This window comes from Neolamprologus multifasciatus, chromosome 9 (assembly GCF_963576455.1).
Source record: "Neolamprologus multifasciatus chromosome 9, fNeoMul1.2, whole genome shotgun sequence".
NCBI lineage: Eukaryota > Metazoa > Chordata > Actinopteri > Cichliformes > Cichlidae > Neolamprologus > Neolamprologus multifasciatus.
In genome coordinates, this window is record NC_140447.1 from 33551930 (window position 1) to 33674429 (window position 122500).

Below are 122500 nucleotides of genomic sequence, written 5' to 3' on the forward strand. Positions count from 1 at the left end.
TAATGTTCAAACTCAGAGAATAACGTAATCTGTATGACAACTCCGAGGCGATTTCTCCATAAGTATTGAAGCCACAACATGTTGTCAGAGTGAGTAAGTCCTCAGCGGACACACTCGAAAAAAAAGAAATAAGAAGGAAGGAAGAAAATGGAAGCCTACGGTGTACTCGTTGGGGCTCGTCCAACCTACCCAACGCCTGGTGTCACTTTAAACAGCAGGTGGAGCTAATGTTTTGGACCACTCAAAGACAAGTCAGAGGAGCAAAAGTGCAACTTCCTACTTTTGTGGATCGGAGACAAAGGACGAGATATAAGTAATACGTGGAACCTAACAGAAGACGAAGCTAAGATGCTACAAACGTATTACAACAGCTTTACAACGTACCTCATGCCAAAAGCTAACCCTATATTCGCCAGATACAAATTCCACGAGAAAACACAAGACAGCGGTGAGTCCTTTGAGCACTTTGTCACAGAGCTAAAACTCCTTGTTAAAGACTGTGATTATGATAAAAGTGAAGAAATGGTCAGAGACAGAATAGTTTTTGGAACTAACTCTTCTCACGTCAGAGAGGAGCTACTCAGCCAAGGGCGGACTCTTACGCTAGAGAAAGATATATGTAGACATAGCCCATTCCTATGAGCTAGCATAGTCACAGCTAAAAGCCATGACTAACGACAACCACGAAGTGCATGCCGTACGTCGCAAAGGCGCAAATCTACAAAATTTACCGCGAACCAGCAAAGCAAGTGAAAGTACCAGACACCAAAACAAAGTCTGCATGGCGTGTGGGAGGAATCACGACAAACGAACTGATTGCCCAGCCAAAGGAAAGCAGTGTCTGAAATGCAAGAAATTCAACCACTTTGCAAAAGAATGCAGATCTAAGGGCAATGTCGAAAGAAAAACAGGACACAGAGAGGTGCACACTGTACAAGAGGCTAATGATTCAGAGCCAGAGCGGTTCATAGACACCATAGCTGCAGAGGATAATGGAGACAGTGCATTTGCAGACATACTACTGGGACCAAATAAGATAAAACTTACATTCAAGTTGGACACCGGAGCACAAGCGAACATCATACCAGCCAACACTTTCCAAATGCTACAAATTCCACTCCACTATGGGGGCCACCCACTCAAAGTCAGCGGACACTGTGAGTTGATTTGCAGATACAAATAGCGAAAATCAGAACAGACATTTCATGTTGTTGACTGCAACGGCCCACCAATATTAGGCTTCAGAGCATGCAAAACCCTTGGACTCATTAACGTTGTGTACGCAGTAATGGAGAGCATGGAAGCAGGGCAGCCCACCAAAGCACCAGACATCATGAGCAAATATTCTGACGTTTTCAAAGGCATTGGGGAATTCCAAGGTGAGTGCAGCTTCACCGTGGACCCCACTGTCGCACCAGTCGTGTGCCCACCAAGAAGAGTGCCTTTTGCCCTCAGAGATCGGGTCAAATCAGAGCTGGGCAATATAGAAAGAGACAAGATTATCCAAAAAGTCACAGAGGCCACCAAATGGGTCAACGCTCTTGTAATCTGCGAGAACCTGAAAAGACCCAAACTCCGGCTGTGCCTGGACCCAAGACCTCTAAACAAATCCATAATGAGACCACACTATCCACTCCCCAATCTTGAGGATGTGACACACAAGCTTACAGGTGCAAAATGTTTCAGCATCCTCGACGCACGTTCCGGCTATTGGGCCATCAAGCTAAGTGAAGAGTCATCCTTTTTGACTACTTTCAATACAATCTTCGGCAGATACCGTTTCCTCAGACTCCCCTTTGGCATTGTGTCTGCTCAAGATGAGTTCCAGAGGAGGATTGACGAGACGTATGAAGGCCTGGAAGGAGTGGGAGGCATCATTGTGTTCGGAAAAACAAAAGAGGAACACGTCAAAAACCTCGAAGCCATGCTCAACCGCACCAGAGAGAGAGGTTTAAAACTCAATCCAGAAAAGTGCCGCATCTGTGTTACAGAGGTGAGCTTTTTCAGGCATAAGCTCACAACCAATGGTCTGAAACCAGACCCACTCAAGGTAAAAGCTATCAAAAATATGAAACCTCCAGAAAACGCTGCGGACCTGAAGACAATCCTCGGCATGGTGAATTATCTCCAGATTCGCCCCAAACCTGGCAGAAATGAGCGCACCACTCAGACTGCTGCTGCGTCAAGACACACCGTTCAAACACGTGCGTGCTTTCCAGCAAATCAAAGACACCCTCACTGCCGAACCAGGGCCAGTGCTTGCATATTTCAACCCTCAAAAGGAGGTAACACTACAAGTCATGCAAGAAGGAAGGCCGGTCACATACGCTTCAAAACTGCTTAACAAAACAGAGCAAAACTACACCCAAATAGAGAAAGAACTCTATGCCGTTCTCTATGGCTATAAAAGATTTCATGACTACATTTACAGACGTCATATTACAGTTGAGTCAGATCACAAGCCACTGGAAAGTATACTACACAAGCCGCTAGCCTTGACACCGCCTCGACTACAACGTATGCTGCTTGCTCTTCAGAAGTACAGCATAACACTTGTCCACAGGCCTGGAAAAGAGATCCCAGTAGCAGACACGTTATCAAGAAAGTCAATAGACGACAGTGACAGCTCACTAAGTGAGGAAATGGAAACACAAGTACACACAATCATCCAGACAGCACCAGTGAGCACAGAGAAACTGGAATGTATCAAAACTGCCACAGCCCAAGACTAACAACTCTTTACCCTCAAACGCATCATCCGATCAGGCTGGCCAGAGACACGCAAAAGGCCCCAGAACTTGTCAGTGAGTACTGGAACCATCGCGATGAAATCACTGAGGCCGATGGACTTCTCCTGAAAGGCGAAAGAATAATAATTCTGCACTCACTGAGAAAAGACATGCTGCAACGAATACACACGGGACATTTTGGAGTGGAAAAGAGCAAACACAGGGCACGAGACATAATGTTCTGGCCAGGCAAGAGCAAACAGATTGAACAGACAGTTATGAAATGTGACATTTGCCAAAGGCATCGCAGCTCGAACCAAAAAGAGCCCATGCTGCCTCAAGAAATCCCAGAGAACCCATGGCAAACTGTCGGCTCCGATTTGTTCTCATGGAACTCTGAAAACTACATTGACATTTGTGACTACTTAAGCAGATACTTTGAACTCGAGCGCTAGCCAAACATCACCACGGCAGCAGTGATTCACAAGATGAAAGCCACATTCTCCAGACATGGCATTCCGAAGAAAGTCATAAGCGACAACGGACCATGTTACAGCTCACAAGAGTTCAGACGTTTTGCAGAGCACTGGGGATTCCAGCATATTACATCAAGCCCACGTTACCCCAGAGCAACGGCTTAGCTGAAAAGACTGTCCAAACTGCACAACGTATTCTGACAAAAGCAAAACAGGACAAGATGGATCCCTACTTGAGCTTGCTGGAGTACAGGAACACGCCTGTTGATGGACTTAAATCCCCAGCCCAAATCCTCATGAGCCGTAGATTGCGCTCCATTTTGCCCATAACCACTACACAGCTGCGCCCTCAGGTCACCCCGCAAAGCCTAGTGCAATAAAGACGGGAGGAATATCAACTCCGTCAGAAAAGACATTATGACACATCTGCCCGACCCCTGCCGACACCGCAGACTGGAGCACCAATACGCTACCAGCAAGAAGATGGGACATGGCAGCCAGCTACTATTGTCAAACCGGCAGAGACCCACGCAGCTATCACATCAAAACAGGTGATGGTCAACTCCTGAGACGCAATCGCCGACACCTCATCAGCGCCCAGGACATCTCGCCACACACTCCCACACAAACTGACATTTGTGACGACACCCAAAACACCCAAGACATTGTCCCAGAGACCAGGTCTCCCCACCACACTCTAACTGCAATGACTGAACCCTGCCCTCACACCAAAAACACCTACGCCAGAAGTCTTTAGCTCAGCTTTTAACACAATCATTGGTGGAAAAGCTGATGCTATTAGGCATGGAACCGGCAACCTGCAACTGGGTTTTCAGCTTCTTGACAAAGCGGCAACAGACAGTCAAGGTGGGCAGCCAAACATTAAAGACTGTCTTAGAGAGCACAGGCTCTCCTCAGGGGTGTGTCCTGAGCCCGCTGCTGTTCAGCCTGCTTACACATGACTGTACGGCCACATTCAGCACTAACCACATTGTGAAGTTTGCAGACGACACAACTGTGATTGGTCTCATCACTGACAACGACGAGTCTGCCTATGGAATGGACGTGGAGCAGCTTGGAGTGTGGTGCAGATCCCACAATCTCACCATCAATGTGGACAAAATAAAAGAGATGGTGATCGATTTCAGGAAGGCTGGCAGAGATCACCACACAGACCTCACCATAGATGATGCTGCTGTGAAGAGGGTCAGCAGTGTTCCTGGGTGTTGTTATGAAATTTTAACAATAACCTGCAACACACCCAGTGAGCTTGATTTGAAGTGGGTTTAATTAACACATTGCAATGTGGAGAGAGCATCCCAGTGAAACACCAGGACCATCTCTGAATTGTGGCCACCGCCCTTACATCTTATATACAGACACACAGACAAAGAACATCCACAGACTCTTACAGGTTGGCCCCTCTCACGGGGGGGCTATACCTTCTCCCGCACAGAGAGAATCATGACCTTGTTCTCTGCTTAGCCATCACCTAAGGATTTACATCCCTGATAAGCAGAAGGAGCCTCACTATCTGTTTAACGTCTCCCATTACAACGGCCTCACTGTGTTAACTTTCCACATGCATGTAAAGTAGTGGCAGGAGTGCTCTTACTACAGTAAAGTGAGAAAGTAATATTACTATAACGAATGTGACATGATTAAATATGTGATTAATACATGAGAAAAGAAATCTGCCACCACAGTGTACACCTTGCTGATGACCTGTCCTTCTCCATTAACACCACAGCAGTTATCAAAAAAGCACAAAAGCGTCTCCACTCCCTCAGGAGACTCAGGAAAACAGGACTCTCCACACTTCACCTCACAAATTTCTACAGAGGCACCACTGAAAACATCCTGACACAAAGTTTTACAGCATGGTTTGGCAGCTGCAAGTCTTACAAGAAGTGTCAATTTAATAGGATTGTTAAGACTGCCAGGAGGATTGCTGGTGCCCCTCTCTCATCACTGGAGGAGATCTACAAACAGCGCTGCATACGCAGAGCTATCTCCATCATCAGAGACCCCCACCACCCCTCTCATGGCCTGTTCTCACTCCTGCCGTCTGACAGGAGGTACAGGAGCATCAGCTGCAGAACCACCACGATGCTGTTCTTTGCACAAGCTGTGAGACTGATAAATGGACTGTGGGGGCACAGTCCATCTCCACCTACACAGCCAATCACACAGCTACACTGTATAATCAACAAGCGGACTGTGTTGCCCCTATCTAGACACACACACACACACACACACACACACAATACACTCCACACTACCTAATTTAACCATCCCCTTCCGTGAAAGGACTGCTGCTATCTACCCGAATGAATGTGACTTGAGTTCGTTTTAGAACTTAAATTTTATGCTCTTTATTTATCCATAATTATTGTTGCAATTCATTACTGCTCTTTTTAAACCTTTTCTGTTTAAACTTATTCTTTTTAAACTGTATTGCTTTTTGCATTGTAGAGGCTGGTGAGAAACGGTATTTTGTTTCAGGTGGGGTAACACTATACGAAATGACAAGCCAAAGACTTCTTGAGTCTGAAGTGTGAGAGTAAAAGCACTGTGTCGCTGTGGTGGCAGCTGTAGCAACCTGTTTAAAATGGAAACTGCTGCACGCACAACGTCTGACCACAGACTGATAAGATGCTATGCTTCTTAGAATTCGAGCATCAGGGCTGTAAGAGATGCAGATGCTGATTATGGAAACCGCACAATAACCAACACATGTAAACATGTTTCCGCTTCACTGGCTCTGCAGCCTCAGCTCTGCTCCTCAGGCCTAAAACTTTCAGATTCTCTGCCCTCGATTTCTGTATTTATTTGCTCCTATTAGCGCTCCACAGTCTGGACTCTCTGCTCAGTTCAGCTTTTCTTTTTTTAGATTAGATGATGTAGGTTTAATTTAAGTTACATGTAGTAACTGTTAGTAACACATATGTGAGAATGCTGTTTGTGGACTTCAGCTCTGCCTTCAATACAGTCCAACCCCACAAAATGATTACAAAACTAAGCAGCATAGGACTCAGCAGCTCACTGTGCACCTGGATACCGGACTTCCTGAGAGACAAAACCTCAGGATGGGAGAGCACACCTCCTCCACCCTCTTTCTGAACATAGGCGTCCCACAGGGAACAAGGCGATCTGAGAGCTCCACCCTCTACATTGATGGAGAGGAGGTAGAAAGCTTTAAGTTTCTCAGAGTCCACACCTCGGCCGACCTTACCTGGTCCACAAACATTTCCCACCAGGTAGGAAAAGCATAAGAGAGGATGTACTTCCTCAGGAAGCTGCGTCAATTACTCCCAGAGACTGCTAATTAACTTCTACTGCTCCACCATCGAGAGCCTTCTGACCTACTGCTGCTACTCTGGTTCAACTGCTGCACTGTGGAGAAGAGGAAACTGCAGCAGGTGGTGAGGGCAGCAGAGCGGTTATTGGCACCTCACTAGCCCCCCTCAGAGACATTTATACTGGCAGACTTCTGCAGAAAGCCAGCATCATCATCAAGGACCCCTCCAACCTGGACACTCACTTTCCCCCCTCCCCTCTGGTAAACACTACAGGTCCATCAGGTCAAAGACAAACAGACTCAACATTAGCTTCTACCTACAGGCTGTCAAACACGCCCCACCTCCACCCTGACTAAAGGTTAACTATGCGGCTAACACTCATGGGCACTGTACTTATCTACAAACAGTTTTCATTACAGTATTTATTTCTAAACAGTACTCATTACAATATAATACAAGTAGCGTTCCTGCCTGTTACTCAGTGTGCAATACCACCAATCACATCACACCTTGAACTGCACTGATCCTACTCCTTACACTGTTCCTGTGGATATATTTATATATTTTCTTTCTGTATATAACGTGTGCATTACCTCTTAAACTTCTTTTTATCTTTATTGATCTCATTCTCCTTTCCAAAGAACGTTGAATGTAAAAATCTACAGCTGCTAACAGAGACATACCAAACTGTGTTTCATTGTTCTGGTAACAGTGACAATAAAGATCTATCTTATCTTATCTTATTTGATATGATTTTTAAGTGTTTTCTAGTGTTAAGGAGTGTGTCAGGGTGCTGGGTCTGAGTTTATAGTCTTTTTGCGATTTCTTTGTGTTTGGAATGTTTTAGTTTCCTATTAGTTTTAAGTTATTCTTTGCTTTGGCTGTATGTTTAGTTATATTTGCTCCCATGTTGTCTGGTCCAGGTGTCTCGTGTCCCCTTCCTGTTTACATGTCTCCCCTGTCTGTCACATGTGTCCATGTATGTTTCTTCAGTCCGTCACATCTCGTTCCCTCTCTTTCGTGACCCCTGTGATTAAGTTTCCCTCTCCCTCTCTCGCCCCCTCTCTCTGTCTCTTGTGTCAAGCTTGCACATCCCAGTTTACATCGCTCCATGTTTCCTGTTTTATTTTGAAGGTCTTGTGTTCCACGTTCAGTGTGTTTAGTTTTGCTTCCCCTGTGGTGTCATGTTCATCTGCATCAGCCCATGTGTTTCCACTTCCCCTGATCAGCTCCTGTCTGTCCATTAATTACAGATTAAATCAGACGGAGCGAGGGAAAATGAGTAATGGATGCTGGGAATCCAGAACAGGAAATAAACAGAAGCCAACAGAAAAACAGAAAAAAAGTGGTTAACTTTCCTTTCTTATTTCAACAAGCAGCTGGATGGCTGGTCAGAACAAATTATAGCATTTATAATAAATGCTATAAATGAATGAATTCATGTTATATGCCACTTTCACATTTTAGATAGCCAGGCTCATCTTGTAACAGTAATTCTGTATCAAAAACATTTTCAACTCCTGAAGTTAAACCCTGTCACAAACTGAGCAAAGGCTCATTCTGATTGTCCTAGTCAAAGGAGCTTGCAAAGAAAAGCGTCTGGACTTCTTTAAGTTGCTTGAAGACGTTTCACCTCTCATCCGAGAAGCTTCTTCAGTTCTAAGGTCAAATGGTGGAGAGTCCCAGATATAAACCTAGTGGGAGTATCCCCCCACAGAGGGACAAAAGGACCCCCTGATGATCCTCTAATCGCCTGAGTCAAGGTGTGAAACTGGGTGTGGGTCCCAATCAGCCAGGGTTTCGGGTGAGCTCATTGTGAAACCTGGCCCCACCTTATCATGCGAATTCCTGAGGTCAGATGGCCCAGGATGTGAGTGGGCGTTAAGGCGTCTGGGGAGGGATCTCAAAACTGGATTATAGATGGCAGAAAGTTGGTGTCGTAAACCACCGCCTCTGTTCAAAGATGGTCGCTCACAGTGGACATAGATGCTTCTTTCACTCCTCTTTCAAACCATCTGTCCTCTCTGTCCAAAATGTGAACATTGGCATCCTCAAAGAGTGACCTTTGACCTTTAGATGCAGATGGACAGCTGAGTCTTGTCCTGTGGAGGTGGCCCTTCTATGTTGTGCCATACGCTTGTGAAGTGGCTGTTTGGTCTCTCCGATGTAGAGGTCTGGGCATTCCTCGCTGCTCTGTACAGCATAAACCACAACCGCCTCCGTGGTGGGTATGCAAGTGAAGAGAGAGACTACATCAAAGGACACTATGGTTTCATCTGGATCCAGGGTAAGTTTCTGGACCTTGTCAGTGAAGTCGGTGGAGTTCTTGATGTGGTGTGGGGTGTTCCCCACGAGAGGAGCAAGGATGATAGCAAGGTGACAATCCACCCTTTCTAACTCTTTCCCATACAAGTATAACCGTTTATTTCCCCCAATTTTCTTATTTGTGAAAAACATTACTTTAGTTTTCTCAACAGAAAATTTAAAACCCCATTCTCCACCCCACTTTTCTACTTTACCTATCCCCTCTTGAAGATTCTTGACAAGATGGTCAACATTCTTCCCCCCACCCATAACGCTCCATCGTCAGCAAAAAGTGATTTACCACAACTATCAGACACACCTTTAAAAATATCATTGATCATAAGTGAGAAAACCGTTGGGCTAACCATACTTCCCTGAGGAGTTCCATTTTCATTTTCCATTTTCTGTTCCACATATTCAGAAACATGCGACCCTATTTTAACTTGAATTGTTCTGTCACATAAAAAGTCCAATACCCAATTAAACATACTTCCTCCTATCCCTGCTTCATGTAACTTAATCAGTAGACCCTCTCTCCAAAGCATATCATATGCCTTTTTTACATCAAAGAACAGCAACTACCACCTCTTTATTAACTTGCGCTTTCCTGATATCATCTTCCAAACATAAGACAGGATCCATCGTCCCTCTTCCTCTATGAAAACCACTCTGATAGAGTGCTAATATATTTCTTGACTCTAAAAATTGTACCAATCTCTCATTCACCATCCTTTCCATCAGTTTACACATATTGGTGGTCAGAGCAATGGGCCTATAATTTCCAGGATCACTGTGGTCTTTCCCTGGTTTCGTTATTGGTATAATTAGTGCTTCTTTCCATCGACGTGGGAGACGCCCCACTTTCCAGACCTTATTAAACAACATTAGCAATTTAGTCAATGCTTCATCACTTATATGTTTCAACATAACATATCTCATCCTTCCCTGGAGCACTATTCCTGGTCCTGCCCAGAGCTCTTTTCAGTTCCCCAATAGAAAAGGGACAACTCATTACATCTGCAGTACTGTCCTTCCTCCCTAAATCTTCAAGATTTCTTTCTTTAGTCCTCTCTCTTCCTCGTTTACTTTCATCTGACAAATTTCTCCCACTATGTATATCAACAAAAGTACTTGCCAATAAATCTGCTTTTTCCCAATCAGTTACAGCTGCTCGATTATTCTTATCAAGGATCGGATAACTCTCTAAGTCTCTTCTTTCTCCCTGATCATCCCCCACACTTCCCCTATTTGAGTATTACTACCAATTGTATTACAGAAATCTCTCCAGTATGTTCTCTTTGTTCTTCTTATTGTACTCCTGACTTTCGCATGTGCTTTTTTGTAGTCAATTAAGTGTTGAAAATTATGAGACCATTTAACCAACTTAAATGCTCTATTTATTTATTTATTTCTCTAACTACTAACTGACATTCGTCATTCCACCATGGAACTGCTCTCCTCCTACCTTTCCCTGTTGTCTTTGGAATAGCCTCATCAGCAGAGCTTAGAATACTTTGACTGATTTCTTGAGTCATACTTTCAACACTCACATTATTTTGAACTTGTAAAAGCCTACTAAACTTCCCCCATTCCGCCTTCCCAAACACCCACTTCCCTCCTAATGTTTCAGGTACCTGTATTTGACCAACCATTATTTCACTCACAACCAGATAATGATAATAATAATAATAATGGATTGCATTTATATAGCGCTTTTCAAGGCACCCAAAGCGCTGCACTATTCATTCACTCACTGGTGGAGGCAGCTACAGTTGTAGCCACAGCTGCCCTGGGGCAGACTGACAGAAGCGAGGCTGCCATATTGCGCTATCGGCCCCTCTGGCCAACACCAGTAGGCGGCAGGTGAAGTGTCTTGCCCAAGGACACAACGACCAGGACAGAGAGCCCGGGGATCGAACTGGCGACCTTCCGGTTACAGGACGAACTGCCAACTCTTGAGCCACGATCGCCGCTGATCACTACCAAATGACTTATTGTTTACTTGCCATTCACACAATGGTGCCAGAGAACTAGAAACAAAAGTTAAGTCTAATATGGATTCCTTACCAGAGCTAATATCAAACCGTGTTGTCTTCCCATTATTCAAACATACCATATTTTTATTGTCAAGAAATTCCTCTAACACTTCCCCATTGTAGTCTGTTTTCTCACTCCCCCATAACAAATGGTGTGCATTAAAATCCCCACACCAGATAATATTTCCTTTCATGTCCATTTCCCCCAGTTTATTCAACTCTAACTTTTTACAAGGATTATAAAAATTAACAACCATAATCACCTTCCCTCCTATCCAAACCTTAATCACTACATACTCCAAATCCCCTTCCCTGTCACCTATCTTGTATGGAATACCTTCCTTAATCAATGCAAGGCACCCACCACCATTTCCTTCTTCCCTATCATATCTAACAGCAATATACCCATACACTCTAAAATCCAAAAAAGCTTCAACCATGTTTCCTGAATACAAATTATGTCAGGTTTTTCTGGCTGCTCGTATATAAACTGTTTAAAATCTTGACCATTTGACAAGAGACTCCTGGCATTCCACTATAAGATTAATATGGTTATAAGCAGGCACGTGCAGAGGGGGGGGCGGAGGGTGCTTGAGCACCCGCCCCTTTCCTCCAGGATGCCTCAAGTGCCCCTTTCTTGGGTTTTTTTTTTTATTTTTATTTTTTTATTTTTTATTTTTTTATGTGTATGTGTGTATGGAGTTCTGTCTTTGCCCCTCAACAATAAAATGTAACTATTAATCTAAATTTTGCTAAATAAAAGGATCTGGCTTGCATCAGTCACATGACTACCATTAACCAATGGTTGCCCTTGAGAGCAGAGCGTGCTCGCTACGAGCCGGGTACGAGCTCGCAAAGTGCACGCGCATTTTCTGCAGGCTAGGTGGTGCGGAGCTAGAGGAGGCAAATTAATTGGAAGGTGCTGCTGACTGCAACAAAACAGTAAGTAGGGTGTACAGCGCACACTAAAATCTATAGCAACAAATTGAAATAAATGAGCGTGCTGTTTGTGCAACAGCGCGACAAACATTACATGTCCTTTTATGAACTGCACAAGTAGTGGTGGTCATTAACTGCTAGCTAACTGGGTAAGGGTGTTACAAGGGGGTCTGTAGCTCTGTCCACAGTTTTAGGGAACATGTTTTGTTTTAAAGTAAGTTACAGGACTTTTCCCTTCTTTTCTGGAGGGCTTTTATTTCACTAAAAACGATTTAATATGGATATCCACATAATTATGGATTATTATATTTATGATATTCACCCCCCCCCCCACACACACACACACTGTTTTTAAAGAAAATATATTAAGTAACAGATGATATTAGGTTTATATTTCAAATTAGATAAAATGCTGATTTTACAGTAGTAAAATTATTGTATCTCTACAGTTTAAACATTTAATAAGCACAGCATGTGTGTGTTTTATGTGTATAGATTTTAAAAAATTATTACTAATAATATAACAAATATTCCAGAAATGCCTCGTAAGGAGAGGAGGAAGAAACAGCTACAAAAGGAGCTGTGTGAGGCTGCTAAAGGCAGTGGATCCCTCACCAGCTGGATTAAAAAGAGCACAGGTAACAATAACACATGTACCAGTTGTTGCATTGTAGAGGTATTCAAGGATAAAAACAGTAATTAAAACAGTTGCAATGTTTTGGTTCTATAGCATTTTCTATCATTACTTTATCATGGACTAGGTGCAAAAGTTGTTAAGTGTAGATAATTAAATAATAGATTAATGAGATATTAAATTGTGCGTTGTTCTCAGATAAACAGCAAGTGGAGGGTGATAGTTCAGATGAGGAGATAGAAGGAGGAAGCGAGGCAAAGACTGAGTTGCAGGCAGAGCCTAGAGAGAATGTAGAGGAAAGGACAAGCCAGGAGAAAGAGACTGGAGTGAGAAAGCCAGAGAGTGAGTCAGAGCCCAGAGAGGAGGAGAGTGAAGCTAGTGAAGCCATAGGGAGGACATTCTCAAACCTACTTGGACTTGCACACCCAACTGATCCTGCCCATGTCGTACAATTCCACATACAGTATGATGAGGCCTTTATTCAAATGTGTGATAATATTGGACCCTGCCAACCAGTACTGTCATCATATCCAAAGAATGAAGAGGGACGATCATTTCAAAAGAAGTGGTATGAGAAAAATCCATGGCTAGAGTATTCTCCAAGTGCTGATGCCATGTTTTGTTTCAGCTGCCGTCTTTTCTTAAATGATGAAAAGTACACAAGTCGCAAAACCTGGAAAACGGAAGGGTTCAGTCGGTGGAGAAGGGCTTTAGAAAGGATTAAAGAGCACAGTGCATCAGAGTCTCACATGTGTAGTATGGTGAGGTGGAACTCATTTAAAAAAAAAACCTTGGAGGCAGCTTTTGAAGTAGCTGACCAAGTGTCACAAGCTGCAAAGGACAAAGAAAGAGAGAGAAACAGAGAAATTTTGTCTCGTTTGATAGACATCACTCTTTACCTGGCAAGACAGGGTATGCCTTTCAGGGGAGATGATGAGACCTTGTCAAGCCAAAATCGAGGAAATTTCTTAGAGTTAGTTGAGTTGTTCAGCAAGTATGACAGTGTAATTAAATTACACCTTGATGCCATTAAAGAGCGACAGGGACCTGGAAAAAGACCTCTCGTCTCGCTTCTCTCAAACAGAAGTCAGAACGACATAATTAAAGCTTTGGCCACATCAGTAAGACGTGTCATCCAAGCAGAAATTCAAGAACGTGAAACCTTTTCTATCATGATGGATGAAACCACAGATGTGTCGCACACAGAGCAGGTTTCCTTTGTTGTCAGATATGTGCACAACATGGAAATCAAGGAGCGCTTCCTTCAGGTGTGTAATGTGGAGTCAACAACTGGAGATGCTCTTGAAAAGCTAGTAATAGCTCTACTTAAAGAAAATAATCTGAAGATTGACAACATCCGGGGTCAAGGTTATGATGGGGCTGCAAACATGAGCGGGCGCTTTAAAGGACTTCAGTCAAGAATACAAAAAAAAAATCCAAAGGCCTTATATGTCCACTGTCAGGCACACTGCCTTAATCTGGTTTTAGTAGAGAGCGCAAAGTCAAACATGTGTTTTGTCAGCTTTTTCAACCTAATCGAAAAGCTTTACACTTTTGTGGCCAATTCATCGAAACGACACTCTGCATTTATTAAAATGCAGGAGAAGTTGTACCCCGAGCAACGCCCACTGGAGCTGCAGAAGCTGTCAGACACTAGGTGGGCCTGCAGAGAAGCTGCCCTCAAGACAATGAGGAAGATCCTCCCAGCTGTCATGCAGTTTCTGGAGGAAATACTACAGCAAGATCCTCCAGACTCTTCAGCAGGTGATGCAATGATCCTTCTCAAAAGCATCAATTTTGAATTCATCCTCTGTCTGGAGATCACCTGTCCCATCTTCCAAGTGACTTCTTCTGCATCTGATGCATTGCAGAAGAAAGACATTGATCTGGCTGCAGCATACAAGATTGTTGATGGTGATTTACAGAGCCTGGACCACAGCAGAACAGAGGAAGAGTTTGAGACAATTTATGAACAGGCTAGAGAGAAGGCTGCATCAGTGGGCCTGGACCCCCCATCTGAGGTCCCTGGACAAGCTCGGAGGAGGAAATTGCCAGCAAAGTTTAAGTTTGCTGCCACAACAGCTACTGCTGATGACCATGCTTTCACAACTCCCCAAGAATACTACCGTGTTAAAGTGTTCTATGTTTTTGTTGACACAATGACACAGGAGCTTCTGAGACGCTTTAAAGGAGGAGATAATTCCACATGGGAAATCTTGAATGCCTTACATACCCTGAAAGTCCCAGACAACTGGAAAATAATCTCAACAGAGGCACACCAAGCTGTGAAGAAACTCTGCCAGTTCTATGACATTGAGGAGGAAGACAAATTACAGACAGAACTTAAGGTCTTTCATGCTTCATACACATGCCCCCCACCAGTCAGTGTGGCATCCATTCTTTCAGTGGTCAAAGAAAACAATGCACACCTGATCTTCCCCAACATGACTGAGCTGCTGAAGACATATGGCACACTCCCAGTGTCCACAGCAACTGTGGAGCGTTCTTTCTCAAAACTAAAACTAGTTAAAAACAAGCTTCGCACCCTTTGCTCAGAGGAGAGGTTGTCAGACCTTCTTTTATTGGCAGTTGAGAAGGATGTTCCAGTCAACCACAGTGATGTCATTGACATTTTTCGGGACATGGCAAACAGAAAGTTATTGTTATAATTTGGGACAGGACATGAAGAGCATTTTATTCCTTCCTGCTCTTTCCAAAACATACCCTGTGTTGTTTTTGTTTTCTGATTAATAAAATGTTTGATTCATCCTCCTATTGGTTTATTTTTTTACTGTTGTATTTTAATATTTGAAAGAAAGAAAGAAAGAAAGAAAGAAAGAGAAGATTTTACAGTTCTACAATCTAATCCCTCCCATGTAAAGTTGATGCTGTGATATTTAAAAGGTGCTAACAGGACACACACACTGTCTGTATAGATTTTTTTAATACATTCTCACCCTACCATGACTCCTGTCGTTTGTACTACTAATATCCTGGTTTCAGTTTATTTCCCAGTTTTTTTTAAATCTGTTGCCTTATCTTTTTACATTTTATTTTTATCTCAAAGCAATTGTTTAATCAGCTACCTATGGACTTTTTAATGTCTACAGTCTCAAAACAGCACAGCCCTGCCCTCCAGCACTATCAGCAGCAGGAACAGCAGTAATCCCTCAACAGCAACATTGTACGCCATCAGGTAAAACAAAGGCTACATTTGCTTTGCATTGTCCCCACCTGATGACAGTCATATAGAACGATGCAATTCCATATTAGATTCGTCATGAATGTGAGTTGTCGTTGTTCAGCCTGTTCTATCTGCCCCTTTTTTAACTTTGAACCCGCCCATTTAAACCTCTCTGCACGGCCCTGGTTATAAGAACTAACCACCACATTATCCCTCTTGACTCGCCTGACTGCTTAGTCCACCTCTTATGTCCTCCCACCTGATATTCTTCATGTCTAAACTATGACACGCTGCCTTCACAATAATCTGGATCCTCTCCGTCTTGGACTTCACATCTGAGGTTGCATTTATTACTCCCCTAATGAATGTCACCATCTTCTTCTTCTCTTCTTCTATTTTCCTTTCAACTATTTCCATAACCTTCATCATTACTTTTTTCTCCTCTTCCCGGTGTTTGCCAATCTGTCTCTCTTGCTCCACCATTTTACATGCCTCTGCATACGTCACTCTCTGCAGTACCCTTGTTTTTTGAATAACTGTCTGCTGCCTCAACACTTCACATCCCCAAAAAACAACACTGTGCTCCCCTCCACAATTACAGCACTTAGGTTTTACTCCCACACCACACTTCCCATACTCATGATCCTCAGAACATCGAGCACATCTCCTCTTCCCTTTACACACTTTGGCAATATGTCCAAATTCTTGGCACTTGAAACAACTCATTGGTTTAGGCACAAACTCCCTCACACTGAATCTTATTAATCCAAAGAAGATCTCTTGTGGTACCTCTTTCGTGTCAAATTCCACCACCACAGTTTCTGTTTCTACTCTCTCTGGACCTCTTGTCATTCTCCTTGCTCCTTTAACTTCTCCAGTTCTTAGTTTTAAATTCTCCACCAGTTCTTTCATATTTACATTCAATGGTACACCCACATAACTCCTTTATTTCCACTAGTGCTCCTTTCCCCTACTCTTGCAGTATTCGTCACTTTGACTTTGCACACCCCCACAAGTTTCCTTGCTTTTTCCACCTGCACCTCTGTGTTACAACCCACCTATTTTCTTTACACCCTCTTCCTCAAACCTGACAATTACATTCATACTCAAACTCGTTCCCTCTTCATTACCTTCACTATCGGTCCCTCCCGTTCCGTCCCCTTTCCAACTTTTTCCCACTCATTCTCTTCACCCTGACCGCCAATCTCTTCCTCTTCACTACCATCCATACTATTCCACTCACTCCTTCTGCCCTCCATCGGTGCCAACCCTGGTCTATGAGAAGAAGTCTGCAGGAGACCGTTACCGGACCTGTACAAGCCTTTGGCCAACTCTCCTACTTACCTCACTCACACACCAAACCACCAACCAAAAACACCTTATACAAAAATCCACACTAACTACAACAGCAACACTGCACACTTCCACTCTCAAAAACCGGAGTCTGACTCTAGCTCGTAACCCGTTGCCCTCCAAACTTGTCACTTCTCATTGTTACACATCGACACATTGATTTCTTTGCACGCATGCTTGGATGGGTTGTTACCAACGTCTGGTGAGCATTTCACATCAGTAGCACCTTATATATATATACCTCATCAGTGGTCTTTTTCCCTAAACCTGTGGAGCCCAAACAGAACGAGACTGTACCTTTGTACCAGCAGAACAGTCGTATGCAGTACCAAATGCTGCACTCTTTCCTCGGGAAACTGAAATATATTTACTTTAAAAATTGGTGACGTATTAAAGATTTATTTTACACACTGTGTTTATTTTAATGAATTCTATTCTATTTGTTATTTTCTATTTGTTATTTTTCAACCACCTTTTCTGGTTCCCTCCCTGAGCTTTTCCTGGTTTCTGTGTTGCAGGCTCCTCTAAGCATCATCGCTGTTTCAAGCCTGCAGTTTCAGATGATTCGGATTCATTAACCTACACACAGCGCTAAGAACAAAACTGCTTGTGTGTATAATTCTGTGTGCACTTTAGTTTGCACAGTCTGAGAGCGTTTGGTGTTGGTGAATAAAGGCATCTGAAAATGTCAGGAAATATGTGCCTTCCTATGACTGCAGAGAGGAGGGGCTACTCTGCACATAAGAGGTAGCTTTGAAAAGCTTTAGGACTTCCAGATCAGACTCCACTGCACAGCTGGCAGAGCAGGAACAGAAAAACAAGGTGAGTGTTGGTCCACATTCTTCGACCTGGTGATATACTTCATGTTCTAACAGTATTTGTATTGAATAGACCTGTTTGTTCAGACTGATAGTAGAGTAAAATATTCAGATAGAACAAATGTCTGACAGATATGTATGGGAACAGGGGTGAAAGTCTTGTGACCACCCAGCACACGTAACACTTAACAGCTCATGGTGTAAGGCACATATATGCTTGCAAACTTCCATATTTTAAAGCTTGGTGCAAGGGGAAAAATCATGAATATAGAAAATGAATTGACAGTAAATTAGTAATATTACTGAAGAAAAGCACCACAATAAGTCTGCAGTTCCTGCAGGACGCCCAGGGAGCCTCCTCTTCCCTTTATTTTGTTCCTTTTTGTGTGGAATGTGATTATATCCTGTTAAAGTGCATAAGTTCAGGGCAGTTGAAGTGCCAGAATAGTCCAATCAGTTACCGCCAGCATTCCTCCAACGTAAATGTGATAAGAATAAAGGAGGAAATAAAAGGCATTAAAGAAGGACACATGCAGATCTAAGACAGTACAGCTTCTGTCGTGAATGACAGTAACGATGGGGAGACTGAGAAGGAACTGTTACACTGAGGGAGGGGTTTCACTTTGATGGCTGCTATGTGATTCCTCCAGCATTTGTGGTCATCTCCTTCTGTCTTAGGCAGCGCTGCGCACTGAGGGTGAATGACCCTGATGGCCTAGAAGTAAGAAGTTCACTCTGACCTGCAAAACCATTAGCTTTTTCAAAGAGTGAAAGCATTAGAGATGGGTTTAATCCAGCCTTGTTTGTGCTCTGATGTCTTAGAGAAGGTACGGACAACTTTGAAGGTTTAGGGTTCTGTGAGTACATAAACACTAAACTGATGCTAATGGTGTGAATCCTGTAGATATTCTTCTTCTGCTTCACACTCAGTGCTTCTAGTTTCTCAAACGGAGCAAGAAAAGTGCAGAGTAACCCATGTACAGGCGTGCCTTTATTTCGTGCAGGCAGGAATAAAGAGCCTGACACATTTCTGCACTTTTTATTAGTCTGTATGTCGAGCAGCCCACATGCTTCTAAGGAACCTTATCAGTTGGTGGTTAGGCCAACTCTGTGTATAACATCCTGTATTCGAACATCCTGTTGTAACCCTTCATTTCACACTTTTCACTGAAACATTTTTAAGTGTTTGTTGGCTTAATTTTTCTTTTACAAAAGGATATAATTACAAACATAGTCAATTTAAACAATCTTGAATTAGTTTAGGGGTTAGTCATGGCATTACACTGAATTATCCAGGTATCTGGATTTTTTTCTTTGCATGGAGTTTCTGATCTGGAGATGACATATGATATACTCTGTGTCCTTCTGTGCCTTGTAGTTTGTTAGTCGTTTTTTAACCCCAAACCTTTTTTTTTTTAGTTTTTTTTTTTTTACTTGAGCCAGAGATGGTGGAAATATTTAAATCTTTCAAAATCTGGGCAAAAACCACAGCAAAGCATGTAGTAGTGTCCACAGTGTCCATGTCATACTGTGCCTCCAAAGCTTTCCCATTATTAATTTCATCTTGGTGTGACATATGATAATGCCCTCTGCCCTCTTTTTGGTTAGTTGATTGGTACCATGATGAACCATGAACCATTTTGCAAGACAGCAAGGCAATGATCCAACACACACCGGCAAGTCCACCTCTAAATGGCTCCAAAAACAAAAAGAGAAACAAGTGCTGCATTTGCTATATAAGTCATTTATATATAGCAATTTCTATCATTTTTGAGGGTAAAAAAAAAGTCACACTGTTGACGTAGAAGTCCCAAAAATACAAAAATATGTATCAAATACGACACGCTTGGCTTTAAAGGGTTAATCACAGCTGGAATTAACTGATAAGACCCCGAAATTCTCACACTCACACAGGTTTCGCCTTTAAATCAGCAAAATCAGCTTTCTTAACTCATGATATCAGCGATACCTAGGAACAGCCCTGTTGTGTTTTTGTGTTTTGTTTCTTTTCAAATTGAGTTGTCTATGAATGAATTAAAACACTTGTATTTACCGTGAGCGTTGATAAACCAGAAAATTGCTGTTTTTACAGTTCTGACACCTGTTGAATCTTCACATGATAAATGATGGCGACACATAAAGAAGTCCTTCTGCAGACCTTGGAGGACTTGGGAGGTGATGACTTCAAAAAATTCAAGTGGATACTGTGTCAGAAGGGGGCCCTGGAAGGTTTCCCATCAATCCCAACAAGTCGGCTGGAGAACGCAGACAGGCTGGACACAGTCGATCAAATGTTCCAGACCTACTCAACCAATACCGTTAAAGTTACTAAAATGGCTTTGGTGAAGATTGACAAAAATGATCTGCTGAAAAATTTGAAAGACACAACCTCAGAACCCACAGGTAAATCAGGGAAGGATTAATAAGTGGGATATTACAAAGTTATTAAGAAAGAAAGCAATAAAAACATTGATTAGTTCACATGATTCATATGTCATAACCATCCATAGCATTGATAGACACGCCGGTCCAGCCAAACACCAGAGATGAAATTACTGTCATGTTTATTGATGAGTTAGTCATGACCTTGAATCTATTTGTTCTTGTTTTCTTTAATAGTTAATGCACAAGTGCAAGTTTGCAAGTTTGAATCACTGCCTTTTTAAACATGATTGTATTCTTTTTAAATATATTAATTAATGATATGTTGCTTGATTAGGTTAAACTAATTGGGAGGGTGGTTTAGATGTCATTTAAAACTGTAAAAAACCTACTAACAACATATGATTTTAAAATAGAGGATTTCTCTGACAAAAATTGAATGTAGTGCATACAGTACATTATTCCGTCTTCTTACCGTTACTCTGGGCAGGGTCCCTGGTGTAGCAGCCTAGGCAACAATACCCAGACCTCCCTCTCCCCAGCCATCACCTCCAGCTTAGTGAAGAGATGAAATCTCCACAGCATGTCCTGGGTCTGCTCCAGGCCTCATTCCTGTGGAACATGCCTGAGAGGGAGAGGCCAGTCACCTTTCTGAGAAAGCTTATTGGACTGGTACAATGTCCGCATCAATCATTACTTGTTATTAATCTGTTCAATCTGCCATTGAAGAGAATGGCAACCTCAACATCGAAGTTTACCGGAAGCCCACACACACGGACCAGTACCTCCTGTTTGACTCCCATCACCCTCTGGAACACAAACTTGGAGTAATTAGGACCCTACACCACCGGGCAGAACATGTTCCCTCTAAGCCTGAAGGAAAAAAGAAGGAACACACGCATGTAAAGGAAGCACTCAAAATGACTGCACATGAACACAATGTAACGGTGCTGGTATGTAGGCCATCCCAATACCTTGCACTATTGTACTTACGTTACAGGATGACTCATCACTGACTGGTAAAACATCGGCCAATAGAAATGATTGTGAGCCACCCGTGTCCCTTAGTATTCTCACGGGCTTCTGATCCCCAGGAAACCCTGCTAAGGAGACAAAACCATCAAAAATGAAGGGTTTAAAACACTTATCAGGTTCACTCGTGGTCACATTAGAGGGGCAGTTTAGCGACTTGACTAGGCCAACTCCTTTAGCTTGTTTTAATTGCTGGGGCACTTCTTTACGTTTAAGAGCCAAACACTCAGAAACTATATGCCGTATGTTCCCTTTCTTTGGCTTCAAGTTCAAGACGAGCCAAACGTACCTTTAAGCGTGCACCAACACTGGGATTACTGGATTCGACAGAGAAGGGCTCAAACCGTGGAAGAGAGGCTGGGGGTTTTCCCCCACCTGGTTTGACCACAGTAGGTGTCACTGTCCTCTCCTCAGCACAAACCTCAGGCTGATCAGAGGTTTCAAAGACCGACGCTGCATCCCTAGTGTCCGCGTCCAAAGGGAACACACCTTTCCCAACCAACCCACTGACCACAAGAGACTTTAACTCGCTCTTCTTCATGGTCTTAGCCACAGGGATTTCATAATGCGCGGCAACAGCACATAAATCCTCCTTCCTACATGCATCAAGCTGGTCTAATGCAGGCTTAGCTATAAAATCACCCAGGCTAAACTGTGCCATATTCAAAATTTATCCCGGACGAGCCCCCACTTACTTCACACCCGATCAGATTTGCACACTGTTAGACCTCTGCCTTACCACAACATACTTCAAATATAACAAAGGCTTCTACAGACAAAAACATGGCTGTGCCATGGGCTCCCCCGTGTCACCTATTGTAGCCAACCTTTACATGGAGGAAGTGGAAAGGAAGGCTCTTGGCTCTTTCAAAGGAAGACTACCCAGCCACTGGTACAGATATGTGGACGACACCTGGGTCAAAATCAAGACACAAGAAGTGGAATCCTTCACTGCGCACATCAACGCTGTGGATAAAAACATCAAGTTCACCAGGGAAGACACAAAGGATAACTGTTTGCCTTTCCTGGACTGTGCTGTGCACATTGAAGAGAATGGCAACCTCAACAACGAAGTTTACCGGAAGCCCACACACACGGACCAGTACCTTCTGTTTGACTCCCATCACCCTCTGGAACACAAACTTGGAGTAATTAGGACCCTACACCACCGGGCAGAACATGTTCCCTCTAAGCCTGAAGGAAAAAAGAAGGAACACACACATGTAAAGGAAGCACTCAAAACGTGCGGCTATCCTAAATGGGCATTTATAAAGTCAGCAAAGAGGCACAGAAAAGAAGATCAGACACCAGTGAGGGAGGATAAGAAGGACAGACGCAACAACATTGTCATCCCCTATGTAGCCGGTGTATCAGAAAAACTCAGGAGAGTTTTCTCCAAGCATGACGTCCCGGTGCATTTCAGACCCAGCAACACGCTCAGACAAAAACTGGTTCACCCGAAAGACAAAACTCCAAAACACAGACTTAACAATGTGGTGTTTGCTGTACAGTGCAGCGAGGAATGCCCAGACCTCTACATTGGAGAGACCAAACAGCCAGCTCACAAGCGCATGGCACAACATAGAAGGGCCACCTCCACAGGACAAGACTCAGCTGTCCATCTGCATCTTAAGGATAAAGGACACTCTTTCGAGGATGCCAATGTTCACATTTTGGACAGAGAGGACAGATGGTTTGAAAGAGGAGTGAAAGAAGCCATCTATGTCCACTGTGAGCCACCATCTTTGAACAGAGGCGGTGGTTTACGACACCAACTGTCTGCCATCTATAATCCAGTTTTGAGTTCCCTCCCCAGACGCCTTAACGCCCACTCACATCCTGGGCCATCTGACCTCATGAATTCGCATGATAAAGTGGGGCCAGGTTTCACAATGAGCTCACCCGAAACCCTGGCTGATTGGGACCCACACCCAGTTTCACACCTTGGCTCAGGCGATTAGAGGATCATCAGGGCGTCCTTTTGTCCCTCTGTGGGGGGAGACTCCCACTAGGTTTAAATCTGGGACTCCCCACCATTTGACCTTAGAACTGAAGAAGCTTCTCGGATGAGAGGTGAAACGTCTTCAAGCAACTTAAAGAAGTCCAGACGCTTTTCTTTGCAAGCTCCTTTGACTACGATGACCTGGATGACTGAGAACCTTCACAGATAATCTCTAGCTCTCTTCGCCAGCATGTCTTTATCCTGTCTTCCTTCTCTCACTCCAACCGGTCACAGCACTCCAACCATACCCAGAGATACCTAAACACCTTCATTTTGGGCAGCAACTTGTCCCTGAACTGGAATGAGTATTCCACCTTTTTCTGGCTAAAGACCAGGCTGGAAACCACCACCTGATTAAGCCAGCAGAACCACATCGTCTGCAAAACATAGAGATAAGATTCTGAGCCCATCAAAGTCAAAGCCTGCTGCCATCTAGCATGTCTAGAAATTCTGTCAATAAAAACTGGCAAGACAGTTTAGCCTAACTCTAACACATTTTCACAAAGAACCTCCAACAGGATACTTTGAGGGACGTCATTGAATGCCTTCTCCAGGTCCACAATACACATGTAGATTGGCTGGCTGAAAACTCCCAGACACCCTCAAATATCATTGAGAGGATAAAGAGCTGGTCCAGTGTTCCATGACCAGAAAAAAACCCCATATTGTTTCTACCATATCTGAGGCACTAATGGATGAACTCCTCTTTCCAATCCCATGACATAGACCTTGCCACAGAGTCTGACAAGTGTGATTCCCTTGTAGCTGGAGCACACCCTCTGCTGAAGTCCCACAGGCTAACCAAGCCCAACAGGACTTCTTCAGCTTGATAGCTGTATTCACCTTCAGTGTCCACCATCTAGTTTGGGGATTACCACACGACAGGCACCAACTACCTTGCGACTGCAGCGCCTTGCAAAACTCCAGGTGTTGATCAGTTGACAGCTCAGCTCCTACTCTTCACCTGAATGTCCAGAACATGTGGCCACAGATTCGATGATATGGTTACCAAATCAATCATAAGATAAGATAAGATAAGATAAGATAAGATAAGATAAGATAAGATAAGATAAGATAAGATAACCTTTATTAGTCCCACATATGGGAAATTTGGTCAAGGGTCATATACCTGTGACCTGTGACCTAGCTAAAACTAACAGTTTTGGCAGTATGTCACTGGTGTGTCATTCAGGCTTTCTGGCATATCTAGAAGGTAGAGAGGGACAGAGACAGCTCCTTGTCAAGAGGCTAGCAGACATACTACTCCAGGTAGTGAATAAACACTTGATGAATTGTACCAGCATGCCCGACACAACTTTCCTGTTGATAATCTTGGCCATCATAATAAATTGAAATTGAAAAGAAAAAGCAGAGTGAAAAAGCCAAGTTAAGTGATACAACACTTGATTCTTGATCATGAATTTTCTGTACAGTATCTTCTCATTTGATTTGAGATATTAGGTAGACAGGCATGCTCTGTAGAGGTTTTTAAAACTAAGCTGAAGACACATTTGTTCACCCTATCTTACATGTCTTGATTCTATGCCTTCTAGTTTTTAAATTCTTACTGTTTTTAACTTGTATTGTGTTTTTTACTTGTATTGATATGTATCGCTTTTATTTATTTATCTTTTTAGTTTCAAATAGCTGTACAGCACTTTGTTTGAAAGTGCTTTATAAATAAAGTTATTATTATTATTATTATTATTATTATTATTATTATTATTTAATATTTTTTTTTCTTCTTTCAGAGATTCAGAGATTATGTCAGCACAAGTTCAAGTCAAATCTGAAGAAGGGGTTACAGTGTGTGTTTGAGGGGATTGCTAAAGCAGGAAACAAAACCATTCTGAATCAGATCTACACAGAGCTCTACATCATAGAGGGAGGGACTGCAGAGGTCAGTAATAAACATGAAGTCACTCAGATTGAAACAGCATCCAGGAAACTAGACAGACCAGAAGCAACAATTAGACAGGAAGCCATCTTTAGAGCCTCACCTGGAAGAGATGAACCAATCAGAACAGTGCTGACAATGGGAGTGGCTGGCATTGGGAAAACAGTCTTAGCACACAAGTTCACTCTGGACTGGGCTGAAGGAAAAACAAACCAGGACATCCAGTTCATGTTTCCATTTACTTTCAGAGAGCTGAATGTGCTGAAAGAGGAAAAGTTCAGCTTAGTGGAACTTGTTCATCACTTCTTTACTGAAACCAAAGAAGCAGGAATCTGCAGCTTTGAAGACTTCAAGGTTGTGTTCATCTTTGATGGTCTGGATGAGTGTCGACTTCTTCTGGACTTCCACAAAACTAAAATCCTGACTGATGTTACTGAGTCCACCTCAGTGGATGTGCTACTGACCAACCTCATCAGGGGGAAATTGCTTCCCTCTGCTCACCTATGGATAACCACAAGACCTGCAGCAGCCAATCAGATCCCTTCTGACTGTGTTTGTATGGTGACAGAGATCAGAGGGTTTACTGGCCCACAGAAGGAGGAGTACTTCAGGAAGAGATTCAGAGATAGGGAGCAGGCTGGCAGGATCATCTCCCACATTGAGACATCACAAAGCCTCCACACAATGTGCCACATCCCAGTCTTCTGCTGGATCACTGCTACAGTTCTGGAGAATTTCCTGAAAACCAGTGAGGGTAAAGATTTACCCAAGACTCTAACTGATATGTACAGCCACTTCCTGGTGCTACAAGCCAAAGGGAAGAAAGGCAAGTCTAATGGCGGAGCTGACAGAGATTCATGGTGGAGTCCCGAAATCAAGAAGATGATTGAGTATCTGGGAAAACTCGCCTTTGATCAGCTTCAGAAAGGAAACCTGATCTTCTATGAATCAGACCTGACAGAGTGTGGCATCGATATCAGTGATGCTTCAGTGTACTCAGGAATGTTCTCACACATATTTAAAGAGGAGAGCGGACTGTACCAGGACAAGGTGTTCTTCTTCACCCATCTGAGTGTTCAGGAGTTTCTGGCTGCTCTTTATGTCCATCTGACCTTCATCAACTCTGGAGTCAACCTGCTTAAAGAAAAAACATATCAGTTGTCTAAAGTTTTCAGAAACAAACATACAGCTAAACAGTTGTACAAGAGTGCTGTGAAGAAGGCCTTACAGAGTCCAAATGGACACCTGGACTTGTTCCTCCGTTTCCTCCTGGGTCTTTCAATGCTGAACAATGAGAGTCCCTCACAAGGCCTGCTGACACAGATAGGAAGTATCTCACAGAATAATCATGAAATAGTCCAGTACATCAAGAAGAAGATCAATGAGAACCTGTCTGCAGAGAAATGCATCAATCTGTTCCACTGTCTGAATGAACTGGATGATCGCTCTCTAGTGGAGGAGATCCAACAGTCCCTGAGATCAGGAAGTCTCTCCACAAATAAACTGTCTCCTGCTCAGTGGTCAGCTCTGGTCTTCATCTTACTGTCATCAGAAAAAGATCTGAACGAGTTTGACCTGAAAAAATACTCTGACTCAAATTCAGAGGAGGCTCTTCTGAGGCTGCTTCCAGTCGCCAAAGCCTCCAAGAAAGTGCTGTAGGTGGAGTTATTAATAATTTATTTAAGTTTAAGTTAAGTTAAGTTCCTAAAAAGTAAGAATTATATCTAAGTCTGTGTTTATTATTGCTTTTCTTTCTTAGGCTGAGGGGTTGTAACCTCTCAGAGAGAAGCTGTGAAGCTCTAGCCACAATCCTCAGCTACCCATCCAATAATGTAAAAGAGCTTGACCTGAGTGAAACCAGTTTGCCAGATTCAGGGATGAAGGTACTTTCCTCTGGACTGATGAGTACACACTGTACTTTAGACAGTCTCAGGTAAGATCTTAAACACTGCAGATTTGTGTAATTTCTTTCATGTCAACTTTCTTGCTCACTGTCAAGGACATCATCATGACATCATAAATTTTAGTGTATAGTCCATATATCAGTGTCCATACATGGATGTATCATGACAAACATTTGCAACAGATATATTTTTTACTGCTCTGTCATCAGATGAATTTATAAAATGAATAATTTATGTCTAACAAATCATGTAATATTAAGCACACTCACAAAATGTGCACACAATTTAGACATCAGAAATCAGTACTTTTGATTTATCCAGCACAAGGAGGGTTCATATTAATGTCAGTGGAACTAAGTGTACTATTTTTCATTCAGTTTAAGGAGTTGCAATTTATCAGAAATCAGCTGTAATTCTCTGGGCTCAGCTCTGATGTCCAACTCCTCATATCTGAAAGAGCTGGAGCTGAGTTCCAATGACCTACGGGATTCAAGAGTGGAGAAACTCTGTGGTTTTCTGGAGAGTCAAAAATGCAGACTGGAGACTCTGAGGTCAGACACCTTGTTTTAGCTGAGCACTGAGATGAATATAATGTAACAATGCTTTACCTGATAGATGTCATCAGTAACTATCAATCATAAATTAAACACTCAAATGAATGGTACACAGTATGTTTTTCATGAGGTAACAAGTGGAATTCTACTTTCATTATGAATGCACTTTAATTTTATGCATTTGCTAATGCTAATGATAAAATAGAAAACAAGAACCGGTGACATCAATAAATTATAGTTTATCTCAGTCTTTGCACTGCAGACTTGGGTTACACTGGAATTTTAAACTGTAATGTAGGTAATGTTAATGTTTATCTTTTGAAAGAGATGCTGAACTGGAATACATGTCTACAAATGGCTTTTATTAGAACTTCTACTGAATGTGGGGATGTGAAAATTATATTTTAGCATGATCATGTGTCCAAGTTCTCACCAAGTAAATTGCATGCCAACAAACACCTACTCTGAGGAAATGTCTCAACTTTTTGCTGCAAAATTCACCACAGTTCTTTCTATTTGCAATTAAAAATACCAGTGGGTTCACTTACCATGGTAAAAATATCAGTTGTTAGTGGCAATATTTATTTTTCACACATTTATAAAATACAGCCCAAATTTTCCAGTTCAATTTATTTATGCAGTGCCAAATCACAATAACAATCGCCTCAAGGCGCTTTATATTGTAAGGTAGACCTTACCATAATACATACAGAGAAAAACCCAATAATCATATGACCCCCTATGAGCAAACACCGGTGACATTGTGAAAGAAAAACTCCCTTTTAACAGGCAGAACCAGGCTCAGGAAGGGGCGCGGCGTTAAAGGGGCAGGACCTTCTTAAAAGTAGAGATAGTGTCTGTTTTCTGAATCCAAACTGGAAGCTGGTTCCACAGAAGAGGCCTGAAAACTAAAGGCTCTGCCTCCCATTCTACTTTTAAATACTCTAGAACCAACAGTAAGCCTGCAGTGTGAGAGCAAAGTGCTCTAATAGGGTGATATGGTACTACAAGGCCATTAAGATAAGATGGGGCCTGATTATTTAAGAACATGTATGTGAGGAGGAGGATTTTGAATTTAATTCTGGATTTCACAGGGAGCCGATGAAGAGAAGCCAATACAGGAGAAATCTGCTCTCTCTTTCTAGTCCCTGTCAGTACTCTTGCTGAAGAATTTTGGATTAACTGAAGGCTTTTCAGGGAGTTTCTAGGACATCCTGATAATAATAAATTACAGTACTCCAGCTTAGAAGTGAAAGAAAATTTAACAACTAAGAAGAAATTTTTTTTTATACACACCCATTTTGCACTGGGTGTGTATAAAATACTCAAACACAATATGCTGTGAAATACATTGACTTAATATGAGTAGTGAGTAGAGTTTCTCAAATACAAGTAAAGTCATCATATTTCCTTTGTTCGAAAACAGCTAGACTTCAGCATTTTTATTTTTTACAGATCGATTATAGAGCACTAAATGATTTCAAACATTAAACTTTGTATAATAAAGTAACATCTTTATTTATATACAGTTTATGGAACTGCTGCTTGTCAGAGATCAGCTGTGCTCTTCTGGGCTCAGCTCTGAAGTCTAATCCTGCACATCTGAGGGAGCTGGACATGAGTAAAAACAATCTGCAGGATCCAGGAGTGAATCAACTGTGTGGTTTTCTGGAGAGTCCACATTGTAGACTGGAGACTCTGAGGTCAGACACTGTGTATTAGCTCTGCTGAGATGAATATGTAGTGTGTGTGTGTGTGTGTGTGTGTGTGTGTGTGTGTGTGTGTGTGTGTATAGACGTTCAATTTACAGGAGAAAAAACGTTTTTTACAATCTTTTTTGGAAATCAAAAAACTTTGTTGATAGTTTAAGAAATGCTGTTAAACTGTTATACAGTTTGGGTTTTGCAATATTTTAGTGACTAAATTTACCCTAGAGACCCTAGAAACCAACTTTAAAGCAAATGCATAAGTCACCAGTGTGGTATTTACCAAGGAGATGCCCTGTCCCCACTGTTGTCATGCATAGATGTGAACCCAGATCATTAGTCAGATCATTAACAATAGTGGATACTAACTTCAGAATGGATCAAAAATTGGCCACCTCCTCTACATGGATGGATCTGTAGCAATGACATTTGAATGTCATTTGGACTGGAGAGGTTTAGTCGGATGGTAACCAAGAGACGAAAGGTAGTCAAAATGGAAGGGACTGCACTACTAGAAGGCAACATAGCAGACACTGAGGACATCTACTTGTACCTTGGAATCCCAAAGGCAAATAGGAACCATGAAGGGGTTGCAAGGAAAACCACGACCACCAAATACCTGCAGAGAGTAAAGCAAATGCTGAGGGGTCAGGAAGATTAACATTCAACACCTACATCCTGCTAGTCATCAGAGACCCTGCAAGGATAATAAGCTGGCCAAAGGAGAAGATAGAAGCTACTGGCATCAAGACAAGCGCCTTACCATGCATCGAGACCTAAGGAGCTTGAAAGGGAGTGACTAGGCTCCTTTAAGTTTTGCAAAGACGTTTCACCTCACGTCCAATATGCTTCTTTTGTAAAACAAAATGGTGGAGTCCCATGTATCTATTTAAACCCCAGTGGGAGCTGTCCCTTAAGCAGTTCATTGACCCTCTCATGCGCCTCATCACATAAGCCAAGGTATAAAAAACAGCATAGGTTATAAGCACTAAAGGTTTTGGGTGAAACCACTGTGAGACCTTGTCTCCCTATCATATTACCTATTGAGGTCACGTGACACAAGATGTGAGTGGGAATTGAGGCACCTGGGAAGGGATCTCAAAACTGCATTGTATGTGGCAGACACTTTTAAGCCACTCCCTCTGTTCAATGAGTTTTAGACACAGTGCACGCAAATCCTGTTTCACTGCTCTTACAAACTCTCTGTCTTCTCTGTCCAAAATGTGAACATTAGCATCCTCAAAAGAGTGACCTTTATCCTTTAGGTTCAAATGTTAAGCTTAGTCTTTTCCTGTCGATGTTGCCCTTCTGTTGTGCTATGTGTTTATGGAGGGGCTGTTTGGTTTCTTCAGTGAAGAAGTCTGAGAACTCCTCACTGCACTGCACAGCATACACTACGTTGTTTGTGTTTGGGAGTTTTGTCCTTTGGATAAGTCAGTTTTTGTCTGAGTGTGTGGCTGGGTCTGAGGTCCACTGGGATATAGTGATTGGAGAAAATTTGTCTGACAAACCTGCTACATAAGAGGTGACAGTGCTGTTCCATTTGTTAGTGTTTCTCTTTAGTTGGTGTCTGACCAGGACAAGGGTCAGTTGTCAAGAGTCAACACCAAAAGGATAATGGTCACTTTTTACTGGATGCCAATTGTTACGGTCATGGGTTGCTAGAAGGTTCTCCCTGTTGGAGAACGCTGTGTTTTTCTTTTCTTCTTTCTCTCCCTCTCTCTCCCCTCTTCCTCTTCCTGTCTTTCAAGTTCCAGGTGCCGCGGCTGAGTAGCGTTATGGCTTGTTAGCCATGGGAGGCTCTGAGCGCTGTGTGTGTATAGCGCTTCTGTTTTCTTTCTACGTTTGGAATACTGTGATAGTGAGAGAGAGCAGTGTAGGCTGGTAGGGGTTCTCTGACATTTTTGTTTGACCACAGTTTTCTCCTGTTTTGTGGACAGCCAGAGATGTCAGGTATTGTATTTTTTTTTTCTTGAGGGAAGTTATACCCCGTGTTTTGTTTATAGGAAGGGGGAGTGTTTTTGTTTGTTATTTTGGCCTCAGAGAGCCTGATGCTTTTAGTTTTCCAGCTTAGCTGTTGCAAGTTTATTCATTTTTTGCTTACCCCTCCAAGATTTGATGTGGGTAAGAATGAAACAGAATTAGAGGCATATTTTAATGTGTTTGAACATATTGCTATAGCCTTGCACTGGCCGAAAGAGGTTTGGCCTCTGCTGCATCAGTGTAAACCGGTGGGTAAGGCGCAGGGGGGGTGTGCGGCTCTCACCCTTAAGGACAGTTTAGTGTATGATAGGGTACGGAGTGCCATTCTCAAAGCATATGAATTAGTGCCTGAAGCTTACAGAAAGCATTTCCGGTCCCTCCGTAGGCCGCCCACGCAAACCTTTCTTGAGTTTGCAAGGGAAAAAGGAATATTGTTTGATAGGTGGAGTCAGGAGAATGGTTTTGTAGATTTTACGTCATGATCCTGGGTCCTTTTGACCCAGCGTTTTGTGTTTTCTATTATTGTAATTTTGATTCTGTTCTTCCTCGGTTAGTGTTCTTTTCTTTCTGCCCGTGTATACCTGTGTCTAGTCTGCATTTCTGAGTCTGTGTCATTACATGTATGTGTTTCCTGTTTTACTTTGAAGGTCTCTGTCTTATGTCAGTGTGTTCTGTTTACGTTTCCCCTACCTCGTCAGCTGTTATGTCCCCCAGGCGTGTTTCCCTCCTGTTTCCCATCCCCTGATTACTGGTATGTGTATTTATAGTGTGTGTTCACCCGTCCTCATTGCTGGTTGGTCTGTGTTGTTTCCCTCGGTCTCCCTGTGTCTCTCTGTGTATTTCCCCGGACCTCCCTGCATCTTCGTTTCTGGTTTGTTTTGTTAGTTTTGCCCAGTTTAGGTTTTCCAGTTTCATGTCCACCCGCACCGTTTGCTGTTTGTATTTTCTCTTGTCATTAAACTCACATGCACCCAAGCTGCCGCTTCCTGGTCCTAAATAATTCCCACACGGCTTTCCCTGGCAGACCGTGACATTTTAAGTCACTGGATGAGTTAATATTGCTGGAGGAGTTTAAGAACTGTGTTCCTGAGCAGACGGTGATGTATCTGAATGAGCAGAAGGTGGCTGCATTGCAGGAGGCAGCTGTCCTGGCCGAGGAGTTTGCCCTGACGCATAAAGCCATTTTTAATAAGGCTGAACCGTCCATTGGAGGACAGGCGGTGAAAACTCTGCCCCTTAGAGGCTCGTCGGGTGTTAAAACAGATAGACAGGGTTTTTACAGTCATAAGCCGGGGCATATAGTCTCTGATTGCCTAGCGCAAACAGCAGCAGCCAAAGGGGTGGGCCTAGTAGGGTCAAAGGGGGTAGTAGGTGACCCTGAGTTGTGTTTTAAACCCATTGAGTTCTTTCTTTGACCGGGCTGCCGGGAGACCAGAAGCCGGTCTGGATACTGAGAGATATGGGTGGATCACAGTCCTTCCTGCTGGCGGGAATCTTGCCGGTTGGGGCTGCCTCATATTGTAATACCAGTGTCATAGTGCAGGGGATTGGGATGACTTATATACCGGCACCTTAACATTGCGTCCATGTGCATTCAAAGTTAGCTTCTGGGTTTTTTGATGTTGCAGTGAGAGATTCGTTCCCTGTAACAGGTGTCGAATTTGTGTCGATATCGCTGGGGACAATATACATTCCCCAGGTGGTAGACAAGCCTAGTTGGATGCTTGAGGAGGGTGAGGCATTACACTCCCCTCCTGGGGCATTCCCAGTTGGTGCCCTCACCAGGGCCCAGATTTGGCAGGGGGGGAAATGATCCTTGGGGAGTCAGTTTTGGGACCGATCCTGGCCGAGAACAGGAGGGTGACTGCTGGTGGGTTGGTCCCTAAGTGTGCTCTGTGAATGCCAAAGTGGTGGCGGTAGTAAACTACCCTGTTCCTACCACCTGGTGGGAACTTAGGCGGTTCCTGGGCCTCGTGGGCTACCATCGGTGTTTCTGCCGGAACTTCTCAACCGTGGTGGCCCCTCTAGCCCGCCTCTGTAGCCCAAAGGAATCTTTTTAGTGGACCACTGAGTGCCAACACGTCTTTGATGGTGCTAAGTCCCTCCTGTGCAGTGCTGGCCGCCCCAGATTTCAGTAGAGCATTCAGCCTGGAGGTGGACGCCAGTGCCATGGGGGCTCCAGAAGGGAACCGATGACATCAATCATCCAATCTCCTACTTCTAGAGATGGGCTCTACTAGTTCAGGAAAACAACTTGGACATCAGACATAAAAAAGGGGTAGACAATATATTAGCGGATGCACTGTCCAGGGCACATCAGTGAACCACACAGAGCACTGGTTTTACTAGAGGTGGATTTTTATGGGGGAGGGTGTTACGGTCGTGGGTTGCTAGGAGGTTTTCCCTGTTGGAGAATGCTGTTTTTTCCTCCTCTCTCTCTCTCTCTCTCTCTCTCTCCCTCTTCCTGCCCTGTTTTTCAGGTTCTAGGTGCCATAGCTGAGAGTCCTTACGGCTTGTTAGCCATGGGATAAAAATGGCAGGCATTCTGCAGGCTTCAGCCGTTTGAAGTTTTACTTTACTGGACTTCTGTAAACTGAATCTGAATTTTCAGCTCCAAGCAAACTATAAAACACTGAAGAATTTCAAGCACATAACTAATTAACTTAAATCTTTCATTTATTATTCAGACTGGAGAATTGCAGGTTATCGGAGATCAGCTGTCTGGGCTTAGCACTGAAGTCCAATCCCTCCAACATGAGAAAGCTGTACCTGAATCAGAACAACCTGCAGTATTCAGGAGTGAAACAGCTGTCTGGCTTTCTGGAGGGTCGAAACTGTAGACTGGAAACACTGGGGTAAGATGCCCTGTTTATGTTGTGCAGAAATGAAAGTATATAACACAAGTTTGAGTAAGAGAAAGGGTTGTCTACCCCAGCATAGACTTTCCCAGGGAGGCTGAGATGTGTGATCCCCCTATATTTGGAGCATTCCTTCCATGGTATGACAATATCATCAGTTGAAGTCATCAGTGCTCCACCTGCACTGTGTATAGTGCAGGTGGAGCACTGATGCACTGAGGCAGTCTGAAAGTCTTTTTCCATGGCCTCCACGAACTCCTCCTTGACCCAAGTTTTTGTTTCTGTGACTGCCCAAGCTGCGTTCTGCTTGGCCTGTTGGTACCTATTGGCTGCCTCCAAAGTCCCACATGCTAACCAATCCAAATAGGACTGCTTCTTGAGCCTTATGGCTCCCTTCACCTCTGGTGCCCCCATCTGGTTTAGGGGTTACCACTATGACAGGCACCAACCTCCGTGTGGACGTTGTAGCAGCTTCAGTAATGGAGCTGAACATGATCTACTGATGATCTATATACCCAGTTTCCCTTGGAATTCTGTTGAATCTCTGTCAGAGGGGGAGTTAATGATCTCGAGGATGGGGGCCTCTGCCAGGTGTTCCCAGTGCACCTTCACTATACATTTAGTCTAAGCTGTCCAGCATCCTCCTCCGCTACCTTAGCCAACTCATCACAAGCTGTTGATCAGTTGATAGCTCAGCGCCTCTCTTCACCAAAGTATCCAGAACATATGGCAGCAGATCTGATGATATGATTACAAAATTGATAACTAACCTGCGGTCTAGGGTGTCCATGTGCACTGGACCAGGGTCCAGTGCTTAACGCTTTCAAGCAACTACCTCGTTCTAAACACGAACAAGACCGAGACCATAATCATAGCTCCTCCTGAGCTACATTCTAAAATTAATCAGGTTCTTGCCTCTTTCAGTTCTTCTGTCAAGTCAAATATATTCCATTAATCTTGGAGTAATATTTGACTTTTCTCTGGGCCTTGACTTTCATGTAATATCTTTGTCTTGTTCCTGTTTCTTTCACTTAAGAAACATCTCTAAACTGTGACATATGGTCTCTTCAGATGAACTGGAAAAATCTCATCCATGCATTTGTGTCATCACGTTTACTGTAATTGCCTGTTTACCAGCTTGGATAAATCATATTTCTCTCTCCTCCAGGCAATACAAAATGCAGCAGCCAGTCTACTAACTCGTTCTAGGAAGCGTGCTAACATTACTCCCATCTTATATTCTTTACATTGGCTTCCAATAGAGTTTAGAATTTGTTTTAAAATTCTTGTTCTATCATACATAGCATTACATGGCCAGGGCCCAGATTATTTATCCAAGCTTCATATAAAATACACTGCTGCTCATCGTCTCCGCTCATAGACTCAGAGTCTGTTGGTTGTTCCCCGTACACGACTGAAGACGAAAGGGGACAGAGCCTTTCAGTCTGTTGCACCAAGGCTGTGGAACAGTCTACCACCACAATTACATATGGTTGACTGTGGATTCTTTTAAAAAGCAGTTAAAAACTTTAATGTTCAAACAAGCATTTTGTTGATCTACGTATTTTATATTCTTCACATTATTTAACTTACATTTAACTTTTTACATTGTGTATAATATCGATTGATTGTACTGTTTATCTTAAACTTTGTGTACAGCGCTTTGTGACTGCCTGTCTGTGAGAAGGGCTTAATAAATAAACTTAACTTACTTTCTTATGGACACCATTATGTTCAAACATGGTGTTTGTCATGGACAAACTGTGGTTTGCGCAGAAGTCCAGTAACAGAACACTGCTTGGGTTCAGATCTGTCAGGTCGTTCCTCCCAGTCACACCCCTCCAGGTCTCACTGTCATTGCCTACATGAGCATTGAAGTGTCCCAGTAAGACAACAGAGTCCCAAGGTTAAGTACCCTTAAGCACCCCACCCAGGGACTTCAAGAAGGTCGGGCACTCTGAACTGTGGTTTGACACATAAGTGCAGACAACATTCAGGACCCATTCCCTGACCCTAAGGTGCAGGGAAAAAAACCCTCTCATCCACTGGAAAAAACAAAGGGGAAACTAGAATAGCCACCCCCAGCCCGCTGACTCTCACCAAGATCTACTCCAGACTGAGTCTAGCCAGGTGTCTGGTTTTGGAGCCCAAGCTGTGCATTGAGGTGAGCACGACTATATTTAGTCGGTACCTCTCAACCTCACGCAGTAGCTCAGGCTCCCTCCCCAGCAGAGAAGTGACATTCCATGTCTCAGTCACTAGTCTCACCAGGACCAATGGGAGACCCTATCAGGAGGGCAAAGCCCTTGAAAACACAGACAACTTACCCACTTGGATCCTTGGGACACACAAATCCATGCACCACAATGAGGTAGCGATTCACAAAAGGGTGTATATATACAGTGGGATGCAAAAGTTTGGACAACCTTGTTAATAGTCATTATTTCCCTGTATAAATCGTTGGTTGTTACAATAAAAAATGTCAGTTAAATATATCATATAGGAGACACACACAGTCATATTTGAGAAGTGAAATGAAGTTTATTGGATTTACAGAAATTGTGTAATAATTGTTTAAACAAAATCAGGCAGGTGCATAAATTTGGGCACTGTTGTCATTTTATTGATTCCAAAACTTTTAGAACTAATTATCGGAACTCAAATTGGCTCGGTAAGCTCAGTGACCCCTGACCTACATACACAGGTGAATCCATTAATGAGAAAGAGTATTTAAGGTGGTCAATTGTAAGTTTCCCTCCTCTTTTAATTTTCTCTGAAGAGTAGCAACATGGGGGACTCAAAACAACTCTCAAATGACCTGAAGACAGAGATTGTTCACCATCATGGTTTAGGGGATGGATACAGAAAGCTGTCTCAGAGATTTAAACTGTCTGTATCCACAGTTAGGAACATATTGATAAAATGGAAGACCACAGGCTCAGTTCAAGTTACGGCTCAAAGTGGCAGACCAAGAAAAATCTCGGATAGACAGAAGCAACGAATGGTGAGACCAGTCAGAGTCAACCCACAGACCAGCACCAAAAACCTACAACATCATGTTGCAGCAGATGGAGTCACTGTGCATCGTTCAACCATTCGGCGCACTTTACACAAGGAGATGCTGTATGCGAGAGTGATGCAGAGGAAGCCTTTTCTCCACCCACAGCACAAACAGAGCCGCTTGAGGTATGCTAAAGCACATTTGGACAAGCCAGCTTCATTCTGGAATAAGGTGCTGTGGACTGATGTAACTAAATTGAGTTATTTGGGCATAACAAGGCATGCATGGAGGAAAAAGAACACAGCATTCCAAGAAAAACACCTGCTACCTACAGTAAAATATGGTGGTGGTTCCATCATGCTGTGGGGCTGTGTGGCCAGTGCAGGGACTGGGAATCTTGTAAAAGTTGAGGGACACATGGATTCCACTCAGCATCAGCAGATTCTGGAGACCAATGCATCTTTCAACAAGACAATGACCCGAAACACTGCTCTAAATCCACTAAGGCATTCATGCAGAGGAACAGGTACAACATTCTGGAATGGCCTTCCCAGTCCCCAGACCTGAATATTATTGAAAATCTGTGGTGTGAGTTAAAGAGAGCTGTCCATGCTCGGAAGCCATCAAACCTGAATGAACTAGAGATATTTTGTAAAGAGGAATGGTCCAAAATACCTTTAACCACAATCCAGACACTCATTGGAAAGGCGGATCTACTAAATATTGATTTCATTTCTTTTTTGTGGTGCCCAAATTTATGCACTTGCCTGATTTTGTTTAAACAATTATTGCATGCTTTCTTTAAATCCAAAAAACTTTATTTCACTTCTCAAATATCACTGTGTGTGTCTTCTATATGATTTATTTAACTGACATTTTTTATTGTAACAACCAGTGATTTATACAGGAAAATAATGACTATTAACAAGGTTGCCCAAACTTTTGCATCCCACTGTATATGTGTGTGTGTTTGCACATGTTTAAATCCATGCATAGTTGAAATTTCAACACCTTTATTTTTTATATACACATACATACATATATATCTCATAGGAACATCATCTTAATATTTCCATATTTAGTGAAACAGCAGCATACAGTCATTAATTTTTTTCACTCATTGTTTTGTTTATATTTTGGTATTTGTTATACTTCATTTAGAATTTTAATTTTCAGCTTCTGTGTTCAACTTCTACATTCTGGATCTTGTTCATCTCTAAACAGATAATATTTCCTATGCTTTATTCAGATTGAGGAGCTGCAGTTTGTCAGAGATCAGCTGCCTGGTTGCAGCTCTGAAGTCTAACCCTTCCCATCTTAAACATCTGGACCTGAGAGGGAACAAGCTGCAGGATTCGGGAATGAAACAGTTGTGTGGTTTTCTGGAGAGTCGGCAATGTAGACTGGAGACTCTGAGGTCAGAAACTGTGTTTTAGTTGTGCTGGCACTAAACTGACAGAGGACTGATATGATACTGAACCAGAGTATTTTGACTGTTTCAGTCCAAAAGCTACACATTTAAAACCCTAATATAAGAGAAGTCTTCAAAGTGATAATTTACTCTGACTTTTACCTTCTTTTTTTTGTCAGGAAGAATTCAGACCAGAGCTGAAACTAGACATTCTTTTTCTATTGGTTAATCTCTGAAGTATTTATGATAGTATTATGGCCATTGTAGGTAAAGCCAATAAAAAGAAAAAGAGAAAACCATTATAGGGACAGGAGGTATATTATAAAGTGGTACATTATTTACAAAAACAGGCAGAAAACAAGATCAGGGAAAACGAGAGATGTGTGGTCAGGAATGAAAAAGATCACAGAACAAGAACCATTAATTAAACCATGGGAAACCTAAATAGAGCCAATGTGTTTAACACCTTAAGTCTCCACTGCCGCCATATATAATTCACTCTCCTACTTCGGTTCCTCCCACACAGAATGCACCACCATTTCCTCAATATCTCCTCACACATCAGAAAACAGAGTCTGTCTATTTCTGCATGGCTGACAATTTTTAGCAGTGAGATGAAGAGACAGTTGGAGGCACTAAGCCAGAACAAACCTGTTGGTTCAAACAGGATAAGTCACAGGTCCTGAAAACCTGCACTAATCATCTGTGCAGACTTTTACAGCACATCTTCAATCTTAGTTTGAGCCAGGAGAAGATACCATTACTCTGGAAAACATCCTGTTTTGTCTCAATATTGATGAACTCTGCCCCATCTGCCCTCTATTGCACACTTGTTACCTTAACATCTTACGTCATTACATTTTTTTTTTAAACAAACTCGGCTTGGCCAGTCTTAGGCTCCAGAGTGCTACCTCTCTTGACCGATGGCAGTTAGCTTTCTCAACTTTTAAGTTGAGGAGTTACCAAATTGTGTTTTTTTGAAAATCATGTACTATGATTATGTATTTCATCTGGATACTGCAACTGAGCAGAAAAAAATATGGTGTCTTTAACAGTATTGCTTTCTTAAAAAAATACAAGTAAGCCATAGTATAATTTAGCTTATTTGAAAGCAAAGAAAGTTATAGATATTTCTATAGTTTGAACACCTTAACACTAATCTGGCTGCCTTGTTCTTGACTAACTGAAGTCTGTTCAGATCTGTCTTATTAGCTGCTGACCAAATGATTGAACAGTACTCTAGATGAGATAATACTAGTGCATTAATGACACCTTTCATAATTGAAGAAGTAATATAAAAGGAGCATTTCCTAGCCATAGCTATGCACTGTCCCATTTTCTTAATAACATAGTCAATGTGCTGAGACCATGAAAGGTGGTGGTTTATGGTAACACCAAGTAATTTAATCTGGGTCACCTGTTCTCGTACCATTCCAGCTATGGAAAGATTTAGTTGTGGGTTAGTTGTGACTAAGCGTACTCTACTTCCTATTAACATAGATTTTAGATGTTTAAAATCCTGTTGATTTTACTTAGCCAGTAAAACACGTTCAGCAAACATTGTTGCAATACATTGGTCAATTCAGAGTTGCCACTGGCTGAATAAAACATGGTGGAATCATCAGCATACATTACAAGATGAGATTTATCCAAGACATACGGCAGATCATTCGTGAAAACTGAATAGAGAAGTGGACCGAGGCAGCTGCCTTGGGGTAGACCACAGTTCACCACCACCAGCAGTGGTGTGGCAATAACCACCTTACCCTAAAGATGACAGCCAAGAAGAAAAAGACATGGTGAGATTTTTTTGGAGGCCCAAGCCTGAGTTGAACACCATTTCTAACCTTGGAGAAATGGTAAATTTTTGTGGAGGGCTTCATATACCTGGGTGTTCACCTATTAATTGACTGGACTGGAAGCGTGTCATTGACTCATTGAGGAAAGACTATTGTAGTCTTCTTCTTCTGGAGGAAGCGTAATTTAAAAAACAATTAAAAAAAACTAAACAAAAAACATTTACAAATAATTTTTAATGTAGTGCAATCTGTTGCTAGTGAAATTTCCTTTGCAGCTATCTGTTGAGATAACAGCTTTAGAGTCATACCACCAGATAGTGTAAAATGCTAATTTGACGTGCAATATACTGCTAACAATATTCAGCCCATCCAAATAATTGAATTCAGGTGTTCCAATCACCTCCAGTTCCCCGGGTGTATAAAATCAAACACCTAGACATGAAGACTGCTTTTGTAAACATTTGTTACAGCAAAGTGAAAGTGCTAAAAATCGATTCTGTTTATCTGGACATAGGATTTTCAGTGGAAGAAACATTTCGTCACTCATCCAAGTGACTTCTTCAGTCTCAGCTGACTGCAGGTTTCCAACCTTATAAACAGTACATTTGCATAGTGACAAACTAGAACCACTGAATGAACATTGGGCTGTGAGGTCAGTTTCATGATGATTAGTATTTAAATTGTCATGTCCATGGATCACTGGCCATGAGTACCATTCACAGACAGTTGGGAATCGCTGAAGTTACAGCATTGTAAGATGGTCACTAAAAAGGCTATGCCCAGATGAACAGAATCAATTCTTTGGGATTTCCTTACATAGATGATTGAGCATGCATCAAGACAAAGTGGAAGTGATTGAACATGGCAGCAAATGAAGTCAAAGTGGGGTTAGTGGTTTTTCAGGAGTTGAGATTGTTCCCCTTGTTTTAGTGAAAGGAACTCTTAATGCTTCAGCATAACAAGACATTCTAGACAATGTTATGCTCCCAATTTTGTGGGAAAAGTTTGGTGATGGCCCTTTCTGCTCCAACATGACTTCTCACCAGTGCAGAAACTAAGACACATAAAGACATGGATAAGTGAGTTTGGTGTGGAACAATTTGAATGGCCTGTACAGAGTGCTGACCCCCTGAATTCTTGAAACAGCTTTATTACTACAGTTGCAGGCAACTAAAATACAAAGAACTGAAGTAAACATACACTGAGAAATATTAGCAATGAAACTACACTGGACACTAACAGGACACACAGCTGGCGAAAAAAGGGAGATCATGACAATGGACAGCTAGAGATACAGACAATATAAACAGGAGAGGAAACAGGGGAAGCAAAAATGATCATGATGCATGGAGGACAAGTGGCTATCAGAATAAAACAGAAAACAGATGATATACACAAGGAAAGGGGAAACAGACACTGATTTTGACTAAACATGGAACCAGAGAGAGACAACAAGGCCTGAAAAAGTATAATTAAACTCAGTACTACAAAACAATAAAACAGAAAATTAACACAAGACACTGACAAAATAAAGTACAGATTGCAGAGACACAACCTCGACACACACAAAGAAAGGGAAAAACACAGAGACAAAACTGACAACACAAGGAGGGACATGGGGGAGGCATAATAACAGAAACCTAAACCTAGATAACAAACTAACCTGGGGATACACAGAGGGATTACAAAGAATAAAAATGAAATGAATGAAAATGCTTTTGGATGTTTAGTCCTATATTAAATGTCTTTGTCATTCTGCAATATATTTCCTTAATTCAGATTGATGGGCTGCTGTTTGTCAGATATTAGCTGTACTCCTTTGGGCTCAGCTCTGAAGTCCAACCCCTCCTATCTGAGAGAGCTGGACCTGAGTCACAACAACGACCTGCAGGATTCAGGAGTGAAGCAGCTCTGTGGTTTTCTGGAGAGTCGGCATTGTAGACTGGAGATTCTGAGGTCAGACAAGTCATTTTTTTAAACTTATGATATGAAGACTGTGGTGACACAAAGCTCATGTTATAATAAATCTCTTAGATTATATATCAGAGGTGCAAGGTCGGATGACAGAATGCAAAAATAGCTAAAGAAATAATGGTTTCTTTCAAAGGCTGGTTGAAAGATGTGCAAAAACCAAACATCAGTGTATAAATAAAAAAAAAATCTAAATATGAGGAATCACAGAAAAACAGCAAAGGTCAAACCTAAATAGTACATGGAAGATACAGAGGCCATAACAAAACAACAAAAGGAAAGAAATGAAAAACAATAGAAAACAAACAAACAAAAGACTGTATGTACACAAAGAGGGCTGAATAAACGAAATGAAATAGATAGGGAATGTGGCATGGAGAAATACCTCTTGACAGCGCCAAATCACAACTACTGTCACCTCAAGGCACTTTATATTGTAAGCTAGACCCTACAATAACAGATACAGAGAAAAACCCAATAATCATATGACGTCCTGTGAGCAAGCACTTTTTGGGAGAGTGGGAAGGAAAAACTCCCTTTTAACAGGAAGAAACCTCCGGCAGAACCAGGCTCAGGGAGGGGTGGGGCCATCTGCTGCGACCGGTTGGGGAGAGAGAAGGAAGACAGGATAAAGACTTGCTGTGGAAGAGAGACAGAGATTAATAACAGATATGATTCAGTTCAGAGAAGTCTATTAACACATAGTGAGTGAAGAAGAAACACCCAGTGAATTATGGGAATCCCCCAGCAGCCTACACCTATTACAGAGAGGTGACATTGATTTCACTAGAACCAGTTTTGGATTAGATTAAAAACCCCAGGGCCTTCACCCCTGACCATTGCCTAATTCATTCTGCAGAGGATCCCCATAGCTCCTGTTGTGATTGGTGGGTCCAAAAGAGGGTGGATCCATGTTGCTCTTTCAGGCTGAGCCCAGGGAGGTCCCATGGGCCAAAGCTGGGCCAATTGAAAAAAAGAAAAAAAAAAGAAAATATATTCATTTAAGTTATTTAAGGTAAAACACATGTATCTCATAGGAAAATAGCTATAGCCTCAAAAGACATAGATATACACTTTCAACACTTTTCAAAGCATTTCTTAAATAATTTTGGCTTGTGCTGTTTGGATTTTTCTTTTTCTGAATTTATATATATTCTCTAAACTTTCTTCTGTGCAGAAGAGATTATGAAACACTGAGTAATTTAATTTAGAAACTTTGTCTAATGAATTTATGTTCTTTCTTCAGACTGGATAGCTGCAGTTTGTCCGAAATCAGTTGTGCAGCTCTGGCCTCAGCTCTGAAATCCAACCCCTCACATCTAAAAGAGCTAGACTTAACTGACAATAAACTGAAAGATGCAGACATGAGGCAGCTGTGCGATCTTGTGGAGAAACCAAATTTTGGACTGAAGACTCTGAGGTCAGTGGATGGTTTAAGTGTGCCCATGTTGCTTTACATTTATTACTAAATGTATGTATTTTCTTTTAATATTTTCTGTAAACCTATAGCCTATGAGGCTGATTTTCCCCATGTAATTGTGAGATATTTGTATAGCTTTGTAGATAGCTGGGTCAAGTGACAGCTTTGTAAGTAATGGTTTAATTACTGCCACCTTAAAGGCTTGTAGCGCATAACCTATTGATACAGATAGCTTAATCATATTTAAGATTGAAACATTAATTAACTGTAGAACTTATTTGAGCAGTCTTGTAGCATTACGTCGATGATGGTTTGGGGAAAGGGACTATTGAAGCTAGAATGATCAATCTGAATAAAAGAGTCTAAAGCGGAGGTGGAGCTGTCATACCTTCAGTCAAGCCAGGCTTGTTTGACTTTGTCTGCTGATGTATGAATATCCCCCCTCCACTGAAAAAAATTAAGTCGTTCCCCATGTTCACAAATCTCTATGTATATTTGCAGGTGGAAGCTCTGATAAACTTGTGTATGCTGACAGAGAGTGAGCTGATGATGATACCTGATGATAGGGAGAGGCTGAAGAAGCAGTAGCTTGTGTGTACAGATCCTGTGAATGGGAAAGATCACAGATTTTTGAAGATAGAAGACCTCAACAAGCACAAAGAATTAGATGGAAAGGTCATGTAAAATGTTAAAAAACAACAACAATCTGTTGCACTAATTACCGTGAAATCCAACTTTTAACTGTAATGTAATAGGATGATGGTGTGATTCAACTTGTGTTATTTTTTGTATTGTATTGTATTGTATCTTTATTTATTTCAGACATATACAGAAAAAAAAAACAATATATACACAAGTACACATACTTGCATTTACAAATATGAATATATATGTAAATACACACACGTATGTGCTCAGATAAAAAAAAAAAAAGAAAATAAATAAAATAAAACAGAGTCTAAATTACATGAAATGACAATTATTAGGTCTGAAATGGAGTAGGAAGAAGTATAACATACTTATTAATCCCTACCCCATGCTCAACATTCTATTGAATCCCACTATTCACCTAATTCCCATCATCACTTACCCCACACAATAAACAAGGAGAACATGTATAAACATAGCTACAGTGATAGATATAATTTAGATACAATTTAGCATAGTTATATATACTATGGGTGATCAACTTTATCAGTTTCATATTCTTCCAAAATCAGTTTTCGAAACATCTTTATAAACTGACTAATGCTTGAACATTGCTGTAGGTCCACAGTAAAACTGTTCCACAGTTTTACCCCATAAATAGTAACACAAAAGGTTTTAACCTGTGTCCGTGCTTTAAGAGTCTTCAGATTTAATTTTCCCCTCAATTCATAGTCCCCTTCTCTGTCAAAAAACATCCTCTGTACATTTCCTGGTAACATATTGTATCTGGCTTTGTACATAATTTTTGCAGTTTTATATTTTATAAGATCCATAAACTTCAGAATTTTTAATTTCAAGAACATGATGTTAGTGTGGTCTCTAAATCCTGCTTTAGTAATAATCCTGATTGCTTTTTTCCGAGTTTTACATAGTGGTTGAAGTGAAGTTTTGTATGTATTTCCCCAGATTTCCACACAGTATTCTAAATATGGCAATATAAGTGAACAGTAAAGTACCCGGAGTGATTTGGAAGGCAAAAAATGTTTAACTTTACTCAGTACAGAGATGCTTCTTGACAGTTTAGCTTGTATATGCTTTATGTGAGGTTTCCAGCAGATTTTGTTATCTATTATCACACCCAGAAATTTTGTTTCAGAAACTTGCTCTACTTCAACATTGTTTATTAACAATTTTGCTCCGGCATCTTTTTTACAATTTCCAAATAACATAAATGTAGTTTTTTTCAAATTTAGTGATAACTTGTTTCTGTCAAACCATGTTTTCAGTTTAATCATTTCTTGTGTGACAATTTCCAAAAGCTGCTGTGAATTGTCTCCAGCACAAAAAATATTTGTATCATCTGCAAATAAAATAAACTGTAATATATCAGATGTTTTACATATATCATTGATATAGAGGATAAACAGCTTTGGTCCCAATACTGACCCCTGTGGAACTCCACAAACAATGTCCAGGCACTCTGATTGATATTCACCAATCTTCACAAATTGTTGCCTGTCTCTCAAATAACTTCTGACCCACTCTAGCACCACTCCTCTAATACCATAGTACTCCAGTTTATCAAGTAATATTTCATGGTTAATTGTGTCAAAAGCTTTTTTTAGGTCAATGAAAACACTAACTGTGCATTGTCTTTGATCTATATTGTTGGTGATATTTTCAATTAGTTCCATTAATGCCATAGATGTTGATCTATTTGGTCTGAAACCATACTGACTGTCCATTATTATTTTGTGTTTATCTATAAATTTGTCAAGTCTATTAATGAAAACTTTTTCCAGTATTTTTGAAAATTGTGAAAGTAGAGAAACAGGCCTGTAATTTGTGAATTGGTGTCTATCTCCATTTTTAAACAGTGGTATTACTTTAGCTGTTTTCATTTGTGTTGGGAATGCACCAGTTTGTAGAGACAAATTGCAAATGTGTGTTAAGGGTTTGGAGATGCCATTGATCACTTTCTTAACGATTTCCATGTCAATGTCATCAGAGTCTGTAGAATTTTTTGTTTGTGATTTCCCAACAATATCAATGATTTCCTTTTCTTCTACCACCGTTAAAAACATTGAATGAGGATTACAGTCAATGAGTTTAGTTTCTTTCTCTGCAGAATCTGTTATATCAGGAATTGTATCAGCCAAATCTGGCCCAACACTTACAAAGAATTTATTTAACTCACTAACCACATCACTCATGTTACTAATATTTCTATCATTATAAACGAAATACGAAGGATAATTTGACTGCCTAGAACCATTTTTAATGATGGTATCATATAACAGTTTAAAATTTCCTAAAAAAATCTCATAAGCTTTATCAATATTTTTTTCCTTATACAGCATCTCCCATTCTTGCTGGTTATAAGCTGATTAAACTTTTGATCTATAACTGTACAATAGGGAAGTGAAAGCGCTGCGGATGTCTTATGTGGAGATGGTCAGTTGAGAGGCGCCATCAACATTATTTGTATTTACATGTTCAATTTTATTCTGTTCTTTCTCACAATAAACTTCTGTCTACACCAAAAAGCTTTTATTTTAATTTTAACCAACACAGCTTCAGGTCCCTTTAATTGGACCCACAGGCAGATTTGGTTTGCTGCAGGACACTCAGCTATCTTCACGTTTAACAAAATGACACAGCTGACAGATTAGCAGAATATAACAGAGTGGACCGGGAAGCACACTGATCAATGGTAAATTGTTTTCACAGTCACAGTGATGGAAATATGTTGGTCACTGATGCCCCTTCTTCCTTTGGGCCATTCAGACTGCTAACAAACTCACCTCGCCTCACCAATCTGTGCCATGGTCTGAGTGACCCTCATCACTCAGGACACTGACACATTCACACCAAGTCCTTTACACTACCTCCAAGCACTTTGCTCTCCAGTGTGTGCCTTTATCTTGTTTTGTATGTGCTCCTGATGTCTTACTATTTATATTTTATTCCTGCAAAGTTGGTGTGGATGTTCCACTCTTAATTTTATTGCAATATAGGCGCTCTTTGCAGTGAGCTAATTTTATTTTGAAATTAGTTTTATTTTGAAAATCAGTCTCCGTCCAAAACGTCTCCGTCAACACTAGACAACAAAAAAAGAAAAACCCAGTTCAATAGTCCAACCACTGCCCTAGTGGCAGCAATAGTTCTGGCGGCTGACCCAGTGGACAGCAAAACAGGTGAAGCCCGCTGTGGCAGTAGTGGCGAAACAGTTCAGGTGGCCAATCTTGGGTCCAGTGGCAGCAACAGAGCACGTCAGGCGGCCTGCCACGGGTCCAATAGCGGAGACACTGTGGCTCTGGCGGGTGGCCACGGATCCGGCAGCAGTGGAGCGGCAGCTCCTGCAGCTCCACTGCTGCAGGAGCAGTGGAGCCGTCCAGTGTTGGCGACGCTGCTGCTCCGGCGGGCGGCTATGGGTCCGACAGTCGCGGTGAAACGGTCGCGGTGAAACGGTCCCGGTGGGCGGCGCGGTAGCTGCGGCGGGCAGTCACGGGTCCAGTGGCGGTGTGGCAGCTGCGGCAGGCGACAATGTAGCACAACACACGATCCCCAATGTGCTGGCCATGCAAGTTGTAGACGTGGCACCCGTGCTGCTGGACGTGGGCGGCGTCAAGAGCCCGCTGGACGTGGGTGACGTGGGCGGCGTGGGGGGCGCGCTGGACCTGGAGGTCCTTCGCTCGCTGAGCTCATCCACTTGCGACGCATGCTCCTCCGGCTCGCTGAGCTCATCCACTTGCGGCGCAGGCCCCTCCGGCCCTCTGAGCACCTCCGTCTGCGCTACAGCTACTGATGGTTGATCCGGAGGCGAAGATGGTGATACGGTAGCTGCAGGTGGTGAAGATGATGGTAGAGTAGGTGATGTAGATGGTGAAGCCAAGAGTGCTGCAGTCGCTGCAGTCTGAAGGTTCGCTGGTGGAGAAGTAGCTGCAGAGGACGGAGGTGATGATGGTGTGGCAGCTACTCGCGGTAAACTGGACAGCGATGCAGGAACAACAGACGGGTGAAATGATGGCAGAGTAGGTCCAGCAGGCATATTGACCTCCAACTGAGGATGAAGATGAGAGGCTGACTGGACTAAAGACTGAGCTATAGGTAGCTGGGCAGCAGACTGAGTTAACAGAGGGGCTACAGGCTGTGCTGATGGTTGAGTAGGTGACGGCGTTTCACCAGCTTTAACAATCTCCAGGGGACCAGAGCTTTCTGAGGCCTCCAGTTCAGCCTCTGGGGACGCCCTGGGGAAACATTCTTTCTCCATATGGCCCGATGGGGCCAAAAAGTCCCCTGAATCTGGGTCGACTGACTCCAAGCTCACCAACTCTGAGTGGACCGCTGGATAATTGTCCCACTCTAAGAAAGTCACTTTATTAGCCACACCATCAGTCTCAAAATCCTCAGAGTCATATTCAACTGCTACAGGGTCCACTGACACTGTGTTAACAGTTTCAGCTGTAGCCAAACAACCCTCAGTCTCAGAGGCCGAATGAGCCACGACATCAGAGCTTGTAACCATATTGACAGTTTGTAAACTAACCTTCTCCTTAGTTTGTTTCAGAGACTCTGTATCCTCACTCCCCAGAGGCACTCTGGGCTCCTATAACAATAAGGAGCGCCAGCGGCGCAATCGCCGTTTCCTCTTGGGCACCAAATCAATAGCAACGGTTACTTGCTGTTCCTCTGTCTCTTGATTATCAACAGAATTAGCTAAGACCACTTCTCTCTTGGATTGTGAGGGAGGATGCTCAGAACAGGTCCACAAAGCTGGGTCTGAAGATTCAATTTTAGTATCCTCTGACTCAGAGGCCAGACCCAAGCTCACAGTTGCGGGTGGGTTAGCACAAAACACGATTCCTGTTCTAATGAAATGACCAGGCCCACAACATGCTGTGTCGGTGGTCGCTGACCCCGAAGCACACACAGAAACAGGCATGGTCCTACTAGCCAACATTCCCTTTTTCTCAGATTTAGCTGGCTTCAAAGAAAAAGCCTCTATTTTCTTATTCATAGTGAACAAGTTCACAAACATGGCAGAGTCTAAGTTACTCACAGAGGCATCTTGTGCTGCTGGTCCTGAGTCAGCTGACTCTTTTGAAGCCAAAGGAGTGAGCTTTGGAGTGACAATGATGAGGATGCCATGTCCTCCTCGGAGGGTCGAAGGATTGAGCAGCAAGCGATGGCGGGAGAATTATCTGCTGGTGCCGAAAAAACCAAGCAGCGAGGGCGTTGAGGAGGGCAGCAGAATTCATCTTGCCTGGATGGCCCAAGCCAAACAGCTCGAAGCTCGAGCTTGCTCTCAAATCCGTGACAATTTGAGTCAGTCTATTAATGTCCAGAAAACCCTGGGGAAAAGGAGTGGAGGACAGGAAGTCATCAAAAAATACTACCTGAAGATGCCTCCTGTGAGAATCTGCAGTCCGGATTACACTCCTGCAGAAAACCCACAGTTGCATGACTAGCTCCTCCTCCGAGGTGAAACCTGAGTCCCCTGGGTTCATTCTGGCGGGATCATTCTGTCAGGGTTGGCTGAAGAAGAACCCAAATGCTGGACTTTTAGAATGGAGAAAGTGAGTTTATTTACACAGAAAACAGTGCCAACAGTCCACAGTGTGTGCTTTCCCAATTCCCCGTGCCGTGATTCCTCTCCGTGATGCGTGGTTGTGCTTCGTCCTCCTTGGTGCCTGTGTTCAACTGTGTACTGCTCCCTCCACACGTTTCCGTAATCACCCTGGAAACAAGTACTGCCCCATCCACTGTCCGACTAAACACGTTAACCATTCCAACAAGAAAGTATTGAAAACACAAGCTCCGCACTAACTGTATTTCTAGTTTAACGATCCCACGCTGACTGCTGCTCCACTGCTCTCTTAAGTAGAGCCCTTTGATTAGGCAGATCAGCAACAGGTGAGTTATTATCACAGGTGTGGCTGGCTCCAAGGCAGGGACTCTCCAGACCTGGTGGGGCAGCAAAACTGACACAACAACACACAGGGAAACGAGGAACGAGGAGCAGATCACACCACAACCATAAATGATTAAGAAAGACAAATAAAACTCATAATATTCTCAAAAAAAAACTCAAAAAAAACCACATGATCCCTGGGTCACAGACCCAGGTCCATGACAAATGGATTGCATTCTTAAAGCGCTTTATGAGACCCTCAAAGCGCTTTAAAATTCCACTTTATAATTCCCCTCTGGCCATCACCAGTAGGTGTTAGGTGAAGTGTCTTGCCCAAGGACACAACGACCGAGAGTGTCCGAGCCGGGGCTCAAACCGGCAACCTTCTGATTACAAGGCGAACTGCAAACTCTTGAGCCACGATCGCCCTAAATAGCAATAATAATAACAATTATTTGATGTAAAAAAAATTATAAGAATCATTTTATATATTTTTCCATAGCATCACATTTGAATTTAACAGTTCAATCTTTCAAATAACAGACAAATATTTGTGAAATTATGATGCAATCGTGAATGTATTTTAACATACAAATAATATGCATATGTACAGACAAATACATTTAAAAAACAAGAAAATTATGTTTTATTACATTTACAGTCATTTTACGTTAATTTACATTTGAAATGTAAAATCACAGTCTATTGATGTGAATTTGATGATATTCTAGAAGAACAGTACAAAACTGTAGTAAAATACTTTTATATTACAATTTTCTTTTACAGTGTAGTTAAGGCCTGGATCCAAATATTGATATGTGCTAGTTAGAATTATTATGCTCTTGATTTTCTCTGGCTGTCTCTTTTCTGCTCTGTCCTGCTAACACATCATCCTTCGTGGAACATTAAGATTCATATGTGGGTCACAGCCAGGAGGACAGAGGTGATGTAGAGACAAGGTAGAGGACTCTCTTACTTTTGTTAACAATAAATTAACATTTAACTAATTTGTAGGAATGCAGAGTCACATTCAGCTGTTACATGTAGGTGGAACTAGACTCTTTGCATTTAGTTTCACATGGTTGTTTTGGAAATGACCTGATTATGTAGTTTGGTGTCAGAGAGTGTGCAGCAGACTGACAGGAGCAGCTGTGTGTGTGGGTGTGCATTCTTCCTTAAATAGACTTCCTTCCTTTTCTCAAGCTTGATGTCCGTCTCTCTGTCAGTGCCAGATAAACAGCCGCTTGTTTATGCCATGAATTTGTCAATAGGCATTGATCCTTCTGCTCTGCGTTGCTGAAACATGTCCAGATGTGAGGTAGGATATCAAAGTGTCTGTAATGGGTTTTTTTCTTCAAGTATTGTGTCATTTCTCATTATTACACATAATCTATGGACATCTGTGGTTTGATTTCTTTGTATGTGAGGATTGGATGGGTTGTTACCAACATCAGGTGATAATTTCATGTCAGCAGCACCTTCAGAAATATATTTACTTAGAAAATTGGTGACACGTGCAATGCGATCTTGCCCACTGTGTGTGGATTTTAAATATGTTTCTAACCTACAGGAGGCGAGAAATGCAACTGACTGGTCCCAGAGATGAGAGAGGACATTTAAGAAACTTCTGAACAGCAGAAAAACATCTGGACAGACACTGGAAAAACAGCTGTCTTAAACTTTGATCACATCTGTTGATCTGAGGCCTGTTAAGAAAAAAAGATACCTGAACATCACATCACAACATCTGTATTGTAGAAATTCATTTGAAACATTAGAACAACACCTAGACAAGAGGTTCTGGCCTCTGAACACAATCACATGTAACATCTGTCCCACAGCAGAGAAACATGTGGTTTCATCACCACACAGCTGGTTGAGTTTTTGAAAACTAATCAGCTGTGTTCTCTGAACTCTGTGAACAAGGAACGTGGGAGATGGGAGGAATCGTGTGTACAGAAGAGATGAAGGAGGAGAAGAGGAGGAGCGAAGGGAGGGAAGACAGTTTGACATCAGCAGACAGAATACGAAGATTCATCGTCAAACAATTTGGATACAATGTTCTGAGCCTGGCTCGCCGAGGTCTGAAGGTATGACAGCAACACCTGCTTTTAGGTACAAATGGCCACTGCTGCCATCTCTGTGGTTTCAATTAATAATGTACAAGCAGACATCCTGGTGTCTGCACTCATACATTCAGAGTTTAGCCCTGTGAGATCCAAGTGTTATCTCAGATGCAGGTTGAAGCTCCATCGTCAGCCTGCACTGTGATCAAAACCTCTTTCATCCTTCTGGGAACGCAGTCAATTATTCAGATATGATCAGATATGACAGCATCTGGTTCCTCATGCCAGCCTTAATCAATCTTCACTTATTTAAACTCCTTTGTTTGCTTTCCAACTCTTGCTGCCTATGAGCAAGTGAAAATCCACTTAGGATTGTTTTCTTTGAATCACTGCAGAGATTTTAGCTTCAAATATAAAGCGCCTTGAGGCAACTTTTGCTGTGATTTGGCACTATATAAATAAAACTGAATTGAATTGAACTGAATACCACTGGTAACATAGAGCCAATTGAAACCTCACCCACTAACTATAGTTTTGAATACTGTGCAACACGTGATGAGATTCTTGTTATATACACTCAGGTCAAAAAAGGCCTTTTTCGGATAATTCTAAAATGCACATTATTTTTCAGTTTTGGGTAACCTTACCTTTGTTTAACCTCTGACAGTTCACCACTTACCTTTGTACAATTTCAGCTTTTCATTGGACTTGAATGACTTGAACTGGACAAAAATTCGGCTGTTCTAAATCTTTTGACTGGCAGTGTGTAAACATATTTTTAACTGTAGATTTGTTTCATGTGACATTGACCCAAGTTTAAATATTTAACTTCTTCTTAACTTCTTCATCTGTCAAAATGAACACTGGCCCATTTATGCCCAAGCATTAGATCAGTGCCAGCGTGACATTTATCCGTGACTTTTCACACAGTAATCACACCATGTGATGAAATGATGGGCATTTTCTCCTTACACAGTACAGCACAGCATGTTTTGGGCTCGTGTTAATAAATACTGATGACTTTTAAACAATGAAAATATGAGCTGGCTTCAACAGGAGAGGACATTTAGGGCATATTATTGATAACTGGTTTAAATATTAATTATTATTTTAAATGATTAAGCTGTTTTATCGAGCAACATTTAGGAGCATTCAAACATCAGGCTTTCCACATGTCAGCTGCATTTTCTGTCTTTTGTGATGTAAAAAATACTTTAGGGAGGGCTGATTAAATATGTACACTAAAGAACAGTGCTGTGAGAACTTTTCCAGCTGTGTGGTGAATTCTGAGTGGAAAGCAGCAGCTTCCTTTTCTGTTTCACTCTACAGGAGGTTCCAGATGAACTGTGGGAGTTGTTGGAGTTGGACAAGCTGAATTTGTCTCTCAACAGCCTGACTGTTCTTCCTTCTCAGCTGGCTCTGCTGTCTAACCTGGTGGTCCTCAATCTGTGGGGTAACCAGGTAAACACACCTGATACCTGACATTCCTCCTCCACTGAACCATTTTAGTTTAAACATATGACATTGCAGGAGTTTGTCAGGATTCATTCAAAGACTGAATCCCACATGGTTATGGAATAATTCAAACGTATGTCGCTAAAATTTTTATAAACCAGATGTTTATTTTATGGTAGAACATATGAGGATGGAAATGAAAGCAAATACAAAGTTACACAAGAAAACACTCATGTAACACGACACACACATAGATATTTATCTCTCATGTTGATCAACAGTAACCCTTTATTGTACAAAAAAAAAACTAAGGAAACACTCGTGAACCCTGTTAAACCGTTTAATGCAGTGATTTTAAAAACAGCTCTTCCATGAAATTATATCATCTTATTAGAGAACAGGTGTTGCAGGGGAGAGGACAGGCATACTATTCCACAAACACTAGATCCTACATTTCCCATGATGGACCATGAGAGTCTTGCTGAAGCCTAATAAACATCCAACAGGAGGTGTTATCCAGGTGTGTTCACGAGCTAACCAGTGAGAGCATATTGATGTTCATGTGCTCAATCAGTGGAATGACCTATTAGCAGCATCAGAGTCTTAATTTAAAGTAAAAGTCATGTAGTGTACCTATGAGCGAGGTACTGACCTCCTTCCATCCCTCCTTCTGCCTCCTCCTGTGCAGCTGCTCAGTGTCCTGGATAAATAAAAGTTCTAATCCCCACTGAAATCTACCAGGATCCAGTTTCTGCCTCCACCCTCCTTCAACCTTCAGCAGCATAATGAGCCCTGAGTAGCAGCATGCATGGCAGGCTGTTTCTGTCATATGCTGTTAGCCTTGCTTAACCTGTGAGCTAAACCTGTTTGTGAAATGTTTTGTAAACAGGAAATTTTCAGCTCTCAACACTTGATAAAGTCTCTTATTCAGAGTTTTATTTTCCCTGTGTGTGAAGAGGGTGTTTGGAGGACCCAGGTGCGGACACAGACAAAGGAGGCAAAACGTTTACTGAACTTAAAGTGAGCCTTTATTAGGGCCGGTACACAGTAAAGCAAAAAGAACCAAACATAAACTATGGCAATGACCTAAACAAAGGGCCTAAACTGGGAAACAACTAAAGACTAAGAAAAACTAAGACTCTGACTTGGACTGTAACTAAGAGCTATGCACATGACATGAAAAAGCAAAGGACAGTCTTCTGGACTGGTACGTGAAAGGCTATGAGAACATGACAGGAGCAGATTACTATGAACATGACCAGAACAGAGACTGAAAAACTATGACTCATGACATGTAGCTAGAATGACAGGAATGTTAACAGACGACGCAACACTGACACAAAGACACACTGGGCTTAAATACACTGAGGAAGTCATCAAGGAATTAGAGACAGAAGGGGAACACAGCTGGGAGGAATAAGACCTAATGAGACAGGGGGAACAAAGCTAGAAACACTGACATAAGACAGGAACATGAACCTTCAGAGCAAAACAGGAAACAAGACACCACTAAACAAAGACGCAGACACGACACTGAGAGACAGACTAGACACTGAACTAAACCTGCAATAAACATGAGAACAAAACCTAAAGACTAATCCCTAAACAAGAATAACTGAAACATAGTGTCATAATCATCAGCATCATCCTAATAAGAAAAGAATCCAAATGCAAAAACACACCAAAACATAACTCAAAATACTGGGTCAAACTGACCCAGAACCGTGACACCCTGTGTCTATAATTATTCTATATTTCAATCTGGATTTCAGGGCACTTTGTGAAGAGTTGAATTCTAACATCTTTCACTTTATTTTCCTGGAATGGCTTCTCTCATATCTATTTGCTTATATTTATGGTAAGATGCTTGTTCCTGGTGTTATTTATGTGTTGTGTGTGTGCAGCTGAGCAATTTGCCACCAGAGATCGGTCAGCTGAGGAAACTCCGAGTTTTATTTGCCTACAGAAACAGACTTAAAGAGGTTCCTGAAGAGCTGGGCGCCTGCACACAGCTGGAGGTACTGCTGAAAATTCTTCAGCTTCTCACTTTAATGCTACTGACATTGCTACTGTGATCACTGCTCCTGAAAACAGCTCTTTAAAATGTTGTGCAGGTTTTATTTTAGCAGGTAAATATGCTTGATGTTTTCATGCATGCTCATTCATCCAGGTAAATAAATCTCCAAAAGTTGATTCTGTTCATCTGGACGTAGCGTTGTCAGTGGGAGAAACGTTTCGTCACTTGATGCACTTGATGCACTTGATGCACTAAATAGTTTGGGTTCAGATGGTGTTTTTTGGTGTGTGGTTTCTGTTCAGCAACTGGAGGAAAGGCTGGCCACATTTATAGTGTGGCTGATACAAAAAGCTCCTCATGTTTTGCTCTGGTTGCTATAGTTGTCTGTAGTTTTCCTTGTTGCCTGCAAATACTCAGTAGTGCATAATTTTCAACCAGAAATGGGGAACGTTTGCCTTCAAAGTAAAAGTTGTTTGTCAGAACTGCAGCCACTATATTTAAAAAAAGGGGTAACTTTTACTTAGAAGGGGACCCTATTTTCCATTTTGTGTCTGTCCTGATTGGTTGAAGAATAGCTGGACAGTATTTGCGGACAAGTCTCTCATTTCCATTTAAATTATGGGTATTATGCAGAGATTTTTGCCAACCATGTGGGGAATACTCATTTTCCCTCACGACTGATGATTGCCATAGAATAGTTTCTAGGTCTGTGTGACTTGGGTCTCATTCACTTGATCCTGCATTGTCACACATCCAAAATGACGGAGAAGCGGTTTGTAGATGCATACACAGGGGACACATCATCAGTGATGTTTCCTGAGGTGAGGACCCATCCTTTTGATCCAAATCTACCTGCAGGCTCTTTCTGCGGCTTCAGTGGCAGATGTGATGGCCTACCCCTTTGTTTGTTCTCAAGCTGCTCCACTGGCACTGATTTACATGTTCTTGGTACTTTAGAGAGGTCTACAGTGTCTTGCTAGAGTCTTGCTAATGACCTACTAATTTTATTGAGGTGCGTTGCAGCAGGGACACGTGGAAAAGTTTCAGGATACTGGCTCTCAAGGACTGGAGTTCATCTGGTCCTGGCATTTGGCCAGAGGTAGTGGCCCTCCTAAAAGGCTTTTTAGGATATTCTCCTTTGGGCATAGAAGACATGTTGGTGCTCACTCTTGTCACAGATGTGCAGATTTGCTGGACTCGGTAGCACCCCATATGCAGCTTGGCACATGAAATGAATGTGCTGAGGTGCCAGATATCATCTCAGCTTCTTGCTCTTTCTCATTTTGTCCATGCCCCTCTGCTCCTGCATGCTTACCATCCTGCTGGTCCTGAACTCCTCCTGACCTAGATGGTTTTGTCCTTAATAAGGAAGAGAGGAAATTAAAAACAAACCCAATATGTCCGAAACCATGGCATAAACAGAAACAAGGCCACTAAATACCAAATAATAAAGAGACCTTTAGGAAACAACAGAACAGATGATTGTCAGTTAAAGGTCCTTAGCTATCAAAGGAATGTGGCCTGTAGCAGTAAGCTCTGATCCTGGCTTAAAAACCTGGTCAGGGTATTGTGCCAGCAGGGAATCTATTGAATCAAATTTGATAATTTTGTTATTGTATTTCAATAAGGAGAAATCACTTGGAAGAATTGAACATGTTCTATTGAGATAGAGAAATGGATGTATTTGGCGATTAGACTCTGATGACCCATCATAGCAAACTGAATCGCAGCGATGACAGGATTTAGAGCAGGAGTCTAGATACTGGTGGTGAAGATGAAGACTGAGGCGTGAATTGAGCTCTGGCTGAGGTATCTGAGGTGGATATGGGAGGAAGGTGGGACGCTCGGAAGAGAGTCTGAAAGGAAGAATGACAGCGAGCACAGATTTAAACCACGAGAAGCTGATTGGCTCAAAGAAGGCGGGTGAGAAGATGATTGGATTAGAATAATGATGTCAGTATTGACAGTGTGGGAAAGCGGTAGTCATGTAAAAACAAGCAGATGAGTGATTACAGATCTTCCTTATTGAACTTATGCATAAGCTGAATTCATTTACTGCCTTGAATTAGAGCGTAAATACAATTTCAGACCTTTAGATGAAGCTCTTATGTTCAAAATTTTAATGATTATTTTTAGAACAAGGTTTTGTCACAAAGAAACTTAAAGTGAGGATTACACTATATTTTCCAGTAAGTCTTTTCCCTTAAAATAGCACAAAGTTTGCTTTGCTTTTGGTTTGGAGCTAAACAGTGCAACACAAGATTTTGGATACACCTAAAAATAAGACAACGGTACTTTTGATCCACTTATTCTGAGGCTTGCTGGATTTGCAGTGGAAAACAGGAGTAATATATGTGGTTATCTAAACCACCTGTTCTAGGTGCTGAGTTTAGCCAACAACCAGCTGTCATCGCTGCCGGCTTCTCTCTCTAATCTGACCCAATTGAGGAAGCTCAACCTCAGTCACAACCTTATCACTCACATCCCGGGCTGTATCTACAACATGAAGGCTCTGGTATGTTCATGTGGTACATACTGTGTATGTTTACCTGTGCTAAACTCTGGAATAAGTAGTCTGGTTATTCAGTACAACTACCTGTAGAAGATTCAGAGAGGATTAGCTAATGTGTTTAAAATCCCCAGGTGTTCCTTCACTTGGCCTGTAACCTTCTAGAGAACCTGGCAGAGAACATTCAGGCTCTGGTGGAGCTCAGAATTCTCATTGTGGAGGGAAACAGCATCCACTCATTGCCCAAGGCCCTCTGCTGCCTCACCAGGTAACCACATCACCAGGTAACCAAATCCACGTAACGCCGTCCCACTGGAGTGGCGTGTGTGTATCACATTTGTATTTGATTTGATTTCAGGCTGGAGTTACTGAATCTCGACTTTAACGACATCAAGGATGTTCCACAGGTAAACAGCTCCACTGGTGAAGGATGATGATGATGACACTAATCATTTTGATAGTAATGGTCATCGATATCTTCAGAGATGATGGTGATTATGATATTGATGACAACTGGTACCCTGGCATCTCCAGTACAGGGCTCCAATCCAGGCTTCACATTAAAGCTGTGTGATCAGCCTGCCTGTCTTTAAACCTGCTAACAGATGCTAACAGAAATTATCAATGAAAATTAGTTCAACACTTTCACCATTAATTTATTCTAACTCTAGTTTATTTCAGCCTGCCCTGTGCGCATTACCCTAGAACTGTATGAAGCATGGCTACGTGAAAGGTGAGCTCACAGACAGTCTTTCTCAGAAAAAGGAAAAAGACTCTCTCTGCATGTTGTGTCAACTTTTTGGTCCACTCTACTTCGACAGCAAAAGCTTTCAAGCGAGTCTCTATTAGAGATGGGCCGATCCGATATTACATCGGTATCGGTCCGATACTGACCTAAATTACTGGATCAGATATTGGAGAAAAACAAAAAATGTAATCTGAACCATTAAATATCAAAAAAGCACCTCACAAAACTTGCGACACGGCGTAACTCAGCTCATAACCGTAGCACGTCGGAGCAGTATGCGTAACGTGATAGAGCGGCTGTGGCGTGCGAGACCTGTCGGTGGTCTGGTTGAGTATTTGGAGTCTCTCTACCAAACATGTAAACAAACATGTAAAGCATTCCCACCTTAAGCTTATCAACCGATATATGGAGCGACTGCCTCTCTCTCTCTCTCTCCTGCTGCTGCTTCAATCATGAAACTGATCAATGATCAGCTGATCGGCTTTTCTGTCGCGAGTCCGTCTCTCTTCTTTGTTTTTGGCCCACTTTGCACCAGAAAGAGGAAACCAGCGGCTGAACAACAGCAGCACGTTTAAGCTTGATCAGCTGTTGTTAGAATTTATTTAATATTATTTCTACACCAGGATCTTTTTCTACGCAGCTGACGTAACTGTGCAGGGGCGGATCTAGCAAAGTTTAGCCAGGGGGGCCGATAGGGCATGAACAGGGAAAAGGGGGCACAAAGACATACTTTTCTTTCTTATTCTCATTTAAAATGTCGAGCTTTTAATAAATAATTATCTGAATCTTACACCCAAAGTTTTAATCTGATGTAAAATGTATAGAAGTCCATTACTGTAAATAGTAACTGTTAAGTCTAATATACCCTAGTAAGCTATAGTACTTTTTCCTTTGGGAACCATCTGTGCAGTCTGCAGTTCTGTTGAAGAAAGATGTTGAATTTATTTAATTATTCTTGAAAAATAATTTATTTCTGTGCATTTTTTTTTTTACACCTGCATTAAATTAAAGTTGATTACATCAATTAAGCATCATGAGGTGGGGGGTGTGTGTGTGGTGGTGGTGGTGTGTGTGTGGGGGGGGGTTCCCTATTTTTTTTTGCTAGGAGTTGGCAACTCTATTAGTTAGGTTGTTTACTCTTTAAAATACCAGAATAGGGAGGATGGAGCAGGTTTAACTTTATTAGATTGATCAGTGTTGCTGGACTATGAAATATTTTGGGTGCAGTGTATTTTTTACATACAGGTGTAACAGAATAGCTTTAGTGTTTTGTTTCTTAAACTTGAGTATGAACTTATACAAAATGCAGCAAGATATTAAAAAACAGTTTTATTGATTAAAAAACACACTATATCGGATTAATATCAGTATCGGCAGATATCCAAATTTATGATATCAGTATCGGACATAAAAAAGTGGTATCGTGCCATCTCTAGTCTGTATACATATTCCCATTCACATAACAGCATTTCTCACGCTAACGCTTAATTCTCACGTTCAATGGCATGAAAAACGTGTTTGCTCCGTTCTTTATTTCCCCACCTTTTTAAGGACACACTGACGTGTTTATTTAAACAAATGTTAATATTAGACAAAGGTAACCTGAATAAATGCAAGATGCAGATTTTTAAATGAACGTATTCATGGCACTGCTAACACTGCACAGCTATTTCTTTCCTATATTAAACCTGGACCCTAACACCATGTAAAGGGTTAGGTATAATGAATCATAAGATGTCTGTCTGTCTCTCCATAACCTTCAGTCTCTTTCACAAGTCTGTGATAATATTAATAATAATGGTGATAGTGGTGCTGGAAGCATGGTGATGACTTCGATGATACTGATGATGATAATGATAATAGTGATGACTTTGTTGGTGATAAACACAATGGTTACTTTCAGGAGATGCACCAGCTGTCCCGGCTGGAGAAGCTTGCTTGCCATCCTCTGGATAAAGGACTTCACATTGTCCACAACCCGCTGCTAAAACCAGTGAAGGAGGTGCTGGAGGGCGGGCTCGGTGCACTTTTTAACTACCTGAGAGCTGGGTAGCTTGTAACAACCTAAGAAATGGATTTAGAACTTTTTCAATACATCTTAAGTACTTAAAGTGTTGAATATGGAGCAGGAGTTTTTAAACTACCTTAGAACTGCAGAATGGACTTATAACCACCCCAGGGATTTGTGCGAGGCGGGGCTTTTGTTGTTCTTAAACAACCTGTGGGCTTGGAACAGGTGCAGGTGACTGAGATGACTGAGCAGACACCTGTCATGTGTCCAAATGGATGTATGTAGACTAGTAAAAATTTTCTTAAAGAGAATTCCAATTTAATAAACTGATTTTTAAAATGCTTTTTAAGTCTTCATTTCAAAAAACATTTTCGAATTGCACTTTAACTGTCATGCGGTGTAGTAGGACTCAGGCGCAGAGCAGAGTTCAGGAGAAAGCAACGTTTATTAACACAACCACCAGGTGCAGATATATACAGTGAGGGGAACGGGGGTCCTAGGTCCGAAAGGGAGGTCTGGGATTGGAGTCACAAACACGCTGGCTCTTCTTCTTTACAGCAGTAGAAATAACAGGTTAGTCGCAGGTCTGGAGAAAAACTGTGCACAGGAGAAAATAAAGTTACACGGAGATCGCAGCAAGTCTACAAAGCTTTAAAGGTTCGAGGCAGAGGTTCACTAACGTGTCTAGCATAATCATCCAGCGGTGAGGCTGTCTGCATCCCGGCCTTAAGAGTCCAACCCGTAATCAGAGCCTGACGAGATGCAGGTGTGTGCCAAGGGCGGGAGCCTGCAGTGAGCTCCGCCCTGGCAGGGGAGAATGTACACAAAACACATGTGGCCTTGTGGAGCTGGCCGGGCAGACACGGGGACCATGACATTAATAAACTGCATTTCAAAAACCTTTTCTCTTTCCTGTTCGGTCAGGGATTAACATGTGGATTAGCAGTTGGATTAACAACTTCATTTTAAAAATCCTGCTGCTATTCAAATTAACCACACCGTGGGATGTAAGGAACTCTCTGATTGGTTGGTCAGACACAGGCTGTCTGCCTGGATTTTTCTAGCTCATAGCTTTGCCCTGCTAAGAAGCGTGTGTGCTTGTACAAAGGCCGTTCAGCCTCGGGATTTACACTCGGCTCGACACGGATATGTGAAGAATGAAGGGACCCTGCAGCGAAACGGAGAGCCCAACCTCTGACTGAGTGCCTTTTTACAAAGTCTGACCACCTGTGAAGGTAACGTGCTAACATGGCTAATGCTAGCATCACCGCATGTAGCCCCGTTATTTTAAGGTCATCTTAGCTTATGAAAGCTTTACGTTGCAGCTGTACAGCTAGCTACGTGTTTTGTAAGCTGCTGTGCTCTTCACAAATAAAGCTGGAAGCAGCTCAGACTATTAGAACCAGCACTGAGGCCCGTTACATTTATACAGTGTTAGAGCAACGGCTGCAGCCTACAGCCTTTAAACTAGCGATTAAAATGCTGACAGTAAACTCGTCAGTCCAGATGTTACCACATTACTTTGTGATACTTAGAGTTAAAACAACTGAGACAGGCTGATTAAAATAACAGCTTTCAGTTCTCTCATTCAGCATATAAAGACTCGAGATCACACTACTGATTTCAGTTCATTTAATATGTGAGTGCACAGATTCATTCTCAACTGGACATAAACGATGATCAAAGGTTGTATATATGATGAAGTCATCAAATCCCAGCCTCTAACACAGTGCGCTGAATCTTAGCTTTGAATGTCCAGTATATTCTAATCAGTGCAATGTAAGCATTCACTGAACCTACAGTATGTACACCTGTGTGGCAAATGTGTGGTAAAGCTACAGATAATGAAATTTAATTATTAATACAATATACATCATGAGAAACGAAAGCTGAAATTGATTCAGTTTAGTACTTTTCTCTGTATGCTCTGATTATAAAGGCCTTAAATTCTGTGATATATACTGTAAATTATTTTCACTTAAAGTACTTAAATCACTGCTGATAGTCTGGTTGTTTATATTTTCACGTTTTTGTGTCTGTAGGGCTGTTTGATGACAATTTGGACTCCTCTGGGAGATGAGGACACACCCACACCTGTTCCATACTGCAGCCATTGATGGTGTTACGGCTCTGAGTCAGCTTTGGGGCATCAGACGCACACACTGGAAAACCAGCACCTGGACTTCATGCAGGAGAGACGGCCTCAGTGATTTTGGTTCATAAGCTAGTTCAAACATTTCTGGCCTCTTATCACTTAGATTTCTTAATCTTAAAAGTGAATGCATTTAAAGCAGGAACTGCACACCTAGCCATCAGAAGTTTGGCAGCACGAGTACTGTAAAGTTTTGTAGGGTCCTTGTTAAAAATTCCACAAGTGTGACCTCTGTGTAGTGTCTTCTCTGGTCTGCATTCACAACAAAAAGGCAATGGTTAGAATGCTCTCTTTTTAATGTCGTGGGCAATCAGCACAAAATCTCGCAGGAATCCTCCATTATTCTGAGGATTACCCAGAATCCCTTGCCCTTTGTGAATGTTGCAGGGTGAGTTTTTCAACAGTAGGTGGTGCCAATGTCCCATTTAGCGGGATTTAACTTCGATTCTATTTAACTCTGTTACACACCCCTCCTTAAATCCTGCTAAATTTGGGCATGACAACATAAAAACAGGAAGGTCCAGTGTGTCTGGTAGTGAAGAAATGATGAAGTCTCTGACCAGGCGCTCAAAGCACTTCATCACTACTGAGGTGAGGGCTACAGGGCGATAGTCATTGAGAGAAGCAGGGTGGGGTTTCTTCGGGACAGGAACAATGATGGACTCCTTGAAGCATGTGGGGATCACCGACTGAGATAAAGAGATGTTGAATATCTCAGTGAACATGGGAGCTAGCTGGTATGCGCAGTCTCTGAGGATATGACCTGGGATGCCGTCTGGTCCTGCTGCTTTCCTGGTGTTCACTCTCTTGAAGGCTCTCCTCACGTCATGCTCGGGGATGACGAGCACGTTTCCGGTGTTGGCAGTATCTTCCTGTCTGCAGCCGTTAGCGCTGCTAGCACTAGCATCGTTGGAGTCCTTAGCTGCAGCCTCGAAGCGAGCATAGAAAGTGTTCAGCTCGTCTGCCAGAGTCACGTCCGCGTTCGTCATACCGGTTGTTGGTTAATCCGTTATTGTCCTTAGTCCCTGCCACAGGCTCCTAGAGTCACTCTGTTGGAGTTGTGACTCTAGTTTCCTCCCGTAGCGCTGCTTCGCCTCTTTCTTCCGCACGTCATATGACGCAGCTTTGTACGGGTCCATGTCCCCCGTCGTGAGCACCGTGTTGTAGGCAGCGGTGCGGGATCTCAGAGCGTCGCAGATGGTTTTATCCACCCACGGCTTCTGGTTGGGAAACGTTGTGATAGTCTTTGTCTCCACGGTATCATCCGCTAGTTTCCCGCTTCCGTAAACACGTTGACGTCACCATCGGAGCTGTTTCTGAACATGTCCCAGTCTGCGTCGTCGAGTGTGTCCTGTAACGTGGCCACCGATTGATCCGTCCAGCGCGCGACCTTCATCTGAACCGGAAATTCCTGTTTCAGCCTTTGTTTGTATTTTGGCATGAGGAAGATGGCGGCGTGATCGGATTTGCCAAACGGAGGGCGAGATTGTGCCTTGTAGCCGTCCTTGACCGTGTGTAGCAGTGGTCCAGTGTCCTTTCACCTCTGGTGGGGCAGGTGATATGTTGATGAAAGTTCGGCGCTGCGCGTTTGAGGTTGGCACTATTAAAGTCCCCCGTTACAATAAGCGCAGCATCCCGGTGTTGTGTCTGGTGCTGTGTGAGTGCCTCATGCAGCTTGCATAAGGCGGTGACCGTGTCCGCTTGTGGTGGAATATAAACGGCACTTATAATGACCGATGTAAACTCTCGAGGTAGATAAAAAGGACGACACATGATGGACAGTAGTTCCAGATTTGGTGTGCAGGAGCGTGTGAGAGGAACAGCGTTCGCACTGTTGCACCAATTGTTGTTCACCATTAAACACACGCTGCCTCCCCTTGACTTCCCCGAGTCCCGTGTCCTGTCCATGCGGTGAACCGAGAAGAGCTCGGCCAGCTGGATGGCGTGGTCCGGCACCGCTGGGTTCAGCTATGTCTCGGTGAAGCAGAGGAGATTGCAGTCCCGAATGTCTCTCTGGAACGTTATCCTGGCCCTGAGGTCATCAAGCTTGTTCTCCAGTGACTGGACGTTGGCAAGCAGGATGCTCGGCAGAGGTGTGCGGTGTGCACAAGCTCTCAGCCTGTTCCTGATGCTGGCTCGTTTCCCTCGAGGCTGCCGCTTCGCGTCTCGTCCTTTGTTCTCCCTCAAGATCTCACTCGGCCAGCTCGGATCCGGAGTTAAAAACTTCGAATTAATAATAATAATAATAATGGATTGGATTTATATAGCGCTTTTCAAGGCACCCAAAGCGCTTTACAATGCCACTATTCATTCACACACTGGTGGAGGCAAGCCACAGCTGCCCTGGGGCAGACTGACAGAGGCGAGGCTGCCATATCGCGCCATCGGCCCCTCTGGCCAACACCAGTAGGCGGTAGGGTAAAGTGTCTTGTCCAAGGACACAACGACCAGGACAGAGAGCCCGGGGATCGAACCGACCTTCCGGTTACAGATACGCTTCCCAACCCCCTGAGCCACGGTCACCCCAGTATTGTAAGTACATTGTATACCAATAGAAACAAGAGTGTCACTGTCATACCTAATGTACCCAATGGTGATGATTTTGCCGATTTAAAAACGCTGAAAACTAACTTAAAAAACTAAAACAAAGAAAAGGTGGTCGGAGCCATCGTGACGGCAGCCGACCTCACCGGCGCCATCTTTTCACAATACAGACACAAACAAATACAGAAAAACAATTCACATATTTCAGCTTCAGCTTCGCCTTCGCCTGGTCCAGATTCAGCCATGTCTGGTCCAGCTTCAGCCACGTCTGGTCCAGCCTCCGCTTCCACTTCAGCCTCTGCCTTGCCTGGTGCTGCGGGGGCCACGCAGCCTTTAGGTCCCAAACTGCCGCCTTGACATCGGCGGTCATCTGCCAGGCTGCTTGTTGGGTGTCAACGCCACTATGGACGACCTCCCGAACGCCGCCGCTACCTTCCGCGCGGCCGCCCTCGGACTTGTGTCACCGCCGCCATTGCCGTCCCACAGTCGGCCGCCTGAACTGTTTCCCCGTTGCCGTCCGCACGAACTGTTTCCACGTCGACGCCACTGCTTTCTACATGGTCGGCCCCCGGAGATGAACTGTTCTAGCTTGTTTTTTTGTTTGGTGGGCAACGACGCCTCACCCCTGGCGTCGTTGCCCACCTCTCAATTTTAAATACACGTAGACATTGAGGGCTATCAGGAGGGGCTGTGCGCTTACCTGCTGCTCTCTGGCAGGTAGCTTCATGCCCTCCTAGGTTTTAAATGCACCTTAGAACACACATGCATCAACACTACATATGAGCGGGTGGAGGGAGGTTTGGAGTCTTCACACAACCCCGTTCTCTGCGGCCTGTTGGAGCGGGGGGGCAGGAGGAGGAGTTGGCTGTCCGACTGGGGTCTGGAAAGTGGGGCCTCCCTGCTGCTGCCGAGCCAGGGCGGTCTGCTTCTCTCCACCCCAGTAGTTGCAGTCCCCCACCCCCCGGGGGCAAGGGTCCGTACACATGGGGCTTAGAGTACGCTTGGGGAGTGTGATTGTGTGTACAGTGTCTCATGGGGCGATCGTGGCTATGGGGCGATCGTGGCTCAAGAGTTGGGAGTTCGCCTTGTAATCGGAAGGTTTCCGGTTTGAGCCCCGGCTTGGACAGTCTCGGTCGTTGTGTCCTTGGGCAAGACACTTCACCCGTTGCCTACCGGTGGTGGTCAGAGGGCCCGGTGGCGCCAGTGTCCGGCAGCCTCGCCTCTGTCAGTGCGCCCCAGGGTGTTAGGGAACGGCTGTGTGCAGACAGGAATAGGACCCAAGGTGCAGACACTCGGAGGCAAAACTTAAACTCAAAACCGCTTTAATGTTAAACTCAAATATAACATAACTGGAAATATCAAAATAAACTTACACCGGAGGACTGAAAAAACACACAGCTATATAAACGGTAGATCGCGACAATGACAAACTGAAACACAGGGCTTAAATACATAGAGGAGCAATCAGGGAATGGACAACAGGAGGGAAACACAGCTGAAATGAAACAAACACACGGAGCCAGAGAAAAGAAATACAGGGAGCAAAAGCCCAAAACAGAACAAAACAACAGCACTGCGGCCCAGCAACAGTCCAAAAGAAAACAGACAAAAAGCCCATGAAAGGCGCAGAGGCCCAGGTAACAGTCTCGAAGAGGTTCTGGAGGCTGGCCCGGAGGCTGACGGCACAACAGTCAAAACCCGGGCAGTTCAGAGGGGCGGCCCGGAGGCAGGCGGCCCAAGAGCCAAGAGGACAGTTCAGGGGGCCGGGCAGGCGGGAGGCACCGGAGCAGGTCAGGAGGCCGGCCGGGCGGGAGGCACCGGCGTCGACGGAGCAGGTCAGGAGGCCGGCCGTGACGGCAATGATGTCCAGTCATCGGCCCGGAACGTGGCCGAACAGGCCGGACAGGACGGGCAGAACGTGCAGGCCGGACAGGCCGTGCAGGCCGAACAGGACCAGACGGCATGGGGACCTCAGGCGCAGACGAAGATAGACGGAGCGAGGCAGGACCAGGCGACGCCGAAGGCGAAGACACGGAGGCCGGACCAGGCGACGCAGAGGCTGAAGCTGAACCTGGACCAGACGAGGGCGAAGACACGAAGGCCGGACCAGGCGACGCAGAGGCTGAAGCTGAACCTGGACCAGACGAGGGCAAAGACTCGGAGGCCGGACCAGGCGACGCAGAGGCTGAAGCTGAACCTGGACCAGGCGAGGGCGAAGACTCGGAGGCTGGACCAGGCGAGGGCGAAGACTCGGAGGCTGGACCAGGCGAGGGCGAAGACTTGGAGGCTGGACCAGGCGAGGGCGAAGACTCGGAGGCTGGACCAGGCGAGGGCGAAGACTTGGAGGCTGGACCAGGCGAGGGCGAAGACTCGGAGGCTGGACCAGGCGAGGGCGGCGCTGCAGGGAACGGCGTGGGAGCCGCAGGTAGTGGCGCTGCAGGCGACGCAGGTCGCTGGACGGGCGCCTCGGACGTTCTATCGGGAAGAGTGGGCTGGACGGGCCCCTTGGACCCTCCAACGGGAACAGGGGGCTGGACGGGCCCTTCGGACCCTCCAACGGGAACAGGGGGCTGGACGGGCCCCTCGGACCCTCCAGCGGGAACAGGCGGCTGGACGGGCCCCTCGGACCCTCCAGCGGGAACAGGCGGCTGGACGGGCCCCTCGGACCCTCCAGCGGGAACAGGCGGCTGAAGCGGTCCCTCGGACCCTCCAGCGGGAACAGGCGGTGGAGTAAATGACTGAGGTGAGAACTGAGCAGGTGACTGAGCTGATAGGTGAGCTAAAGTCTGAGCTACGGAGAGAAGTTTAATATGTATCGACTGTTGTAAAGATGGTAGTAATGGTGGGTAAGGTGGTGGATCCGCAGTAAGCTGAGCTAGTTCCCCTGAGCCTCCAGAACCTGAAGAAAACTGCTGGACGGGCTCACCTGAGCCTCCAGCGAGGTCAGAAACAGGTGCAGGTACCTGCCGGACACCAGCCACTCCCACCCGAGGAGAAGGTACGGGTGCCCGAGCTAACTGGTTCCCGGTCATCCTCACACTGGGAGCCGGGACAGGCACTGTCAATGGCTGGGCAGCTGCTGTCCCCACCCGAGGAGCTGGCATGGGTGCAGCGACAGGCAGAGGCTCAGCCGGCCTGGACACCGGAGCAGGGACCAGCTGGACCTCAGCCTCCCTCACCTGAAGCACTGAAACAGGTGCAGGGGAATGCTGGGCCCGAGCTGCCCTGGGAGCAGGAACACAACGGTGCAAAGGAGCAGGCTCAGCAAACACAGACTCCTCTAAAATGTTTTTTAGCTTCCTACCACCACCACGTCTAACAGTCTTAACAGTTTTCACAGTCTCAGAATTTACAGTGTGCACATGATTGTCTTTTTCCAGGTCAGAGGGAGCAGAATGAAAACAGTCATTATACCTCACCATGGGGAGTGGCTCAGCAGAGACAGAGTGGCGACCGCGTGAGCGTTGCTTTCTCTGGGAAGTGGGAGGTGGCAAACTGGGCTGCGAATCCTCCAAAAGACCGGGCTGCGATGAGGAAGCAGAGAGTTTGTGAAGCTCAGAACGTGGCAGACCCAAAAACAGAGCGAAGGACTGCAGTGGAGTGAGTCTAACGTCCGGCGTCCAGTAATCCTTCTTCCTCCGCCGCTTAACCCTCTTGTCGGACTGGTAATCCAGGGGTGGAGGCGGAGGTGTAGCGACTGGAGAGAATGAGCATGTGCTCAATCTGATGGCCCGAGGCATAGGCGCTGGCTCGGCCGTAGCCATGGCAGTTTGGAGGCTGCGGGGCCCTCCCCAAGCCAAACGTGAACCATAGAAAGGTGACTCGAGCTCCCGGGCATGCTTAGCCTCCTGCCTCACGCTCTCCTTGAGGAAGGCAGAAGCTGCGGGTTGCCGATACCACACGGAGTCTGCTGGGTCCATGTTATGGTCGCGATCTTCTGTTAGGGAACGGCTGTGTGCAGACAGGAATAGGACCCAAGGTGCAGACACTCGGAAGCAAAACTTAAACTCAAAACCGCTTTAATGTTAAACTCAAATATAACATAACTGGAAATATCAAAATAAACTTACACCGGAGGACTGACAAAACACACAGCTATATAAACGGTAGATCGCGACAATGACAAACTGAAACACAGGGCTTAAATACATAGAGGAGCAATCAGGGAATGGACAACAGGAGGGAAACACAGCTGGGGCAAATCAGAACTGACGAGACAAGGAAGCGTAAACTGAACAAACTGAGATAAGACAGAGACCTTCAAAGTAAAACAGGAAACACATAACACAGACTGAACAAAAGACACAGACTCACATGCAGGCACTACAACAGAGGGAACAGAGATGTGGGACCAGGATAGACACAGACACTGACTGGACACGGGGATATAGCGGACAGGGGAGACAGCAACTAAGGATTACACAGAGACAAACCATAAGACATGACTCCAACGAAAACCCAAAGACTAGAAATTATAAATAATATAATAAACTCAAAAACCCTGGGTCAACGACCCAGGCATCCTAACACAGGGTGGCTGTGGCTACAATGTAGCTTGCCATCACCAGTGTGTGAATGTGCGTGTGAATGGGTGGATGACTGGATGTGTAAAGCGCTTTGGGGTCCTTAGAGACTAGTAAAGCGTTATATAAATACAGGCCATTTACCATTTACCATTTATGTCTGTCTCCGCGTTGGGTGAGTGTTGAGTAATTGCATATGAGAGCATGAGGGTGGGAATGGATGTTTGTATCTGTGTGTGCCTGTATGTCTGTGTCTATATATCAGGTTGGGTATCAGACGCCACCCCTCTAGGGACATCTCAGGCCCTCCAAGTGACCCCTCATCTGGGGCTCTCCTCAGCTCTTTCTGGGATAGTGGTGCAGCTACCCCTCTGTTGGTCTTCCGTGGTCTCTTGTGTTCTGGGGGCCTCTGGATGTCTGGAGTCTTGATCTCCTCCATACCTGCTTCATGCCCTGGAGGACGGGGCTGTGGCTCCCCCCCACCCTCTAGCAGATCATTACATGAAGGAACCTTTTAAAAACAAGCGCGTCCATGCTCACAGGTGAACACACGGGTGCTCACACACACAAACTACACCCTTTTTGGCTCCTACCTTAAAGCACACTGTGTGCTGTTGATCTTACGTGCTGCACAATAATGTTTGATATTTAATATTTACTGTTATATTCCCAGAGATCATTGTGATGTTGTTTATTATGTTGCTCTTCTTTTTTTCTTCTGCTTGCTTTCTCTTTTTTCTTTCTCAACAGGTGATCCAGGTGATTGATAGATGTATTTTTTGTCTGCTTATTTTGTTGTTTTTTGTTTTTTGCCCTTTATCCCCGTCCCTCTTCCCCGCTGTTTTTCTTTCCCTTTCTTTCTCCCCTTTCTTTTCCCCAGTCAAGTCTGTATTTAACAAGTGAAAATAAAATAAAATAAACAATATGAACACTATGAATCAAATAGACCATTACGGCAAGGCTGGGATGGTCCATTTGGTAAAGTAAATCCGTTGGGCAGCTTTCTTCGCCTTTAGACAATAATTCTGATGGCAAAAGAGTCAAACGGAACAGGCAAGGAAAAAAAAAAGACTTTAATATAAATACTTTTTTTTAATACACTTTTGTGGTTTTTCCAACAGTTTCATGGCAGATTTTGAAATACTTACAAAGTATAATGTCTCGATAAGTGTTCTTACACACACGGTATATACTTTTTCACATTTTATAGCTTCAGTTTAATGTTATGTCCTCTAATCTTCATCCCAAACATCTTTCACCAACACTAAAGGACATTTTCTACAGTTGAACCATGAAAATGAACGTCTATTCAGCTAGATTATGAAAACAAGTTCAATGTAAATGAACATTTGTCTTTTCAAATGTTAACTGTGACTGTTAGCATAAAACTCTCTGATGACAATGAAAAAAACTCTTCTTTACATACCTGATCTTGATGACTCCTCAACAAGCAACAGGAGCTCTGTTCGACTAACCTGAAGTACAGGAAACTGTAGGAGGCGGAGCTTCATTGATATCCAAGGTTTTTTCACAATCCCACTGTCACATCTGAAAAATTAATCTGAAATTTCATCAGAGCAGAGTTGGCAAAGGTACAGACACTCTGTACAAACTTTTTAAGGTCTGTAGAAAAAGATGGAAAATACAAAGACATATATGTTCTTTCTATTGCCTACTTTGTAGAGGGTGACTGCCTCTAAACAGATGAACAGGTAAAGTATTTTGGATGAACAGTACTGCTGTGTTTGTTGCGTGAAGTGTATATGTTTTATAAACTTTGAGGTACATTTTGTTATGTGTCTCTATCATCTCTGCCCTGCTCGGTGCTGTTTGTTGGAGAGGTTGAGGGCAGATCGGGAATTATGGGAAAAATTACTGCTAAACAGATTTATGGATGAATGGTCACCATTGACAAAAACAATGGTAGTACAGGGCGTGTACATCTTTTTTGTGTACTTTCTATTAGTTTTTTTCTTGTTTAATGCCTTTCCATTCTTCTTCTTCCGTGGTGATGGTACTCATGAAACAAATATGCATTCATTATGCAAATGATCACAAATTGTTTATACTAATTTATATAAAGTATTGGTATTGGTATTGGTTACTTTATTGTCCCTAACGGGAAATTGATTTGCAGTATGTCCGTACAAACAAACAAACAAACAAACAAACAACCAACACATCACATACACACTCCAAAATAATATAATATAATATAAGCCTGAGAAAACAACCTAGATTTTTCATCAAAAAAGTGCAATGTGCAATGGCAACAACACTCATGGTTTAGTGTTATTAACTATGATAATAGCAGTAGGTACAAAAGACAATCTATGTCTCTTTGTCTTCACTGCAGGCACTTTATAACGACGACCTGATGGAAGCAGTTGAAAATCATTAAAGAGAGGATGATCTGAACACAACAGGACAGGGGTTGCCTTCCTAAGCACCTGCCTGTTATAAAAGTCCACAAGCTGGACCTGAGACCTCCCTGAAATCTTACCAGCCACTTTAACCAGGTTTTTAAGTCTGGTCTTATTATTCAGGGACATATTACCGGACCAAGCAATGATACAGAAAGTTAAAACAGATTCAATAAAACTTTTATAAAAAAGAGTCATCATTTCAGATGAAACATTGAAACCTCTCAACCTCCTTAAAAAGTACAGTCTTTGTTGAACCTTTTTCACTGTAGCAGCAAGATGTGACTCAAAGGACAGAGTCTTATCAAAAGCAACTCCCAAATACTTATAACTGTCCACCAGTTCAATGGCTGCACATTTACCACTGTTAGTGCAGGATGGGGGGATGTCTTCCTGAAGTCAATAGCCATGTCCTTGGTTTTCAAGTTGTTAATCATTAAGAAGGACTGATCACACCACGAAACAAACTCATCCACAACAGGCCAAGGGGAATCCTGTTCACCATGAAGGAGGCTTACAATGACTGCGTCATCTGCATATTTAATGAAATGCCTGTTGGCCTGTGTACTGCGACAGTCATTAGTGTACAAAATATACAGTAGAGGAGAGAGACAACAACCTTGTGGTGAGCCAGTAGAAGAGTTCAGCTGTTTGGAAAAACAACCGTTTACTCTCACACACTGAGATCTGTCAGTTGAAAAGTCTAAAATCCAACCCACAAGATTAAGATCAAGTTTAAACTGGTTAAGAAGTTTATCAACTAAAAGATGTGGCTGGATAGTATTAAAAGCTGAAGAGAAATCAATAAATAAGAGCCGAGCATGAGCTTTGGCGCCATCAAGATGCCAATAAAGGAAGTTCAACAGAGTGACCACTGCATCATCAACACCTCTACGAGGCCTGTATGCAAATTGTAGTGGGTCTATAAGCTTCTCTACTTGCTGCAGGATCGCCTTCCTGACAAGTTTTTCAAAGGACTTCATCACTAAGGATGTTAAAGCAACAGGCCTAAAATCATTTAATGATGTAGGTTTTGTGGTCTTAGCAACTGGAGAAATAATTGATTTTTTCCTCTGGAACCTTCTGTTGCTGAAGAGATAAAAGAAAGATGTAATAAAAAATATTGCATAATTGCTCAGCACATGTTCTAAGCACCTGGCTACAAATATTATCAGGACCTGAACTTTTGTTACTCTTACTCATTTTAAAGAGATTTCCCACCCTTCTTTCATCAAAGAACAAAGCTGGGGGGCCTCTGGTGCTCTCTATTAAGAAATCAAGTGTATTCCTTGAATTATAATTATCATTAAATCTCAAATAAAATCTATTCAGCTCATTGGCTAACTGAGAGTCTGAACTAAAACCAGGGAGACTTATCTTATTACAGTCACTGTAACAGTGACCAGTCATGTGTTTCATGCCTGCCCAGGCAAACCTTAAGTTATTGCTACCCATCTCCGCCTCTACCTTATCCTTGTATTTTATTTTGGCTTTTTTAATTTCTGATCTGATCTCCTTCCTAATTTCTCTAACTTTCAAGATATTCCCTTCAATAAAAGCTTTTTCCCTTTCATGAATCAGCCTCATAAGAGCTTTTGAAGACCATGGTTTGTTATTAGGAAAAAAAATGCAAAACCTTTGAAGGAATAATCATGTCTCTGCAAAAGGAGATGTAGCTGCAGATGTAGCTGCACTACGTCAGTGAGTTCATTAATGTCTCTACATGATTCTATAAACTCCGACCAATCTGTACAGTCAAAGCAGCCCTGCAGGGCTAAAGAGGCGCCGTCACTCCAAACCTTTATGTGGTGTTTCCTCACTTTCTCTCTTCTCAGTGCAGTCTTGTAAACTGGCAGAAGATGCACCGTGTTGTGATCCGAGGATCCGAGGGCGGGGCCAGCCACAGATGTATACGCACCTTTTATGGAACCGTAACATAGATCCAGAGTCTTATTGAAGCGTGTGGGACAGTTCACATACTGATAAAAACTGCTCAGTGTTTTCTTTAAGTCGCAGTGATTAAAGTCCCCAAGAACAATATTAGGAGCCTCAAGAGAGAGAGATTGTAGTGAGTGGATGATGTTGGAGATGGTGTCAGTCACATTCTTAGGATTCGCTTTAGGGTGGATGTAAACAATGGTGACGTTGATCTGTGGGAATTCCCTCGGCAGATAAAATGGCCTCAAAGACACAGAGAGGAGCTCAATGTCAGGCAGGCACACTTGTCTACAAACGGTCATGTTTTTACACCATTTCTGATTTATATACAAACACACCCCCCCTCCTTGAGATTTCTGGGTTGCTCCGGGGTCTCGATCCAAACGTATGGGAAACCTGAAGCCATTTAGTTCCCAAGAACAATCAGGGTCAGAGTCCTTGAGCCAAGTCTCTGTGAATGCCATTAGACATTTATCCCTGTAGTCACGTAAGTGTGCGACATTCAAATGCAGTTCATCCAATTTACTCCTCAGAGACTGCACATTAGCCAGGATTATTGATGGTAAAGGAATACAATTGTATCGTATTTGCTTCCTCAATCGCTGACGTAGGCCTCCCTTCTTACCCCGCTTCCTTGCTTTGACTCTGTTAAAAACAAAAGTGCCCCTGTGGTTACTGGATAATCCATAGCTGGGAAACATTGGAGGGTGAGAAGAGTCCAGAGACGGGCCTTTCCACCGAAGATCCAGAAGAAACTCCCGTGAGTATGTAATTGTTTGAGAGTAACAATGACTCCAAACAACCGTCAGGATTGCCAATAAAACCATGCGAAATAAAAAACCCATCTTCGTTAAAAGAAGTTCCACAAAGCACAAGCCGATGCTATAGGATTTCCTCAGGCAAAAAAAAAAAATATATATATATATATATAAAGGAATAAAATAATGAAATAAAATTAGTTAAAACACTGACACAGACAGAGAGAGACAACCTGCTGGTCGCCGCAAGAGCAGTGCGGTTGTCTGATTGGTGAGGTTTAATGTAATGAAGATGAGGTTTAATGTGTTTATTCCCATGTTTTGTACTTTGTTGGTGTTTGGTTATACAAGTGGGTGAATAAAAGTAAGTAAAATAAGTCTGTCCTGTTTGAGGGTCTGATCTCTTTTCCATCGGATCCAAACGTTATGATATGACATGATTTTCTATGCCAGTAAAACAATATGCAGTGTACCAGTCTACTGTTCTCTTTTTCACAAACATGCAATCAATCACACCTTCTTCCTTTTACTCCTAAAAGTAAGATTTCAGAAAAATGTACTGGTGCCAAAATATTAAAAACAGCTTTTGATGGCTGAAACAACACATCCGCGCCCTGAAGAGAAAAGGAGTTTTTATTGATAACCGTCAGCCTTTGAAGGAATGCTCGAGTGTGTCTGTGCCACTAATACAAACACTGCCTGGTTACCTCCGCCTCCTCCTGCTGTTGATGGCCCCTCCCCCATGCTCTAACTGTTCGAACACATATTTGAATCACTTCCTGGAAATAAAGGGAGCTGCCACATGAGCTTAGAGGACGCAGGTTAGTGTTTTCTCAGCTTTCTTTTTATTTCACACACACACACACACCGTCGATATCACACCCCTCCTTCGCTCATGTTTAACAGCAGATTTTTATCAGTGATGTCGTCAGCTCCTGGCACCAACATCAAACTTGACTGTGTGAGTCTCTGTGGATCTGTTCTTCTCCTGTTTTCTGTTCGTATCAAACATGTCCTGAGCTTCTAATGAGGAGCTCAGTGTTATACGTAATCAGTAAGAAAACCCAGGAATGCCTGTGAGCTCAAAGATCAGACTGCTTTACAGACTCACAGTCTTTCATATGTTTAGTGTCACGCAGAGGTGACAGACGTATATCGTCAATGCCCTTTGTGTTTAACCCCTCTGTGAGGTCAGCAAATTAGAAGAAAGATTTCTAAAAAGGGGAGGGGCTAAAACTGTTGTTTAGTGAAACAGATGACAGTTTCTGTATTCACAAAGATCTCAGTGGGCTGAGGAATCCTGCATCAGTGATTGGACAGGAGACAGGCAGCTGTTGGGTGAAGATAAACAAACCCTGCTCTTTATTCATTGGTTCAGTCACTTCAAGTGGACCAATCACAGAGCCCCACCTGTTAGCATCAGAGACTTTCTGTTTGTCACTCACAGTCGGTTTCCCTCTCAGGCTGACTAAGGGAAGATGAACATAAATGATGTGAAGAAAGAGGAGGGACCAGCAGAGTTTCCAGGATGCAGCTATGTTGCAGTGAAGAGCGATTGTTCCAAAGAAGAACCTCCATACTTCAGTGCTGAACCAAAGTAAGTGTTTTTGACACACACACACACACACACACACACACACACACTCTCTCTCTCTCTCTCTCTCTCTCTCTCTCTCTCTCTCTCTCTCTCTCTCTCTGCGTACTCAGTGTTTGGAAGGTTACTTTAAAAATGTATTCCACTACAGATTACAGATTACATGCCCCAAAATGTATTTTGTAACGTATTCTGAATACTTTGGATTATTTCATATATTATCATGCTTTTTACAACTACATGAATGCCCTATTGCTGTGTGATTTATTATTATTACTGAAGGTTACTTGCCATACCAATACCAGCTAGATGTTTAAATCTTAATATAAATGAGTAACAGTATGGTGGACATTAGGTAAGGCTGCACTTTATGGAAAGTATAGAAAACTATTCCGTGCGTATATAAAACAGGTCCGCAGCTCCAAACCGTAGTAAAGGCACCTCTGGCTAATATGTTGGGTTTGTGTCTGGCTCGTAGCTGAAAACTAGCTTTGCTTTGTCAACTCAGTTGAACACAATTTTTTAAATACGTTTAAACGGAAGAAAATTACATCACATAAAAGGTTTTGGTTGGTTCAACTCAATACAATGTCATTCATTTGAGCTAGATGGTCTTTGCATTAAAATGTTTTTTTTAAGTTCAACTAACTCATAATTTTAATTACCATAAAACACATTTAATTATTGAAATAATAACAAAATTAATTTGTTTTTTCAACTCAATTTTATTCACTTGAATTAACAGCAGAAACAGAATATTTTGTGAATAAACATACATGACACGTGGTCAAATTAACCTTAACAAAATCAAAGTGCTAACAAAAAAGTGCTGTCTTACATTTGAAACCTGAATAGGACACACCTTTGTATGTAGGCAAGACTGAAAACAAATCTGTCTCCTCAGTATAAAAGAAAATGTATGTTCTTGCTTTTTCAAACTGCAATTTGTAAAATCAGATTTCACTTAAGAATTGTTGTATATATTTACAGTGACACTTGCAGGTAGCTTTTCAGCAAAATTGCAATGATAACTTACTAAACATTACAATTCCCACCATAGTATGCCAGTCACTGAACATTTTAAACAACCCAGCAATACTTGAATACAAATATAATGTATATATAAAAGATTTTCATTAAGAACATTTTTGTGTTACCAAAGGGGAGGTATTTTAATAAGAAAAAACTCTCAGCTTTACTTCTCTAAAACCACTGACATTCAAACGTTTACAAGCTTATAAAAACGGGAACACCAACTTTAAAACACTGGAAGACACCAAAGTTGTCAACATTTGTTTTGTGTCTTTGAAAATCCCAAACACAATTAAAAAAGGAAATGCTGGTTACAACCATGAAACTTTTTTTGAGCTAAATTCCCACAGTCCTTTTATCCATCTATATTAGTATAGATTAAAGGTTACATCACTGACAATAGGATGTTCATCATCATGAAAAAAAGAGATAAAAAGGGCAAAATCAACTTTTGTGCTGGGGTCTTGTTTGCCTAAGAAAACAAGATTCCTGCAGCAAATGAAAATGAAGATTTTCATTTGCTGCATCTTTGCACTGAACCTTTGGCCATCCAGATTCATTCAAATCTTCTGACAAAACTCCAAAGTGTACTTGTGGTCATTTGGATAGCTTAACTCAAGTGCATAAATCAGTCCAAAGAAGACGATGAATGCCATGATGACACTACCGAGGCTGTTCATAACTGTAGTACCTTTAATGTCAACTCCCACATCCTTTGGCTCCTGAATGCCTTCTCTTGTGATGGTGTAAATACCAATGACAGTTGCTGCAGTGGATCTCAACTGTTCATCCTCAGTGGAAGAGGTCTGAAAAACAGAAAAAATATCTTGGTTAAGAAATAGGTTGTTTTTGGGCTCTGTCACTTGGAAGGGGGCATATTATGCAAAACTCACCGCCAAACTTCACTGGTTCTCCAGTGCCCTCCCCTACTAACCCGGCGACTATCATCGGCCTCTCCTTCCAATGCTTCCCCCTGACACAGCATTTTCTGATAATCTAGGCGGTAGCAAATAATAAATAAATAAATCATTTCTAATAATAAATAGGTTTGAACGTCACGAGAGTGTGCATTGTGCTGACTGCAGTTACTCTTACGGCCAAATGGTTCACTTTTGGTAGCACCCTCAGTAAACTATGCATTGCTGTTAAAGACACCTCAAAACAATAATTTATACTAGAATATGGCATTATATAATAATAAACACAGAATGCCACATTATTAGATTATAAAAAGAAAACAGTAAGAATGAAGTTAGCCTTAGGACATCATCTTTCATTGAGCACATGGCCGCTGGCTAGCTGCTACTAAGCTAGGACAAGCTCCGAATTCTTAAAAGTTGGTGGCTACATAATTTCTCCTCTAAAACAAGGCCCTTTTGAAAAGACCAGTCTATTTTGTCAAAAAAATAATATTCCAGCAGAGAAGAGAATGTTAGCAAAAAACAACTGTTACAAGCTTCTTTGATAAATAGCAATACTCTACATTCAGCTCATAGAGAAATACATAATTGGTTATATGAAAAATTAATATGTTACCTTACTTGAAGGTTTAGTTTTATCGAAAAAGTACAGAGAGGCCAAGGGCAGCAGCATTCCTTTAGGTGATCCTGAAAGAGCGCAAAATTTTCGAAGAGGGCAGACCGTTGTGTAACTCAATAACGTTGTGTTCTTGTAACAAAGACCGTTTTGAGAGAAAATAATTTAGGTTCACCACACGAACAATAATTGCTGTAATCCTGGACTGCTACATTTATGTTGAATGAGATTTTAAAAAAAAAAGTTTCAGCTTAAAGAGCGGCTTGAATTTTTTTCTTTGAGTATACAAATGCGCATGTGCAAAAATGTACTACCCCTACTCCCAGTGCCCCAACAAACTCATTCATTTTGTGTTCAGAATCAGCCTCTGCTGGTTTAGAGTAATTTTAAGTTTACACAAAGAAAATTAAATTAATTTGGTATTTTTTAATTACATTTGTGAACAACTAACAAAATTTGTATGTCTTCTTTGAAAGAAGGACCTGAATCTGTTTTTTGAGTGTGGAGGCAGATGAAACCATGGTCTCGTACGACGTTACATCTCTCTTCACTTCCATCTCAGTCACGGAAGCGTTGGAAGTAGTTAGTAAGAGATTACTGATGACCCCAACCTCAGCAACACGACCACTCTCAGCATCGACCAAGTGTGTTTGCTTTTGGAACTGTGTCTTCATTCCACATATTCCATATACAAGGGCATAACGTTGTGGCCAACTTGTACATGGAAGAAATGGAAAAGAGGGCTTTGCTATCCCACCCTGGAACACCACCAAGCCATTGGTTCAGATTTGTGGATGACACCTGGGTGAAAATCAAATCTCAGGACGTACCACATTTCAGGGTTGACCCCTGATTAACTCCGGTGGACCAACACATCAAATTAACCAGGGAGGATATGAAAAGTGTCAGGTTAGCCTTCTTAGACTGAGATTTCCATCAGTAATGGGGGACATCTAAAAGCTGATATGTACCGTAAACCTACACATACGGATCAGTATTTAAGTTTTCTTTTTTTTTTTTTTTTTTTTTTTTTACTTTTTATTTATTTATTTACAGTATGAGTATACAAAACATAAGGTCAGCATGGATGCTATATACAGTCACAACATTAATATCTACATACATCATGGTCATTTATAATTATTCCGTACAAAGGGTATACACAATCCATTTTTCCCAGAGCTTCTTGAATTTCTCCAGCTCCAGTCTAAGGACAAACGTAAGCCACTCCATTCCAAAAATTTCTTCCACTATCCCATGCCACTGGGCCAGAGTTGGAGGATTGGCCTTTAGCCATCTTCGAGTTATGGCCTTTCTGCTGTCTTAGGTATCTTGCCAAGATACAAGGTGACAAATGAATAGTCCATTTTTATCCCGATTATTTTGTTTATCTCAATGGCCACCTCCCCCCAATATGGCTGGGTTCTTGGGCAGGCCCAGAAGACATGGAAATGGTTTGCCATGGGCGAGCCACAGCCTCTCCAACACAGGCATTTAATGAAGCCATCTTTGAATCCGGCTATTGCTAGTACCCTAAATAGATATTCCCAACCCACCAAGTCAAAAGCCTTTTTGGCATCTAAGCTAATCAACATTGCACTAATATTTCCTATGTTATGTGGTTCATCACTTGTAATATTCTCCTTAAGTTATCTCGAGTCTGTCTATTTGAAACAAAGCCTGTCTGATCTAAGTCTATCAGCTCCGGAATAATTGATTCCAGTCTCTTAGATAATATTGAAGCAAATAATTTATAGTCCACATTAAGGATGGATATTGGCCTATATGATCTGCATTCTTTTTTATCTTTGTCTTCTTTTGGGATAATTGAGATAGCTGCTTCTTTCCAAGATTGTGGGGCTACTCCTGTTCTTAATGTATGATTAAAGCAATTAACCCTTGATGAACTGGTTGAAATAGTAACAATAAAATAATTAATTCTTAAATATAGAATTCAGCTTAAACAGTGCTGAGCAAAACAGTTTTCAAATTCTTGGTAGATTTACTAAGGAGTAATATGAAGTCCTCTCTGCATGAGAGCAGGATGCCTCACTTTAAAGCTCCAGTGGAGACGTAATGACCCTCTTGATTTCACTCACAAGAGTCGGATGCTCCCAGTGGGGCCCGATGGAAGCTCCGTAGCTTCTCTCTTATCCGCCGCTGGTCCTCTGCCTGTCTGCGGCGATCTGCGCCGGCCCTCTCCCACATTGCTAGTCTCTGCTGTTTCTGTGCCGTGGAGCCTGGTTCCTTGATATCATCCAGGCAGAATCCTCTCTTCTTCAGATCGTTGGCCGCGTCTGTTGCATTCCCGTAGAGTTTGGTGCCGTTGTCGAAGAACACCCTCAGCTTAGCTGGATGTGGCGTTTGGAAGTGGATTCCTTTGGCTTTAAGCTCTCTCAGGATCCCCAAGTACGCCTTTCTTTTCTTAAGGATGTCTTGTGGATAATCTTGGTCAAAGTAAATCCTTTTCCTTTCATAGCGGACATCCTTCTTTCTCCACGCTGAAAGCAGCACCAGGTCTTTTACTCTATATTCCAGGAAGCACAGCACCAGTGATCTAGGCGGAGCGAGTTCACGGGCTTTGGGGCAAATGCCCGGTGGCAGCGCTGGATTCCGAGGTTTATTTCCGCAACTGGCGGGCCGATTTGAGCTTTTATCAGCTTCGTTACAAACTTTATCAGATCGGGGCCCTCTGATCCGTCCGGTACTCCGTGTATGTGGAGATTATTCCAGCATGAGCGGGCTTCCAACTCGGTTAGCTTTGCTTGCAGGGTTTCCTGGCTCTCCAATGAGTGGGCGAGTGCCTCCTGTCCCATTCTTCAATCACGGTTATCCGCTGTTCTGCCTCCTCTACCCTTGCCGTGGTAGCCACTAGTTCCCTTGTAGTTTCTTGAAGTTTCTTGTTGATTTCTCCTCTGAACTCGTTCAGTTCCTTTTTCATGTCATTACGAAAAGAAAGTCGAAACGCACTCATTTCACTTTTAAGGTCCGACCTCAGAGCCCGAATCTCATCATAGATAGCTAGCATGAATGGGCTAGCCGCCTCCACTTTAGCATCGCCATTATTCTCCTCACCGCTGCGAGTTTCCTTGACTAACTCTACCCTTTCCCGTCCCGAGCTTGGTTTACCTTTAGTCTTTTTTTGTTTATCCCCATCCATGTCAAGTTTAGATACTGTTCTTTGTGTCTTAATATTCTTCCAAGGGGTTTATTTCCAACCGGCAAGGAGCCGAAAATTTCAAGCGGCCATCTGCTTCAACGCCCAACCGGAATTAATGTTTGACTCTCATCATCCACTGGTGCATAAACTGGGTGTCATTAGGACGTTAGAACACAGAGCGAATTTACACAAGAACTTGCTTGGAAAAAGGTGGCAAGAGATCTGAAGAAATAATAAATTCAAAATTGAACATTCTGGTTCAAATAATTGTCCCTATGTACTGTCAGGTTGTTGTGTGTGAAGGCGAGGAAGAGAGAACCCAAACGCAGGACTCGCTGGTAGGTGAGGACCGATAATTTATTGTAGAAGACAGAAGAATGAACAGAACGTGAGGTGGCTGACTGACCGAAGCGACTGAAAGGCTGGCTGAACTGAACATAGGCACACATGGGATGAGTCGTACACAGTGAGCAGGTAAAATTATTAACAAGATGATGGACCTCTGTTAGCGTTCAGGTAGCTGCTCTGCTCTGTGTTGGTACAGGGCATTGAAGATGATAACAGTGGGTGGATTATATTCTTAAACTTAGTTACAGCGCTTTCAGAAATACATCTACTGTGATGAAGTCTACTCCCCACTGCTGTGTAATCAATTATTGTAAATGTAAATGTTATCAGAAAATGATCAGACAGGAGAGGGTTTTCAGGAAACACTGTTAAATGCTCAGTTTCTATGCCATATGTTAAAACAAGATCTAGAGTGTGATTAAAGTGGTGGGTGGGTTCTTTTACATTTTGAGAGAAGCCAATTGAATCTAATAACAGATTAAATGCCATGTTGAGGCTGTCATTTTTAGGATCGACATGAATGTTAAAATCACCCATAATAATTGTTTTATCTGAGCTGAGCACTAAATCAGATAAAAAGTCTGAGAAATCAGACACAATCTCTGTGTAAGGCCCAGGTGGACGATAGATGATAACAAGTAAGACTGGTTTCTGAGTTTCACAGATGGGGTGGACGAGGCTAAGTATCAGGCTTTCAAATGAATTAAAAGTCTGTCTGGGTCTTTGGTTGATTAATAGGCTGGTGTGAAAAATTGCTGCCACACCGCCCCCTGGGCCTGTGCTTAGAGATTTCTGGTAGTTAGAATGACTCGGGGGAGTTGATTCATTTAAACTAACATAATCATCCTGCTGCAACCAGGTTTCTGTAAGGCAGAGTAAATCGATTTGTTGAGCAATTATTAAGTCATGTACTAACAGAGACTTGGAGGAGAGAGACCTAATATTTAATAATCCACATTTCACTGTTTTACTCTTTGGTTCAGATGTGGATACTGTATTGTTCTTTCTTTGTGATTTTTTTTTTATGTTCAATCAAATGGTGGGTTTAATAAATTTTTCCATATTTCTAGAAATGAGAGCTGCTCCATCCAAAGTGGGATGGATGCCGTCTCTCCTAACAAGAGCAAGTTTCATCCAGGTTTGCCAATTATCTATGGAGCCCACATCCAGGTGTCATTACTGCCACCGTGAATCATAATTTTACTGAATTTACGTTTACCCTTAGCCAGCAGTTTTAAATTTTCCTCAATTTTGCCTGCTCTGGTCCCTGGAAAACAATTGTCTATTGTTGCTGGTGTCTCTAGCTTCACATGTCTGAGAACAGAATCGGCAATTACAAGAGTTTGACCCCCAGTGGGTGGAACAGGAAGTGACACTCTACCGCAGAGAGAGCAAACCCCAAGTGACAGTGCCACCAAGAGCTTCCAGTCAGCCCTGGACTGATTGAAGAATAGTAACTATTGTGAGAATCACTTAAATACGTCAGAGCTTATGTGTGCTATCTTAGATTAAATAAAAGTGCATTATTACATTTGGCAATACTATATAAAACATACTGATGCATGTTCAATCATCCAGGTAAGTAAATTGCTAAAATTTGATTCTGTTCATCTGGACATAGTTTTTATTTTTCCTGAATTTTCACAGAGACAATAACAGGAGTCCTGCTGGTGGGGGTCAGCAGCTGCCTATGTGTGCTTTGTGTCAGGATGTCCTGAAACATCCAGTTTCTACTAGCTGTGGACACTGGTTATGCAGACAGCAAGCTGACTCATACTGTGACCAGTTTGCTTCATTAGAAGATGACTCCTGTCCCCATAATGGAGAAAGATCGAGCAATGGACTGCAGTCAACTGGACAGAGGAGCTGTATACATAGTAAGATTGAACATCTATCTACTAATAGATTTTTCAAACATTAAAGTTTTCTTCCTTTTTGGTCTTAAATATTATCACATCTCTCAGCAGATGTTGGTCTGCAGGAGGCTTTAGATGAACATAAGATCAGTCTGAGTAAGAGATGCGAATGTGTGACTGAAGGAAGTGATGAAACAGGAAGTAGAACCCTCCTCAACAGGATCTACACTGAGCTCTACATCACAGAGGGACAGAGTGAAGCGGTTCATACCCAACATGAGGTGAGACAGCTGGAGACAGCTTCCAAGATGGACGCCCTCCATGACACACCAATCAGGTGCCAGGACATCTTTAAAGCCTTACCTGACCAACAGAGAACCATCAGAGTGGTTCTGACCAATGGCGTGGCTGGTGTTGGAAAAACCTTCTCAGTGCAGAAGTTCACTCTGGACTGGGCAGAGGGCTTGGAGAACCAACATGTCAGTGTGGTGGTTCTGCTTTCATTCAGGGAGCTGAACCTGATCAGAGATGAGCAGTACAGTCTTCTGGAGCTGCTCCATGTTTTCCATCCAACATTACAGAAGGTCACAGCAGAGAAGCTGGCTGTCTCTCAGCTTTTGTTCATCTTTGATGGCCTGGATGAAAGCAGACTTTCATTGGATTTCACCCACAGGAAGCTGCTGTCTGATGTCACACAGAAGTCATCAGTCAGCCAGCTGCTGACAAACCTCATCCAGGGGAATCTGCTTCCCTCGGCTCTCGTCTGGATAACTTCCCGACCTGCAGCAGCCAATCAGATCCCTCCTGCATGTGTTGACAGGCTAACAGAAGTACGAGGCTTCACTGACGCCCAGAAGGAGGAGTACTTCAGGAGGAGATTCAGTGATGAAGAGCTGTCCAGCAGAATCATCTCCCACATGAAGACATCCAGGAGCCTCCACATCATGTGTAGAATCCCAGTCTTCTGCTGGATCACTGCGACAGTTCTGGAGCACATGTTGACTACAGAGCAGAGAGGAGAGCTGCCCAAGACCCTGACTGACATGTACTCACACTTCCTGCTGGTTCAGACAAAGAGGAAGAAGAACAAGTACCATGAGGGACATAAGACGAGTCCACAGGAGCTGACGGAGGCTGACAGGGAAGTTCTTCTGAAGCTGGGGAGGCTGGCGTTTGAACATCTGGAGAAAGGAAACATCATGTTCTACCAAGAAGACCTGGAGCAGTGTGGTCTGGATGTGACAGAGGCCTCGGTGTACTCAGGAGTTTGTACAGAGATCTTCAAAAGAGAGTGTGTGATCTTCCAGAAACCAGTCTACTGCTTTGTTCATCTGAGCATTCAGGAGTTTCTGGCTGCAGTCTACATGTTCCACTGTTTCACTAACAGGAAGACGGAGGTGCTGGAGGACTTCCTGGAAGATGAAATGAATGAAGAGGAGGAAGATGATGATGAGGATTATGATGAAGACTTGTATTACACATCTGTAGCTGACTTTTTGCACATGGGCCTAAACAAATCTCTTCAGAGTAAAAATGGCCACCTGGACCTGTTTGTCCGCTTCCTGTATGGCCTATGTCTGGAGTCCAACCAGAGACTCTTAGGAGGTCTGCTGGGTCAGACAGAGAACAGTCCAGAAGTTATTGAGAGAATCATTAACAACTTGAAGGAGGTGAAAGCTAAGTTTATTTCTCCTGACAGAATCATCAACATCTTCCACTGTCTGATGGAGATGAACGACCTCTCAGTACATCAGGAAATCTTGGATTTCCTAAAGTCAGAGAACAGATCAGAGAAGAAACTCTCTGAGATCCACTGCTCAGCTCTGGCCTACATGCTACAAATGACAGAGGAGGTTCTGGATGAGTTTGACCTGGATGAATACAACACATCGTGGGAGGGTAGACTAAGGCTTATTCCGGCTGTGAGAAACTGCAGGAAGGCTCGGTGAGTCCAGATGTTAATATCATCCTAAAAATTGTAAAGATGCCATCAGCTGTCTGATATATACTCTAAGGTCTAGAAGTATGTGAATGGTGACACATCTTTATAGTTTGTTCTCTTCACACTAAATTCATTTAAAATTAAAATAGTGTGATAATTTCAGTTTCTGAGCTTTAATTTGAAGTTTCAACAAAAACGTTGAAAAGTTTTTTTTGGTCATTTTCATACAAAATCTTCTTTTCTTAATGGTAAATAAGGAATTTTGTTAAAGCTCTTTGGAATAATTGAAATCTGAACCTGTGGAGTATAGAATGGATTTCCTCCTGCCTTTGGTTTGCTCTTCAGCCGTGACATGCAGCTGCATAGGCTTCACATATCGTTGCCTAACATTGTACCGGTATTACCGTGAACGGTAATACCGGTACAATGTTAGGCAACGATAAGAAAATGAAATATTGCGATAGAATATAGGTAAAACGCGCATGCGCAGTGCCTTTGTTTTCATACGCACATCGTCGATTGAGTGAAACGGATGAACCAGAATTGGTTTGTAAAAATGGTGCAACTTCAGTGATGTGGAAGTGATTTGGTGTTTGTCCGTCAGATACCAACCAAAACACTTTTTTTTTTGTAGAACCCACATGCGGGCCGTCATTATTGCCGTATTTGTCGGACTAAGGTGCTCGTAAATCTGGGAGTAATCTGGGTCCTTAACTCCTTTCCCTTCAGGTCCCAAAGTCAAACGAACACTGCAGCATCACTGAGAGTTAAAAACTGTCTAAATTCTTTCATCTTTAATAAAACGATCAGCACTGCTGCTTTACCAGGTGTAACTATGAAGTTTAACATCCAGGCATCCATGAAAAAAGAATTTATTACATTTAACGGAGTTAGAAGTTAGTAGGAAGCTAGCGGAAGTTAGCTCGCTAGTTTCGCTAGTTACCTAAGCATGATAAAGCATGTTCTGACTGAGAGATTTCTGAAAAAAAAAATCAAACGTACTGCTCTGCTATCACTTCCAACATAAATGAAGACAGGAAACTGAGATAAAATATTTTCATGAGATAAATATGACTGAACAGCTATGAGTGCTCAACAGTGCACTTTTTTTAACTTTCCATTTACAGTGATTGCCATTTTTGTTTTCTGTCCTTAGTATTTATGATAAATCCCTGACTTCCACTATTATTTATTATCTCAGACTTTCTGAATGTTGGCTGTCAGAGACTCACTACAAAGTTGTGGCCTCTGCCCTGAAGTCTGACCCCTCCCACCTGACGGAGCTTGACCTGACCGGAAGTAAACTGCAGGATTCGAGACTGAAGCAGCTGTCTACTGGACTGGAGAGTCCAAACTGTCGACTTAAAACACTGTTGTTAGTTTAATTTTGCCTTTTGAACCTCATAAATCACAACTTTTAGTCGTAAATAACTTTTTAGTGGTGATTTAGGGCTGTGTGGAAACCTGTGTTTACGACTTTTAATTTTAAAACATAGTCTATCCAGAAAGTATTCACAGTGCTTCACTTGCACATTTTATCATCTTACATTCCAAAAGTGATTAAATTCATTTTTTCACCTCAAAATTCTATATACTTTGTTGAAGCACCTTTGGCAGCAATTACAGCCTCAAGCCCTCTTGGGTATAATGTTACAAGCTTGGCACACTTATTTTTGAGTAGTTTCTCACATTCTTCATTGTAGAACCTCTCAAGCAACATCAGGTTAGATGGGTAGCATCACTACACGGCCATTTTCAGATCTGAAATTGGGTTTAAGTCTGGGTTCTGGCTCACAGAGTGGTCCTGTAGCCACTGCTGCAGAAAAACCACAGAAATGTCGAAAAAATGATGTTTCCACAACCGGCACGTTGTTGTTGCTGTCATTGCTGCTGCTGCTCGTCTCCTCCCACACTCTTCTCCTGAGTCTTGCTGCTTAAACAGGGAAGGCATGATTGAACAATGGTTACTAGCTCTTGACCTCCCTTGACCATCCTTCCTCAGTAGACTTACTCAAAGGATATCCTCGGTGTCACAGGGAAGCTGAGAGCTGCTACCTGGGCCCCCTCCCACCGGCAAGGGCAACAGCCGCAGCAACCACTGTGTGAGTGGCTGCCAGGTCATGTTGCCACCACCAGCACATTGTTGCTGTCATTGCTGCCGCTGGTTCTCTCCTCCAACTCTCCACTCATTTGAGTCCCGACGTACTGCCTAAATAGGGCACGCATGATTAAACCAAGGTTACCAGCTGTCTACCATCCTTTCCTGGCAATGCCCCCAAAACCGACTGCACTGCTGGAAAAAGTGAAGCCCTGTGAATATTTTCTGGATGCACTTCAAATTACTTTTAATAGTTTCTAGTTTTGGTTTGAAAATACATTACTTTTTGTGCTGTGAGTAGTATTCTTCTTGAAATTGTGCAGGCAAATATACAAAAAAAAGTCCTCAATTTATTTGTTGTACATTTGTTACAATATATAGATCAACTTCTATTGCTGATCAGTGAAGCATATTTGAGTAATTTTACATGATAATAATTTTAACCTTTTCTGCTTGGTATTATTCTGTAACAACAGACTTGCTAACTGTGGACTAACAGAGATCAGTTGTGATTCTCTGGTCTCAGCGCTGAAGTCTAACCCCTCCCACCTGAGAGAACTGGACCTGAGCAGAAACAACGTGCATGATGTAGGAGTGGCAGGACTTTCTGCTGGATTACAGAATCCTGACTGGAGACTAGAGACTTTGAGGTCTGAAACAATATTTAGATATTTTTTAATGATATTCATGAAATAATTTTATTTGATTTCTAAAATGGTAACTAAGAGGTACTGTATACCCAAAACCAAAAGCCTGGAATTTGAAGGTTTGTGTATTTTTGGAAAACTCTATCATATGAATGTAATAGTTAACAATAGCTGGTTGGCTTTAATGTAAAATATTATTCACAGTTTTTTCAAATTGCCCAAAAGCATCAAACAAGAAGTAAGGTGGAAAAAAGCAAGATTTAACCTTAACATAAATAAATAAACAAAGAAATAATAATAAACACATGCAATTCAATTCAATAAAATTTTATTTACACAGCACCAAATCAAAACAAGTTTTATATTGTAAGCTAGAACCTACAATAATACACGCAGAGGGGAAAAAAACCCCAACAATCATATAACCCCCTAAACAAACACGTTGGTGACAGTATAAACGAAAAACTCCCTTTCAACAGCAAAAGAATTATCTTCTGCAACTGGTTGGGGAAAGGGAAGAAAGACTTTACAGACATGCTGTGGAAGAGAGCCAGAAATTTATAAAAACTAATCACTTAATGCAGATAGGTCTATTAACACATATTGGGAGAGAGAAGGGTGAGTCCAGAAGAAACACCCAGTGCAGCATGGAAATCCTCCAGCAGCCTACACCTATTGCAGCATAACTAATGGAGGATTCAGGGTCACCTGATCCAGCTCTAACTATATACTTTAGCAAAAGGAAAACTAAGGAAATTTTGAAGCCTAATCTTAAAAGTAGAGATACTTTTGAAACCAAACTGGAAGCTGGTTCCACAGAAGAGGGGCCTGAAAACTGAAGGCTCTGCCTCCCATTCTACTTTTACATACTCTAGGAACAACAAGTAAGCCTGAAGTGTGAGAGCGAAGTGCTCTAATGGGTTGATATGGTAATATAAGGTCATTAAGATAAGATAAGGGGCCTTTTAAGAAAACAGTCCTAAATATTTGTTTAGTATGTGCATTGAAGGACATGTCCTGGTCAAAAATGAATCCAAGGTTCCTCATAGCATTACTGGAAGCACAGTTAATGCCATCCAGAGTAAGAATCTAGTTAGATACCATATTTCTAAGATTTTCAGTTTTGGTATCTTTTCATGTGTGGATTGGATGGGTTGTTATCGATATCTGGTGAGATTTCATGTCAAAAGAACCTTTTTGAAAAATATTTACTTAGAAAAATTTGTTGTTGTGTTTTTGATATTTTTTTCCTTTTTTTTCCTTTTATAAACTCAGACTAAGGTCCTGCAGTTTGTCAGCGATCAGCTGTGATCATTTAGGCTCAGCTCTGAAGTACAATTTGTGCTATCTGAAAGAGTTGGACCTGAGTCAAAACGAGCTACAGGAATCAGGAGTGGAGCAGCTTTCAGCTGGACTAGAAAGTCCAAAATGTAGACTGGAAACCTTGAGGTCTGTGTTTGACAATGTCACATATCTATAATCTCATCCAAATAAATCTAGGTTTAATTTTCCTTTTTAGTAACCTTTATTCAATAATTCTAAATATAAAGAATTAATAATAATTCTTCAAATTGTTCTGCAGTGACTTGACTATCCTCAGACTCACCAGACAATTAGAAAAGTCAGGACCACTGACCACGAGCAAAAATCTGTGACTGAATTGTAAATAAATGTACTGTAATTTCAGACTTACTCACTGTGAACTACCAGGAAGCTGCTGTACATTTCTGGGCTCAGTTTTGAAGTCAGTCTCTTCCTGTCTGACAGAGCTAGACTTGAGCCACAACAAATTGCATGACTCAGGAGTAAAACTTCTGTCTGCTGGGCTGGAGAGTCAAAATTGTAGCCTGAAGACTTTAAGGTAAAAAATCTAATTTCTCTTTTTGTAGAGTCTGAATCCCAGGAATAATTATTTGTAGAGTCTCACACACACACACACACACACACACACACACACACACAAACACACACACACACACACACATATATATATATATATATATATATATATATATATATATATATATATATATATATATATATATATATATAAAACACAGGTGCCTTTGATGGTGCAAAATGTTTCGTCGACATTGTTGTGTTTGTTGGAGAGAAAACCTACAAATATACAGTACGGTACTTCAGAGTCACACTGCTAGTGATCAAAGATTTATGTAAATTTGACAAGCATAATGCATTCTGTACTGTACAGGAGACGCGGAATGAGATTGATTGACAGTGATCTATAGCCAATCACGTCGCAGAACACAATGCGCTGTTTAAAAAAAAAAGTATGCAAAATTGCACAAAAAATCCGCGAAAGAGTGAGGGCATGAAAGGTGAACTGCATTATAGCAAGGGGCCGCTTTATTGTATTTTTCTTTTAATATTTCCATAGGCTGAAGGACTGTCTGATTATGGAAAATGGCTGTGCTTCTTTGGCTTCAGCTCTAAAGTCGAATCCCATCTATCTGAGAGAGCTAGACCTGAGTCACAACAAACTACAAGATTTAGGAGTAAAGCTTCTGTCGATTGGACTGTGGATTCAAAACTCTAGACTTAAGACTCTAAGGTATAATATCTAATTTCCATATGTGGAGACTATAAAAAACAGCAGTCACTGTTAAATAAAAATCTTTCCTTCTACAGGATAAAAGACTGTCAGATTACAGATAAAGGCTGCGATTATCTGTCCTTAGCTTTTAACTCGACCCAATGTCCCCTAAGAGTGCTAGACCTGAGTTTGAACAAGTTAAAGAAAACTGATGAAGAACTGAAGCTGATGTTTGGGTTTCTGAAGGCACTTCATTAAAGACTCTGGTCAGGTCAGTAAAGTAATAGCCTAGCCTATTTTGGACAGATTTCAAAACTAGCCACCAACAGAAAGTCATTAGTCAAATGTTTATTTTGAATAATTTCTGAGTTGACCCAAAAGTAATTTGTTGTTTTGATCCATACAGGTTTACATGAACCTGGAATATGGAGGAGGAGACATCCTTCATTAAGCTGCCTATCACCACCCTGAGTTAATATTCAAACATCCTAGAATTATTATTTTATTTAGTCTTCCTTCCTTTAGATAGTCATTTGATGTCTTTATTTAAATTTATAAAGGCTTTCATTTGATTCAGTGAAATACAGTCGTAAGGTCTATAAGAAGATGTGAATGCAACATTATGGGAAATCCCTACTGTGACCAACTACATCCTACACCTTGTTGGCAGTGATCACTACTATGCTTGGCTACAAGATAAAAAGCAGTACTTTTAATGGAGAACGAAACTAGAGGCCAAGATCAATGTAGCACGTAGGGCAGTTAGCTAACTATCAGAGCTGCACAAAGATGTGATGTAAAAAGGAATGCTAGGTACAGCAAGCTGCCAATACCTGAGGCCTTAGAAACTGCCAAGCAAAGACTCATTCACTTGAAATGGTAAACCAGAGAGATAGAAGCCATTATAATAAACAAGATGTTCTCCACTCAACCATCCAAGGTGTACTCTCAGTGTCAGATGAACAATATGAGAACAGCCCCACCAAGGCTGGAGACAGAACAATACTGAAAGACCTAATGGGAGAAGGATGCAACCCATAACAACAATGCACTGTGGCTAGTAGAGCTGGGAGAAGATTACAGCAAGGTCCCTGAACAGGATCCAGTAACATCACAGTTGTAGACACCCAACACAGAGTAGCTGCTAATGGTTAAACGCAACCATAAAAGCTAATCGAACAGTGGAGGAATGAAGGATAAATTAAAAGGCACACATGGATGTGTACATTGCACTGCATTACTGGCTAATTTACAACCTCGTAATCAATTTTTACCTTTTTGCCAGGTTCTTGCTGTAGTATTTACTGAAATGCAAATTAATGTTGGTTGTTTTACATAATCAGTTGAGGTTAAAATGTAATGCTACGGATCTAATTAGATGTTGATATAAATACTATAATATATGAAAAGCTTCAAATGAAGCTGCAGGATTAAAGAAAAGGATGCTGAGATTGGTCTAAAATCAAATCTTTGAAGTCAAATAATAACTTAAAGTCAAGTATTTAAAGAGGAAATCTTATGTTTTAAGAGAACAAGCACAACATTTCTGTAAGTGGCCTATGCAAAGAAAGACGTCCACGTATACTGCTACATTCATTATGCTGAACCATTGTGAAAGGGCTTATTACAGATGTACTGCTAGCATACTGTTACATGATTTTTATTTGTGAGTTCTGAAAATGTTATGTCTTTTTCTTTTTGATACCACTGTCTTAAATTTTTTTTATTATTAGGTCGCAGTTTTTATTTATATTCTAGTATCTTGAGCCTTTAGTTTTTGTCATATTTAGGTTCTAGTTACTGTTTAGTGTTTATGGAATTTGACATTTGTGTTTACTTTTCCCAGTGTTCCTTTTGTATCATGTTCAGTTTCTTATCATTGTGCTTTATAGTTATATTTTCAGTTATTTCCTGTTTTACTTTAGTAGTTGATTATCTGTTGTCTTGCTTTGAGTTTTACTTGTGATCGCCTTGATTGTTTACGGGCACATTTTCATAGATGTTTCCCCTTCCCTCAATATATATGTGTGTACAAACCATGGGAATAACGGCGTTACAAGTAACGGCATTACTTTTTTCAGTAACAAGTAATCTAACTAATTACTATTCCTATTATTACAACGCCGTTACAGTTACTAACAAGAAAATGCGGTCCGTTACTATTTTTCAACAAACAGATGGTTGATGCTGTGTTCAGCTTACCGCATCTTATATCAGTTGCACAGAAGTAGCTCTAAGTAATCTGGACGGTACAGCTTTAAGGAGCTGCGCGCGCTCCCGCGGACGGTAATCACAATCACTGTCTAGCACAACACCTGGAGCTAAGGGGGCAAAACAATCGCATGAGTGCTGCTGTTTGACTGAGGAAAAATAAACTAGTTGTGGTAAGCCAATCACAGGACCACTTAAAGACAAAGCAAAAGGTGATATATACCAGTTTTTAATTGTGTTGATAGGCCACGTAAACCAGAGTCATGATAAACAATATATACACGGCGTTTTTCCTCAATAGTTTCGTCACGAATACTGTCTAAGGACAGCGCTAGCAAGCCTCTCTGCTTATGACCCACAAAAAAGCAACAAACAAAAAAAAAACAGGGGAAGGTTTAGGAGTGTCGGAAAGAGAGAGAGTGAGAGAGATAATGGTAAATGGTAAATGGCCTGTATTTGTATAGCACTTTTCAAATACAGCAGAAAAAGAGAGAGAGCGAGTTTTGAGATATGAGAGATTTGTGACGTTTAGCATGTTTGGAGTGTGTAGTTGTGTCTTGTGTACTTAGTGTGTAGTGTTGTGGATAGTTTTGTGTTGTGTGTCAGAACAATGAGGCGACTGCTGTCTCCAGGTAGAAAAAGGAGTGATGCACCTGCTGCTGTCAGACCTGCAGGTATCAAGCTGAGATGTTCTCCTTTATAGTGGACAGAAATTATTTCTTTGGAGTGGCACAAATAATTTGTGTGGCATCTTAATGAATGCAGAACATGCAAATAACGTTGTTGTTTGCAAAACTTGTGCATAAGATTTTAAAATTGACATGTTATATTTGCATTTAAAGTTATGAAATATGATTCATTAAACATGTTTGTGGTTGTTACAGTAAAAAATAACTTTTTCTTCTCTGATTTTATGTTTTTTTGTCTGATTTTAGATCAATTGTGTTAATACAGTATGTCAAAATGAAAACATAACTGTAAATTCCAACACGTGAGGTTGTGCTGAAAAGGATGATATCAAACAAGGCAAAGTAAATAGCTTTTAAAGGTAAAATGTAGAGGTCAAATCAAAAGTGGTTAAAAATGGCCAATTATACCCTGAACCCCAGAGGGTTAAATGTTTTTTCTAAAGTAACGCAATAGTTACTTTTCAAGTAATTAATTACTTTTAGAATATTGTAACTCAGTTACTAACTGAGTTTTTTGAAGAAGTAACTAGTAACTATAATTACTTACTTTTTCAAAGTAACTTGCCCAACACTGGTACAAACAATCCTGGATTTTCTTTGTTGTTCTTGTTTATATCCTGAATTAATCCCTAGGTCCTTGTAATTTATATCTGTTGCTGGGTGTGGCTTGGGCACGGCTGCAAGGGAAGCTGAGACAGATCGGAGCTCCTGGTCATGGATGAAAGTGATAAGTGGGGGAGGGGTTCTTGACTTTCATAGGAGGCCACGGTGCAATGTGGAGAGAGAGGGAGAGACTATGGTGTGGCTGTGGATTTCATGCTGATGACAGGTAAGGCTGTAGGGGTATGAGCATTCACTGCAGTGTCAAATCAGAGCTTTGATGTCCTTACTCACTCACAGCTTGTTTTTTGGTTAGCAATGAACAGTCTGAGCTGGAACAGTGGAGTGGGTGCAAAAAGTTTCTCCCAGTCTGGCACCTCAAAACAGCCCCTTAGTTCCACTCAGGCCTCCTCTGACCACCTCCTAATGCTCCTCGTGGTCAAAGGTTCCCTCATCTCAATGGGCACATAGGCGGGAATGAGGTGAGTCAGGTTATGATCTGACCTAGTCAGTGGGGGGAGGGAGGAGGAGCTGTATCCATCTTTGACATTAGCATACAGTAGATCTAAGTTTCTCTCCCTCCTGGTGGGACAGGCTACATACTGTGAGCTTTGGCAGGGTATTGTCCAAGGTGACATGGTTGAAGTCACCCGAGATAGCACCCAAGTGACTTCATTGCTGAGTCTGTAACCGGGCTATGACAGAGTCGATAGTGTTACAAGGAGCTTTGGGAATGGCAGAATAAGGAACGTAAACAGCCATGTGGTACAGTCTGGTACATTCTTAGATTTGATTTTCACCCAGGTGTCATCCACATACCTGAACCAATGGCTTGGTGTTGTTTCAGGGTAGGATAACAAAGCCCTCTTCCCCACTTCTTCCATGTACAAATTGGCCACAATGGGTGAAACTGGGGGACCCATGGCACACCCATGTCTCTGCCTGTAGTACTGACCTTTGTATGTGAAGTAGGTGGAATGACACACAGTTCCAAAAACAAACACACCTGGTCGATGCTGAGAGTGGTCCTGTTGCTCTCATGAGAATTTGCAAAGTTCTGATGAAGGAACTGACCTCCCAGCCTATTGTTCCTTCACTGGGCTGGTTTCAGTCATTATGCAAATGTACTGTTTATAAGATTGAAACCTGCAGTCAGCTGAGACTGAAGAGGTCACTTGGATGAGTGACGAAATGTTTCTCCCACTGAAAACGCTATGTCCAGATAAGCAGAATCAACCTTTGGAGATTTACTTACCTGGATGCTTGAGGATGCATTGTCAGTGAGTACCGTGTGGGTGAGGAAAGGAGGACCCAAACACTGGACTCACAGGTAGGTGAAGGCTGGTGTTTATTATCACGAGCAGGTGAACCGAACATAGGATGACTGGCTGAACTGAAATGACTGGCTGAACGGAACACAAGTACAGAGTAGACCACGTTAACATCAACATCAATGACATGACGCTGAACAGAAAGAAACCGAGGGTTTAAATACACTGGCTAATGATGATGATTAGGGACCAGTGAGAGCAAAGCTGAACATAATTGAAGTAATAACACACAGGAAGCAAACATGAAAACAGGAAATGTGAACAGGTGAATAAACTGAACATGAAACTGAAAACACTTGGTGAACACCTAGGACTGGGACACAGACTGGACTGACTGGAGGACAGGAGAAGATTGGGTGACGGACTGGATTAAAGGAGACTGGGCGATAGACTGGACTACAGGAGACTGGACAAGAGGAGACTGGACCACAGGCGGCGGGAGGATGGGAAACTGAGCTACAGGGGACTGGACTGACTGGACTGGAAGCTGAACAGCAGGTGACTGAATTGACTGGACTGGTGAGGCTAATGGCTGAGCAGAGGTTGGTGAGGCTAATGGCTGAGCTGAAGACTGGGTTAGCGAAGGGGACAAAGCTACAGCCTGGGCTAGCAAACCTGGTGCTTGAGCTGGAAATAGATCGGCTAGCCTAACTAAAGATTATGCTAGGGCGTGGAAAGGTGGATGAGGGAGTGGATAAGATGGTGAACTGGACGGTGGACAGGCTAGCTCTTCTGAGCCTTCAGAGCATGAGGACAGTGGCTGGAGAGCCTCAGCTGAGCCTCTAGGGAGGTCAGGCTGAATTCTGGCTGCCCTCATCCTGGATGCTGGGACAGGCAAGGGAGGTGGCTGGACACCAGTCATCCCCACCCGAGAAACAAGAACAGGTGTGGGGTTAGACTGGGTCAGAGCTGCCCTCATCCTGGGAGCTGGAAAAAGCACCGACAATGGCTGGGGAGCTGCCGTCCCCACCCGAGGAGCTGGTACGGGTGCAGGGACTGACAGTGCCTCAGCCAGCCTGGGAGCCCGAGTAGGGACCAGCTGAACCTCAGCTTTCCCCACCTGAGGAACTGAAACGGGTGCGGAGAAAAGCCGGGCCCGAGCTGCCCTTGGAGCAGGAACACCGGTCAATGAAAGAGCAGGCTCAGATAAAACAGTCTTGGAATGAGCAGACCTAGGGTTTACATACACAGGAACCATGATAACAGATTTATCAGAAATTGTTTTGGCCCTTCTGCCGCAGTCTTTAACTTAACAGTCTTTGGAGGTGTTGAAGTACAGTGATTGTTCTTCATAAATCCCAGCTCAGAGGGAGCTGAATGGAAACAGTTTTCCCAGTCTATGTCATCGTCCAGTAGAGAAGCACCGAAGAGATCGGCGGTGAGTGTATTGTTTTTTATGTTCAGAGAAGCGGGAGAAAAACAGTCTTCACTCACCATGGGGATTTGGTCAGCAGAGTCCAGTTTATGGCGGCGTCAGCGCCGCTATCTCTGGGAAGAGGAAGCGGGCGGGGTAAACAGCTGAGCCTCTGGCGCGGGAGCCTCCGTTGAGCCGAGGGGGGAGGGGGTATAGCTCTATATGCATGCTTAATGTTGGAGTAAAGATGACCTAGAGTGTTCTCTCCCCTGGTGGGACATTTGACATGCTTATAAAAATTTGGTAGGACAGTCTTTATGTCGGCCTTATTAAAGTCACCTGCAACTATGTGAACACCGTCCGGGTAGGCCTGCGGCGGTTTGTTAATGGTGTTCAGCAGGATAGAGAGTGCCGTGTTTACATTGGAATGTACAAACCCTTTCCAAAAAATTTAGAATATCATGGAAAAATTTATTTATTTCCATAATTCCATTCAAAATGTTAATTTGATGTTTGATGTTTCATAGATTATAGATTCAGGGCCCACAACTTAAACGATTTTAAGTACTTATTTGTTTATTTGTATATAATTTGGGCTACCAGCCCATGAAACCCACGAAAACAGGATTTCAAAAAGTTAGAATACTGTGAAGACATCAAAATTTACTTCTCAGTTTTTACAGGTAAAAAAAAAGAAAAGAAAGAAATTAGGATGACATTAAATCAATCAAAATGTGGTATTTTCAAAATGATATATCAATCTTCAATACTTTATTTGGGAATCCCTTTGCCTTAATCACTGCTTTGATGCACTGTGGCGTTGAGGCAATCAGCCTGTGGCACTACCTGGTAGTTATGGAATCCCAGATTTCTTTGATGCTTGCTGTTAGCTCTTCTTTGTTTTTGGGTCTGGTGGACCTCATTTTCCTCTTGATACCCCATAGATTCTAAGTGGGGTTTAGGTCTGGCGAGTTGGCTGGCCAGTCAAGCACTGGGATGTCATGGCAACCAAACCAGGTTTTGGTGCTTCTGGCAGTAGGGGGAGAGACCAGGTCCTACTGGAAGATGAAATCTGCATCTCCATACAGATCCTCAGCAGAAGGAATCATGAAGCCCTCTAAAACATTCTGGTTTACTGTTGCGGTGACCTTGGATTTAAGAAGGCAGAGTTTACCAACACCTGCACCGGACATTGCACCCCAAATCATGACTGACTGGATATTTCACACTGGACCTCAAGCAGCTTGGGTTCTGTTTCTCACCCGTCTTCTTCCAAACACTTGGACCTTGATTCCTGAATGAAAGGCACACTTTACTTTCATTGGAAAAGAGGACCTTTGACCACTGGCCAACAGTCCAGTCCATCTTCTCTCTTGGCCCAATTGAGTTGCTTCCTGCGTTGGCTCAGGCTCAGAAGTGGTTTTGAAGCTTTGACTGCTGCCTCATTCCACTCTTTCCGGATCTCTGCCAGATTCTTGAACCTTATGTATGCTAATCCACTGAAGGCCACAGTCATCTCTTCTGCTGGTGTGTTTTCTCCTGCCACATTTTGCCCTTACACTAGACTTTCCATTGATATGCTTGGACACAGCACTCTGTGAACAGCCAGCCTCCTTAGCTATGAACTTTTGTGGCTTTTGTGGCTAATAGTGCACAAACAAACAAGAAAGATGTACAAGCGAAGCAAAAGAAAGGAGTACTGAGATGGAGAGCCATGAGACACTGCAACAGTCAGTGCCACCATCTTGGAGAAAGAAAAAAGAAAGGTATTAAAACAAACAAACACTCTAAAATACCAAATTTAAGACAAAAAAGAAGGTAAGGAGGAAAAAGCAGGTGCAACTGAAACAGACTGCATGCTGGTTGACCCATACACACTATGTATATGGTTCTATCACCATCCACCACATAAAGATGTGGATGACAGTCATTCAACATGAATTGATACTGTCGATATTATCCTGGGTGGAATATTGCGAGGAAGTCACCTGGAGTTGCATGGTACTTTCCACATGTGCTTGTAGACTTTGACAGCTTGTAGAACTGCATTCCTTCAGGTGTCCTGTATGGTTTGAGAGTACGGGTACCAGACAATAAGGCAATAGTCAGTCTATCTATAACTGCACCAGAATTAAAGGGTCAGAGTTATTCCAACGTCACTTTTTTAACATTCATCATGACGTTAGTCCTCTAATGATACTGAGCAAAGGTTTTCTCTAAGGTGCAATAAAATCTTTTCCTTACCCAACACCACTATGTTAAAATTCTAATAATGATTCCATTTAGTATTCAGTGCTTGAAATTTACATCAGTTCCTGACCAGATTAGAGCACTATGTTTTTAAGAATGATTTCTTAGTTTGCTACACAAAGAAATCTGTCTAGAAACTTTTTCAGTACAAGTTTATTATTAACAGTCAGAGCTGAAGCCGCTCCTCTTACTGGAAGGCAATAAATTCTGTCTACTCCCCTTGCTGTAAACTTATTGGTGCTGTTTTCTCTCAGAGATCCTACATCTGTTTGCTGTGATGAGGTGCTGAACAGTCCTGGCCACTGCATATCTAAACCAGAGCACAGGGAACAGACTCACATTTTGTCTGCTGTAAAAAGGAGAAAATGGCTGAGCGAGGACTTCAGCTTGACAAGGAGAGGTTTTCCTGTTCAATCTGTTTGGATCTACTGAACAAACCAGTGACTACTTCCTGCGGGCACAGTTTCTGTAAGAGCTGTATTAGGAGCCACTGGGATGCAGAGGATCAGAAGGGATCCTACACTTGTCCTCAGTGCAGACAAGCCTTCATGTTGAGGCCAGTCTTGGGGAAGAACACCATGTTAGCAGAGTTAGTGGAGGAGCTGAAGAAAGATGTACTCCAAGCTGCTCCTCATCCTCAGCATTATGCTGGACCTGGAGATGTGGCCTGTGACGTGTGCACAGAAAGAAAGCTTAAAGCCTCCAAATCCTGTCTGCAGTGCATGGCCTCTTACTGTGAGCTCCACCTTCAGCCTCACTATGAATCATCAAATTTTCAGAGACACAAGCTGGTGGAAGCCTTGGCAAAGCTCCAGGAGAACTTGTGCTCTGTTCACAGTAAAGTGAAAGAGATCTTCTGTTGCAGCGATCAGCAGTGCATCTGCTCCGTCTGTGCTATGGAGGAACATAGTGGCCACGACATAGTGTCAGCAATAGCAGAGAGGGCCGAGAGGCAGAAAGAGCTCAGGCCAAGATGGCAAAAAATCCAGCAAAGAATCCAGGACAGAGAAAAACACATGAAGCTCCTTCAGCAGCAGATGGAGGCCATTGATAGCTCTGCTGATAAGGCCATGAGGGACACCCAGATCATGTTCAACCAATTGCACCGATTAGTGGAGAAAAGAAGCTCTGATGTGCAGCAGCAGATCAGATTCCAGCAACAAACTGAACTGAGCCGGGCCAAAGAGCTTCAGAAAAAGCTCCAGCAGGAGGTAACTGACCTCAGAAGGAGAGATGCTGAACTGGACCAGCTCTCACGTACAGAGGATCATGGCCAGTTTCTCCTTAGCTACGCCTTACTTTCAGGACTCAGTGAATCCACACATTCAGTCAGCATCAACATCCATCCTCAGAGCTACTTCCAAGAGGTGACGGCAGCTGTGGCAGAGTTTGTAAATAAACTGCAGCGCATCCTGAGTCAGGACTGGTCTCAGGTCTCACTGACTGAAGGGGAAACTTTGCTGAGACCAGAACAGCACAAGACTTTAGTCAAGCAACAAATGCACTTGGTGCCACCACCACCACCACCACCACCACCATCCCTCCAGCCTCCAACAGAGTGCATAACTTTGGTGAATCAACAACCATGGTTGGTGCCACTACCACCACCGTCCCTCCAGCCTCCAACAGAGTCCAGAACTTTAGTGAAACAGCAACCATGTTTGCCACCACCACAATCTTTTCTGTCACCAGTAGAGCCCACAACCAGAGCTGAGTTCCTCCAGTATTCAAAGAGAATCACCATGGACCCAAACACAGCACACAGAGAGCTGTTATTATCTGAGGGGCACAGGAGAGTAACATTTGGGTATACCATACTGTCATATTGAGATAATCCAGAGAGATTTAGAGAGTGCGCTCAGGTTCTGAGCAGAGAGATTCTGACTGGTTGTTGTTACTGGGAGGTGAAATGGAAAAGATTTGTTTCAATAGCTGTCGCATACAAGTGTATTAGCAGAACAGGAAGTGATAGTGAATTTGGATACAATGACAAATCCTGGTCATTAGAGTGTGACTGCAATAGTTATAAGTTCCGGCACAACAACATTGTTACTTTCCTCTCAGTTCCTCAGTGCTCCAGAGTTGGGGTGTACCTCGAGCACAGTGATGGTATTCTGTGCTTCTACAGTGTCTCTGAAACCATGACTCTCATTCACAGAGTCCAGACCACCTTCACGCAGCCCCTACATGCTGGACTCTGGGTAGATATTTCTGGATCTGCTGAGTTTGTTGAGCTTCAGTATACATGTGATGTCAATATTTAAGTCAAGATGAATTTCAGAGTTCCTCTGTCACTAACTGCTGAGCTGTTTCTGCACTTCCTGAGCTTTGAATCGCACCATAAAAATCTATCTTTATCTACAATAACCCATAAACATTGAAGCTGAAGCAGCTAAGTCACAGTAAAAGCTTTTTATTTGATCTTTTCATTTGATGATCTGATTGTGTAAAATAAATCAGAGTTTATTGTGGAACCTTGGACCCTGGTCTTAGATGATAGGATGACCCGTGGCACAGCATATACAGTAAATGGGAAACTGAACGACACGTTTGAAGTGTGTTCCTGTTAGCTAGTTTAAAGCTGTTTCTGCTGCAGTCCTGGACACAGAAAGAGGTGTTTGTGTTTAAACTCTGTCTCCCTCTGCTTTTGTAAACCCACCAAATACTGTCTGCATTATTCAAATGCAACAAACCAACATACAGAATATATTTTACACAAATGTCATTTCTATTTTTGATCTACATTTAAAAATAGAAAATAAAATAAACATGAAGCAGATGCAGGTGTGTATTAAACATTTAGCGATGGTAATGATCGATTAAAATCTTTATTAAAACATAATTAGAAAAATACTTGAAAACATCTCCGACTATTTTCTTTCTTTTTGGTTGAACTCTGATAATGCAAACTTAACAAGCTAAATGCAATCGATCCAAATATTTTACTCAACAGTGTAGCAGTGTCTAAGGTTTCCATTCACATGCACAAACCCAAACACCAATCCAGGTCTAGGAATCTGCTGCTGTGATTCTGATCGAGCCATGTCCTGGGAACAGATCAAGCAGGCTCAGAGACCTGATAGGAGTAATTTACTCACGCTGAGTAACTACTGTACCCAGTTATAAAGTTCAGTACTGGGATTGCTGACTGTCTAAAATAGACTGAGCTCACATAAAGATTCAGACCAGCACATGGAGATCTGCTGATTCAGAAGATTCAAACAACCTAAAAAATGCTAAAAATTACGAGTTTTTGTATTACTTTTTTTTAGTAATCATCAGTATAAAAGACATAAGATGTAAAAATTAGATTATAAAGATATACAACAAAACACACGGAAGAAACAAGAGCATTCAATAGCAGAACTCCCCCGAATGGCGGGGGCAATACTAAAACATTTATCCAGGTCATCGTAGTCTAAAGAGTTTGGAAAGAAAAGTGTCTGGACTTCTTTAAGTTGCTTGAAGACAGGTGTCTAGAACTGAAGAAGCTTCTCGGATGAGAGAAGCTTCAAGCAACTTAAAGAAGTCCAGATGCTTTTCTTTCCAAGCTCCTTAGACTAGCTAATATAAAGTTTTTATTGGTTTTGACAGATATATGTGGACAGTAGGTGTTATTCTGAGAAGGAAAACCCTTCAAAAAACAGACTGATGTAAATATCAACACTTCACCGAGTTCTTTTGATTCCTCAGAGGCATCCAATGGAAGACAACACAGTGCTCAGTAGACCATTTAACACTTTATTATTTCTAGAATCTAGATGACACGCTGCCACAGATCTCCAAATGGTGGTGTGCCCTAACAGTTTTATTACAGAAGCTCTCTCATTCTAATCTAAACAACAGTGTCTCAGTAACTTTCCACTAGAGATGGTCCCCTCTCATCTGCATTTTCCCAGGCAAGTGTAAAAGAGAGTCTGCAGCTTTCTACTCCCCAAGGACACATGGTCTCATGCCTTTATTTTCCAGGGGTGTGTCCACTTAATACTACACTATATAACTTTATAACACATATTAATAAAAAAGCATAGCATTATTGAAGCACTGAAAAATTATTTATTCCCAACCCTGAGCAGTGGGGAGCCAAGGCAATAGGAAAATATAACAGTTAAGGTTATTATATATATGTATCACAGTTACTCATATTTTGTACATAACAATGGTACAACTTCCAGTTGTGCCGTAAGTTAGCCGCACCGATGAGAGCTCCAAGTCATTACAGCAAAAATTTCCTTATTTTGTTTTATTTTTTTTAAATTTTTTTTATCATTATTATTTAGTTTGCACTGCTTGCTATTTCTGTGTGCACAGCGCTATCATATACTCGGTATGACAGACAAACCCTTTTGGAGCTACATTCGTTCGACAACACTGGAGGCCAACCTCAAGCCCATAGCACAAGTCACCATCAAGTGCGGGATTTACCAAGGAGATGCTCTGTCCCCACTGCTGTTCTGCATAGGCCTGAAGCCCCTCAGTGAGATCATTAACAAGACTGGCTACGGATACCGACTACGGAACGGAGCAGTTGTCAGCCACCTCCTGTACATGGATGACATCAAGCTGTATGCCAAGAGTGAACGAGACATCGATTCACTGATCCACACCACCAGGATATACAGCAATGACATCGGAATGTCGTTCGGGCTGGAGAAGTGTAGTCGGATGGTAACAAAGAGAGGGAAGGTAGTCAGAACTGAGGGGATTGAACTACCAGAAGGCAACATTGCAGACATAGAGGACAGTTACAAGTACCTGGGGATCCCGCAGGCGAATGGGAACCATGAAGAGGCCGCTAGGAAAGCTGCAACCACCAAGTACCTGCAGAGGGTCAGGCAAGTCCTGAGGAGTCAGCTGAACGCTAAGAACAAGATCCGGGCTATCAACACCTACGCCCTGCCCGTGATCAGGTACCCTGCTGGGATAATAAGCTGGCCAAAGGAGGAGATAGAAGCCACTGACATAAAGACAAGAAAGCTCCTTACCATGCATGGAGGGTTTTACCCAAAGTCCAGCACCCTGAGGCTGTATGCTAAGCGGAAGGAAGGGGGCCGGGGACTGGTGAGTGTCAGCACCACAGTCCAGGATGAGACAATGAACATCCAAGAATACATCACGAAGATGGCCCCAACTGACAGCGTGCTCAGTGAGTACCTCAGGCAGCAGAAACCCAAGAAAGTGGAGGAAGGCGAGGAACCATCATGGCAGGACAGGCCCCTGCATGGCATGTACCACCGGCAGATAGAGGAGGTGGCTGATATCCAGAAATCCTACCAGTGGCTGGACAAAGCTGGACTGAAAGATAGCACAGAGGCACTAATCATGGCAGCACAAGAACAAGCTCTGAGTACAAGATCCATAGAGGCTGGGGTCTATCACACCAGGCAAGACCCCAGGTGCAGGCTGTGTAAAGATGCTCCAGAGACAATCCAGCACATAACAGCAGGGTGCAAGATGCTAGCAGGCAAGGCATACATGGAACGCCATAACCAAGTGACCAGCATAGTGTACAGAAACATCTGTGCCGAGTATAACCTGGAAGTCCCGAGGTCAAAATGGGAGACGCCCCCAAGGGTGGTGGAGAATGACCGAGCTAAGATCCTGTGGGACTTCCAGATACAGACGGACAAAATGGTGGTGGCTAACCAACCGGACTTAGTGGTGGTAGACAAACATGAGAAGACGGCTGCAGTGATCGATGTAGCGGTTCCCAATGACAGCAATATCCGGAAGAAGAAACACGAGAAGCTGGAGAAATACCAAGGGCTCAGAGAAGAGCTCGAGAGGATGTGGAGGGTGAAGGTGATTGTGGTCCCCATGGTAATCGGAGCACTAGGTGCAGTGACTCCCAAGCTAGGCGAGTGGCTCCAGCAGATCCCGGGAACAACATCAGAGATCTCTGACCAGAAGAGCACAGTCCTGGGAACAGCTAAGATACTGTGCAGGACCCTCAAGCTCCCAGGCCTCTGGTAGAGGACCCGAGCTTGAAGGATTGACCCCCCACAGTTGCAAGTGGGGAATTTTTTAAATATATATATATATATATATATATATATATATATATATACAACACTGGGGACAAGTCAACAATAAGTATAGTCAAAGCATTCAATAGTGGAAAAATAAAAACACTTAACATTAAAATAGCAAAACACAAACACAACAACACATGCAAGATGATTAAAAACACCAAGTTAACTTGTCCATTCCACCTCATGACATTTGGTGTGACTCTGACCTGTTTTTCACCTAAATTCAATCAGCTCAAGCTGTTGTTGGTATCTACCTTCACACCGTGGACCCTACACTGCTGCCAGACACAGAACCAATGAAAGACTCCCTCCCTTTCAGTGAGAAACAAACAGCTGACAGCACAGGCTGTCTTTTCTGTGGGTCACTTCACAGCCCCCTCTAGTGGCAGCCATGTGCCAACTTCCAGGTGGTTACTTGCTTAAAAAGTACATTTTTCCAGATGGAGCACATGCTGATTTTAAATGTGGTGATGTACTCCTGGTATCTGCTCTCAGCAACTATGTCCCAGTGGTCCATGTATCCAGAGAAATGGGTGGACGAGGAGGAGACAGAGCCCTGCAGAAAAACTACAGCTTATTATACTTTTATATCCTGTATTCCTTTTTGTTTTATTAGACTTTTGTTTTGGTTGTTTCATCACTTTTAAGATTTTCTTATAATTTGTCAGGGATATTTTAAAGAGCTTAGACCAGAATTTATTACACAAACACAGCATGTGTTAAAAGCACAAAGCAATAAAGTCTAGTCTCTATACACAGTGGGCTTTAGTGATTAAACGCTCTTAAACACTCTGGCCAAAGTGAGTCACACGATCATGTAAAGACTAAAAGTAGCTTAGTTTACCACATGTTTTTTTAAATGTTTTTAAAATAAATAAATAAAATTTCAGTTTGTTATTTTTCATTCAGTAACTAAACTGCAAGTGTAACTACAGGGGTCCAACAAAGAATGGCCACGAATCATACTGATGTCTTCAGAAATTTATTTCTCTCTCTCTCTCTCTTATTGTCTTCAGACACCGTGAAAACTGAAGAAACACAAAGTTTACAACATAAATGTTTGAGCTTATCAGTCTCTCATATCAGTGTCCATAAACAGTCTTGTGCAAGCAGAACAGAAAAAATGCACAATAATGGATATAACAAAAATGTCCTCTCATTACCAGTGTAGAACACGTATGCAACATTATACAAACAATATACATTAAACCATACCGTGTGCGCCTCTTGGACCACATGCAGAATGACATTAACGCTGAGGCTGTAGATGCATCTGTAGCCATGTATCCATGCTAGCTCCACGATACCATGGTTGCGCTCTCAACCAAACTCTGGTCATGTGACAATTACAACTTTACCTCATACAAACTTTACAGCACTTTACATATTAAACGAACCCATTTTTGTAATCACATATTTTAGACATGTTTTTTTAATTAATGTTAAACTTTTATCCTCTTATCTTATAAATAAATGAACTAAATTAAGCATGAATCTATCACAGAAACATGAAATAACCAACTTTATTTTAACTGTCTCAGGGACAGTTACAGCAAGTATCATCTGTTTTTTGTCCAGTTTGATGTGTCTTAGATCCGCGGTCCCCAACCTTTTTTGCGGCACAGACTGGTTTAAGTCCGACAATATTTCTACGGACTGGTCTTTAAGGTGTTGCAGATAAATACAACAAAATAAAACCAGTACCGGTACCAAAAAGTACACACACACACACACACACACACACACACACACACACATATATATATATATATATATATATATATATATATATATATATATACATATATATATACATATATAACACACGGGAAAAGACACAGGGAAACTGAGGTAATGATAAAACAATAAGTATTAACAATAAAAATGAGTAAAAACCCTGAAAACCATAAACCGGTCCATGGCCCAGGGTTTGGGGACCACTGCCTTAGATGATTTGAATGCGCCTGCAGACAGCGACCACCAGGGGGAGACAAACACTGAGGGACAAACACTTCATCTATTTGCTTTGTGTCAGTGTGAATCCTGTCGGGAACACAGTTCCTCCTCATCAAATCATAACTCTGTTCCATCCACCTCTGGCCCTCTGGCAGCTAGAAGCACAGGCTCCAGAGAATGGGTGCATGGGTGTTTCCATTAGTCTGTATGTTAACTCCTTTCTACACGTTTAAATACTCGCTTAGTTTCCCAGTACCCACAGGTTTCCAGTTACTGATTCAGTGTTAAAATGATGCAGCCAGTAAACTGTAAAGTCAGCCACATCGTCACCCGTTTGACCATCTGCACTGTCCTCTGCATCATCTCCACGTCTCCATCTGTATGAGTAGACCTCCTCTTGTTGACCTGTAGGATGGCTTCTTGGGCAGTCTCTGCTGTCATGGAACATGGGGTTAATATCGTGATCACAGATAATCATATTTACTGCAGATCTTCAAATAAATAATTTTTTTCCATTTAACAATGAAGGCCTAACAAAAGACTTTTAGTTTGAAAATAACACAGGAAGTGTCGGGTTGATATAAACAGTTCAATACAGTAACACTAACACTAATCAGACAAAGATCAAAGGTCAGGGATAGTGACATCACATTTTACAGACGTAGCTGTTCCAGCTATATCTGATCTAATACCATGAACTAAACATGAATATAATGGCTTTGAACGCTGAGTATGGCACGCTGGTGACTGAATGTAACACAGCTCAAGTTAAACATGGTCATTTTGTTTCCTCACTGAGCTACGTGCATTCACAGTAAAAACAGAGTGGCCCATCAGGACCTTCCATAACCAGTCTGCTGGGGAACGGGCTTAATGGATAGCACAGGAGGATGAAGATGTGTGTTTCAGCTCCTGAGGGATTTTAGGGATTTTAACTCAGGAGAACCAGCTGATGTCCGTGGCCCTTTAGCTCCATCACTCTGCTCCTTTCATCTCCAACCAAATTAGGAGGGTAGGGGGTGGGGGGTGGGGGGTTCTTTCAACAGGAAAATTCATCTGAAGAACCTTTATTTATTTATTTGGCTGTTGTTAATTTTTTTAAAATTTTATTTTATTTAAAAACATTTTAATGCTCAGGTTTGTGTTCAGTGACAGAAGAAAAGAATGTCTAAAAAATATGTATAAAGTTTGACAATAATAATAATGGATTGCATTTATATAGTGATTTTTGAGACCCTCAAAGCACTTTACAATTCCACTATTCATTCACACACTGGTGGAGGCAGCTACAGCTGCCCTGGGGCAGACTGACAGAAGCGAGGCTGCCATATCACGCCATCGGCCCCTCTGGCCAACACCAGTCGGGTGAAGTGTCTTGCCCAATGACACAACGACCAAGGCAGACAGAGCTGGGGATCAAACCAGCAACCTTTCGGTTGAGCTTCCCAACCCCCTGAACCACAGTTGCCCCCAGTAAGCATAAACACTAAATAATCAAGAATAAGAAAAGAATTAAAAACATGATGCAAAACATTATCCACAGGACAGACAACAACAGGAGCAAACATCCTCCTGGGATGAATCCAAACAACACTCCAGTTAGAGAACACAGAATTAAAATCGGCTGGGCCAAAACTATGCAGACGATATCAAATAATAACGATATCAAAATAAGCACGGGTCCAAAAATCTGTGGACAGTAATGTCACATTTAACAAGGTCGCCAAATGTCTCCATGCATGGTCGAGCTACTGAAGGACAAGCAACTAAATGTTTCTCCCATTGAAAATTTACAGAATCAACTTTGTAGAATTTCGTTAAATTTTTGAGGTTAAAACTGTAAAGAAACTGTTTTATTATTATGTTATTATACCTGGATAGGAAAGAGAGTACAGTATGAACAAAACTGTCTGTATGAAAGACCAAGAACAAGCACAACACGGTGTCTGGACAAATGTTGTTTCTCACATTAATGCTCAGCTTTTTGGCCTTGTTGCTAACATTGCAGCTCAGGTTTTGAGCTGCAAATTATTGTCAGAGTTTCTGGTCCTTGTGAACCAAAAGATCTGCAGTTCATCATCCTCCTGGTTTTCCCTCCTCTGTACTTGAGCTCCTGTTGTTTTCTCTCAGCTCAGCTTTCATCTTCACTCTCAGCTCCTTCACTTCTCTCCCTCTCCTCCTAATGCCCTCTTGTTTTGTCTCAGTGCTTACAGGCCACCTGCTTACCTCCACTTCACCTTTTCATCTCCTCCTCCTTCTTCTTCTCCTGGTTCTCCTTTTCTTTCATATTTGAGAGCAGACACATTTTCAGAGGTCTTAACACAATCTGAAGATTTGAGACTGAAACCTGATTTTAATAACTCACTTTTTTTATGTTTCTTCTGCCTTTTCAGTGAGAATAAACACAAATGCACACGCCTTTAAAGTCCACATTTATTATAAATGTAAAATGTGTAAGATGTGTAAGAATAAAAGGAATCACTTCCTCATACAGCTTGGTATTTATGGTTATGTATTGTAATACTTTTTAAATATGTTTTAGTTGTAATGAAAATGACACATAAATAATAGTATTATTCTCATATGTCTCTAGGCAGATATACACTGTAACCTATAGTATATCCTTTTCTTTCTGTACTTTGACAAAGTGTTGTGTTGAACATGCATGTAACAGCTGTTAAGCACATAATTAAGATTCAAGAAGTTTATTGTCATATACTCTGCAAAACACAAACGGTTATGCAGAGCAACGAAATTCTTACTTTGCAGGTTCCCTTCACACAACTAAAAGAAAGTAATGGTAAGTAAAACGGTAAAACAGTGCTTTGTAGATCTTGTAGCTTATATGTGGGTGTAAAGAATTTAAAGTGCAAGTTTTTGAAACACTGTCACAGTGATTATATACAGAGTGCAGTATTAAGGTGTATAATATAAAGATATGTATAAAAATTGCAACAACAAAAAATACCCTGTTTAGTGGAAATCTAAATTTTTGTGTTACACCACACTTACAAAACGCTGACCACCGTTGTAGCTGATTTGTTCATAAGCAGGACAAAAGGACTTTAAAGCCTAAATTAACTATATATTATAAAATAATATGCAGGAATAAAGTTATACATCAAATCTGATGCATTAATACAGTAAAGAAGTAAAACCCAGACAATGTAACAACATTTCATAATAATCAATGAAATCAATAAATGTGAAAGAGAAACAGAAGAGCAAGTCCAATAAACAATAGTGTTAAACAGTGATTCTTGAGATAAGGGACAAAACATGTCCGCCAGATAAAACCCAATTTTGTGGTTAAAAATATGCATACAAGTGTTAACCCAGCTGACTAAAGACAAACCAAGGAAATGTTTACACAACAAAATTAGGATTTTGCATTTTTTATACATATATATTTATTTTAAATGGTACAATAGATCACCAGTACCTTAAAACTCCACTGTCCAGAAGCAGGTGTGATAATATTAAAATACAGAAAAAAAATTAAAAGTAATGTAAAATTATTAGGGTTAAAAGTATTATTAAAAGTATTTAAGTCAATGCCTTATATAATATCAAAATATGCAATTGAAAATTTGTTTTTACATATTTTTTAAGTGATTAAAATCGTGTCCAGAGTTTCTGTCAACACCATCAGATTTTTTTAAAAGTACAAAAAAATCAGGAATGATTGTGGGCAGCTTACACTCTGAGGACCCCTTTACCACTTCCTGTTTGATACACATGCCATGAGGTCACTGCTGTGATAAGTTTTTTTTTTATATTATTTTCATGTTTTATTATTTCTGTGTCACAACCATAGTGCGTCAACACCACAGTCGATGAAATGCAAGATTTTATTTTATTTTTGTAAAAAGAGCTTAATTTAGGTAGATTGTTGAGGCCATAAGCAAATGATGAAAAACAAGATGGCTTCTGTCAGAAAAACATGTGTTATGCAAGAAAGTCGGGTATTTTGTCAACACCATCAGATGTCAACACCATCAGAAAGTGTGCTATTCATCATTCATTCATATTAAGTTATTTTTATTAATATTTCAGTTATATTACTTCCTGTGTATTTTACTGATATTTCTGCTTTACAGATGTGTCGAATATTATCGAATTTGCCTTATCTTGAATCTCATTGTTTATGTTTACATTATTAATCCTGTAGGAAAATGCTTAGTCCTCTGCATTTAACCCATTCACTCAGTGATGCAGTGAGCAGCTACCAATCCAGGATAGCCGCTGTTCGTTGGATTTGAACGCCCAACCTTCCAATCATGTGGCATCTACTGAGCTAGCTGTGCCCGAGAGCTGTTCTTTAAGTGCTGATGTATGAATCCTGCTTCCGGGCCCATACTACTCTGTTTAGTAAGCCTGTTGTGTTGTTAAAATGTTTTAATGCTTTTTATTGTGTTCTATTTAATCTGAAAAAGCCCCTAAAAACAGTCAGTGATCACTGTTGGCCTAACCATCAGAAACTCTGCATTAACTTTTATCAAGTGGAAAAGTGTTCATCCTCCAGCTTCACTGTGTTTATGTTATGCTAACATAGCTGTGTCGCTAGCGATCACATAGCACATCATTATATACCAGCTAGCCCAACTTCAGTAACCTGACAAAAGTCATTGCTGTTTAGTTTTCTGTCTTCATTTATGTTGAAATGTAGGAGGAAACCAGCGAGCTAACTTCTAACTCACTGATCATTTTATTAAAGATGAAAGAATTTAGACAGTTTGTAACTCTCAGTGATGCCGCAGAGTTACTTTGACTTTGGGATCTGCAGCGGAGTTTGGACCTGGAAACAGCTAATGACGTCAGACTTAAAGACCGGATAGCATCTCTGTTGCTTAATACATAATTGTGTTGTGGATATTCATCCTTAATCTGTATAAATGCATATGGTTCAGAAAAATTATAGTAATTACAAAATGGTACATTTCAGGCTAGAATGGCAAAGGGGAAGCTGTCAGTAGAGGAACGAAAGAGAAGGAGCAGGGATGATCAAAAAAGGAGAAAAAATTAACAGCCAGCCTGAGTTGAAGAAAGAGTTCCTTATAAAGGGAAAGATGGAGAACTAGAATGAAAGAGGGAAAAATAAAGAACATCAGTGATCTGAAAGAAAGAGAAAAAAGGCAGAAGAGAAGGTTTTGGAAACAAGCACAGAGAGACTCGAGACATCGAAGGAAAAAAGGAGAGAAAGTACAGCGGGGTATAAACACACAACCACAGAGTAGTTTAGACATTCATTCTGAGGAATCAAGGAGCAGGCAGCTACTTGCTGGTGAACTATTAAGATGTAGAACTTGACATGTGCAAAAACAGAATTGTTATAATGTGTCTTGTGATATTACAAAGGTTGTTAAGGTTTAATGGTCATTTTGAAAAAAATAATATCTTGTTTCACCACCGTCGGATTTGTGTCAACACCTTCTCAACTCCATAATATGGATTTTCTTGTTTATTTTTCTCTTTTGAAGAACCACATATTTTCCTCCCTCATGATCTTCCAATAAAAATATGTAATTTTCTCAATAAATGTGTCATTTGCATGCTGCTAAATATGATTGTTTCTTTTAGAGATTAAATACAAGCTTCTGAAAATATGTATGACTGTAACTCTAATAATAAAAAGCCAAAACAATCTTACTTTTAAACATAGTATAATTAGTTTGAAAACATATGTACACAAACAATAGAACAGTGCTCACAGTCAAAATAGCTGAAACAACTTCATTTAAAATATATATTTTTGTATTTCTTTGTCTCTGATGGTGTTGACAAAAACCTTGCACTTCTCCAGCAAAAATATAAAATTTTAAAAAATGTTACACCTGGGAGATTGTATCAAAACATGGTGAAACACCCAAAACTTTGTGTAACAATTATATGTAAATATGTTTGTGAAAAATCAAAAAATATATTTTAGAAAATTAAAACCTGTTTTGTCCCTAATCTCAGAATCACTGTAAAATAAAATAGAGTGATAAAACAAAGTTATTCATATGCAGATGAAGACATGAGGAAATGAAGAACGTATCAAAGGCTGGAAAATAAAAAAGGTAACCTACAAAAACTCTAAAGTCTGAAGTCTGCAGAGAAATGAACCTTCAGTTGGTTCCAGATCAACAATGTCAGCATGAAGGTTCCTGCTGGGCTGACTTTGGTCAGGATGAGATGGTCCATCGTGAAGGTGAACGCAGACTTTATTCATGGCTACATTTTCTACATCAGCAGCTAATCACTTCCTGTTATTGGCAGTCAGTGTTTGCATTGATCCACGGAACAGACCCCCATCAGAAAGGGCAGATAGTTCAGCATCTTCCGACCGCTGTGCACCATGGGAGTTTAACGACGTCCTCCTCAGTCACACTGCAGGAGAAAGTGACACCTTCGCACCTCCTGTGTTTACAGCCAACAGCGTGAGGACAGGTGAGCGTCCAGGTGCGTCTCAGGTTACCTTGGGGAACGTTCGTCCTGTTTGGATCAAACACTCTCTGCTTGTTGTCTGTTTCCATCGCCTCATTAACTCCAACTACACACCAGGTAGAAAGGACATAAGGATGGAGGACAGGTTGTGGTCGAGTGGTCCTTTTTTCTCAGGAAGGTTCCTACCTGAGTGAAGTGACCCTGAAGTATCTGCAGACATAATAAGATCCGGCCTTCACCTCTGCCTTTTTAGTTCCTCTTAGTTCCTCTAGCAGAGGAATTAAAAAAGAAGCGTGCTTTCTGAAAGGAAACGAGACTGTTCATGGAAACAAACCTTCAAAAAGGGCCTAAATTCCTGCTTTGGGGGACTCTGATGTTTTTGTTAAAAGCACAGCTGACACTGTTAACATGACTTCATTAACATGTACGAAACCAAATAAGCCAACTGCTCTCATATTGTGGAGGATAGCTCTGTGTGGGTGAGTGACAGAAATGGACTGTTTCTGAGATTTAAGATCTGGTAATAAAGTCTTATGTTGACTGCGCTGTAGCCTCTTCACACCTGACTGATGTCAGCAACATCCAGCCGCACATAATGAAACAGAGTGTGTGAAAGCAGCTGGACCTTCTCAGCACCACGCTTCTCTTTTCCTGTGACATCTTTACGTCATCGCGTTCAACATCAGGAAACTGAATTACAGACAGGAAGGATTTCTTTCACTATCCCTTCCTGGTATGTCTTTCATGTCTTTTCTGTGTTTTTCACTCCGTTCTCTGTCTTCGTCTGTAGGTCTTGCAGGTTTGGTTGCACCCATGTTGCCGTCTCACCTCCATCTATCCTCTGTGTTGTTTACTAACAGCCAGCTGATGACACAGTCGATTATCGGATCAGGACGACTTCAAACGCTCCAACAACTTCACCTGGTCAGGTGACTGTGCTCAAACCACACTGACGCGGGAAACCTGTTAGAATAATATTTTCTAAGTATGAAAGTTCCGAAAAATACCTATTGATGTTAGAAACAGAGCAGGTAATGTCTCCAACACGTGTCCCGTGAAACGCCCTTCCTGTTGGAATTCATTCGGACTGTAAAAGTGGGACAGTTTGTATCATACCACACAAACGGATCATATTTTCATGAGTGTTTCAGGGGAGACAAGGGAGAATAAAAATGAACAAACATTAATGAACCTAAACACGGAAAAAAATCAAACAGGTAATAACAATAAAAATACCGATTGATTGATGGTTTATTTCGAGGATTTGTACAAATATACAAAACAGAGCACGGTGGTCAAAAAGGAGTGGGGCATGTAGTCCCACCCCATTCACATATTTAAAGCTCAGTCATGTGGTTGTGCTGCTCCTTCCTGACTATTTAAAACACTGTTTAAGAACAATAATGTAGCTTAATGCTGCTCTCATCCCTGTACTGCATGAAAACACAAGCTTATACACTGATTTCAATTTGTGGATATTTGGACGATGCTTGTGCTGAGCCCCTAACCCACTCAACAATATAACCCCACACATAGACACACACAAACCTTTCCTAGTAGTCCTTACCACGTCCCCTTCATACTGTAGCCCCCATCTCTGTGGTTGAAAAGATTTAGACTGGCAATAGATTACTTTGAGCTCTAAACAGTATCTGTGCTTTACTGTAATTAACCAGGTCATGAAGTTTTAATAGTTTCAACTGTAAAAATGAGAACTGCCCCTTTTGTAATATGAAAAGTGAATTTAGTGTATTTTTATAATTATTTCAGTGCAGGATATGGAAGAATTAGAGAGCAATAAAGAGCATAGAGTGAATTTTGTTCATGACTGAGATACCTTTGGACACTTTGTATTGTACATGTCTGATTTTATTGTCAAGTATCAATCTTTTTAGTAAAGGAGAGTTTAATCTCCTTTACTATTTCAGTTCTGTTATTGGACCTCCCAGTGTTAATTCTGCACTCCCTTGGCTCTGTGTCATCCCTGCCTGTGTATCCCCTCTAGTGTAGTCATGTGTAAAGCCCACGTCTCTGGGTCTGTGTCTTCACATGTGTTTTGAGTTTCCTGTTTTATTGTGAAAGCCTGTGTCTTATGCCAGTGTGTTCAGTTTGCGTTTGTCTCGTCTCGTCGATCACAATCAGCTGTGTCTCCCTCCTGTGTGTAGTTTCCTCGTTCCCTTCTGTGTATTTATAGTGTGTGTTCACTCATGTTCATTGCTATAGTCTGTGTTTCTTCCCTGCGTTTTCTCTTAGAGTCGCCTGTTCAGGTTCGTTTTGTTAGTCATTCCCAGTTTAGGTCACCTTTAAGTTTTGTTTTTGCTCGCTGTGTTTCTGTTTGTGCCACCGGTGTGTGTAAATAAAGCTCCCGTCCAAGCCAGTGCCAGCATCTGGGTCCTCTCTCACCCTCCACACGTCTGCCGCCGCAGCCGTCACAGTTCAACTGTTTTTGTAGAATTTTAGTTTTTTAATTTGATAACGTTTCCATGAAGATTGCTTTTCTTTTCACACACAGCTTGTAGCCCTTTGATTAAATATGGACCATTTTTATACTTATTATTTGTATTAATCATTTGAATTAGGTCATTTTTATTGTGTAATAATTTAAATAGCTCTATAAATTTATTGTAGGCTATATCCACGTCTGTCTCTCTATAGACCTCGTCCTAGTCTGAAAGTATTAAATTGTCTCATAATGCTGTAATTGTTCCTTCTGCTTGTTTATAAACAGCTTGTATACATTTTGGCCTCATTCGTTTCATGCCTGCGCCTCCACTGAAACAAATGATATCATTTATTAGTATAGCACTACTGAACTGTGTCTAATGACATTTGTAAAGATGTTGTCTATTAAAGTTGCACAGTATGAAATTATTCTCATGGGTTTTTTGGAAATAAGATTAAACTAAAGATCGTGTTTAAAAACCTTGGGTTGGTTTGTGTTGGCTGCAGAGGACTAATTACCTCAGGACGAGCTTTTCTGTGCATTTCCTCCATCTTTGAAAATGTTCATATCCAGGTGCTCCATAAATGCAACTTAGAATCATATCCTGTCTTTTGTCCATTATGATTTTAGTTGTTAAACATAGAGTGCCACCCCCCCACATTACTGTTCTGGATTTACATCTCATGTGTCTCATGTCATTAATCCAGGTTTCTGAGATGGCTATAATTCTAAACAGGGTCTTAAAAATCTTTAATATGATCAAAGTTGGCATAAAGACTTTTACTTTTTGACAGCGTCTGATCTGTATTTGTAATTTCATTTAGCTGCTTTTCCTAGTAATAAATACAGCTGTTGTTGATATGATTGAAAAAGTTGCCGTCTCGATAGATATCTCCCAGAACATCTTGTGGTCGCTGACAATGGGTCCAAAAAATTTCCAGTTCTCGTAATGCATTTATTTTCATGTCTTCACTATTAATGAGCGAGGATAATTAGAGCTGAATCCTGAAGTATGTCAGTGAACGCACATGAAATTATTCATATTGAGTTGTACTTTTACTTGGACCTGTACCATCTTCTTCTGGTATCCATTTATTTGATGTATATCTTACAGTTTTATGTTCATGCTGCTTGGATCCTGTTCTTGCAAAAGAAGATCCAAACTACGCTTCACATCTCGCTTTACATAAACATCGTCATGAATTCACTCTGACTTTTGCTGTTTTGCTTCCAGCACGATAAAATCACACTTCATGCACAGCTCTCTCTCTCTCTGTACTTCAAGAACAGTTTCCCGTCTAAAAATCTGTTTTCTGCATTATTCGCTTGCTTGTTACGCACAAGTCTACCGTTGTTTACAGGCTGTCGGCTGTTTTTCCTTTTACTTACTTCTGAAAAGAAAGCCTCATTTCTGCTGTTCAATACTGAACAAATTTAAACTTTAAAATTATGCAAAATTGCAAAACGCTGTGTCTGTAATCAAACCTCTGTAACTTTGCTCTGATTCACTTCAGCAGCATCAGGTAATGTTCATGTGTTGATTAATAACTTTCTTTCGTTTTTGATCTACTGCAGAATATTTTTAAGGTCATCTGTTAAAATCCCAGGCCAGGAAAACCGCCGTCATGTTTTTCTGTGTTTTATCTTCAGTTACTTTGACACAAAGGCCTCTGCTGTGATGCTCACACCTTTGATAAAGTCTCAGAAAGGGGGGCAGGTAGGGCATGAACAGGGAAAGGGGGGCACAAAGACATACTTTTCTTTCTTATTCTCATTTAAAATGTTGAGCTTTTAATAAATAATTATCTGACTCTTACATCCAAAGTTTTAATCTGATGTAAAATGTATAGAAGTCCATTACTGTATATAGTAACTATTAACTCTAATATATACCTTAGTAAGCTATAGTACTTTACTTTGGGAAGGTACCATCTGTGCAGTCTGCAGTTCTGTTGAAGAAAGAAGTTGAATCTATTTAATTATTGTAGAAAAAATGTTGATTTCTGTGCATTTTATTTTATTTTTTACACCTGCATTAAATTAAAGTTGATTACGTCAATTAAGCATCACGAGGCGGAGGGTGGGGGGTGGTTCCCTAATATTTCTGCTGGGAGTTTGCAATCCTATTAGTTAGGTTGTTTAATATTTCTGCTAAGTGACCTTTAAAATACCAGAATAGGAAGGATGGTGCAGGTTTAAGTTTATTAGCTCAGTATTGTCTTTTATCTAAGGTGAGATCATTTTTATTTTTTAAAAACGTTGAACAGGCGATTCATGCTTTTATTATATCCCAGCTGGGCTATTGTAACTCCTGATATGCTGGAGTTAGTCAGACCTGCCTGGCAAGGCTGCAGTTGGTCCAGAATGCTGCAGCTCGTCTTCTGACACGTACTAAAAGATGTGAACACATTTCCCTGGTGCTCGCCTCTCTTCATTGGCTCCCTGTCCGCTTCAGAATTAATTTTTAAATTTTATTGTTGACTTACAAAGCCCTGAATGGACAGGCTCCCAGGTATTTGTCTGACCTCTTGCAGACTTATACCCCTCTTAGATCAAGTGATCTTTTGCTTTTAGCTGTACCAAGGTCGAGGCTGGTATACAGAGGCGATCGAGCATTTGCAGTCGTAGCGTCTAGGCTGTGTAATAAATTACCCATCAGACAGGTTCCCACTGTCAAGCTTTTTAAATCTCATCTTAAAACGCATTTTTATTTACTGGCTTCTAATACAGCATGAGAGTTATTTGTTAATTCATATCTGGTGTTTGCTATCAATACCTAATAAAATAACTTAGAGTATGTTGTATTTTTGTACAGTTATTTTATTATGTATGTTGTGTTCTTGTACAGCACTTTGGTCAACGCCCCTGTTGTAATTAAATGTGCTATATAAATAATTAAACTATTAAACTATTGAACTATGAAATATTTTGGCTGCAGTATATTTTTGCATACAGGTATAACAGAATAGCTTTAGTGTTTTTTGCTTTGTTTTTTTTTGTCTTTTTGAACTTGAGTATGAACTTCTACAAAATGCAGCAAGATATTGAAAAAACAGTTTTATTGATTAAAAAACACTATATCGGATTCATATCGGTATCAGCAGATATCCAAATTTATGACATTGGTATCGGACATAAAAAAAGGTGGTATCGTGCCATCTCTAATACTGATACGTGATCAGAATTATAATATTTCTGACTAAGGTAAAATTACCCCGATTCAAATCGAATCGGAATCGAATCGATTCTAGAAATCATTGACGATACCCAGCCCTACTACAGAGGTATGAAAGCCTACAAAGCAAAGACTTCAAAATAAACGCCTGAACATGTACTGATCAAATCTTTCAAAATAAAACAGAACAGTCAGAGAGAGCACGTACAGATGAGAATCAGGTGTCTCAGGACAGTCACGTGACCACAGGTGTGTGTGTGTGTGTGTGTGTGTAAGCTAGCAGCATACCACAGAGGAGCCAGGGTGTTAGCATAGCTGACATTCCTGCTGTGGATCAGTGATGAGGACAAAGCAACAACATCCATCATGTGACGGCAGGTAACACACCTGAGCGTGCTCACAGCTACTTAACACACCTGGATCCATCTGAATTAAGCATTAGAGAGATGCACTGATACGGGGGTCAGATCAGGAGCCTTCCCATTAACAGGTAACTGAGGCTGTGTCCCAATTCAGGGTCTGCACGCTTGAAGTATGCGCTCTACGCGTACTACATACGGTGCGTACTATAAGTACGAGAAGTGCGGAAGTGAGAGGCTTGTGAAATGGGATGGTCTAGCCTTCGTCGCACTGTTCAGGTTGCCTAGCAACCATGATACTATTTATTTATTTATTTATTTTTTTTCCTGCCTGTCCCATTTGGTTCTTTAGCCATCAGAATTGTTGTCTGAAGACCAACAAGGATACCCAATGGTATTATTTTGCCAAATGGATCATCATGGCATTGCCGTATTGGTCCATTTGATCGACCTTTGTTTTTATTATTTATTTTATTTTATTTTCAGTTGTTACAGACGGGACAGACATGAGTGAGGGATAGGAAAGGGAGAAAGAAAGAGGAAGGAAAAGAAAAACAGAAGGGGAGAGGGACAGTGAGAAAGGGGGGGGAAAAATATCTCCGGGATCACCTGTTGAGAGAAAAAGAATAGAAAACAAGCAGAAAAAAAACAAAACAAAGCAACATACTATACACAACACTATCGCATTAATCTAGCTAAGTGTAAACAGCAGTAAATACTAAATATTGAATGTTGTTGTGCAGCACGCAGGACAGACAGCGCACAATGTGCTTTGAAGTAGCAGCCAAGAAAGGTGTGATTTAAGTCTACGAACAGTGAACACCCGTGTGCACACCTGTGTGGGTCGGCGCGCTTGTATTCAAATGGTTTCCCCATGTAATGGTCTGCAAGAGGATGTAGAGAGCCATAGCCCCGTCCCCCAGGGCATGAAGCAGGCATGGAGGAGATCCAGGCCCCAGACATCCAGAGGCCCCAGAGTGCAAGAGCCCAAGGAGGACCACCGGAGGGGCATCCGTGCCACCTTCATGGGAAGGGCTGAGGATCCCCAGACGAGGGGTCACCCAGTAGCCACCGGGCAGAAACTAGAGGGGGCTGCACCGGTGCGCCCGCCGGCTCCGCCGGCAGCCAGCTGTGCCAGAGTGAACCGAGCCGCAGGCACAGAGGCCGGAGGCCCGAGCAACCATGATACTAACCGCGAGACACGTTTCATACAGCTTTGTTTGACAGAAATGAAGGAGAAAATTGTTTTGTTGGTCATTCATTTTTGTCATGACATCACTTTGATTAGTTGAGTATCTGAGGCTGAGACCACAGGACTGTAAAACATGATTGTTGGGCTTCATTTCTGTACTGAACAGTCATTTAAGATTAGTTAGTAAATAACAATTAGCTAATGTTGTTCATGAGACTAAAGTCATCTCACTGTGTAATGTAAATATAATATGGACAATACTATAGTATTGTCAGATTATTATGATATATATATATATATATATATATATA

At 42.1% G+C, this 122500-nt stretch overlaps 6 protein-coding genes across 13 annotated transcripts; 5 read left to right on the forward strand and 1 right to left on the reverse strand.

The window, feature by feature from the left end:
- Positions 1–12299: 12299 nt before the first annotated feature.
- On the forward strand, positions 12300–15260 carry LOC146511988 (uncharacterized). Its single transcript, XM_085173624.1, has 3 exons — positions 12300–12483; positions 12585–13083; positions 14668–15260. The coding sequence occupies exons 1-3, from the start codon at positions 12325–12327 to the stop codon at positions 15087–15089; spliced, it is 1080 nt and encodes a 359-aa protein (XP_085029750.1). The 5' UTR covers positions 12300–12324; the 3' UTR covers positions 15090–15260.
- Positions 15261–17651: 2391 nt separating this feature from the next.
- Positions 17652–46434, forward strand: LOC146511989 (NACHT, LRR and PYD domains-containing protein 3-like). Of its 3 annotated transcripts, XM_085171662.1 has the most exons (11): positions 17652–17779; positions 19868–20178; positions 24943–26743; positions 26848–27021; positions 27370–27543; positions 29076–29249; positions 33923–34090; positions 38344–38511; positions 42084–42260; positions 43522–43695; positions 44197–46434. In XM_085171662.1, the coding sequence occupies exons 2-11, from the start codon at positions 19899–19901 to the stop codon at positions 44207–44209; spliced, it is 3303 nt and encodes a 1100-aa protein (XP_085027788.1). In that variant the 5' UTR covers positions 17652–17779; positions 19868–19898; the 3' UTR covers positions 44210–46434. The 3 variants fall into 3 exon arrangements, with proteins under 3 accessions (XP_085027788.1, XP_085027789.1, XP_085027791.1); XM_085171663.1 differs by lacking the exon at positions 17652–17779 and having other exon boundaries at positions 17800–20178; positions 38344–38425; positions 42172–42260; XM_085171665.1 differs by lacking the exons at positions 17652–17779; positions 33923–34090; positions 38344–38511; positions 42084–42260 and having other exon boundaries at positions 17800–20178.
- Positions 46435–47848: 1414 nt separating this feature from the next.
- On the reverse strand, positions 47849–50781 carry LOC146511990 (uncharacterized). The gene is made up of 2 exons (XM_085173625.1): positions 50170–50781; positions 47849–50083 (listed from the first exon to the last, which is right to left on the reverse strand). Exon 2 carries the CDS (start codon positions 48869–48871, stop codon positions 47849–47851), a length of 1023 nt encoding a protein of 340 aa, XP_085029751.1. The 5' UTR covers positions 48872–50083; positions 50170–50781.
- A 248-nt stretch (positions 50782–51029) lies between these two features.
- Positions 51030–61405, forward strand: LOC146511991 (uncharacterized). Its single transcript, XM_085171815.1, has 8 exons — positions 51030–51575; positions 51828–52347; positions 53653–53784; positions 55683–55796; positions 58176–58310; positions 58439–58572; positions 58663–58711; positions 60956–61405. The coding sequence occupies exons 2-8, from the start codon at positions 52195–52197 to the stop codon at positions 61103–61105; spliced, it is 867 nt and encodes a 288-aa protein (XP_085027941.1). The 5' UTR covers positions 51030–51575; positions 51828–52194; the 3' UTR covers positions 61106–61405.
- A 14737-nt stretch (positions 61406–76142) lies between these two features.
- LOC146511992 (protein NLRC3-like) lies at positions 76143–95273 on the forward strand. Of its 6 annotated transcripts, none has more exons than XM_085171666.1 (11): positions 76143–76222; positions 76865–76998; positions 84719–84948; positions 85036–86872; positions 88071–88244; positions 89444–89617; positions 90890–91063; positions 91302–91475; positions 92013–92186; positions 92264–92439; positions 92575–95273. In XM_085171666.1, the coding sequence occupies exons 2-10, from the start codon at positions 76880–76882 to the stop codon at positions 92424–92426; spliced, it is 3219 nt and encodes a 1072-aa protein (XP_085027792.1). In that variant the 5' UTR covers positions 76143–76222; positions 76865–76879; the 3' UTR covers positions 92427–92439; positions 92575–95273. The 6 variants fall into 6 exon arrangements, 5 of the variants coding, with proteins under 5 accessions (XP_085027792.1, XP_085027793.1, XP_085027795.1 ...); XM_085171667.1 differs by having other exon boundaries at positions 85039–86872; XM_085171669.1 differs by lacking the exon at positions 88071–88244 and having other exon boundaries at positions 76144–76222.
- Positions 95274–95397: 124 nt separating this feature from the next.
- LOC146511993 (E3 ubiquitin/ISG15 ligase TRIM25-like) lies at positions 95398–102432 on the forward strand. Its single transcript, XM_085171758.1, has one exon. It carries the CDS (start codon positions 100969–100971, stop codon positions 102430–102432), a length of 1464 nt encoding a protein of 487 aa, XP_085027884.1. The 5' UTR covers positions 95398–100968.
- Positions 102433–122500: the final 20068 nt, after the last annotated feature.

Coding starts and splice junctions, on each gene's coding strand:
- LOC146511990 (XM_085173625.1), bottom strand. CDS start 48,871: ATGGTTACAAGCTCTGATGTCGTGGCTCATTCGGCCTCTGAGACTGAG.
- LOC146511992 (XM_085171666.1), top strand. CDS start 76,880: ATGAACATAAATGATGTGAAGAAAGAGGAGGGACCAGCAGAGTTTCCA. Junction 86,873..88,070: donor AGAAACTGCAGGAAGGCTCG/GTGAGTCCAGAT, acceptor TTATTATCTCAG/ACTTTCTGAATGTTGGCTGT. Junction 91,476..92,012: donor TGTAGCCTGAAGACTTTAAG/GTAAAAAATCTA, acceptor ATATTTCCATAG/GCTGAAGGACTGTCTGATTA.
- LOC146511988 (XM_085173624.1), top strand. CDS start 12,325: ATGCCTCGTAAGGAGAGGAGGAAGAAACAGCTACAAAAGGAGCTGTGT. Junction 12,484..12,584: donor TATTCAAGGATAAAAACAGT/AATTAAAACAGT, acceptor ATTAAATAATAG/ATTAATGAGATATTAAATTG. Junction 13,084..14,667: donor AAATGATGAAAAGTACACAA/GTCGCAAAACCT, acceptor TGAAAGTCCCAG/ACAACTGGAAAATAATCTCA.
- LOC146511989 (XM_085171662.1), top strand. CDS start 19,899: ATGATGGCGACACATAAAGAAGTCCTTCTGCAGACCTTGGAGGACTTG. Junction 29,250..33,922: donor TGTAGACTGGAGACTCTGAG/GTCAGACACTGT, acceptor TTTATTATTCAG/ACTGGAGAATTGCAGGTTAT. Junction 34,091..38,343: donor TGTAGACTGGAAACACTGGG/GTAAGATGCCCT, acceptor TGCTTTATTCAG/ATTGAGGAGCTGCAGTTTGT.
- LOC146511991 (XM_085171815.1), top strand. CDS start 52,195: ATGGGAGGAATCGTGTGTACAGAAGAGATGAAGGAGGAGAAGAGGAGG. Junction 55,797..58,175: donor GCGCCTGCACACAGCTGGAG/GTACTGCTGAAA, acceptor CACCTGTTCTAG/GTGCTGAGTTTAGCCAACAA. Junction 58,311..58,438: donor TCTACAACATGAAGGCTCTG/GTATGTTCATGT, acceptor TAAAATCCCCAG/GTGTTCCTTCACTTGGCCTG.
- LOC146511993 (XM_085171758.1), top strand. CDS start 100,969: ATGGCTGAGCGAGGACTTCAGCTTGACAAGGAGAGGTTTTCCTGTTCA.